Source organism: Dipteris shenzhenensis, chromosome 3 (assembly GCF_047967505.1).
Source record: "Dipteris shenzhenensis isolate YYH24624 ecotype China chromosome 3, Dip_SZ_1.0, whole genome shotgun sequence".
NCBI lineage: Eukaryota > Viridiplantae > Streptophyta > Polypodiopsida > Gleicheniales > Dipteridaceae > Dipteris > Dipteris shenzhenensis.
This window is the reverse complement of record NC_141598.1, coordinates 24,666,182-24,801,044: the sequence shown is the minus strand read 5'-3', so window position 1 is coordinate 24,801,044 and position 134,863 is coordinate 24,666,182. Positions and strand designations below refer to the sequence as shown.

Below are 134,863 nucleotides of genomic sequence, written 5' to 3'. Positions count from 1 at the left end.
CTCCCAATGCCTCTTTCCTGGATTAGCCATATACCGGCTAACAACTCCCACTGCAAATGCAATGTCTGGTCTAGTAGCTATCATAGCATACATAAGACTCCCAACTGCTGATGCATAAGGAACCTTGGCCATCATGGCCCTCTCCTCATCTGATTTGGGACTATCTGTATGACTCAGTTTCACATATGGAGGCAATGGAGTACTCACTGCCTTCCCCCCCTCCATATTGAAACGTTGTAATACTTTTGTAACATACTCTTTTTGTGAAAGCCAAAGGAGTTTCCTACTCCGATCACGCGTGATGCGCATACCAAGAATATGACCTGCAAATCCCAAATCCTTCATATCAAAGGCCTCATGCAACTTGGCCTTTAATGCATCTAGCTCATAAGTATTCTTGCTAGCCAATAGCATATCATCCACATATAGTGCCAAGATTATCAGGCTATTATCCTTAGCCCTTTTAGTGTAGAGGCAGTGATCAATTTCACTCCTTCTAAAACCCTGGGACCGAATGAAAGCATCAAACTTCTGATACCATTCTCTAGGTGCTTGCTTAAGACCATAGAGACTCTTTTTCAGCTTGCAAACTAAATGCTCTTTGCCCTTTTCTTCAAAGCCTTCCGGCTGCACCATGTAAATGTCCTCATGCAAATCCCCATGCAAGAAAGCTGTCTTGACATCCATTTGCATAAGCTCCATATCCTCTACTACCACTAGTCCAAGCATGCATCTAAGTGTGGTCATCTTCACAACCGGAGAGAATATCTCATCAAAGTCCACACCCTTCTCTTGCTTGAACCCTTTAGCAACCAAACGGGCCTTGTACCTAGGCACATCATTACCTGTGACCTTCATTTTGTAGACCCATTTACATGGCAATGCTTTCTTTCCATGTGGCAAAGAAACCAAGTCCCAAGTCTTATTCTTCATAAGTGAACTCATCTCTGATTGCATAGCATACTCCCACTTGCGTTGATCCTCACGCATCATAGCCTCTCTATAGCAAGAAGGCTCCCCGCAATCAGTAAGCATCACATAGTCTACCCCTGGAACAAACCTATCAGGTGGTCTAGACACTCTAGATGATCTTCTCAAGGGCATTTCAGCTTGCTGTCCCACCTGCATATCAGTCACATTTGGCTCATCATTTCCACCAATAGATGATCCATCATCTACCCTTGATTGTATACCTGTGGGAGTACTTGGTGGCACCATTTCTTGCACATTTGGTGCATGGACAGTTTGCTGTCTATCAACATATGCAGGTGGATTCACATCCTGGAAAGTGATTCTCCTCATTTCCACATCCCTCATGGGTGCCTTATGCATCTTCTTCTCATTGAAGACCACATCATGGCTGCATATGACCTTCTTTGCTTCTGGATCCCAGAGACGATAGCCCATCTCTCCACTTTCACCATAACCTAGAAAGATGCATTTCCTAGACTTAGGATCTAGCTTCTTTCGAAGCTCTTTTGGCACATGTGCATATGCCTCACACCCAAATATACGCAAATGAGAGTAAGAGGGCTTCTTTCCACTCCATGCCTCTTCAGGAATACCACCATCCAAACTCTTACTAGGTGATCTATTGATCACATGCACTGCAATCTTCATTGCCTCAGCCCAAAAACCACCAGAAAGACTTGCATTGGAAAGCATGCATTGCAACCTTTCTTGAATGGTACGATTCATCTTTTCTGCAACTGGATTTTGCTCTGGAGTACGAGGGGATGTGAGCTCCCTCTTAATCCCACGTGTATCACAGAAATGCTGAAAGTCATGAGAGAGATACTCTCCACCATTGTCAGTGCGTAGGCATTTAAGCGTTCTACCTGACTGATTCTCAACCAAGGCCAGCCATTTCTGAAATACTTGGAACACATCACTCTTCCGAGCTATAGCATAAGCCCACACTTTCCTAGTTGCATCATCAATGAATGTCACATAGTATTCAGCCCCGCCTAATGACCGTGTAGGCATGGGACCACATACATCTGAATGCACCAAATCAAGCATTTCAAACTCTTTCTTTCCCCTTCTTTTATGGGCTGATTTAGTCTGCTTCCCATAGAGACAATGCTCACAAAATTCAAAATCAGAGAAACTCAAATGCGGTACATAACCCAAACGGCATAAGAGTTTCATTCCATTCTAGCTCATGTGCCCCAACCTGCAATGCCACAAAGAAGTGCTTGGCTGCTCGGTTATTGCAACAACATGATCAAATACCCCTGATACATGTCAGGGATACAAAGTCCCACACTTGGCACCCCTAGCCAAAAGCATAGAGCCCTTTTGAATTTTCCAACTTTGAAAGCCAAAAGTGGTGTGAAAACCAGCATCATCTAGCTGACCCACTGAAAGAAGACTCTTGGTCAGCTTAGGCACATGTCTCACATGTTTCAAAACAAATGCAGACCCATTTGCAAAAGAAAACTTTATGTCACCTGCTCCCACTATGTCACATGCATAGTCATTTCCAAGATGCACACAACTTGTCTTTCCACTGTCATAAGTGGAGAACCATTCCCTATGGGGAGTAACATGGAATGAAGCACCAGAATCCAAAATCCAATCCTGGGAATATGCATCATCTGAAGTGGTAAGCAACTCTGCAAATAAACTAGACATGAAGAGAACATCATTGTCACTATCACGTGTGACTGCATTGATCTCCTCGATCTTCACTTTTCCTTTGTCCTCCCTTGGACTCTCTTCCTTTTGATTTGCACCCCAATTTGCATTCTTTTTCTTATCCTTTTGCTCTCTTTTCAGCTTGTAGCAATCCTTTTTCATATGGCCCTTCTTGCCACAATGGTAACACTCAATGTTCCGTGCCCTGGATTTGCTACGAGACTTCCCTCTTTCTTGGGACTTCCCCCTGAACTGTGATCTGCCCCTTTGCACATTTAAGGCTGCATCCTGCTTGTTGCCATCCATAGACTTCCGTCTAATCTCCTCGGCCAACAAGCTACCCACAACATCATCAAATTTCAGTACTCCACCAGGTGCAGAGTTACTGACAGCTGTACGGAAGGTATCCCATGAGGATGGCAATGAACATAAGAGAAATATTGCCTTAGTCTCCGCATCAAAATTCATTTTCTGAGCCTGAAGCTGGCTGAAAATAATATTGAATTCATTCAAGTGAGAAGCAATGGAGACCCCTTCCTTCATTTGCAGCTCAAACAACCTCTTCATGAGGTAAACTTTATTAGAGGCAGTTTCCTTTTCATAAGTGGCACACAATTTCTTCCACAAATCTTCCGTAGTCTTCTCATTTACTACTGTGAAATAAACTGACTCTGCAAGATGAAGTCTAATAGTAGACTTTGCTAATGCATCCAACTCATTCCAATCATCCTCAGACATATCCGCAGGCTTAGCTTCAATACCTGCCAAGGGTTTAATCTGCTTCTTTTGAATAAGCACATCCCTTATTTGTTCTTTCCACAAAGAAAAGTTTGTCCCATCAAACTTTTTAATGCTGAAAAACTCCTTTTCAGGCATGGAAGAGGATGCCATGATGCAAATAAAGCAAAATCCCAAATGCTAGTGCCTGCAAGAGAGAATCACACCAAATACCAGGTGCACCCAAATGTGTATGCCACAATAGAGTGAAATATCACCAAAATTCAAAACTCAAAGCATCAAAAGATGCATCTGACTCATGTGCATATACTATGCATCCATATGAGCAAATCTGGCCCAAAAGAAAATGCCAATAAGTGCCAAATGACTCAAGCATAAACACCGTCCACTGGCATATGCATCAATAATATCTCATCCAAGAGAGCAGAGCACTATCAGTGCATCACCTGCAATGTGTCAAAGCTGTCCCTCAGCTTAAAATAGCATCCATGTGCAAAGCGTCCATAAAAAATAGCATCCCACAAGGCAATTTGGGCCTATCAGTGCATCCAACAAGGACCGCAATGCATCCAAATGGCCTATAAATCATCCATTGCAACCCAATGCATACCACGAATGAGCGCACACTGCTCAAACTGCAACCAGAGTGATCTGCATAAGGTATGCTCAAGAAATCATAGTCCCACGGTAATGAGCGCTACTGAAAATAGAACCTGAGATGCTTCAAAACATGGGCGCCATTGCATAATCGGACTCAGCAAGAAAATCTGCAAATATCTCTCTTCTGCCAGAACTCCAAAATCCCAACCGATGAGTGAGAAATGGGAGTCAACACTTATCCACTGCCATGTGGCATAAATCTAAGGTTTCAAAACCTTAGTATGAAAAATGCATAACAGAGAGACGAAATCGAATACACAGAGATTTATAACTCTGAAAATCCTCCACCGAATCACGCAAGAACTGATAGGTAGGGGTTTTTGGGCGTCCGGAACGCAATGGGACAGACGGTTTTGGAAACCGTGGTCTCAATCACTAGGTCCAACACACGGACTGAAAAACGTTTTTGGAAACAGAGCTATCTGTAAACTCCACCGGAGTGCGAATGATGATGAGCAACATAGAAGTTTTAGGACCTCCTGAGTCCACCGGAACTGACAGATCTGCAAATGGTTGCTCCAAACTTGAGTTCCAACACCCGGGCAAAAAACGCAGGAACTGACACAATGAGTCAGAAATCCACTGAAATGATCCCAGATTCAAGAATGAAGGTGTTTCCAAGCTCCTGAAGTAATGTGGACACCAAAAGAAAGCAATAGTTGCCTCTACAAGTCAATATGGAGTCTCTGTCATCGAACGGAACAGGGAAAAGCTCAAAAAACGACTTTTTCTTTCAAACCACTTAACAGGCTCTCAAAACCACTTCGTAAAGCCAAAGTGACTTTTCCAAAGGTTCCTCCAAGGTCTCTGCACACTCGGATGCAAGTAAAGTCGCTCACAAAGCTTCCCACAGAGCTTCTCCTTCCTCCCACAGAGCTGCTGAGCTTCAAGCATTCACGCACGCTCAGCTAGATCACCCGGGCTCTGATACCAGTTGAGAGTGCTCTCAACGGAAGCAAGAACGGAAGAGGGAGAGAGAGCGAGAGAGAGAGACAGAGAGCCACACAAGTTTTGGTGGGTGCAGAACCACCCTAATCTTCTTTTTCATTCATTTATATATGTGTTTGAGTATTGTACATAACTGGGGTTAAGGCACAGTGAACTTTAACCCCACAGCATCCTCCTCCAATTGATGCGATTGTTCTGAGAAGACCACATCACAACTTACTATTGCCATCTTGGTAACAAGGTTATAGAGACAGTAACCCTTCGCCTCTTCACTGTAGCCCAAGAAAATACACTTCCGGATCTTTGGTTCCCATTTGGTCCTGTTAGCATCAAGGACATGCACAAAACAGTCACATCCAAAAACTCTAAAATGTTCAGATGAAGGTTTCTTACCAGAAAAGGCCTGTAGTGGTGTCATCCCGTTCACATCCTTCGTGTAGGTATGATTCAAAATGTAAATTGTCGTGTTGCATGCTTCAGCCTAGAAAGTCTTTGCCAAATCTTTCCCTTTCATCATACTCCTACCCATTTCATAGATGATGTGCATCTTGCACTCCACTACTCCATTTTGCTATGATGTGTGTGGTGGGGGTTTCTACCTCTTGATCCCATGACTTTTGTAGTAACTTTTGGATTCACTTGATGTGAACTCTCCACCTCTGCCTGATCTCAACTTTTTCACCTTCCTCCCCGTTTCTTTCTCGACCATTACATGCCATTCTTTGAACTTACTAAAAGCCTCGTCTTTAGTCTTCAGGAAGTATATCCATATCCTTCTACTGTAGTCATCGATCAGTGTCATGAAGTAGTAGGAACCACCCAAAGCTTCCATCTCCATCTTTCCACAGAGGTCCATGTGAACGAGCTCTAGAGGAACCTTTGCCCTACTAGCCTCTTTAGAAAAGGGCTACCGATGCTGCTTGCCCATCATGCAAGCTTCACATACATCAGGCAGATCTGTAATTTCTGGTAGGTCTACAATCATTCCACTTTTATGCATCTCCTTTAAAGAACTAAGGTTTAGATGACCAAACCTCTCATGCCACAGCTTAGTGTTCTTCAGATTGGCTCGAGCACTGAAAGCTGAGAGTTCGTAGATGTTGTTGCATCATGTACCTTTACCAACGACCTTCCCTTAAAGATCCAAAATCTGTGCACCATTCTTATCGAATTGAACTTTGAGGTCCCGCGATCCGTGATCGCAGAAACGGACAACAAGTTCCTCTTGATATCTGGCACATAAAGAACATTGGACAACTGTTTTACAACTACATCTGACTTGAGAGCAATCGTACCTTTTCCTTTTGTTGGACATTTTGCATCATTGCTAACTGCTACTAGGATGTCATTCCCTACCAGATGTAGAGAGGTATACCATCCTTCTGATTGGTCATGTGGCACGATGCACCACTATCAGTAATCCAAGGTTCATCCACAGGTACATGAACTGCTTCCATGCAAATCTCCTCAATTGCTACAAGCAGCTCTACTGGTACTACCTGCGCACTGTTGCTAGACTCTTTCTTTACTCCATTCTTCTCATCTGCAATCTTCTTTCGACACTCATTTGGCTTGTGCCTTGCCTTGTTGCAATAGAAGCACTTGATCTTCTTCTTTCTCTTTTTATCATGAGAAGAAGATGGGTTACTAGAGTCCTTACCCTTACCTTTCTTTGATCTAGCATAGAAAGCTGAATCTTCTCCAGTCTTCATCTTTTGATGCATCTCCTCCTCCAAAAAGGATTGCACTGAAATCCTCAAAGTTGAGGGGTAGATTTTTGTTCTATGTATTTAGCACTGTAACAAGACCGGCATACTTTGGTGGGAGAATCCGTATGCACCTTCGTGCTAGATTCTCACTGGTGATGGTGATGCCAATCGCAGTCATCTGATTGCACAGATTCTTTACCCTGGTGATGAGCTTCTCTACCATTTCATACTCAAGAAGTTTCTCATTCGTGAGTTGAGTCTCCAGTCCGCTGTGGTGACATGTTGAATTAATGCCATGGTAGAATCACTTACACTACAGACAATAGAACACAACGCATCTGCATTTCTTCTTATCCATGTGAGAATCTCATCCGTAGTTGGTACTATCTATTGTGTTGCATTGGCTAGATTCGGTCTCAGAACCGGCTTCAAGTCCACACCAGTAGCAGTATCCCAAAGCTCGTATGTGCTTAGGATGGTCTTCATTTAGAACTTCCAGAGTGGATAGCTAGTACCGTCCAACTTTCCGCTTTCACCGAATGGTGGGATTCGCAGTCTTGCGGGCTGGGCCATCTCTCACAATTTGCTCGCAAACAGAAACACACTAACAAATCTTCTTGCTAGAGCCCAAGCTCTGATACCATGTAAGAAAACAATACAACGTCTGTGCTCAACAGATAACAGGATCTTGTATGCAAGAGAGAAAAGCAGATTGTGGGGGTTAAAGGTCACTGTGCCTTAACCCCAGTTATGTACAATACTCAAACACATATATAAATGAATGAAAAAGAAGATTAGGTGGTTCTGCACCCACCAAACTTGTCTCTCTCTCTCCTTCTTCCGTTCTTGCTTCCGTTGAGAGCACTCTCAACTGGTATCAAAGCCCAGATGATCTAGCTGAGCGTGCGTGAATGCTTAGAAGCTCAACAACTCTGTGGGAGGAAGGAGAAGCTCTGTGGGAAGCTTTGTGGGCGACTTTACTTGCATCCGAGTGTGTAGAGACCTTGGAGGAGCCTTTGGAAAAGTCACTTTGGCTTTGCGAAGTGGTTTTGAGAGCCTGTTAAGAGTTTTCAAAGAAAAAGTCGTTTTTTGAGCTTTTTCCTGTTCCGTTCGATGACAGAGACTCTGTATTGACTTGTAGAGGCAACTATTGCTTGCTTTTGGTGTCCACATTACTTCAAGAGCTTGGAAACACCTTCATTCTTGAATCTGGGATCATTTCAGTGGATTTCTGACTCACTGTGTCAGTTCCTGCGTCTTTTGCCCGGGTGTTGGAACTCAAGTTTGGAGCAACCATTTGTAGATCTATCAGTTCTGGTGGACTCAAGAGGTCCTAAAACTTCAATGTTGCTCATCATTTGCACTCCGGTGGAGTTTACAGATAGCTCTGTTTCAAAAAACGTTTTTCAGTCCGTGTGTTGGACCCAGTGATTGAGACCACGGTTTCCAAAACCGTCTGTCCCATTGCGTTCCGGACGCCCAAAAACCCCTACCTATCAGTTCTTGCACGATTCGGTGAAGGATTTTCAGAGTTATAAATCTCTGTGTATTCGATTTCATCTCTCTGTTATGCATTTTTCATACTAAGGTTTTGAAACCTTAGATTTATGCCACATGGCAGTGGATAAGTGTTGACTCCCATTTCTCATTCATCGGTTGGGATTTTGGAGTTCTGGCAGAAGAGAGATATTTGTAGATTTTCTTGCTGAGTCCGATTATGCAATGGCACCCATGTTTTGAAGCATCTCAGTTTCTATTTTCAGTAGCGCTCATTACCGTGGGACTATGATTTCTTGAGCATACCTTATGCAGATCACTCTGGTTGCAGTGCGCTCATTCGTGGTATGCATTGGGTTGCAATGGATGATTTATAGGCCATTTGGATGCATTGCGGTCCTTATTGGATGTGCTGATAGGCCCAAATTGCCTTGTGGGATGCTATTTTTTATGGACGCTTTGCACATGGATGCTATTTTATGCTGAGGGACAGCTTTGAAACATTGCAGGTGATGCACTGATAGTGCTATGCTCTCTTGGATGAGACATTATTGATGCATATACCAGTGGATAGTGTTTATGCTTGAGTCATTTGGCACTTATTGGCATTTTCTTTTGGGCCAGATTTGCTCATATGGATGCATAGTATATGCACATGAGTCAGATGCATCTTTTGATGCTTTGAGCTTTGAGTTTTTTGTGATATTTCAGTCTATTGTGGCATACACATTTGGGTGCACCTAGTATTTGGTGTGATTCTCTCTTGCAGGCACTAGCATTTGCGATTTTGTTTCATTTGCATCATGGCATCCTCTTCCATGCCTGAAAAGGAGTTTTTCAGCATTAAAAAGTTTGATGGGACAAACTTTTCTTTGTGGAAAGAACAAATAAGGGATGTGCTTATTCAAAAGAAGCAGATTAAACCCTTGGCAAGGATTGAAGCTAAGCCTGCAAATATGTTTGAGGATGATTGGAATGAGTTGGATGCATAAGCAAAGTCTACTATTAGACTTCATCTTGCAGAGTCAGTTTATTTCACAGTAGTAAATGAGCAAACTATGGAAGATTTGTGGAAGAAACTGTGTGCCACTTATGAGAAGGAAACTGCCTCTAATAAAGTTTACCTCATGAAGAGGTTGTTTGAGCTACAGATGAAGGAAGGGGTCTCCATTGCTTCTCACTTGAATGAATTGAATATTATTTTCAGCCAGCTTCAGGCTCAAAAAATGAATTTTGATGCGGAGACTAAGGCAATATTTCTCTTATGTTCATTGCCATCCTCATGGGATACCTTCCGTACAGCTGTCAGTAACTCTGCACCTGGTGGAGTACTGAAATTTGATGGTGTTGTGGGTAGCTTGTTGGCCGAGGAGATTAGACGGAAGTCTATGGATGGCAACAAGCAGGATGCAGCCTTAAATGTGCAAAGGGGTAGATCACAGTTCAGGGGGAAGTCCCAAGAAAGAGGGAAGTCTCGTAGCAAATCCAGGGCACGAAACATTGAGTGTTACCATTGTGGCAAGAAGGGCCATATGAAAAAGGATTGCTACAAGCTGAAAAGAGAGCAAAAGGATAAGAAAAAGAATGCAAATTGGGGTGCAAATCAAAAGGAAGAGAGTCCAAGGGAGGACAAAGGAAAAGTGAAGATCGAGGAGATCAATGCAGTCACACATGATAGTGACAATGATGTTCTCTTCATGTCTAGTTTGTCTGCAGAGTTGCTTACCACTTCAGATGATGCATATTCCCAGGATTGGATTTTGGATTCTAGTGCTTCATTCCATGTTACTCCCCATAGGGAATGGTTCTCCACTTATGATAGTGGAAAGACAGGTTGTGTGCATCTTGGAAATGACTATGCATGTGACATAGTGGGAGCAGGTGACATAAAGTTTTCTTTTGCAAATGGGTCTGCATTTGTTTTGAAACATGTGAGACATGTGCCTAAGCTGACCAAGAGTCTTCTTTCAGTGGGTCAGCTAGATGATGCTGGTTTTCACACCACTTTTGGCTTTCAAAGTTGGAAAATTCAGAAGGGCTCTATGCTTTTGGCCAGGGGTGCCAAGTGTGGGACTTTGTATCCCTTACATGTATCAGGGGTATTTGATCATGTTGTTGCAATAACCGAGCAGCCAAGCCCTTCTTTGTGGCATTGCAGGTTGGGGCACATGAGCCAGAATGGAATGAAACTCTTATGCCGTTTGGGTTATGTACCGCATTTGAGTTTCTCTGATTTTGAATTTTGTGAGCATTGTCTCTATGGGAAGCAGACTAAATCAGCCCATAAAAGAAGGGGAAAGAAAGAGTTTGAAATGCTTGATTTGGTGCATTCAGACGTATGTGGTCCCATGCCTACACAGTCATTAGGCGGGGCTGAATACTATGTGACATTCATTGATGATGCAACTAGGAAAGTGTGGGCTTATGCTATAGCTTGGAAGAGTGATGTGTTCCAGGTATTTCAAAAATGGCTGGCCTTGGTTGAGAATCAGTCAGGTAGAACGCTTAAATGCCTACGGACTGACAATGGTGGAGAGTATCTCTCTCATGACTTTCAGCATTTCTGTGATACTCGTGGGATTAAGAGGGAGCTTACATCCCCTCATACTCTAGAGCAAAATCCAGTTGCAGAAAAGATGAACCGTACCATTCAAGAAAGGTTGCAATGCATGCTTTCCAATGCAAGTCTTTCTTGTGGTTTTTGGGCTGAGGCAATGAAGACTACAGCGCATGTGATCAATAGATCACCTAGTAAGAGTTTGGATGGTGGTATTCCTGAAGAGGCATGGAGTGGCAAGAAGCCCTCTTACTCTCATTTGCATATATTTGGGTGTGAGGCATATGCACATGTGCCAAAAGAGCTTCGAAAGAAGCTAGATCCTAAGTCTAGAAAATGCATCTTTCTGGGTTATGGTGAAAGTGGAGAGATGGGCTATCGTCTCTAGGATCCAAAAGCAAAGAAGATCATACGCAGCCATGATGTGGTCTTCAATGAGAAGAAGATGCATAAGGCACCCATGAGGGATGTGGAAATGAGGAGAATCACTTTCCGGGATGTGAATCCACCTACCTATGTTGATAGACAGCAAGCTGTCCATGCACCAAATGTGCAAGAAATGGTACCACCAAGTACTCCCACAGGTATACAATCAAGGGTAGATGATGGATCATCTATTGGTGGAAATGATGAGCCAAATGTGGCTGATATGCAAGTGGGACAGCAAGCTGAAATGCCCTTGAGAAGATCATCTAGAGTGTCTAGACCGCCTGATAGGTTTGTTCCAGGGGTAGACTATGTGATGCTTACTGATTGCGGGGAGCCTTCTTGCTACAGAGAGGCTATGATGCGTGAGGATCAATGCAAGTGGGAGTATGCTATGCAATCACAGATGAGTTCACTTATGAAGAATAAGACTTGGGACTTGGTTTCTTTGCCACATGGAAAGAAAGCATTGCCATGTAAATGGGTCTACAAAATGAAGGTCACAGGTGATGATGTGCATAGGTACAAGGCCCGTTTGGTTGCTAAAGGGTTCAAGCAAGAGGGGGACGAGCATTTTCTGAGCGAAATCTTCCGAGCGTCCGAGCGAAGGAAAAAAATAGCTTCCAACTATGCATAAATATGGCAAAAATCGATCAGAAGAAAACATAGTTTCACTTAGAAATATAGCTATGCCTATTTTATACAAAAATCTTTAGGTGAATCTGTAGGAATGGTAAGAGCATAATGGGATGGCTTTTGAAGAAACCCACATGTAGAAAACTCATGAAAGAGTTTCTTCAAAGAAAACTCATTGAAGCAAGCCATCCAGGTAGTTTCGCCAGCGAAACCCCTTTGAAGCAAGTCTCCCAAGGTAGTTTCGCTGGCGAAACTACCTTGGACAGCACTTTTAAAAGTGACATAACTTTCATATCCAATGTCCAAATATAGTCATTCAACCACTCAAATTGATCGGAACACCCAATTTGAGCACATCTATGGAGTTATATTTTGGAAAATCTTTCATATATAGTGTTAAATATTACATGTATTTTATGAGAGTGATATATAAGCCCAAGTTAATACTTATTTATAGTAATTTAAACTTCTTTAGAAACATGTCCATAAATATGCTATAAAAACACTAAAAAGATATTGCCATATGATATAAATGTGTTAATAAGTAATTATATATGCATAGTATTATTACATTGAGAGTGATTATGAGGAATGTTTCTTAAAGGAATCAACACTTTTTTAAGGTAATAACAGGGGTACAAAGGGATGTCTCTAAATAAGAAAATTATGTTGTGTAAAAATGAATGAGTGACTAGTCTGTATATTTTTATGATAAAGGGATCTAGTTCTAGTGAAGATAAAAGTGTAAAAACCATGTTTCCTAAAGAAAAACATTTTTAAAAATCTCTTGAAAAACACGCTCGGATAAACCTGCTCATAGGTTTTTGCTCGTAAAATTGACGCATCCAAGCAAGAGAAGGGTGTGGACTTTGATGAGATATTCTCTCCGGTTGTGAAGATGACCACACTTAGATGCATGCTTGGACTAGTGGCATTAGAGGATATGGAGCTTATGCAGATGGATGTCAAGACAGCTTTCTTGCATGGGGATTTGCATGAGGAAATTTACATGGTGCAGCCGGAAGGCTTTGAAGAAAAGGGCAAAGAGCATTTAGTTTGCAAGCTAAAGAAGAGTCTCTATGGTCTTAAGCAAGCACCTAGAGAATGGTATCAGAAGTTTGATGCTTTCATTCGGTCCCAAGGTTTTAGAAGGAGTGAAATTGATCACTACCTCTACACTAAAAGGGCTAAGGATAATAGCCTGATAATCTTGGCACTATATGTGGATGATATGCTATTGGCTAGCAAGAATACTTATGAGCTAGATGCATTAAAGGCCAAGTTGCATGAGGCCTTTGATATGAAGGATTTGGGACTTGCAGGTCATATTCTTGGTATGCGCATCACGCGTGATCGGAGTAGGAAACTCCTTTGGCTTTCACAAAAAGAGTATGTTACAAAAGTATTGCAGCATTTCAATATGGAGGGTGGGGAAGGCAGTGAGTACTCCATTGCCTCCATATGTGAAACTGAGTCATACAGATAGTCCCAAATCAGAAGAGGAGAGGGCCATGATGGCTAAGGTTCTTATGCATCAGCAGTTGGGAGTCTTATGTATGCTATGATAGCTACTAGACCAGACATTGCATTTGCAGTGGGAGTTGTTAGCAGGTATATGGCTAATCCAGGAAAGAGGCATTGGGAGGCAATTAAGTGCATCATGAGGTACATGAAGGGTACCAAGGAGATGTGCATTTGCTTTGGTAAAGGAGACATGCGTGTACTTGGGTACACAGATTCAGACTATGCAGGGCATGTGGATAGTAGGAGATCCACTTCTGGTTATGTGTTCACCTTTGCAGGTGGTGCAATGTCGTGGATGTCTCGTGCACAGAAGTGCATTGCTTTGTCTACCACAAAGGCTGAGTATGTTGCAGCCACAAAGGGTTGCAAGGAGGCTATATGGCTTGATCGGCTAGTGGGAGATTTGGGGATTCATACAGGTGTACCGACATTACATAGTGATTCCATGAGTGCTATTCAGCTAGCACGGAATCCGGTCTTTCATGCAAAGACCAAACACATTGAGGTCAGGTACCATTTCATCAGGGAGGTACTTGAGGACAAGCGCATATAGCTTATTAAGGTTCATACAGATGATAACCCTGCAGATATGCTGATGAAGAGTCTACCTAGTCAGCGGTTTGAGTATTGTCGTGTATTGATGGGCATTGGATAGTATGCTCACTAGTTGTTCTCTCTTAAAGGCACATTGTCCTTTAAGTGGGAGGTTGTGGGGGTTAAAGGTCACTGTGCCTTAACCCCGGTTATGTACAATACTCAAACACATATATAAATGAATGAAAAAGAAGATTAGGGCGGTTCTGCACCCACCAAACTTGTCTGGCTCTCTGTCTCTCTCTCTCCTTCTTCCGTTCTTGCTTCCGTTGAGAGCACTCTCACAGATAGTATGGAGAATCGAAAATTTGATTACTGTAAGACTGATACAATAGAGTGCTACCTCCTAGCCGTGCACTCCTATGTGAGGAGCTTCGATGGCATGCTAGAAACAGTAGAGGACGGAGGCTGGATGCAAGGAATCAGGGTTGCTGTAGCCAGTGAGATGAAGTGGGCTTCACAACTTTGCTCTTATATAGCCACCAGTCGTAGTCGATTAGACTCAATTGCATGATCGACCCAGTCTCCCCAAAATGGTCAACTGGGGTCAGTAGGCCACCGACCACACGATAGAACCGTGGCCTAGAGCCATTTGAGATCATCTGGGGCTCCAAACGGGCCCGCAACTCGAGAGTGGGCTGCCCTAAGAAATGCTCCGTCTACCCTCAGTGCGGTCAGTCATGGAATGCCTTTTCGCACTTGCATGTAGCCTAGTTGGCGGTGTGCCAACTCTATCTAAAGCTGTCCAGCCATCGGGCCACACATGGCCCCCATCTAGTGTCCAAACCAGGACCTACCGGATAACTGAGCTACTCAAATGCCTTCTCCTCATATGGGGGGCTTACAAGTAGAGTTAGCTGGTTCCCACCTAGTTACACAAGAGTGGAGCATTGATATCTAACATAGAGTACATAAAGATAGCTATCATCCAGCTATTATTCATGGGCGATGTACCAACCGCATCTGCAGCTAACAAGTCAGTGACATAAATACACAACGGTCACCCTGGCATATCACAAGTGGAGCTCGATATCTCAACACTCCCCCTCGAGCTCAATCCCAATACCTGCACACCAAGCAGGTCTATGAACTTGTGCAGCTTCTCTGTGCCCAATGCCTTCGTGAATATGTCACCTACCTGATCCTCTATGCTGACATAAACTAGATCAATAAAACCTACTAGAACCTTCTCCCACACATGGTGGTAATGCACCTCAATGTGCTTTGTTCTAGCATGATAGATTGGGTTATTTGCCAAGTGTATATTGCTCATGTTGTCATAATAAATGACAACTGGCCCATCTAAAGACTGATGTATATCATAAAGCAACTTATGTAACCAAGCTGCCTCAAATGTAGCCATTGCTGCACCCCTGTATTCATCCTCTGTGCTCAACAAGGCAATTGTAGGCTATTTCTTGCTGCTTCAAGTAAATGCAGCACTTCTAAAAGAAAACACATATCCACTAGTAGATCGTCTATCAAAAATACTACCAACCCAATCAGCATCCATGCAACTATCTCTGAACCCCAATCTCATAATATAGTCCATACTACACCTCAGTATGCGTCTAGTCACATCCCAATGCGATTTCCTTGGAGCCTGCATAAACTGACTTACCAACCCAATAGCATAGCTCAAATGGTAATAGTCATATAAATCAAACTTTCTACTATGCGTCTATACATAGTAGGGTCTTCCAAAAGCTCACCTGCATCTGAACTCAGCTTCACATTTTGCTCTAAAGAAATTGTTACACTGGCATCCTGCCTAGTCAATTGCTCTGCCTCGATTTCTCTTGACTCTAGGATCCTTAGGTTCTGTGGCATATCTTCTTGGCATGTTGCATTTATTTGCTCATCATAAGTACCACAGTCCAGAACCACTAGCTATGGTCGTTTTGGTGCTGACCTCTAGGTTGGTGATTCTGGATCGTGTTCTTCTTCAGGTTGTTGATTTGAGGAGGGCTGTTGAGGTTGAGGCTTGGGCTATTTGGCATGGTGTCACTTTGTCAATGGTGTTGTAGGACTTTTTCCCATCTTATTGGACTGTCTTCACCCTAGCATTTCACACATGAATCAGGTCCCAATTTGACAGTGCCAATATAGTGCCATGTGCTAAGAGTGCCTATTTCTTTTGTGAGTGGCTAATGAATTTTACTCTTTTTGTGATGAGGGTGCCGTATGTATGGATTAAAACAAGTATCTCTTGGTCTTTTTATTTGTGCAATTTATTCATGGTTCTCAAAATGTGTGTGTGTGCTATGCATGACTAGTGAGGTAGGCATTCCTCCTATATCCTTAATTTGATTATGGAATCATAGGGCAGCTAGGACTCAGTCATCACCTCTGAGCCCTAGGTTGAAATCGATTGAAACTACCTATATGTGGTGCAAAGTCATACATATGCTAGTGAGTGCTTGTGATACAATCTAGTCCTAACTATTGAAGACTTGGGACACCTAAATCTTCATTATTGTCGAGTTTGGCATGCATGTTGATGTAGTAGCACTTCAACCAAATCCTGTTTATTGTTGTTGTGAATTGGATGCCATCCAATGTTTCTAGCAGCATAGCTTTGATGGGGTTCATTTTTTTAACTCTATAAGGTCCTTGACCTAGAAATTTGAGCTTGGCCTTATGGACTTTGGTATTGTACAGCAAAACCAGGTCACCCTCATTGATGTCTTTGTCTTTGAGGTTTTTGTCAAGCCATGCCTTCCTTCTTCATTTTTCTATTGTCATGGCATGGTATAGGCAATTAATCTAGTCTCTGTATGCTTCTCTACTTGGTAGAGTCTTTCTTTTAGCGATGCATGATCTCCCATACATTCTTGTACTGCTATGCGTAGACTGGGTATTACAAATTCTAGTGGAACCACAACTTCAAGGCCATACACCAATTGAAAAGGTGTATTTCTTGTACTAATCTTGAGTGTGGTTCGGTATGCCCATAAGGCTACATATAGTTTCTATGCCCAATCAAAATGCTTTGGTTCTACTACCTTGGTGAGGACAATGCATAATATTTTGCTGGTGGATTTGGCTTATCCATTCCCTTGGGGGTAGCAAGGTGTGGTCTTTATATGGATCACCATAAAGCCAGACAAGAGTTCTTGGATGAGCTCATTGACAAAATGTGTGCCTCTATCTGACACAATTTCAATAGGACATCCAAATTGAGTGCTCACATTCTTGCACAAGGACCTTGCTATGATTTTGGCATCTGCCTTTTTGATTGCTTTAGCTTCAGCCCATTTGGTAAAGTAATTAGTGGCCACAATGATGTAGCGTGCCTATGTTCCCTTTGCTACTAAATGGATGGGATCCACAAAATCAATCCCCCATTTTTCAAAGGGTTTTTGTGCAATGACTGTTGTTACAAGATTGAAGTCTTTGTGTTGTGGTTCAATAGTTCGTTTTGGCATACATCACATCTTTTGACATATTCATAGGCATCTAACCAAAGTGTTGGCCACCAATATCCTACGAGAAAGACTTTTTTTGTTGTTCCTTCCCCTTGGAAATGTCCACTTGCACTGCCTTCATGGGCTTCATTGAGGATTGGCATGATCTCATGTGGCATCACACATCTCTTTAAAACTTGGTCCTTGCCCATCTTGTATAGTCACCTTGCAAAGAGTTGATAGGGTGGAACTTTTGGAATTAGTTTCCTAGCATCCACTTCTTTCATTTCAGGAGGTGGTCTTCCTACCATCAAGTACCCAATGATGTATGCACACCAATCAAGCACAGTGTCTATTTCAAATAATGTGGCATCTGGTATGTTATCTTCTATTCCTTCTGGCTCTTTTCTTGTCCTCAATAGTGACATGTGATCGGCAATGAAATGTTGAGCTCCTTTTCTCACCATGATTATGAAATTGAATTCTTGAAGCAGTAGAAGCCATCCAGCGATCTGGCCTATGGTACATGGCCGATTCACAAGATATAATAAGGCTTGATGATCTGTGTAGAAGATAAATTTAGTAGCCAATAGATAGTGTCAAAATTTCTTCATGCTATAGATCATTGCCAAGGCTTCTCTTTCTGTTGTAGTGTAATTCCCCTCTACATCATTTAGATGTTTGCTTGTTGCAAAGTATACTAGGTAGTCTTTGTTGCATTCACCAAGATGACATAACACACTCCCTACTACATAATTGGAACCGTCAGTATGTACGTGAAATTCTATGTCCCAATTTGGTGCCATTAGAATAGGGGCTGTGAGATCAATCTCCACTTGAGGGTTTGAATGTTTATTCGCATTTATCTATCCAAATGAAGTTGACTAGGAGCTTATATAGGGGTCTTGCAATCATGGCATACCTCAACATGAACCTTCTATAGTATCCTGCATGGCCCATTAAGACTTGTAATCCCTTGGCATTTAGTGAGGGGGGAGAAGCTCCGTGATAATCTTTATTTTGTCCATCTCAATTGCAATCCCATGTCAGGAGACAATGTGTCCCAAGACTACTCTGTGTGTGACCAAGAATTGGCATTTTAGAGGATTCAAAGAGATTCCATACTCCCTAAATTTTTTTATCACTTCTTCAAGGCATTTCAAGTGATCCTTTTTTCCTAAGTGCACACACGTCATCGAGGAAGAGTTGTAGGAACTTGTTGAGAAATTCCTTGAAGGCGGTGTACATGAACCTTTGAAAAGTATATGGGGCACTGCATAAGCCAAATGGCATGACTCTATATGCAAAAATGCCCCATTCTGTGGAAAACACTATCTTTGCCTAATCTTGAGGTGCAATTTGTACTTGGTTGTACTCGTTGAACTTATCTAAGAAGCTATTCACTTCAGATCCCACTACCTTTCTAAAACTATTTCAGTGAATGGTAGGGGACAATGATATCTAATTGTTGCTGCATTGACATTCTTGAGATTCACACATATTCTGAGCTTCTTGTCTTTCTTATCACAATTGGTGACACCCAATCGGTATTCTCGATCTCATAAATGAAAGCAGCATCCAATAATTTTTATAGTTCTTCATAGACATGGGTGCCATACTTGGGATTTTTCCTATAAGGTCTGCATACCTTTGGTTTGGATCCTTCCCTTATTGGTATGGTATGTACTGCAACTTCAGGGGAAATCCCTTTCAATTCTTTGTAAGACCAAGCCATGCAATCTCTATATTCCATCAGCAATGCTTTTAATTCTTTTTCTTCTTCTAGAGTGAGTTGTTCACCAATGTATACAAGCTTTTCTTCTTCTCCATCCAAGCCAAGATTCGATTTCCTTGTCTTAGCTGGTCCTTCATAAACTGGGGTATCCTCAATATTCTCTATTTCTGTGAGGTCTAATTCCCTGACTAGTCTAGGAATTGCTATTCTTGCTTCTCCCCTAGTGTAGCTTTTGAAGTAATCGGGAACTTCCCTTAGGCCTTCATGGCACATTGATGTCCTTGCTTGGTTGCTAGCTCCACTGGAAGACATTTGGTCCAATTCACCTATGTTCCCTTGTTCTTATTTTTTGTTACTATTCATCATTTCACTTTTCATTCTCACATTGGGTTTGAACTTTCTAATCTTTTTGCTTTGTGAGACTAGTGATGGATTTTCAATGGGAGTCACACTCCGAAGGGGTGGTTCTTCAGCCATACAAGCATCTTCAAGACCTTTAGGATCCCATTCAAAATTTGGGGACTCGTGTCCTTTTGCAGGCTTAGTTAAGTACAATTCCACCACTCTGGTCTGCATTCTTTCAAATTGGTTGAAGTTCTCTATCTTGGCCTTTTGGCATTGTACACTCTCCTTTTTCCTAGACCAATTACTATTGGCTCATGCTAGAGGGTCGATCTTGGGGTATTCTATGGCCATGAGTGCCTATATGATTGCCAAGTCATTGTCAAATACTTCGCCTTCCAAGGTTGCATTATCAGCTTCTGCTTCTATATCCCAATCAATGTTTGCACCGTAGCCTTCTATTATGGCCTCTTCAGGGTCATTGTCCCACTCGACGCTTGCCATGAAGACTAGCATTTCCACTACTTCTAATTCATCATCCCAGATTGGTGCTTCTAGTTGTATCATTTGGGCATCCACATCTGGCAACATTGGATGTGTTGTTTTACAGTTATCTATTATAGCCAATGCCTATATCCAATGATTGATGTCACTTTCCCTTCTATGGGTTTTTGCACTGCAGCATCTTTCTGCTGTCTTGTTATGATCAAGACTAGATGTGATGTCACACTGTGATTTTCCACACTTATCAGCCCCAAGGGTACATCAAGTTTTACTTCTGTGGTTGGTTGAGGCTTTGTTCTTAGTGGGAAGTCCATGTAGGCATGCCCAACTCCGCATTCCCTGCACACAGGGGGTTGGAATGTAATGGCCTTGTGTGGGTATTCTATTATGCGGTGGTTTTCTCCACAACCAAAACACTTGATGGGTATTCGATATGTGGTGGGCCTTACTGATTAGCATACACCGAGATGAGTCCTTCGGCACCATCCATGTAGTACATAGGGTATTCTATGTCATACTCATAGTGAGTTTCTAGCTCTTTAGGTTGGAGTTGTTGCACCGGAATTACTAGAGCAAGATTGGGAGCCCGAGGATATTACAGAGGATTGGGATTCCTCATTAGTTGAGCTACTTGTGTTCTCATCTATTGTGGGTTGGGACATGTCACTTGTGCATTAGGTGCTAGTTCCGGTTGTTTGTACACTGGGATTGGCGGCTATTGGTATTGTTGGGGCTGGGGTTGTGCTACCCTCATATTATAGAAACAAGTATTTACATCATGCCCTGCAACATTGCAAATGGGACGCCATAACCATGGGGGATGGGTTTAGTCTATTTCTTAGGATTGGGCATCCATTGGCTATATGGTTGGCCATACAGTGTGGGCACCAAACATTTTCTCTCCGTGGGTATTGTGGTGGCTGAGAGACACACATCTTTTGCTTGATGGCCTGCATTATTTCAAATTTTACGCTTAGGGCCATGGCTTCCACTCTGTCCTCAGTGGTGCAATTTTTGTTGGAAGTGCTTCCCTTCTTCGAAGATTTCTTGATATGACTTGATTTATAGCCATCACTATCGTTGTTAGAATTGGTCATGCCATCCTCAATGTCAATTGCAGCTTCATGAGAAATGTGCATGGCTATTGACTTTTTTCATATCCTTGTGAATGGATTTTTTAAGGCCAAAGATAAACCGTGCTATGAGGTACTTGTCGTCCGGACGTGGATCACACTTTGCTATTAATCTTTTCATTCTTCCTAAGTATGTTCTAAGATTTTCTTTCTTGTGCATTGCTATATTGCCTAGTCATAATGCGGGGTCATCTTGCAGTCTTTTTGTTTGGAATCTTCTTCTGAATTGCTCAGATAGCAGTGCCCATGTGGCTCTTTCCTCTGCAAGAAGGTTGAGGTACCATTCTGAAGCCTCATCGGTTAGGGCCATCGAGAACCAAGTGGCTTTGGTTTCATTTTGACTAATTGCCTCTAGCACAACATGCTGTGTTGAAGAGTTGAAGAAACCTGGTGGGATCCCCTCGTCCATTGTACTTTGGCATTTCCAATTTGCCAAAGTGTCTTCTGCCATTGTTATTGTTGTTTTTCGGTTGCATTGTTGACCAAAGTAATCTACATGCTGCAGATCATCGTTATCTATTTTTTCTTCAACCCTTAGGTCAGCCATGCTGCTTGTTGATGGTGAGAGATTGAATTCTTGGAGAGCGTCAAGGGCTGAAGAAAGCTCACAAAAGTATGTAGGTGCTAGTCTTCATCCAGATCTGAGGTGCGTACACAATGCTTAACTATATCTTTCAAGTGAGTGCTTTTGACTTTGAAATCCGCAATTGATTTCATAGCTCGATAATGGCAAAAAATATGCAATCAATGAGTCAAAATTAGTGCCTACGTAATGGCTACTACCAAGACTAAAAACAATGGTAAAAAGACTTGAAAATTATCGTTTGAGATTGGACTTTGTGTGTGTGAATCTTGGCATCATACTGGGTGCGATTTGGTCTTCCAACAACCAAGATACAAGCCCCTAAAGAAGAAGTAAAAATGTTAGGGGGGTTAGAGATGCGTTAGTGTAGTAGGGACTATCGTGTTAAACATGTGCCTAGGATTGTCACACGTCAGTGGGAAAATGTGCCAATGTAGATGCATTGTCAATCGGAGGTCACGATGGAATCTTATGAGCAAAATTGTGCAAAAAAGGGCCCACATGGGGGCACAAATTGATGAGTGTTATGGATGCCTAAATGGTGTGGAATGGTCTGAAAAATTTCCCTATAACATGGTGTTTTTGTATGTGAAACCGTGGCTTAATCTAGGTCCGATTTGGATTAGTAATAAGCAAGTTATGAACCTTTAAATTTGAGTCAATTTTAGGCCTTTTTTTTTTGGGGGGGGGGGGTTTCTTGAGTCCTAATTGCGTGTGAATGGAATTACAGTCTAACTAAGGGAGACTAACTAACCAACCCAGTTGATTTGACTAAACTAGTCCAATTAGTGTAATTGTTACCTAGATATGAACCTAACTAGTTAGTTTAGTCAACTGAATTGAAATTTGGATCCTCTAACCTAACCATGGGTCTAACTGGATGTAGTTAGTTAAACTAACTATAATAGCCTACCCTAAAAGTAACCTAACTTATCTAACTAGGTTTAGTGGGAAATAAAGCTAGGGGAAGAGTTAGGTTAGTGATTTTTTTAATTTTCATTTTTTGGGAGCTGGGTGGCGTTGGTTGTGGCAGTGGTGAGACGCCCAAGGCCTGCCGACGTGGCACCCGACCCATATGTGCAGTGCATTAGCTAGTGACAGTCACACACATGGCGAGGCGCCTAGTGTGGCATAGCACCCAAGCGCACTGTGCCTGAGGCGCACCCGACGGAGGTGCGCGATGCCCAAAGGGCACCCAATGCCCGAGGCACATGACACCCTAAGGCCGACGCCCGAGTGGCTCATCGAGGGTGTTGGTCACCTACAATCGTGTCATTACTCATTGTAGCATAGGTTTTCACAATTGTAGCATAGGTCCTCGGATCGTGTTTCGGTGAGAGGTGTAGGCTAAAGCGTGGAAAGCACATCTCATGTGCACGTGGATGAGAAAGAGAGCTTGATCATAACATTTTATGGAGGCTCTCACGTCCATAGGAGTTTAAGGTTTTAGAAGGGGATTTCAGGGTTCGAAAGGGGGACATGGTTGAGAGAGCTAACTAGGAGTTCCAAGGTTCAGAGGGGGTTGCAAGGTTTAGGAGGAGTCCAAGGTTGAGAAGTGGAGAGCTAGTCTCCTTCACTGATTCGAGGGTTCAGGGTTAAGGAGGAGGGACAAGGAAGGAGGAGGAAGAGGGAGGAGAGTGGAGGAGGAGGGAGGGAGGAGGAGGAGGAGGGAGGAGGAAGAGGAGGAGGAGGAGGGAGGAAGGAGGAGGAAGGAGGAAGGAGGAAGGAGGAGGGAGTACAAGGGTAGAGAGTGTAAGGGTAAGGGGATGCTAGAACATGGCAGTGTAAGAGAGCATGGACACAATGGAGATCAATCACATGAACAAAATAGTGAGCTTGAACACTAAATTGAACCCCAAAGAGTGGGAGCTTCATTCCATTGAGAGATATTTATACATGTTGCTCTCTACACAATCCATAGGTACCTCCGTGGTGGGACCTCTTTTGTAGGAGACCTTTTGGACAGAAGTCCCTCCACTTTTGGGGGGGACCTTTTAGGTCTCTACACAAAGTGGGGGGACCTTTGAGTCTCTACAAAAAGTGGGGGGACCTTTGGGTCTCTACACAAAGTGGAGGGACCTTTTGGGTCTCTGCACAAAGTGGAGGGACCTCAGAAAGTGTAGGCTTTTAGTCTTTCTCTCATTTAGTATTTCTCTCTCTAGATCTTGATTTTGCAAGTATGATTGGATCTTTTCTAGAGAGGAGTTTGGCTATCCTCATCCTTCACAATTCATCATACCATCTTTCATGCTCAAGATATCACAAGCAGAGCTTTGCTACTACTCAACACACAAAATGCTCTTATAGTTGTTGTCCTAGATTGCACTTATGGCCCTTGTTGCCATAGGGTTAACATTTAGGACAACCACATAACTAGTGATTGAGCTAAACTAGCCTATAGTTAGATGATGTTCCAATCGAGTTGGTTTAAGACAATCATATTTAGTCCAAGCCTGGTTTAAGAAATAAAACAAGTAAACTATCCCAAAGCTCAATCATAAACAACCACCTCTAGTTGCATGATGTTTCAACCACCGGGCTGCTTTAAGACAATTACATTTACTCTAAGCCTGCTTTAAGAAATGAAACAAGTAAACTATCCCAAAGCTTAGTCACAAACAACCACCGGCCTGGTTTAGGCACCACTGACCTATGTTGTATCTAGCATGTATATGATGTGCTCCTCAAACACCTTGCGTCCCATCCACTTTTTATAGATGTCCTTTCTATTTGGAGAAACTCTCATATTTTCATGATATTTGATCTAAGTTGTGCACCCTTTTCACTTTATGTAGGCCATTTCTTAGGTTAAAGAGGATTGCCTCTTGGGTGTGCATCTCCCAAGGTGTTGGTAGGGTTGTTACTCTACGAACTTTAGGGTGCAGGCTAAAGCTTGTGAAGACTCAAGACTGCTGGCAATCACCCGAATGGCCTGATGTTGTTGCCTCGAATGCTCCCACCAATCGTGACACAATAGCTCGTGTTCTTTACTCCGATGGCAATGATCAATTGTGTGCATCTACAAAACTGCTTCCCGATGCTGTTGCTCTGCAAGGATTCTTCTTTCTTCTCATTGTTTCTTCCTTTGGAGATGTTACAAAAGTGTCTTTTGTTGCCGTTTTGATATCGTGCCAGCTCTTTCCTCGACCTACAATCTGTTCCTTGTGCCTTGACCAAGCTTTTCAGCTTCATGTCTCACAGCCTCTATCTACTTCTCTTGCAAGCCATGGCAAGTTGCATGTTGCCATTTATGCCATGGCCACGATCAGAATAGACCCAAAGAAGCTAGTTGGTGAGGCAAGCAAAGAATAGAAGACAACTTACCCGAAAGAAGACAATGCCAAACCAAAGTCTGTGCAAGGTCACGTCGAGTGTGTGCGGGGTTGCAGGGCATTTGTAGGACAGGGGTAGGTTGTAGGTACTTAATCTTCCAAGATTTGATGGGCGGGAGGTGTGAAAATTTGAAATTTGTGGGAGTAGCAAAATTTTCAACCGTCGATTTTTCCCCCTTTGGTATTGCACGTTAGCTGAATTGGATATCAATTCATACCATGCCCTACAACATGTTTTGCCTCCCATGAAAGCTTAACTTGTGGACACAACACCCTTTGAATCAATCCATATAACATTAATGAAGTTATTGAAGATATAGGTCATTTGATTCTCTAAAGTTCATGTTCCACAACTCCAATCTCATTTGCAAAACCAAACTACGATTTGCAATTTGGCAACACTTCAATTTGCATCAATATATAATACTTAGGGCCTTATGTCATGGAAGGGAAATACGTGAGACATAGCTATTTCTATTATGCTATGCAAATACACCGTGGGAAATAGAGGGGAAATAGGGTGGGACCATGGGAAATATCACTCCATGCTCTAGACCTCAAGGTGCTATTTTCCATACTCTTGAAAACCATTGATGTGACATTTCCTTTATAGCTTGTCTCATTTTCCCATGGATCCTTATGTCATGTACCAAGGGAAAAACATCCAAAATTTCCTTTTCCATGTGAAAAACATCCAAAATAGCCATTCTGATTTCCCCCCTTCTTCCCCTCAATGACATAAGCCCCTTATTGAACATATTTGTACGTGCACTTCTTCTTTCAGGTGCATTCAATGTCATCCCACTGACCATATGATATTTTTTTAAATGCGAAGTGATTCAACATTCAACCAAGTACTAGTTCTCTCATCTTGTGCTTTGGGATTTCCTAACAATTTCTCCATGCATGCTTCATAGAACAAGGTTTTTGGCACTGATCCATCCTCAAATATGATATGATCAATAGGCTATGTCTCTAGAGTTTGAATAGAAATTTTAACCATGTTATTGATCGAGTTCTCTGAGTGAGGTATAAGATCTCTGACTATCACTCCAATATCATTTTCGCCCAACTCTTTGAAGCTTACAACCTCATAAGATTATACTACAAACACCACCTCTAGTTTAAGTGCTTGTGTCTTATCCCTTGCTTATAGCAGAACTCTCATCTCTCCCATACATCATCTCCATTTGATCTACTTAGTTATATACTTATATTTTATATATCCACTTTGTCCTCCTCTATAGTGCTACCTATATCATAAACCTTCAAGTCTTCTATTTACCACTTGACAATGCTTCCCACCACATCGCCAACTTTGAATGTTCCAACTATCAGAAACAAAATCTCAATGTTAGCATTAGAACAAACGTCAATTAACATGAGTACACATAAATACCCAATTTACATACTTCAAATAAAGAGAAAATAAAATGCCTGCACATTGTTGAATATTGGACCACCCGCAACAACAACACCACTAATACTTCCACCATATTGCCAACAAAATGTTCATGTTTCTAAAATCATTCTCTTACATAATTCAACAAAGTATCACTCTCTCTCTCTCTCTCTCTATATATATATATATATATCAACCATGATAGGCTAAGATTTTTTAAAAAACCGATCTGAGCCTATCATGCTTGTGCCTTGTGGAGAATAAGAGACTATGATCATGATAGGCTTGTGGAGAATAAGAGACTGATTAATTTTAAGACTGATCTGAGCCTCTTAACCTTTCATGCTCTATGCAGGATGAAAAATTTTAAAACCGATATTAACCTTTCATCCTCCACTGAGGATGATAGGCTAAGATTCAATTAGTGTGAAATTTCATTTCTTAAGAATCTAAGCTAAATCTCTATTTCTCTATTTTATAACCTTGATTCTTTTTCTCTCATGAGATGCTTAAGCCAATCTGGAGAGTGGATAAAGTTAGCGCACTAACAATACCTATGGTGATAAAATTCAAAACTACAGAGTGAACAAATCCACCTTCATAGGAATTAGGATAACACTGAAAGGGACTAAGACATGCCTACATGATGACCTCATACTCTGAAGCAAGTGCACACAAGGGAAGGAATGGCTCGAGTTATGTGGTAGCGGGACAGAAAGGAGAATGGGTTGCATGCCGAGATAGTAAGATGATCATCTGAGAAAAATGACAAAGAGGAGAAAATAACACATGACGTGTCCTTGCATGCAACTTACCAATAATGTATCAAAACCATGAGGTGCTAACCATGACATTTCTTTTTTACTTTAGCTATCCTTTGTATAATGATTTAGGCCTCAAATGCCCAACTCCATGGGGAGAGATAAACAAGGTGGTTAACATCACCATGATTAATAGATTGCTTGATCAAAAAATCATGAGTATGTCAAAAATAACAAGGTGGTGTACGTCACCATGATTGTTGGGGTGCATGAAACTTTATCAAAAGATTGTATGTCATAATAACAATCACTAAGTGCGCATAAGGAGCGTGCATAAGTGTGCTCGCCATCGCCTCCTAGTATAGTGGTAAAGCAAGGGATTTTCAATGCAAAAGAGAAACCAAACCTATTAAAAGATAATTTTTGTATGATGATGTCTTTAAATGCGATTTGAAACACACAACTTATGTTTAGCACTGGCAGGAGCGCTTTACCAACACTTTTGAAAAAAAGTATCCTGCTAATATATTTTGGACACTCTTCCCATGCCCATGCCTCCATTCTCTCCTTTCTATTCTCATTTTGCTGGTGCGTGAGTGCGCTCTCTCTCTCTCTCTCTCTCTCTCTCTCTCTCTCTCTCGTGCTTGCTCTCCCTTTCCCCCACATCAACTATGAAGTACTCCACAAAAGTTAGAAAATTCAAAATAATGAAGGGGGCGTTGTGGATCATGTGCGTTCTTGTTTATATAACATGTGGAAATTCAAAAGAGCTAATAAAATTGAGTGACCCCTTATTAAACAATAAACCTCATTAAAAGATGCTAATCCAATTTGACGTTTGAGGGACGCATGCAAAAGGGACAGTTTGCCAAGCAACACCGGATGGCATGATGGCGACGACGACCCACAATGGCACAGACCAAACGTTGGAGGTTGATCTTGGAGAACACGGCGTGTTGCACGCGTTTCAAACACCACGTGGGATTGTGAGCGCCGGCAATCACCGCCCTGCACATGTTGATTGGACTGACATAGAAGCCGCTCATAATTAACAATTGGGCCTGCTTTTTGCTTAAGTAATTGCTCATTGGTAAGCTCATTTATGATAAGATGCTTTTGGACCGGCTGTTGATGAACTTGTCACATAGGTTGGCTTTTCAAGCCAGTAGTCATTTTAAATCCGCAGTTCCAAACCCATATAAATACATCATGTGCAAGGTGATTACAGGGGATGACGCGTGATACTCCACTTGTCACTCCGGCAACCATACTTTTTAGCATAATTTTTTAGTTTTACTCAAAGGAGGTGATACACCTACGCTACCCTTAGTTTCTCTAGAATCTCAAGCTTTGGCAACCTCAAAATAGTTCCTGCCAAAAATACTCACAAAAAATTGATAAGAACTTGGACTATATTTATAACATCCTTCATATATTTAAAAACTTTAAAACCATGCTTATTTGCAAACCCGCAAGTTTCTTTTATTGTTGGGCAACCCACAAGTCGTCTGGACATAGTGCCATATGCATTGAGATGCACCTTATTTATCCACGCATGAGCATGGATCCTATTGTATCCTGGTTTATACATAAAATACTCTTCTGTTTTTCAAGCTTCACTACGGAGTGGTGCAGATTGAGGTGAGGCAACGTAGAGAAAAGGAAGAGATGGAGGAGGAGAATCTGCAGGAGCAAGTAGAAAGAGACTCATTGTCATGTTGCATTTCATCTCACAGAGAAATACATCACTAGCATTCAACTGAGCGTCAACGCTCTGACAAATTCACCATGGATACATGCATACACAAAAAGGAATCAAGGATTCACAAGACACATGCATTTACTAGAAGTGTAACAAAAAATGGCCCTAGACTTGATGAGGAAGAAAATAATATCTCTTCCAATATCAAGATGTCACCCTGAAACAGACTGAAGTAGCACTGTATGGCTGTATAACTAGTCATGTGGCATTGAAGAGTTTGGACCATGACCAAGGAGGTAGCATCAAGATTCAAGATGCAATTTCAGCCCTGGCTGCTCCACCAATTGCTAGCCTGAGGTCGGATATGCTTGATCCCCAAAGGGGGGACCAAGCTGACATTGTGCCAGTGGTGCCCCATCACCCTTTTGGACACATGCTACAAGATCTTAGCCAAGGCCCTAAGACAATAGCTTCACTTTTTGGGAGGTGTGGGGCTTGGGTCGAGAAAAGACCTAGTCTCTTTCTAGCTAGGTTCTCATAGGGCACACAAGGGAGGATTTCTCTTTCTCCCACTTAGTGTGACAAGGTTGTGTCCTTGTTTCTTTTTGTGGCAAAGGTGCTAGGATACTTCTTCTACTCTTAGGTGGTTGGGCTGGTTGGTATGCGCCTCTCGATCTAGTAGGAGGAGGAGCTATTGGACTTAACGAGTTTGTAGATGATACAACATTGTTTGTAGAGGGCTCACTTGAGAGCCTAGAGAGGGTTTGGCTCTCTTTGGAGCTGTATTGTTTGGCTTCAAGAACCAAAATCAATTAGAATAAGTCGATTTGTAGTTGTGAGGCACTGACCTTAGCTTCTATTGGATTCCCTAGGAGTAGACGGTGAGATACATTGGCTGCTAGGTGGGATTGGATATTTCAAAGCAGCAGAGGCTAGAAGAGTGCTTGGTGCAAGCTCCTCTATTGGCAATTGGTCAGGCTCACTTTGGCGAGGAGAGCTCTGGTGGCGAACGACCTCGAGGATTCAACCCTCGTGCCTCCGCGTTTGAGCAACAGTTGAAGGAATCCAAGGGAAATGTTGGCCTTTGGGTTAAGGCAAACAAGGAACTTACCAACACAGGAGCAAGCACGGTACCGATGGGTGGTGACGATGAAGCATCTCATTGGTTAACTCTCATGGTGAGTGGTCTCAACCGATGATAAATTTTGGCAACGGCTTGGTTCATTGCCTCGTGCTAGTTCTTTCAAAGGAGGTACATGGGGTAGCTGGGACGCTTGGTGCATAACTTCTTTGGGTAGGCTCGGACGGCTCACGAAAATCTTGGGTCAAGGTCACCTAGAAGCTCCCCTAGGCAGAGGGAGACTGGGTATCATTGACATAGAGATGCAAAATAGAGCCATGTTGGGGAAGCTTATTGTCAGGGGTTTGGCTCCCTTGGAAGCTCCCACTCTAGCAGGGGCTTGTAAAGAAAACGTGCATTAAAGGTCTCACCGATGGATCTTCAAGGGGCCCCTATCACAAGGAAGGAGCCACCGACTGATGTGGAGCTTGATGAGATTGTGCCAGCGTCTCTCAAGTAGCCTCATTTCAGCCACCACCAAAGTAGAGATGAGTTTGTGTAGTAGTTCCTGATGAGATTACACCACCACAAAAATGTCTTCCCTTAGAGATACATCTCCACAAGGTTAATTGGTGATGCAAAAAGTGCCTCACACCTATTCAATAGGAGCACACATGGGCCTCAATTTTTCTGCTGTCCCTCTTTTCCCTCCTTTGCTAGTCGGAGAAGCCTTCTATTTCAACATTGGGGTGCATGATCTTATTGGTGACTCTTTGGTTTGGCTAGAGGGAATCTCATGGCAGCTCCCTAGACCCCGCCCAACCATTCGGAGCAGTTTTTTTTGGGACATTGGTGATTCTTTGATCCAGCCAGAGGGGCTCACATGGCATCTCCTTTAACCCCTTTCCTTGCTTTACTAATAGAAGCAGCTTTTTGTTTCGAAATTGGGAAGCATGATCTTGTTGGTGACTCTTTTGTTTAGCCACTAGCTCCCTCGACCCCCCAGCCATTCGGATCTCCCTGCCCTTGGAGGACAAGTAGCAGGTGCAAATAGTCATGTAACCCCTTCAGGGCAAAGCAATGGTGGGACGCATTGTGGCACGCCCACTTGGAGTCAGATTTGAGACTAGATTCACGCGAGCTTGGCACTAGAGAGTGACCACATGTCTGTTGGAACTTGGGGAGAGAGGAGAGCTTCATCATGGAGGTGAGTGAGAACACATGAGATATAGCAATGGGTGTTCTATTCATTGTGAGAGGGAAGCCCCTCTTATATAGAAATGGAGAGAGGATGGCCTAAATCAATGGCACCTCTCCTACATCAAAGGAGGTAGCTCCTAAATCATAGGAACTCCACAATCATAGGCACCACCCCATGTGGGGGCCTTTGCATTACATCATTACCTGTGTCATGGTCTATGGCACTAAGCATGCCTCTTCTACACACACACACAACCATATGACTGCTAGTGGATGCACACATGCTCCTAGCAAGCCCTTGATCACACATATTCCAACATACCCTCAAGGGTTTGCCTCTTGCAATGTCAAGGATACATCTAGTCTCATAGTTTCTCATAACATCTCATGGTGGTCACACATGGCCATCTCATGGTGGTCAAGAATAAATCTATGTCTAGGATCTCATGCTAGCAAAGGTGCCCAAGGGTCAAGATTTACAAAAATGGGATAGACCCCTTCAAATGGTTCTCTCTCTTGCATGTACAAGGATTAATCATAAGCCTTTGTGTGGACCTAGTTTCTCATGTCTGCAAGAGGTACCATGGGAGCAAACACACATCACATGGCCTACATCATATGGTGACCAGAGGTGATTTACAAAGACTATATGGACTAAAGCAAAACCATAACATTCTTTTTGGAGTACTAATCCAGGCAGAGAACCTCAAAATTGTTGCGCGTTGTGTTACCGTGCAAAGATGCGTCTATTCCGACTGGTTTTTTGTTTGTTTCTCCTTATTTCAGCAAGCATTTGAGGTCAAATTTCATGAGCAGCAAGGTCATAGTGTCACCCACCCGTGGCTAAGAGGAATTGGCAAAATATTGCGTCAGTAGGCATAATTGCTTGAAAGTTCGTCGAGTAGAGATCGTGTCGGCACGGGCTGTAGAGGGCATCTGTCCCTGATTGCTTGGTGTCAAAGGTGCACCCTAAGTAGAGGAAACCTCAGCTCAGAGGGCTCTGGGAATGGTTGCTTAGTGGAGGAGAACGGAGCTAAGCAAAATCTGGAGAGAAATAGGATAGAAATGAAGAAGAAGATGGAGGATGGAGAAGAAGATGATGAGGTGGCATATTGAAGCTACAATGGGCTAGGGACTCAAGGAGGCTCTGATACCAAATGTTGGAACTTGGGGAGAGAGGAGAGCTTCATCATGGAGGTGAGTGAGAACACATGAGATATAGCAATGGGTGTTCTATTCATTGTGAGAGGGAAGTCCCTCTTTTATAGAAATGGAGAGAGGGTGGCCTAAATCAATGGCACCTCTCTTACATCAAAGGAGGTAGCTCCTAAATCATAGGAACTCCACAATCATAGGCACCACCCCATGTGGGGGCCTTTGCATTACATCATCACCTGTGTCATGGTCTATGGCACAAGTGTGCCTCTTCTACACACACACACACAACCATATGACTAGTGGATGCACACCTGCTCCTAGCAAGTCCTTGATCACACATATCCCAACAATGTTGGAGGTTACCATCTATGGGAGAGAAGTCTTCGTCCTCTAGTTAAGTTTCCTCATCACTACCCTAGGCCATTGTGGAGTAGAGCCCCATCTTCCTTGGCGTGCATTTGGTCTTCCTCGTATCTTGGTACCATTGTTGTATGGTTGATGACACTTCATGTGTCCAGGTTTCTAGCGACATTACGCTTCTTGGGGCTTCCTAAGGAATGGGCTTGCTTCAAAACCGTGCTAGAGTCCCCACCCGTGGCAGCCTTGGTCCCTTTGGATGATGGTGTTTTGTTGGCTCAAGAAGATTGTGGAGTTCCTAGAGTCCTTGTCCAAGGAGGTTCTTCTAGTGACTCTAGACAATGATGAGTTAGAGTGGAGTCTAGGCCTCCCAAGGCAATGTCTTAGGTGTAGATAGATGAGGCTCTTGGTGAGAGCCTGCCCTTGTAATGCAAGTCGTGCCTCCTACTACCTCCAACCTCGTCCAAGACAACATCAGGAGAGGAAAGAGGATAGACCTCCTTGCACAGATGGACAGCAGCAAGAGTCTGAGCCCCCTGCATTGTATCAGAAGATACATCAAATTCTGTTCTTTAAAGGGTCTGACAATGCTCACCTAAGCCAAATCTTGATGATATCAGACTTACTAGGGATGATCAGAAGTGAAAGGCATGCTGTCCACCACATTTGTATGACATTTGCGCCTTCTGCAGTATTGTTTGGGTATGCGGTTTTGGCAGAATATCTGTCTCCCAAACAAAAGTTCCTAGGAGTATTTTGCACAATTTAAAGATGAAGAAGCGCAAGCCAGTAGCTAAACCTTTTGGAGAAGGTACTCAAAAATTTTGTAAACATGAACAGGCTGAAAAGTTTGATGGTGCATTGTATAGGCAATTGTTCGGAACTCTTATTTATTTGTGGAGCACAAGACCGGACATTGGCTATGCTATTGGATACTTTCACAGTTTCCAACACCTTATGCTCTCCCCTTAATTCAGCTCCATAAACAGTTAACAACACAATATAACATACTAATAAAAAGGCCATGCAAGATCCATTCATGCCATTTTGTCCTAACAAAACCTTGCATCAATTTCTAGACTGCAACTTGAAGCACAATATCGAATCAAACAACTCACAACCAAAAGCAAGAAGACAGTAGGATCTAATACCAAATGAAACACATGTCATATCCTAATTGCCCCAAAGTTAGGTTACATGACCCTAGGTTAACTTGACTCCATAACACTAGCCATTTTATGCCAAATGTGGACATAACCCTGTTAACCTCATTTCCTCTATAGAATTACTATGCTCCTTCAACGAATGTCCCATATGCACTCATGTTCCTCCTTGCCATATTTCCCTACACGTAGCTCCATGGTCCTTCGGGTTATTTTATGCAAGTGGCTTTAGGTTGACAATATACATTGCAAGATGGATTTCGATCGTGCCAGATTTGAAAGATGATGCTTAAGATGTCCATGTGAGGACTAAGAGAGGGACTAGATACATGTGAGAATGGTTTATCATTGACCTCAAGGAGGAATATGGATCACAGCTCTTAAACATCCTGAGTTGTGAGGATCCCCCCGCCCCCCCCCCTCCCTCTAAGCAATGTTGCTATCAAAAAGTGCAGTCTAATAGTAAACCACAAGTGTAATCTTCTTTGAATTCTCAACGTTATTTGATAAGACTAAAGGCGAAATTGGTAGAGCAACAAGTGAACATTGTCTAGTTCTAGTGGCTTTAAGCCTTATTCTTACTGGTTGTCTGCTTTAATTGTGTTTGATATTCTAAATAAAAGTTTTCATTGTATGAAGGGGCACATCAATGTTATCCACAAATTGTTTGATCATTTCCATAGTTGGGATCTGCTATGACAATGGGCACAACATCTCTTATAACTAGAACCTCTTGATGCATAGCTTCTCAATTCAAAAACTTGTGTTGATTGGGTGCTAATTTGCAATGTTGAGAAGAAAATTAACTGCATCTGTAAGGGTACAATTCGAAACCACTCGATGTAGGAGTGCCACCCTTGCAAGTGGGTCGTTGCGCTTACGGGTTGGGTGCGGAATGTGGGAATCTATCTTCCACGGATGGAGATATCGAATAGACGGATCGGGATAGATTTACAAGGCCTGAAGCGGATACCCCTATGGATGCCTTTTTCTTTTCCCGTACATAAAAAATATTTCTATTAAGTATGAAAAAATGCCCAAGAGCAAAATGCTCAAGGCAAGAGTACACCATGCGTAGCATGGGAAAACACAAGAGGGCCAAAGCTCTACTCATTTAAAAAACCTAGTAAAGATTCAGGGCTGAGGCTGGAAGTGCCACCTAAACCTATAGTGACCCCAAGGAGAAGGGACAGCTTCTCCACTCCTTGAAGAAGAAAGTGCTCCTAGGAAAAGCAGCCTTGGAAGTAGCTAAGTGGTAAACCTGACATTTATGATTGCTACTTCCTCATGAGTTTTGCATTCTAAAAATAGGTAGTAAACCAGGTGATGGAATTGGGAGAGACGGCAGACCATTGCACAATTCTAATTTGGGTTAAGTTACAATTTTTTTAAATTAACAAGCACACATAATTGCTTATATTTGCATATTCTTTTAGTATACTGTAAAAAGTTGTTAAATTGTTAAAGGAAAAGGCGAAGTTATAAGTCTTTGATACTGAAAAGGACACATCACAATCTTTGCTATTGTAGCTTGTCCTTGATATTCATAGTTCTGGTATGGTATTTTTATGGCCAGATTTTGATTTTTTGTATGTAGAGTTGATTCATGTTATCATTACGAAATTAGGATGGTTTCTTACAACAGAGTGGATTGTCATGTATCAGATGTTTTCAGTGAGTGAGATAGCCTCAACAATTTTTCACGAGAATCCTACCTTGTTTGGAAAGGTATGATGCAGATTTTAAGCTTCTTTCTATAATGTGATGGGAGATATCCTCAAGATGCAAGGCAAAAAAATAAGTTTAATAATCAAAATCTAAACATGATTCCTTGTCCTCTGATCATTTTACCATCAATGACCGCACTACATTGAGCACATCAGATCCTAAAGCTTGTTACTCAAGAAAATTTGACACAGGAGTCTTTTGATGAAGAGACAATAGTGGTTGTTCCCATTTTTGGAGTGATGTCAACTCAGGCAAGGTGATCAAGGAATCTGTGGTGATCCCTGTGACATGAGGCCTGGGTCAGAGACAGGTAGACTATGTGAGCATAGGGTTTCAGGATGATCCATCCAAGGCACCAATGAAATGATTTGGGTCAATCAAAAGGCCCAAGAAGATGGCCCAAAGAGTAACGAGCTTCTGCCTTCTAGCTCTGGCATGAAGAAGGTCAACCATAGACTAATGTGCACTAGCAAATCCCTCGTAAAAGGCTGATGAAGGATCCCTCAGTCTGTGCCTTTGTTTTCAGCTGAAACATGAAACAAACTCCATCTAAAACTCTGAAAGACCTGCATTGCTTAGGTCACGGTAGCATGAAGGTGTACCAAACAAGACAAGAGAACAACCCTAATTCCAAGCTTATCGAGCAGAAAATCTGCATGGGATGATGAATTTGGGGAGGTACTAGAAAGGAAGAGCCAGGGAGGACCATGATCGATTGTGGATGGAGTGGAGGAAGATGCTAGGTAGACAATGATGATGGTGTTGAAGAAGATTACCATAAGAGGCAGGAAAGAATGTGGATGTTGATGGAGTGAATGATGAGGCATTAACGTGGATGAAATGGAGAGACAGGCTATGTATATTAGATGGTGATGATAGGTTGACGATGATTGGCATAGAATGACCATCTTCTGCCATTGAGTGACTGATCATTTGATCCTTTTATATGATTGTTTCCTTTCCCCACCAAGAGTGACTGATTCATGGGCATCCCCTCTCTTAGTTTCATATATACACAAAAGAGGGGTCCAACTTTGGTTGAGAAGGCACCAATGGATACGAGGTCAAAGAAGGGGACAGATGTGAGCGAGGGTGAGCCCGAAACAACAAACCAGAAGTGATCTAAACAAATCTATGAACAGGCACACAAGCCGGTTGTGTTTCTTCTTAATATGATGAGAGTGTTTGCAAGGAGAAGAAGGAAATGGTAAAGTGAGCAGCAGAGGTAAAGGGCAGATCAAGAATGAAGGTAAGATGTTGTGTCCTCTAGCATCTAGAGTTTAGAAGGAACATGGTGGAGAGAGGGAGAGAGAGAGGATAGGCTAGGGAGAGAGAAAGTGATACTCAAAAGGAGACATACTGAAATGGAAATGAAATGACTAGAGCAATGAACAAAAATGAAAGTACTCACATGTAGACCAAAGAACTTGTAGCTTGATACTTGATTTTTTTGACACTAGACAAGTACAGCTATTATATAAGAGCACACACACACACATATGAACACCTATGCATATGGGATAGCTCCCAATATGACACGTGGCATCCATAGGACACACTAGACTAGAACTTACACTAAAACACACTAGAACACACATTTTTGACTCACTTTGGCTTCATATTCCAACACCCCCCCATGAAGGCAAGGTGAGAGACTACTGGAATGGAACCGAGAATAGAACATGACAATGACGGTCATCAAAACTGTGCATGCCGGTCTAGAACTAGACATGGCTCCCACACAATCTCAGAGGCAAGTGAGCATGGCTCAGAGGCTAGTGAGCATAACATAGAAAGCTCATTTAGCATGGCTCAGAGGCTCATCATGCATGGATGCATGATCAACTTAGAGGTCCAGGAGACCAATGCACCAACATCCTGTAACTCATATGCCAGGCCTAATAACTACATGGCTCCCACAGTACATCCCCCTCTTGCCTCTAGGGACTAACTAGAAACATGGAGTCACACACCATAAAGGAAATACATCATTTTAGGAGGACAAATCCCAGACAGAGGACCTTTATTGACTCTTCAAACATATAAAAAATATAAAAGATTTCATTCATTTTATGCATAGCAAGGGCAGAGAATCCATGAGCCCAAAGTAGCTACCGCACAAGAGTGTGCACATCCTGATGCAAAGAGGTATGTCAGTCAAGAACCAGGCAAGAATGCCCTCGAATGATGTGTCGATGAAGGCCATAGGAGCAGCTACCACGGGAGATCACGTCATGACTCTCAATGTGCCGATCGGAGAGTCAGCGAATGCACAGAAGAGGCTCAAAAAAATGAGCGAAAGTGCTCAAGCGGGCTGTCGAGGTATGAAAAGAGTATTCCCCGCTGTCGGAAGCCTCAAGTCAATGTACCAGAGTGTCGGTAAAGTCAAAATGACTTGTGGGTAAGCTCAGGAAGCTCAAATCACCGGTGGATGTCACGGGAGTCCAAATCTGAGCAAAAAATGCCAAAAAGTAGCCTAAAACTGCTCGGAATCGCCTTTTGACAAGTTGTACGGACTCCTGGCACTGTCGTGCATCCGCCTACAGAGGTCCGTACAGACATCCGTACAGCTGTACGGTATCTTGATGTTGAGAGACTTAAATTTTTCAGTGCCTCTCTATACTCATACGTTTTGCCACAAGCATCCATTGACAGCTCACTCTAGAGAGTATGCTTCTTTAGCAGGGGACCTTTGTACTGTAGTCAAAGAGTTTAGTGTCATATGTTTTTGGAAGAATATCTTCCCAGAGCTCTATATTTCTTAGTCACTTCTTGTCACTCGGGGTTTCCTCCAATGTTTCACCATCAAACTTGGACCTACTGAAAGAAGTCTATAAAATACTTTGGAAGACTTCTTGCCCTCCATCCACCTCTTGCCCAATGAGGATCCCCACATATATCCTGGTTCAGGATATTTTTTTTTTGCCGAAAAAACAGTGCTAATTATATTACTTCGAGAACAAGATACAAGAGGTCAGCTTATAGCTGACGGCTGCGTTCACAAATCGAACGCAGCCCTAAAAGGTAGCAAAATAAACCATCCTCTCACGGAGGGATAAGACGAGTATGAATGAACAGCCATCGGGGTGGTGAGTAATGCCACCGAAGGCCCTGCGTAGTCTGCGCGAAGAAGAGGCCCTGTGTGTCCCAAGCCCGGAGGAAGCGTCTCCGCTTCTCCTGACCGGCCCGGGAGTCTCCCTGAATCTGGTCCCACTGGCCTCTGAGAGTATGAATAATCTCACTCCAAATCTCCGCCATGATCTGGGCAGTAGATAAGGAGGTGCCACCTAGGATCTGCGCGCAGCGCGAGGTCCAGATGTGCCACCCTGTGATGCTGCTAATAATCTCCCAGACTGGCTGCCTCTCCCGGACTCCTGTATCAGCCTCTGCTAGGTGCTGTGGGATGCCCTCGAGCGGTCCCCACGTCCCCTGTGTAATAAGGAAAGTGGGGTCCCGCTGGCATGCCTCGAATAGGTGATGAAGACCAGGTGCGGTGCTGCACCAACAGAACGCGCCCCAAGTGATCAATCCTAGCTCTGGTGCTGCGCGAGTAAGAATCCCAAAAGTCCACCTCCACACTTCCTGGGCGCGCGTGCAGCTCCACAGGCAGTGTTTTGGTGTCTCCTCATCCGCATGGCAAATCTGGCAGCAACCGTCCTGGCCTATCTGCCTCAACCAGCTCCCCACTAGAAGACCTTTGTGGGCAAGAAGCCACAGGAAGTATGAGATCTTCCGCGGCCGCCAGCTCTCCCACAAGGCCTTCCAGAATGCCTGCAAAAAGAACCTGGAAATACCCTGTGCGTACCAGCTGGGTCGCTGGGTGGGGGGGCGGCACTGCATCCTCCCGAGAACTCGCCTGCCCAGAGTCGTACTGTAGGCGAAGAAGGAGGTCGGCCCCTGTCCTGTCACAATCTCTGGCCACCACCACTCTCCTGGGTCCCACTCAAGCTCTGACAAGGCCCGCCCCTCCCAGAGCCAAAGGCACCAAAGCTGCACCTGGTCCTGCTCGATGCTAGGGTCGGTACGCCAGACCTTCCTAAAGAGGCCTACGACCCGAACCCTCTGCCACGGGAGTAGGGGGTCGATGAGCGCACCCTCTCTCCTGAGTCGGCCATCCCCAGAGACCGCGAAGAAGGAGATAGAAGAGTCATCCAAGCGTCCTGCGATCACCAGTGGAATGCCGCGGGGGGTGAACTGTCCCAGCCAACGGGTGTCACCAGGCATGAGAATCTGATGCTCAGGTGGAACCAACCAAGCAGCTGGGATCGCACCGTCAATCTCCGTACGTCTCGCGTGGGCTCCACGTGCACCTCCAGCTGCGTCTGCAAGATCAGTCATCTCCAGATGTCTGTACGTATCCCTCCAAACACGAAGGGATCGGGCTGGCCCCCTCATCCAGCCGTCCCACCTGATATGTGATCTCTCCCCCAACTGAAGACCCTCGGCATCTCTGACCTGACCGTTCCAGATAAGCGGCTGTCGATCGATCTCCTCCTGACAGCTGGGATGGGACTGAATGAGACTGAGACGGAGCCGCCTCCAAACCATGAGGAGGCTACGAACGAGTGGGGAGCGGGGCGGAAGTGAAGATCCACCTGAGGGACGGTAGCCACTCTCCACCTCGGCGCGGGACACAAGAGCCGACTCCCTGCTGAAGTAACATCTTCCACGTCTGTCCCCCTGGGGTCAAACCGCGAATGATAAGCTTGCCTAACAAGGCCTGACTCTGAAGCTCTGGATCAATGACCCCCAGACCACCCTCAGCCTGCGGAAGAATGACTGTCTGCCAAGCAACCCTGGCTCTGGTATCTCTATGCCCATCCTCCCCAGACCAAAGGAAGTTCCGAACCAACCTCCTGAGCTGTGCCACGCTGGATCTCGAGAAGCACCAGCAGGAAGCCACATACCAAGCCGTGGCTAGAAGGACCTGGTTAACTACCAAGGCACGACCTGCAAGGGAAAGCTTAGCAGTGCTCCAGAAAGCCAGCTTCCGTCGGATGGAATCTAGCACTGGGAGAAACTGCTGAGCTGGCGTGATGTCTAGGCCAACCTGGAAGCCAAGGTATCTAGCTGTCTGTCCACGTGGAATCCATCTGAAGCCCAGAAATCGCCCCCACTGAGAACGCGCCCCCGAGTCTGTGAGAAAACCAACTGATTTGTTCCAGTTGATTTTCGCACCAGCGGCCGAGCAGAAAACCTCCAGGGCCATCCGCACCCTCTCTAGCATCCTCTCATCGTCCTGGACATAAAGGGCTGTATCATCTGCGTACTCCGAGTCCAGAAGCTCCGTGTCCTCCCGGAGTGGAAGGCGAACACCCCTGAGCCCTGTGGACCTCGCCCGAAGGTAGTAAGTCATGGCCTCGGCGAAGAAGAGAAACAGGTAAGGAGCCAGGGGACAGCCCTGACGTACTGATCTCTCCAAGCTAAAGCGCTCACCCATCCTGCCTCCAATGATGACTCTGCTAGACGCTGTCCTGTACAAAGCTGAGATACCCTGAATCCAACCTGCCGGGAAACCTAGCCGCTCCAGAGTCCCCTCCAAAAAGGACCAGTCCACGCGATCGTAGGCCTTCTCGAAGTCGAGAAGTAAAATGGCAAGGTGTGATCTGCTGTACTGAGCCCACTCCGCCGCCTCTGAAAAGGTGAAGACATTATCCAGGATACTGCGATCCTGGACAAAGCCTATCTGAGTGTCATGGACGAGGTCTGGAAGTAGAGGCCGAACTCTGGCACTGATCATCTTGGCGAGGATTTTGTAGGCAGTGGTAAGGAGAGTGATCGGACGCCACTGGCGGATCTCCTGTCTATCTCCTCCCTTCGGGATGAGGCAAATCAGTCCTGAGGAAAGGCTCTCTGGCATCTGACCGCTGCTGAAAATCCCCTGCAGAGCTGCAAGGAGGGGCTGATGGATCTGGTCCCAGAAGGAGGTGAAAAATGCTCGGGATAGCCCATCCTCACCTGGGCATTTCTGTCCGTCGATAGCCATCAAGGCCTCCAACATCTCATCCGAGGTGAACGGCGCCAACAACGTCGCCTGCATGCTAGGCTGGAATGTGCCTCCACACCTCCTCACGGGCACGACTAGCACGAGGGGCAAGCGGCTCCTGCTGGAAGAGGGTCCTGTAGAAGTCAGTGGCCAACCCCAGGACCTCCCCCGGATCCGTAACGATGTGACCATCCGCTGTCCTGAGACTCCGAAGCTGATCACCTGCAGCTCTCTGGCCGTGCGTCCTGAAGAACTCCCTGCACATCCGGTCACCCTTCCGGGCCCAAAAGGAGAGAGAGGCGTGATAGGAGAACTCGGAGCGACGCTGGAGGGTCTCCTCCAAGAGGGCTCTGGCTCGAAGGGCGTGGATCCGAAGCTCCTCCGAGCCCGGGGAAGCCTGCTGAAGTCGCTGAATGGAGGCGAGGTCCCTCCGAAGAGCTCTCTCTCTGCCCCACCAATCCTGTCGAACCTGTAGGGCTGCGAGCTGGCAGATCTGGCTGGACTCCTGCAGAGCCTGCGCGACCGAGTCTACCAGATCCACGCCCTCCCCCCAGTCTCTGTCCCAAAGAATGCAAATGCTGCTGCGCACGTCCACCCTCGAGAAGATGGAGTCGGGAATCCTGCATGATCGGGGGGGGAGAGTCTGGGCTGCCGAATCTAATGATAGGAGCACAGGTGCATGGTCGGAGAGTGTCGTCCTTGGAACTATACCCGCCTGGCCGCCTCTGCTGATGGCCCAATCACTGACATAAAATCTATCAAGCCTCTCCAGGAGTCTGCCTCCTTCCCTGCAGAAGCCCTAAGAGAAGTCCAGGCTCCCGTGCCAACGCCGGAAGGACGGGTCTCTCCAACTGTCCCTCCCTCCTGTCGCGAAGATGAAAGAGTCCCAAGCTGACTGCTCTGCCTGAGCCATACCTGTGAACTCCGGATCTCTACCCTGCTGGTCCTCCAAGGTCTCCAGGTTGCTGCGCTGAAACCGCGGTACCACGGGACTATCATGATGATCTTCCCATCCACCGATGTGGGGGAACTGGCAATCAGATTGCTCGCAGCTTTCTCACTGGAGAGTTTGAGCCAGAAGATGCCCCTTCCCATAAGGGCCACCTCCTCAATATGGCCATCCTCTAGCAGGAGAGTGGACTGGAGCCAGTCCCTGATGGTAGACCTGGAGGGGGAGTGTCCAATGACTCTACCGTAAACAGAGGTACGAGCAAAGTCAATGGCTACCTCCTGAACACGGGATGATTGTTGCTCTGTCAGGATAACGCGGTAGGCATCTGGAGAGGGAGGGTCCGACTGGGCCTCCGGATCCGGGCAGGGGGCCGCCATACCGCCAAGACTAACTGCAAGCTTCCGATGAGGAAAAAACAGGCTGCCACCCAAGAAGGGGATGAAGCGGGAGGTGGAGCCTGGGGGTGAAGCGGGCGAGGCGAAGTGAGGGGACGGGGGGGTCGAAGCGGAGGGCGGGGTGAAGGCTGCGGGGTGCGGGGAGTACGGCAGGGCGCGGGAGGACGGGGGGGGGCGGGGTTGGAATGGCGGGGGTGGAGGGGTGAAGCGGGGGGTGGGGAGAGCGGAATGAGGCGGGGGCGGGTGAAGCGAGGCGGTGAAAGAGCAGCGAGGGGGCGGGTTGGAGCGGGGTGGATGGCGAGGGAGCAGCGAGGGGCGGGTTGGAGCGGAGGCGAGGCGAGGGCGAGGCGGGTTGGAGCGAAGGGGGCGGGTTGGAGCGGAGGCGAGGGGGTGGGTTGGAGCGGAGGCGAGGCGAGGGCGAGGCGGGTTGGAGCGGAGGGGGCGGGTTGGAGCGACGGCGAGGGGCGGGTTGGAGCGGGGGCGAGGGGCGGGTTGGAGTGGCGGCGAGGGGGCGGGTTGGAGCGAGGGGGCGGGATGGAGCGGAGGCAAGGGGACGGGTTGGAGCGAGGGGGCGGGTTGGAGCGGAGGTGAGGCGAGGGGCAGCGAGGTGGCCGGCGGGGGGGGGGGAGGGGGGACGGGGGTCGAGGGCGGAGGGGAGGGGTGGAGGTGGTCGCGGCGAGGGGGAAGCTAGGGGGAGGTAGGGGCTAACGGCGAGGGGGGGGAGGGGAAGCTCGCAGGAGCTTAAGCTGCAGCATCCTGGTTCAGGATATGATTGTCTACTAAGGGAATTCTGCATTTGTGCAACTTTTTCCTCTGCCTCTGTAGAAAGTCCTTTTTTTTAACCTGTAGTTTTGTTTTATTCAAGGGTGAGTCGGATAGAGTTCCAAAAGATATTTATGAGGTTTGGGCCCACCATTCGTGAGATCATACCATCACTTCGGCACACGTGTAATTGTCTATATCTGTGGGCCTCGTGACTCTTTGTCCTACCAAAATAGGAGGTTAGTTACAATCTTGGAATCTTCTATTTAGTGTAATGGCAAGAGAGTTTTATGATCACTCAATATCTTGGAACATGAATGGATTAAATCAACAAGACACAAACTTAGTCCAATATCAAACCAAAGGCTCCTCCGAAGGTCAAGATTCCAACATCACTGCCTCTCAGCCCTCACTCTAGCCTATCCTCTCAACCTACCCCAGCCCTCTTCTCTCACAGCTCATGATTTGATGACATGTCATATGAGGTGGTGTTCCTATTCCCCCTTCCACAATTCCCCATCCCGAAAACGTTCCTGTTCCAGCATTGGGCATTTCAGGAATGTTCGTGTTCCCTTGTAACTATGGTTTGCAGGCACACTTCCAGCAGGTAAACATGCCTCTTTGACTCTTTGGTTCGACCAGCGGCCTTTTATGTCAGTGCTTTCTAGGCGGTAGATCTTTGAGAGGATAATTAGACTGGATTTGAGAGGCTATAGGCCATGATGCTATCACACGACTTGAAGGAAGCCATATACCCCTCATGAAATTGTTCTTGTAGAGCTTGCGGTGGCGATACCTCTCCACAGAGATGCCTCATTTCAGATCATCATTTACTTGGGTCAAGTCAGATTGTTTGGGTGGATGGATATAGGTCAGCAGAGACTACCATGTATAACCCTCGAATCATCTGTGCAGGTTGCAACTGAGGGAGATGAGCAGTGCTGGTATGCACGAGTATCCAAAAGGTTTCGTTCGCAAGGTATGTCTATTGATCACTTGCCGTCAGACCAGCGTTCACCAGATACCCCTTTTCTATGTTTGATTCAACAAGAGATCTATCAAATCCCACATGATGATTTAGGGCAAGAATGCATCCAAGGACATGGATATCCCTCTCATAGCCACATGCAACTGAGATGGCCTTCTCAGAGAGCACGTCCTCCCCTACAGATCCATCTCTCACATGCAGTACAAATCACCATGGAACAGCTCAGGGCCTCATCGAGAAATCAAGATCGAGGTAGGACGAGAGATTCTACGACTTTGCACTCTTTGTGACACATATTAGTTAGAGACGGAGGAGCATGTATTGATGCGGTGTCCTGGATACCATGAGATCCATGGGTGGTATCATTGCCTTTTCACCCGTGAATACACAAATGGAGTAGACTCATTGATTACCGAGATCAGAGATGCGCGGTACTCTTTGTACAAGAGGTCATCCAATTTAGGTCTAGACTCCTGAGACATACCATGGATGACAAGCCTCGTCAACAGGATATTATAAACTTCTTCTTTATAGGAGATGATGTGCCACAGAAAGGTTGAGATGGGGACCTGGAATTTCACATATCCCAAGTCAGCAAGCCACTGGACATAGGCCCTGGGAGCACCACCCCCATCTGAGGTACTATCATTGCAGCATCTTGATGCGAGGCTACCTCACATGCCCACAAGTATATCCCACGAAGTGCGGGATGAGGACATCAGCAATAGATCTCTGATATGTTTAAGAGACACGGGGCTCCTGATGGACTGCTAGTCTGGCCCATGTGGACTCATGGTTGTTGCCACAGGATAAAATGGGGCATGATTGGAGACTTAGAGGTCCCTCCAGCTCTTGCCCATTTTTTTTCATTTTCATTCTCAGCATCAGCACCCTCAGCTTATGATTGGACTCAGTTTGCTCTTTCCTTCTTCTCTCCTTGTCCCCTCTGTACAAATGATGTTCCTTTCCTTTCCTCATCTTTATCTTCATCCATTTATAGCCGCTCCCACTTGTGGATCTTTCACGTCTTCTATGGGCTGTTGGAATTCCGCCCCATCAGAAAATAGAGAGCCACTTGCTCTGGCGACTCCTTGTACAGCAAAACTTGACGTAGGGTTCACACAATGCCAACTAATCACACTACATATCTTTTTCCACAATTGAATGAGAGAATAAACATACATGGAGTAGAACAGCCAGAATACGCATTATAGAAAGCTCTAAAAATAGGCAACCCTGGTACATAATAGTGTGCTCAATCTACTACCGGTGTGCTGCCTAGATCTGGGATGTACACACTATTGGATTTCTTTCTTCTACCTCAATAGAGAACACCTCCAACGTATGTCAGCCTGCTTGCTCCAATGGAGATTTAGTGGGCTGGCAAAGTGCTGCTGCTCTTTTTCTAGATGAAGATTTGCAGCCAAAGTGAGAGGCACTTGCTGAACCCCCAATTGGCCACCTCTATATAGGGATGGAATCTGGATAGCCCCAATGACTGGAAGACCAGTCTGTAAAATGACCCAACTAGAACACGCCTACTGCTGCTATGTGGCATTTTATAACTGGCCGACCTCTATGGCCAACTGTATAGGTCAGGTACATCCGACCCCTACTTTTGTTTGTCCACTGTCCTGACTGGCCCAACTGCTATCTACAGCCTACCGACCTACTCCAAGGACTATACAGAGTCCTGAGCAGGTTCCAATTGCGGCCCTACCGTGGGCCATTGAGCCTGGCAGCCCTTCATAGGCCTAAGTGCTGCCCCATGTCAGGGCTATGATGGGCTGCCCTACATGTTGCCCACATGGCAGCCACAACAGTAGCCCATCCTTCCTTCCTTCTCTTCTCTCTCAGTCCAGCCCATGTGGCCTCTCTCTAAGTCCCTTTTCTGCTGCAGGTCTCCTGTCCCATGTCCTCATATGGGGATTCATAGGGTGGTAACATATAATACCCCCGCCCCCCCCCCCCCCCCCCCCCCCCCCGGGAACTGACCACCATGGAGCCTATACCCACTCATCGATGTAGATGCTCCATCAGCTCAATCACAATAATTCTCTACAATATTCAAAGGCATTCTTGATCTTTCATCCTTGAACACGCTGCTCTTGTTTCTGTAGGTCTAGCTCCCCCACATGTCATGCTCTTGGTTCTCTCACGTTTGCTGTGTATGCTCATGCTGCTATCCAGTTCTCTCCCTCACTTCGTGTTCCTACATATGGTATCAGAGCAAGGTTGCTGAGGGTCGCATGCTTGGACTTGCTGAGATTATGAGTGTGGAGAAGCTCAGCATGCATTCTTGTTTTGGTGCGAGGCTCAGCCTTTGTAGCACTTGCTAAGCTTGGAGGAAGGAAGTTCCAGGAACAAGCAAGGGTAGCAATGCCCGAGTGTGCCACCTAGCTCTACTGATCACGTGACGATGCACCTGCCCTGAATCAAAGATTCATTGTGGTTCATGTCGAAGCAAGAAACGCACAAAGCGTAAGACGAAGGAAGTTTTCTAGCTCACATGGGAGTGTGGGAGCTTGGTTACAGTCTGTCAACAGGCAGCAGCATAGGGCATTTCGCTAAGTTGAATTGAGGGAAAACTTTGCGATGTGGTGTATGGCGAGCTTTACCATCTCTGTGAAGTGAGGATTCATCTACGTGAGTTATTCATGCACAGCGCCGCCTTTGCTGTAACGAGCGGGATAGTGAGATTCAATCTTTGGGCGTAAATGAGATTGGGATTTCCAAGGTGGCCTTCAGCAAAGGTTTGAGACCATTCTTTGCCAAAAGCTCAGAGGTGACCGTAACCCAGGGTTCCCAACAAAGGATTCGCTCCTCGGCTTGTTGCAGTTGTGGAACAATGAGGAGAAATCAACGTCAATTCCAAAGATGCCTTTCACAAATAGATTGTGGGGCTTCTTTCCAACGTCCAAAGATCGAACAAACCTGTGAAGCTTTGGAGGTTCACTTCCTGACTTCGAAAATCCTTAGAGAAGCTCTCTTGCACAAAGAATATGTCAAAGAAAATTGCTCATCAATAGCACAAAAAACGGTTGTTTAGCTTTCCAACTATTCTGCAAGCTTAATTTCTCTATGGCCTTCCTAGTAGTTGGGTGTAGGATTGTTTGTAGGTCTTTCCCGCCCTCTCCACCTACCATGATATACGCTTTGATCGCGATCACTCACCTACATGCTCTAGCCATCTGTATATACTTCTTGCCTACATTGACTTCATACCCCTATTAGAGGATTGTGCTGCCCTAGTCACCCGCTCACTACACGAGGCTGCTCTTCACGCTTTCCCCCACACCACCCACTCCATCCGCCCACCACCCCCTGGGACCGTACCCTGTAATAGCTGGTACGATGCGGCTATAGGTTCTCATGTTATCACGGATGATGCGTGGTAAGCCATACGTTCCTCACCAGATCATTCGGATGGAGTTTGGGTCACCCCCATTACAGCTAGATGCTGCATTTCAGGTCATCACATATATGTACCGAATCAGGGAGTATGAGGATTACAGCTCTAGGTGTAGTAGGCTACCTTGGCTAGCACTGCCCTCTTCTCTAGCACTTGCAGCAGGAGGAGACCAGAGGTGCTAGTATGCATGCACAGAGAGATGGTTCGAGGGACTGGGGTTCCACATGGACAGACTACCCCCATTCAAGTACAGCATGGATGCTCCGTTTTCTCCCCTCCTATCACACGAGGTCGACTAAGTTATCCTTGAGGATCTATTATAACTACACACATTCCGGACTTGGCTGGGCCCGTGATCTTCCAGTGAAGCTAGGCTTATAACCCGCTGACAACTCAGACAGAGGGTTGACACACATATCAGACTTGGGGACATCCCCTCCATGTTTAGAGTCGAGTCTCGTCACCCGACGGGGGTCACAGTAGCCCTGGTTAGACGCAGGGCTATGACCAGGAGACATGCCAGGGCTGCACCTTTGAGTGGCCGATAGAACTCTATCGCCGATTTCATGCCCCCATTGCCACATCCACCCTGATGTCTTGATGGTGATGATGATGATGATGATGATGATGAGATAGTCGAGTACCGACATGACATGACTATGTTATATTTAGGATTTAGTATTGTTGCATTTGCATTGGTGTGGATGCTCGTTTAGTAGCTCCACCACCACAACTCATTTGTACCAGGTTTTTCACTGTCTCATAGACCCATCAGTCTTCCAAAGACTTTAATAAACTTACTTTCTTTCTTTCTTTCTCCCCCCGTCTCTTCGCCTCCTCTTCCCTTCCATCCCCCACCACCCCTCTTCCCCTTTCCCCCTCTTCCCCTTTCCCACCTCCTTCCGTGTCTTCTTTCTCCTTCCCTCAGCGTGCCCTCGTCCGCTCCCTGCCTCGCCTTGTCTCTACCTCCTCCTCTAACATCTCTCCACCTCACCCCGCCTTTTTTATCTTCTTCCTCCCTATAGTGGGAGCGTTTGTGCTTGTTTGGCGAAAGAAAATCTTGGTGGTGACCCCTGGTCTAGCCATTGGGCAGCACCCTCGAATCCCATATCCGTTAAGGTTCTTCTTTCTCGAGCCGACAAGCAGCAGGTACATCAAGCATTCAGTCCCTCCAGGACAAGGTGATCGTGTGCAGAATTATGGGTCTCACTCCCACAAGGAGATAGGTGCAAGAGTCGATCGTGGCGAGCTTGGCACTAGAGGGTGACCACATTCAAGAGGTCACTATCTATGGAAGATTCATATTCCTCATCCAACTGAGCTCCCCGGATACTGCCTCGACACTCGTGGAGCAGAGCCCCATCCTCCTTGGCCCGCATGTGGTGTACCTCCTCCCTTGGTACCATGGCTTTACAGTGGAGGACATGGACACGACACACCATGTTCCTCGTTTTCCGATTACGCTCCGCTTCCTAGGGCTCCCAAAGGAATATCGAGCTATCCTCCCTTCCATTGGTTAAGCATTTGAGACTGTGTTGGAGTCTCCACTAGATTCAGCCGCATCAGTGGTAGTAGCAGATGACGGGGTCCTTAGGATCAGAATGGTGGTTGAGAGCCCAGAGTCCCTTCTAGAGATGATCCTCCTAGAGACCCTCGAAGGGGGTACACTTCGAGGGAATATGTGCATGGTAGGCTACGTGATGGCGGGATGGATCTTCTCGAGCATGGAGGTGGCAAAGACACGTGAACATGGCGGCTACTGGGGAATTCCAGTTACAAGGAGAGAGAAGAGTATGGAGGGCGACGGGGGGAGGAGAAAAAGGGTGTCACAGATACGAGGATAGGGATTTTCAGAAGAGTGGGATGGGAGCTTGGTTGGAGAGGCGCAACCGTGAACTGCCTGGAAGGGGACACGAGCTGATAGAGGGAGAGATTCTTGAATGAAAATGCTGAGCTTGGTTACAAGAGGCGCATGAACATGTAGAAGGTGGTCGTGAGTTTTGGCCGTGGCTCTCTACTGTGAGCTTCTTGATCGGGGGTCGGCTGTTGCTCTGGTGGAGAGTTTCTTGATTTGGTGCGGCATTTCTACTATGCGGGCCTGGACTACCTTGAACGACAGAGGGCGTGTGCTCCGTGAGCAGGAGAGATGCTGCGAGGCAGTCTTCATCAAGAGAAGAGAGACAGAGCTCTTGGAGAGATTGAGAAAGCAAAGGGAGAACCACGAAGGAATAAAGCATGCCATAACACTGCTGGAGAGTGGGGAAAAGGATGCTAGGTATCATCACGTGAAGGCATAGCCGGGCGACAGGGGTGGTGTAGCAAGAGCACGGGCTGGCTAGACGTGAAATGGGTGCGCAATTGTTTCGAGGCTGAGGGCAGAGAGGCCTTTCGCTGGGTGGGTGCTTGGTACTAGCTGAAGAAATCTTGGTACGATAGGAGTACTCTATCTCGCTTTGGTTTTTCAGATGCATGGATTAGAGGAGTATCCTCTCTATACAGATCAGCCCATCGCCAGATGCTCATTGGGGAGGTAAGAGCGGACAGGTTTCGGATTTCCAGATCCGTCCGCCAGGGATGTCCTCTTGCCCCGTTTCTTTTTCAGTTTGTGGCGGAAGCTATGAGTATCTACATTAGATCTCAAGCTGATAGTTATGGGCTGAAGCTTCCTATCTGCCGGGAAGATGAGCTCCTGGATAGTGAGTTGGCAGATGACACGGCTGTTTTTTCGGATGCCTCCCCCAAGACACTCACTTCCTTCCGGACAGCCTTGGATTTGTTTTGCACGGCTGCAGGTGCACACATCAATTGGCATAAATCCAGTGGTTTTTGGATTTGCGAGGATGACACCCCAGATTGGGGTAATGATATTGGCTTCACTTGGGTACAGAGGGGCATCTCCGTCAGATATTTGGGCTGCCAGGTTGGGGTGGGCATCTCTCCTTCACAACAGTTTGCTCCGGTGTTGGAAAGCATCAGAAGAAAGCTCCTTTTCTAGAGCTCAGCCAAACTTGACTTGGCCTCCAGGGTGGTGGTGGTTAGCCAGGTTCTTCTAGCCACAGCATGGTTTGTATGCTCTTGTTGGTGCCACTCTAGGGATTGTATCACTCAGCTTAAGAGGCCTGCACGAAACTTTTTATGGAGTGGTCTAGATGGCACAAGTGATGTTACAGCCAGGTTGGCTTGGGAGACCTTGATTCTTCCTACAAGAGAAGGGGGTTTGAATATCATCGACCCAGATCTACAGTGCAGAGCTTCACTCTGCAAGTTCGTTGTGAGAGGGCTTATGCCAAGGCAAGAGCCTTGGAAGGATTTTCTTATCAGATGTATACAGTCTCGCACGCCCACTTCAGGAGAGGATTGGACACACAGTACTAGATGGGTTTTCACCACAGCCCACCTCAGGTCTCCCTCTTCCCCTCTTATGGTTGCTATCCTGAAAGCATGGGCCAGCTTCAGGAGTACTCTTCGTAGGATTCCCCCATCCACCCGTGAAGAGATTGAAAGGCAGCCTATCATGTGGAATGACAGGATTTTGGATGAGCTTGGCAGACCACTTGGAGCTTCTCCTTACATGCAGTGGCCAAGATGAGAGAGGGGCCCTGCATCTACAGTGGGAGGATGGAAAGCCTTTAGGAAGCTTCCTGCACACCAACAGGCCCAGATGGTTCTTAATCTCAGAGGGAGTGCAGGGAGAGTCCAACAGATTGATGCAGCCTTGCCCTTGGATTGGGTGGACACAGATGACATGCCTATTACTTGCTCCACCTGGATGGGGGCATTTTCCAGATTGGGAGTTCCTTTACAGGTGATTGCTTTCCTTGACCCACATGAGGATGCCTTAGTATTTGATGTTTCTTTGGGGGGCAGGCTGTCTAGATCCACAGACGATATCTTGTTGGAGGTACCGTTTCAGCCAGTCAGGATAGTGGGCTTCATGGAGCATGGCTCTCTTTCACAGTGGTACTTGGATCCTGACCCGCTTCTCGTCGCCCTTGGCTCATGGAGGCTGTGGCTCTATGGAGGTGTCCCAATGAAGTTTTTGCAGTGGGACCCTGGGGAATGGGAATGGTGTTAGAAAACAGAAGGAAAGAATCACTCTAACCTTCAGCCAAGACCTCTCCCACTCTAGCAACACTCAACTCAGATAACTGATCACAGATACAATACTCACTCAGAGAAAACTTAGGTAGAGAGAGAATATATTCATCCACCGGATGGTGGGCAGAAAACTGGCTCCAGGAGAGCAATACAAAACTCAGCCAAGTGCTGAGACAAACTGCAGAAATTCTCTCTGTCAGAAAATGCCAAGTCTGAGTGCACAGCACAGCCCAAATCAGAGGCTTTCTGTCCTGCACTGGATGGCTGAAATGAAGGTAAGTGAGGGCCTTTTATAGGCACTGCCCAGGCCTGTTGGTCTGACCGACCAGCAGGGTCGGTTCCCTGACTGGGGACCGACCAGGTCAGTCAGTAAAACCGACCAGGGTCGGCCCTGGTCGGTGGCCCTGGTTGGACCGACTGGTCCTGCAACAGGGCCCTATAAAAGGGCGCCCTGTGCAGCCAGTCCTTTGCCTCTAGGTAGGCATGGAGCCCCCCCAGAATGCTGCTGTTTTGCTGAGTCTCTCTTTTCCCATCCCATCTTACCCTCACTGCCCCTTGTCCCCACAAAACGGGGGCTCACAGGTGGGAACAGTGAGTCTCTAACACCCCCCCTCAATGTCACAACTGTGGGCCAATCCCCATGCGTTTGATGAGGTGCTCCATCTGTTCTCGAGGGAGTGCCTTTGTGAAAAGGTCGGACAAATTGTCGGCGGTCGGGCAGTAGATAAGCTCGATCACGTCGTCGATGATGAGCTCTCGAACAAAATGATAATGAACTTCGATGTATTTGGTCCGCGCGTGGTACACTGGATTCTTTGCAATAGCTATGCAACTCTGATTGTCGCACATCAGCACTGTCGCATCCTCGTGACACACATCCATGTCCTCCAGAATCCACCGCAACCACAATGTCTCACAAGCGGCTGTACACGCGGCTTTGTACTCTGCCTTTGTAGATGAAAGAGAAACTGTGGGTTGTTTCTTACTTAGCCAAGAGATGGCTTCAGATGCAAGTAAGAAACAATATCCTGTTGTCGACCTTCTGGTGTCCACATCACCTGCCCAATCACTATCATAGAACCCGCCTAGTTCAATGCCTTTGGTGTAGCTGATCCCAAAGGTGCAAGTACCCTTCAGATACCTCAGCACACGTAAACCTGCATTCCAATGATTCTTCCTGGGAGAAGCAGAGAACTGACATAATAATCCAACTGCATAGCAAATATCCGGGCGCGTATTGGTAAGGTAAAGCAAACTTCCTACCAATCGTCGATACAAAAGAGTATCAACCAGCTGAGATGTGTCGTGAACACTTAGCTTTAGCCCGACCTCCATGGGAGTTAAAGCTGTTTTGCAATCCTCCATCTGAAATCTCTTCAGAATCTCTCTGCAGTATTTCTCCTGGGAAATGAAAATCCTGTCTTTAGCCTGCTTTACTTCAATCCCAAGGAAGTAATGTAATAATCCAAGGTCAGTCATCTCAAACTCAGACATGAGTAGCTCCTTGACCTGTGAAATCTTCTTGACATGATCACTTGTCAAGATAAGATCATCAACATAGAGGATGAGTACCAATCGCAATCCCTTCTCAATGAACAAGTAAAGGTTTGCCTCAGAAGGACTCCGACTGAGCCCAATCTTCTGAAAGAATATATCAATCCTTTGGTACCAAGCTCTGGGGGCCTGTTTCAGCCCGTATAACGCTTTCTTCAACCTGCAGACCTTTAATGGGGACACTGGATCCTGAAATCCCGGTGGCTGCTCTACATATACCTCCTCCTCCATGGTTCCATTAAGGAATGCGGACTTCACATCCATTTGAAAAATAGGCCACTAGAAATGGGCAGCAAGGGCAATCACTGTCCGGATAGTAACCATGCGGGCTGTGGGAGCAAAAGTTTCATCAAAATCCATGCCTTCAGTCTGAGCAAAACCTTTCACAACCAACCTGGCTTTATACTTATCCAAGCTGCCGTCAGATTTGTATTTGAGTTTGTATACCCACTTAGTGCCGATGACTTTCCGTCGAAGGGGCCTGGCCACTAAGTCCCATGTATGGTTCTTCAGAATAGCATCCATCTCTGCCTGCATGGCAGCCTGCCATTCGGGATTGTCTTTTGCCTCCGCGAAGGTTCTTGGCTCAACAATCTGAGCCACCAAAGCAACATTCACAGATGGGGTCTTTTGAAGACGTTGAGACCGACGCAATCCGGAACTGCTACTCTCAGGTAAAGAGGTGACACGAGACTCTTCCAATGTCCGGAGGTACCATTGGGGCAACTTTTTCTGCTTCTCTGTGGGAGGAGGAACGGGAACCTCTGCGGGAACATCCTGCTCTTCCTGTGTATCGGGTGGAATATCAGCTTTTGATTGGGTAACCTCTTGAATGGTCAATCTGGGACGGGGTGGGATCGGGGGTTGAACAATATCCTCCTCCTCAATCTGAGGCTCCTCCTGGGGTTCAGGTTCTTTTTTCGCGAAGACAACATCACGACTAATGAGTATTTGCTTCTTTACTGGATCGAAGAGGCGGTAGGCCTTGGATTCTTCACTATACCCAACAAAGATACATGGTCTGCTTCGGGAATCAAATCTTCCTTGGGCACATGCACCCACGCGTTAGAACCAAAAATGCGGAGATGAGAAATAGAGGGCTTCTTACCATAAAATGCCTCATATGGAGTCTTGTCCTTGACGGCCTTCGTCTTGGTACGGTTGAGAATGTGTACCGCTGTATTGATAGCTTCACTCCAATAGGCTTTAGAAAGATTTCTCCCTCGGAGCATAGCAACCCCTGTCTGTGCGAAATGTCTTGACATCTTCCCCTGTCTCCTTTTCAACTCTAGCCTTCCAGTCTTTGAATTTCTCAAAAGCCTGAGACTTTTTAGCCAAACAATATACCCAAGTCATTCTACTGAAATCATCCACAAAGAGAAGTGAATACCTGGATCCTGCCCATGATGCAGTAGACATTGGACCACAAATGTCGGCGTGAACCAACTCAAGTGGTTTGCTGGCCCGAAACGAAGCTTCTTGTGGGAACTTATCCCTGTGCTGCTTGCCTTCAAGACAAGCCCTACAGACATCATCCTTGCCTGTAATTGGTGGAAGTCCATCCACCATCTTTGACTTTGACATTTCAGCCAAGATTCCATAGCTGACGTGACCGAAACGCTCATGCCAAAGTTTGGACTTTCCGTGAACATCATGAACCAACATTGCACTGAGACGGTACAGTCCATTCTCTTCAACACCCTGTGCTACCACTTGCCCACTCCCTTTGGATGTCACGGTGACCTTGCCATCTTGGAAAAGAACTGCCATGTTATTTTTGTCCATCTGACTTACAGATAGTAAATTCTTGCAAAGGTCGGGTACATAAAGTACTCCAGAGATATCCTTCTCCTCACCCGCCGTGGTAATGAAAGGAATGCTACCTATGCCCTTCACAGGACATGTCCGGCTATCCCCAACAGAAACTTTGGAATCCGGGTGTGTACTGTCCATGGTTTTGAACCATGTCCTTCTGTTGGACATGTGCTTAGAAGCACCACTGTCAACATACCAACCTTCTTTTCCTTCACTAACTGCATAAGCTGAACAATGTTCACTGAGTAAGAATAACTGACCAGTTGTCACATTGGCAGAATCACTCTTAGGCTCTTCTTTGTTTTTGGCTTCTCTTTTCCGCTTTTGATCCGCCTTCTTCTTCCGGCATTCTTTGGCAGAGTGGCCAAGCTTTTCACAGTAAAAGCACTTCATTTTCTTCTTACGTTCAGCGTCCTCTGATTTCTTGGAATCCTTTGACTTGCCTTTGCCAGGCTTGTCTTTGGCAACCAATGCCTTTTCGTCATTTTGCGTAAAGAGTTTCTCTCGGGCCTCCTCCTGAAATAGGAGTGGACAAAGCTCCTCAAAGTTGATTGGCTTTGTTCGTTGACCCGCAGTGACCGTAGTCACAAAACTTTTGAAACTCCGTGGCAACTTGTGGAGTGTGAGTAATGCTAATTGAATCGAGTCCACCTTCTGACCAACCGCTGCGAGCTGGTCCCGCACAACTTTCACCTTTGTCAGGTGATCATGAACACTGTCACCCTCATTCATATCAAGGTTATAAAGCTGATGCTGCAATGTGATGATACGAGCTGTATTATCGGTTTCATACAACTCCTTCAGTATGGTCCACGCCTCTGAAGACGTTTCTGCCAACTGGATATGAGGAATAACAGAATCTGCTATCGTGCCTATAAGCATTGCTAAGGCCTGAGCATCCCTCTCCTCCCATGCACAGAGTTCATCTGCATCTGCTTCAGCTAGAACTTCACCTCTCTTGTCCACAATATCCTCCGGCTTTTCTTCAGTACCATTGACAATCTTCCACAACTTCCGTGCCAACAGATGGCTTCGGATCTTGACTTTCCAGATTGGAAAGTTCGTACCATCAAGCTTTCCAGCTTCACCGAAATTAGGGATAAATGAAGAAGGAAGATGACTGGAGAAGGAGGAAGGACGAGCAATGGATGTAGAGGCTTCTGATCGCTGATCCATCTCGGTGAATAGCTACAGAACTTGAAAAACTGAAACAGAAATAAATGAACTGACCTTCTGTACTGAACTGAGCTGAGACTTCTATAGGGTTGAGATGGCATTTTCAGCCTCAGACTTGGTTTCTTTCTATCTCATTCCTCTGAGGTGTTTTTTATTACATGCTTAGCATGGTGTATTTCCGCACAGAGCTTGCTCTAGCGGGTTTCTTTCTTACTTAATAGAAGTCTCTTTTTTGAAAAAAAAAAAAAGGTTCGGTGAATGTAGTTGCAAGGACCACCATGTGACGGATAGATAGGTGCCATCAATCCAAATGAGTCATGAAATCTGATGCGCTTGAGAAGCCATGCACTACTACAAGGAGTACCTTTTGTAGAAGATCTCCAAGGGTCGAGATTATCAAAGGGCCAAAGCATTCTTAAAAGGCTACGAAATGCACGTAGGAGAAGAATATTACTTATTGGCATGCTGATGAATGTGGCTAGCAAATCAGAGGTGATCGTGATGTTGGTTTTCTTGGCCTGACACCAAGGGAGATTGAGGTCGCTTGTTTGCTGAGCTGCAATGAGAATTGCATGGAGTTAACGGGGCTCTCTCTTTGTGAAGATGCAATTATCAAGATGATGTTTTGTTGCTGATTTAGTGCTAGAACTGATTTGTTGATTTCAATTCTATATGGATGGAGATGTCTTGTCTTGAGCAGCATGTTTCCTGATGAGAAGACAGTTCTCAAGCTGCTGTGACTGACTGTTCTAAGTAGGCACAATATGAAGCTATCACTATGGGTTGTATGTTTTGCGACCATACATGGTTGTTTGGATGATTGCTGGTCAATGAAGAGTGGACTTCAAATGACAATTGAACAGATCTGAAAATCATCAATCTTCTGTGCATCCTAAATTGTGGTTCTTTTGTATGTTCCTGAGCTTGAGCTAAGTCAATAGGAGTTTGTGCTGAGTTGTGTAATCCACTGGGTTGTTTAGGTTGTTTAACTATCAGTAGAAATGTGGCCAGAGTATGAGTTGTACTCGGAGGTGTGTAGGGACAAGGAGTTTCAATGAAAGCTTTTTACTTTGTGATTGTGTTGTTCACTTGCTTTAAATGTGGATGAGGGTGGCTGTGAAGGTGGTTTAGGCTCTATTGCTTTTGTCCCATCCAATGCGTTCCAGATCAATGAGATCTCACTAGCTCACCGGATATAGGGTCAGAGCATTCAGAGGATAGAGCTCCATGAGGCGGTCCCTCCTGATAGCCTTGCTCCTCCTCCTCTGGAGGACATCGTGTGGGAGGTAGTAGCCAGTACTACTGCATGGAACATTTGGGTTGCTCGCTGCAGTCTGGTGATGGGTGAGCATCCGGTTCCACCCTCGGCTACCTTGGTCGCCATCTGGCAAGATATCATCTACACCCTCCGCTCCTCCTGGGAGCGTGGGACCCTAGGCTCTAGTGCACGACTGTCGCGAGGCGCACTTGATTCTGCAAGGCTTTGCCTGCAGAAGTTTTATACTTATTCACTCTGCAAGGGATTCGTTGGTTGTATAGTCCCCCCACCTAGCTGGTAGCCCCAACACCAAAGATCCCCTAGGCAGTGCGATGGGTTTCTCTGAAATAGGTCGGTTTTTCTTTCAGCCTTTTCCCGGTTCTTTTCCATACTCAACACCTTCGGGGCTGCTATCTTGTATGAATTCTTTCAAGCATTAATAGAAGGTTCCTTTCTTGGAAAAAATAAAAAAACAAGAGTGGAATGATGGAGAGGTCCCTTGGAGGTGGCGAAACCATTAATAGAGACGGCAAGTTGTGTATGGCATGGTGGAGGTGAAGAGAGAATGTCTGATGTGTTTTGTAAAGCAACACAATTTTGACCAAGAGAGAATGCCTACATAGTGGATTTTAAAAAAAAAGAAAAGAACTTATGTTAAGTATGAACGAAACCCGCATTAGTAAGCTCAATGCGCAAATACATCATGCAAGTATGAAAAAGAACGCCCTAGAAGAGGTCAATAAGAAGATCCTCAAAGTGAACAAGAAGTAAACCAAGAATGTGGCTAAAAGCGCCATCTCAAACCTACAGTGGACTACGAGAAGGAATGTAGCCCTCCTGGTAAAAGTTGCTCTTGAGATCCCTTGTGCGCTCATCCAAATGGCCATCAAGGTATGAATACTGTCCAGGTTTGAGGTAGACTCTAATTGTCCTGTGTTGTGGAGTATATTCAGCATTGTCTATGGGATTGCAGACAAGCAAGGATCATTTGGACGGGATTGCTGGGTTTTTCAATATGTTTGCTCCATTTCCTTTCTTTATGATATGGGGCTCAGTAGCCTAGCTCTCTCTTTTGGGGCTTCAGGTCTTTTATGAGAGGCATGACTCTCTCGATATGACGACATTTAGTTGACTCATGCTCCCTAGATGATGTTCCCTTCTCACACTTCAGGCCCGGGCATGCATTCATGGATTATGCTTGGGAGATATTGGTGAGTATTTCAGCATGGCATATCTAGAGAGCCAAATGCACAGAGGCCTTGGATGGATGCGAGGTCCATCCTTCTCACACTTTGGCCATTATTGACAAGTTCAATACAATTCCTCCCCCATGAATAGAAATTTAGAGTGATTTTTTAATTCTTGAGGGTCTCCTCCAAAGGACTTTTTGCATCTCTGCAAAAGCCTGAAAATTCTCCCAATAAGGAGTTGTGGGGGGACTCCAGACCCTACAACTGAGATGAAATCTCTTGGCATTACTGACTGTGTAACGAAAGAAAGGAATGCTCTTCTCTTGGTACCTTGCATCAATCCACTCCCACTCTCTGGGATCCCACTGTAAAATCTTTATGGGGGCTCCTCTATTTAGCCAAATCCTCTATGAGCTCAAAGAGAGACGAAGTGGGTCCGGGTCTAGGTACCATTGTGAATCCGAGCCATTCTCCATATAAACTAAGATCCTGATAGGTTGGAAAGAAACTCGCAAGAAACTGGCCTGTCATCTGTGTCAACCCAATGCATGAATTGTACTTTACAAACCTATCTCTCTCTTTCAGAAAGGACAGGGGGATTCTCTGAAATGTACTTCTGAAGTTGGCCCAAGTTTTTAGGATAGCAGTCATAAGATGTTAGAACATGAAGTCAAGTTGAGTGTGTTTTAGTGTGTTCTACTAGGAGTTCTAGTAGAGTCTTATGTGTGAGTGCCACATGTCATATTGGGAGCCATCCCAATGCCCATATACATTTGTGCACTCTAGTGTGTATGCCTATCCTATAAAGGCTTGTACTTGTCGCTGTTGTTGCATTTTGAGAAAGTTTGGAGGCACTTCATCACCGGAAATCAGCTTCAAGTAGCTCCTATAGGCTGGGCGACTATTGTAGAGCCACTTTCTAGCTATTCAACAGCTCGAATCTGCAGTTCGTAGCCTCTCTACCAGCCGCCACACTTTTTTTGTCGATTTAGGGTTTGGTCGAAGTCGTTTTTCAGTTACTAGCCTAGCTCTGATACCACATGAAGGAGCATAGTTAAGTAGGGAGAGGCATTTTTGTTGAATTTTGTGTTCAAACCTGTGCTTGTTTTTAGTGCAATTAAAATTTGGCATTGAAAGCATTTCCTAAAAAAGGAGTCTTCATGTTTCACATAAAGATTGGCCCTTTGAACAAGAAATAACATGATTGGTCTTGTGACCATTCAGATCTTTACGATTGTATGTACTTTAACATCCAAGCAGGAAATAAGACAAGGGAGATACCGCAAGCAACACATAGAGGATAAGAGTATACTAGGGAGGTTGGCACAATTGAATATTTTCCCAGAGTCTTCTATATCTGCTCGTGCCACAATGTTGTCTCCTCGAACTTTAGAAGAGCTACTAAAAGACAAGCATAAGGTACTTGATGGCAGCATGTGGATGCTTTCTTGCAGACATTCTCATACAAATATGAACTTTTACAGAAGATTATGACGAGTGCATGTGCGAACTTCATGACAAAGGAATATCTGACAGTTAAGACAGTAGACAACACTGCATGTATGTAGATGCAAATTATGGATTACTTTTCTTGTAGTGTAATACACTCAAATTGTGGATGTAGAATGAACTTTGTTCTAGATTGAATTTAGAGGATGCTATGAGTTTGCACTGGTATTTCTTAAGAAGATAATCCCTCATGTTTAGATGTATATTTCATCAAGAAGATAATTCCACATGTTTGATACCACACATGAAAGGTCTGGGGTCTGTTGACATTTTGCAGTTCAATATGGTACCTGTTTTAAAAATTGCTTTGATGAGGATGGTGACACAAGAAGCTGCAATGTTGATGGGACAAGGAAAGCATGAGGATGCATTGATACTTGCTCTTGATGCCATAAAGCAGGGGCAGAGAATTTTTTATCCAAAAGCTCCTCATCAGCTGGTTCCTTTGTATCTGCTTGCAGTCCAGGTGAATTCGTTTGTTTTCAGGATGAAACTGTTCCTTGCTTTTTTACTGAGATAGCAGGAAGCTGATACAGAAGGTCTGTTCAGAAAATCCCCTATTTTATTGGCACCCGTATTTATTTTTTGTAATAGGCCAATTTGTTGTCTGCTTGCAGCTACGTCCTTCTAGATATGCTTTCTCTTGAGTCCTTGATTGCTAGTGTGACAAAAGGCACCTTGCACTGAGACCATCCTTCCTCCCAGTCAAGCTGCTGTCTATAACCAAGCGCGTGCGCACACACACACACACACTCTCTCAGGATCTCACACGGCTTTAATACAATCATATCATATCATATCGTATCGTATCATCTCTCTCTCTCTCTCTCTCTCTCTCTCTCTCTCTCTCTTTGAGAACCATAATATTTTTTTCTATCAATCTTCCAGAAATCCTTCTAATTATTTCTATAAAGACTGGTTGGAGGTTTGTGTATCATGACACACAAAAGATTACCGTTTCTTGTGTTGCACTAAGTATCGGTACTCTTGCACTGTGTTCCTTTGGGGTGCCCTAATCACTATACACTCATCATCACACCAACTACTTTGAGTAACCTTGGATTTGATGATGTAAGAGAATGACGGTTGGGAAGCTAGAGGAGCTTGGATTTAGCAACATGAGGGGCAGTGATCATGCAGTATGACAGTTTGTTGGATACGTGCGACACTCATTAGCTAATCATATACGATGGCTTGCAAAGATAGATCGAATCTAGTGATAAATATGCATCCCCTCCTCATGGCTGGAGGGATAGTATGGTTGAGTAAATCCTTGCTCTACCACAACTAATGCAGGCTAGTCATACCATTATTACCACTATCTGTTTGACCACATGCTGGACACCATTATCGATAGTTATCTTTCTTCCCTTCTTTGAGTATGTAAGCTGATGTGTGATTGAACCTGCCTTCCTAGGGTCTACAGGTAGCAGAATATTAGCATCAATCTGAAAATCAAATATCTCTTTGGTGGTGCCACATGGATTTAGACCACTCCCCCTCTAAGCCGCCAGCAAAGTCCACTTGCTCAGAAGTGACCTCACAGGCTTTGAGTCCTCAAATGGCCTTGTTCGCTGCAACCCCCTCCCCCCCCCCCCCCCCCCCCCCCCCCCAAAAAAAAAAAAAAGGGAAAGAAATCCCATGATTTTGGACACTAGGGAATTGGAACATGCACTGTTTCAAGGATCAGGCACGCTAGCAGCCATGACACCTGGTTTTATGGAAGGAGCTACAGAGAGCCCTTGTTTGGTGGTTAGTTGATATCCTCATGCTTTAGGAGCACATGTTTTCAACCGCGGATATTGGCAGATGGAGATGCCTTCTTCTAGGATGGGGCCTGGATATTGGTCCTTGGCAGTGGGATGGAGCAGGGGTATTTGGCATTTGTATGTCAGTGGGGTCATCGTCAATATACAACAAACCTAACATCATCAAAAGAAAAATCTCCAACAGACCGCTCCGTGCTGCGAGTATACAAATGATCATGAGCTCCATGCATGATCCACTAGCCATGAACAAAACAATAGTATCTCATGCTGCTGCACACATAACTAGGCTTCTTCAAAGGATCTAGGTCTCTTTTGGGTCATCAATCCCTCCAAAGCATACATGCACATAGCAATCACCCCACACAATTGATTCCCTTAATCTATATCTAATAGTCACCATTACTATGTGGTAACATGATACAACTCACGAGTCCTTTCATTATTCTGACAAACCCCTCATGATCAATTGCCTTACTCAAGTACATGGAGATGCATTCAGTTATATGCTAGACACTAGCTAAGGGCACCCTTGTTTGCAATGTTGCAACATTATCCCTTGAATTCCAAGGTGACTGTTTTGTGAAACCTGCATGACATACCCACAACATGTGGAGCCTTTAGAGGTTGCAGTTGCCAGTGCTTTTTTTTTTCCCCCCAAGAAAAGTACTTCATTAAGTATGAATAAAAACCGCAGAGCAAGCTCAAGTGCGGGAGTACATCATGTCAAGCATGAGAAAAAACATCTCAGATTGAGCAAACAAAAATCCCAGGTGGCGGCTGAAAATGCCACCTCATCCCTGAAGGAGAGTCAGAGAAGAAAGGAGAACCCCTCCAGACTCTGAGAAAAGCAACCCTCCTAGGAGTAGTAATCCTGGAGGTTCCCTGTATGTTCGCCCAAATGGCCATCAAAGTGTGTATAGTATCTGCGCAGATACTGGCCACAGTCTGAGAAGGGTGAACCTGGGAGTCCTCCAAAGCCTCTGTACATCTCCAAATATGCCATGCTGTAATACTAGCTAGAATCTCCCAAGATGTGTCTACAAAAACGTGGGGAGCTCTAAATGGAGTAAACGGAACATCCCAGAGGGAGCATGACTCTACAAGGTGTCGTCGAACAAAGAAAGCTGTGTCCGTGTCATGTCCCTCGAAGAAAGTCTGTGGACCAGTGAGTGACAACCAAGCAACTGATCCCTAGGTCAAGAAGAAGGGTGCTCTATGAAAAATGCAAAGTATCCTAGCAACACCCTTCCAAATCGTCCTCGCGTGTGTGCACTCCCAAAGGCAGTGTTGCACTGACTCAACCGCTGAGTGGCATCGAGGACATGTAGGGTCAGCCCCGAACCTAGATCTCCACAGGTTCACTGCAATCCCTCCGTGAATAGAAAGCCAAATGAATAACGTGATTTTCCTATTTCTGAGGGATTTCCAAAGTCTCCTCCAAAAGTTTTTCTGCATCTCTGCAGAAATCTGAAAAGTATCCCAATGAGGAGCTCTAGAGGGCCTCCAACCTCTACAACTGAGCTGCCAGTGCTTTAGTCTTAACATTTCAGGACTTCCATCCATTAAGCTTGTGCATAGGTGTTTCTCCGTTTCACAATTAGCAGCGAATCCTTCTGTTTGCCTCCATGGAGAACACATCCACATGCTTGCAAGAATGAAAATCATCTCCTTTGTACTGAAGGAAATCAATCTATTTGAGCTACTATGGATAGAGACAAAGATGCCCTCATAACACACTTCCATTATCAACCAATGAAACTGATGCTCCAATTATTAACAAATAAAACCGATGCTGCATGGAAGTTGCAGAGCAAGACTAACACCTAGTTGCTGAGGTCTTGATTCTAGCCAGGGCGTGGAGCCACAACAGAGATGGGGACACGATTGAATGCCCCTTTTACCATGGAGAAGCTTCAGACTGCACTTCACCCTTGCCTTCAAGACGTGTCTATGCAATGATGGCATCATGCCTTCCTGCTTTCTCACACTTTGGCACACTTTAGGGGATTTAATTACTTTAGCCTTCTAGGAGATTCAAGACAGCGGCGTCTGCTGCCCTCTTTTTTAGAGGGTAGGACCCGCATCTCAGTAGTGGAGGCCCATCACCCTCCTTGGCACTACCTACAGAATTCTGGCCAAGGCAGTAAGCCTTAGGTTCCAGCCACTCCTACCCGACCTCATACATGACACTCAAGATGAGTTTTGTATAGGTGCGTCGCTGATAACATTTTCTCATTCTTGCAGGCAATTGAATGGGCGAAGGAAATCCATCAGCCCTAGGCCATTCTTTGGCTCGATGACATGGTGGACTAGAGTTTCTTAGAGGGAACCCATAACCGCATGGGCTTGTATCAAAGAACAGTCCCTAGCAGAATTAATTAGGAGTGAATAAGCAATGGATATGAGACTTACGATAAGAAAGGCAAAAAATTCATATGTATTATTATGTTTTCTTTTGACCAGCTTCTCATTTTGATTGCAGGTTTGCTTGTCTCTAGGTCGAACTACTCAATGTCAAGAATTGCTTGGAATTGCATCTTGGCTATTTATTCAAGGTGAACATAAGCGAGACAATTTTGAGACACAAGCAGAGATTGCCCGCCTTTTTGGCCAGCTGTATGTGCTTCAGGTAATATATATATATATATATTAAGATAGTCAAAAACTAGGTGTTTGTTTATATGAATAGTAGAAAGGGAGGAAGTAAATCTATATGATACTCCTAAAAAGAAGATGTATATAACAATAAGTTCTCCTAACACAATTTTGGTGGTTAACTTTGCAATCTTATCAAATAATTTGCCTCAGAATGCTATGGATAATGCTCTGCAAGCATTTGCAGAAGAGATATACTACATATCGTTAGAACATGGTGTTCTGGATGTCCGTACAAGCATTGGGTTCCACAATATCTTTAAGGTCCTCAAATCTTTGGTAAGTTTCTCTCCGAGGATGTCCATAAATTTTATTTTATTTGGCAAAAAAGAGACTTCTATTAAGTAAGAAAGAAATTTGCTAGAGCAAGCTCTATGCGGAAATGGAACATGCTAAGCATGTAATAAAAAACACCTCAAAAGAATGAGGTAGAAAGAAACCAAGGTTGAGGCTGAAAATGCCAACTCGACCCTGTAAAAGTCTCAGCAAGGAAGGGAGAGTCTCTCCAATCCCTGAGAAAAGTAACTCTCCTGGAGGAGGCTGCTCGAGAGGATACCTGCATGGTGGCCCATATGGCCATCAAAGTGTGTACCGTATCTGTCCAAGTACTGGCCAAGGTCTGAGAAGGGTGAACCTGAGAACCCTCCATAGCTTCAGTGCAGACTTCAGTGCAGACCAACGGGCCCAGGTGGTTCATAATCTCAAAGGGAGTGCAAGGAGAGTTCAATAGATTGATGCAGCCTTGCCCTTGGATTGGGTCGACACAGATGAGATGCCTATTACTTGTTCCACCTGGATGCGGGCATTTTCCAGATTGGGCATTCCTTTGCAGGTGATTGCTTTACGTAACACACATGAGGATGCCCTAGTCTTTGATGTTTCTTCGGGGGGCAGGCTGTCCAGGTCCACAGACGATATATTGTTGGAGGTACCATTTCAGCCAGTCAGGATAATGGGCTTCATGGAGCATGGCTCTCTTTCACAATGGTACTTGGATCCTGACCCGCTACTCATTGCCCTGGGCTCATGGAGGCTGTGGCTCTATGGAGGTGTCCCAATTAAGTTTTTGCAGTGGGACCCTGGGGAATGGGAGTGGATAGATGAAGGGCACCGAGAGAAGGGCATCCCCTTCTTTCGTTACACGGTCAGTAATGCCAGGAAATTCCAGCTCAGCTGTAGGGGTTGGAGGCCCACCAGAGCTCCTCATTGGGAGAAATGAATTTTCAGATTTCTGCAGACTTGCAGAGACTTGCAGAAATTTTTTTGGCAAAGGCTCTAGAAATCCCACCGGAATAGAAAAATCACTCTCTTCTTTTGGCTTTGTATTCATGGTGGGATAGCAGTGAACCATTGGAGATCCAGGTTTGGGGCTGACCCTACTTGCCCTTGTTGCCTTTCTGCTTCAGAGACAGTCTAGCACTGCCTTTGGGACTGCAGACAGGCGAGAATCATTTGGAAGGGGATTGCAAGACTTTTCAGCACTTTTGTTCGCCTCCTCTTCTATATGACCTGGGGATCAGTGGCTTGGCTCACTCTTTCAGGGCTCGAGGTTTTCTTTGAGAGACATGACTCGTCTTGGGCTCTTCACATCCGATGACACCTTGTGGAGTCGTGCTCTTTAGAGGATGTTCTGGCCACTCTTTTCAGGGCTGCTCATTCCTTGGTTGACTCTCCATGGGAGGTTTTAGCTAGCATTGCAGCATGGCACATTTGGAGAGCCGGATGTCCATATTTTTGTATTAGTATTTTAAACTAAGCTTCTTCCTATCCTATTTTGTACAAGATAAAGTACGTGACCAGACACATATCATATGGAGACCTAGGATTGAGAAGAAGCAATGCAATAGACTAAAATAGACCTTTTGTGAAGTTCTCCTTACCATAAATTCCTAATAGGGTGCACAACATGCTTACATCAACACGAAGAAGGCAGGTGCAGACAGAGCAAGATAAATTGGCATAAATCCAATGTCTTTTAAATCAGTGATGAGGACACTCCAATTTGGGGGCTTGACATAGGATTCACTTGGGTTCAGAGGGATGTGCCAATCAGGTATTTCGGCTGCTAGGTCGGCTTGGATATTTCTTCCGCGTAGCAGTTTGTTCCTGTGTTGGAGAGTCTCAAAAGGAAGCTCCTTTTTTGGAGCTCAGCCAAGCTGGATCTTGCCTCTAGAGTTGTGGTGGTCAACTAGGTTCTCTTGGCCACGGCCTGGTTTGTTTGTTTATGCTAGTGCCGTTCTAGGGACTGCATCACTCAGTTCTCCTTTGGAGTGGGCTTGATGGCACAGCAAATGCGTTAGCCAGGGTGGCTTGGGAGACCCTCATCCTCCCTACACAGGAAGGGGGTCTCAATATTATTGATCCATATTTATAGTGTAGAGCTTTACTCTGCAAGATGGTGGTGCGGGGACTTATGCCAAGGCAGGAGCCATGGAAGGCCTTTTTTATTAATAGCATACAGACGTGCACACCTTCTTCAGGAGGAGACTGGATGAGCAGTGTTAGGTGGATTTTCACCACAGTACACCTCAGATCACCTTCGTCCCCTCTCATGGTTGCCATATTGAAAGCATGGGCCAGTTTTAGGAGCACTCTTTAGAGGATTCCTCCTTCCTCTCGTGAAGAGATTGATAGACAACCGATCATGTGAAATGACAGTATATTGGATGATCATGGCAGACCACTTGGTGCCTCACTCTACATGCAGTGGTCCAGGTGGGAGAGGGGACCCGCCTCATCATTGGGGTCATGGAAAGCTTTTTGCAAGCTCCCAGGAGACCAAATCTCAGTTGACAGGACATCTGAGAGGGAGTGCGGGGAGGATCTTGCAGATTCAGGCAGCCCTTGCTGCGGATTGGGTAGACACAAAGGATATGCCACTCACTTGCTCCACTTGGGCAGGTACTTTTACGAGAGGCGGCGTTCCTCTTCAGGTTTTGGCCTTTCGAGATGCACATGAGGATGCTTTGGTTTATAGTGTGAATGATGGTGGCAGATTGCTCAGGTCCACAGAGGACATCTTGCTTGAGTCTGCTTTTCAACCTATCTCAGGGTTGTAGGTTTTTTGGTGCAGGCATCAGATTTAGACTGGTTCCTCAACCCAGACCCCCGGCTTCTCTCCATCGGATCTTGGAGGCTTTGGCTCTACGGGGGAGTTCCCATTAGGTATTTGCAGTGGGACCCTAGAGAGTGGGAGTGGATTGACGCAGGGCATTGAGAGAAGAGCATCCCCTTATTTCGTTACACGGTTAGTAATGCTAGGAGATTCCAGCTCAGTAGTAGAGGTTGGAGACCTTCCAGAGCTCCTCATTGGGAGACATTTGATATCACTGCGGATTTGCAGACGTGCTTCTGGAAGAGACTCCGGAAATCCCAGGGGAATAGAAAGATCACTCTTTTCTTTTGGCTTTCTATCCATGATGGGATTGCAGTGAACCTTTGGAGACCCAACCCTACTTGCCCTCATTGCCTCTTTGCTTTGGAGACTATTCAACATTGCTTATGGGACTGTAGACAGGCGAGGATGATTTGGATGGGGGTAGCCAGGATTTTCAGTCACTTTGCCCACTCCCCTTTCTTTATGACATGGGGCTCAGTGGCTTGGCTTTCTCTTATAGGGCCTCAGGTATTCTATGAGAGACTTGACTCCTCTCGGGCCATTTCGATTCGACATCATCAGGTTGAGTCCTGTTCTTTGGATGTAATACCACACCTTCCTTTTGCTGCTGCTGTACATGCCTCTGTGGATACCTCTTGGGAGATTCTAGCAAGCATATCAGCCTGGCATATCTAGAGAGCCAGATGCATAGAGGCATTGGAGGGAACTCAGGTTAATCCCTCGCACACATTTGCTAGTATCTAGACAGACACCATACATACCTTGATGGCCGTATGGATGAGTATGCAGGGAGACTCCCGTGCAGCCTCAGCTAGGAGGGCTTCTTTCTTCAGGGAATGGAAGGATTGTCCTTTCTTCTCTGAGACTCCTACAGGGTTGAGGTGGCACTTCTAGCCTCGGCCTTGGTTGTTTTCCACCTCACTTTGAGGGGGTTTATTTAACCTCATGATTTCATGATGTATTTTGCTTTGAGCTTTCTCTCGCGAGTTTTTTCTCTTACTTAATAGAAGTCTCTTTCTTGAAAAAAAAAAAAAGGGTCGAATTTTGCTTTTGGGCATCTTTCAAAAGGGAGGAGAGGCAAGGAGAAGCTGGTTGCAATTTGGGAAGGTGTCCTAGGACTATTCTATCACATCACCTTGCTGTTTTTCACCCGCCAGAATTGTTGTTCGTTGTTTTGGGGACTGCCAGGTGCTACAAGAAGAAATCGCATTTGTCAAGCGCTGCGAGAGCTATAAAAACTCAGAACGCAATTGCTTGTGGAGGCTGCAGGACAGCAATAGCAATTTCGTTTTTGATTGTGGAGATTGCAACACAACAATAGCAATTTTGTTTTTGCTTGTGGAGGCTGTAGGACAACAATAGCAATTTCGTTTTTTAATTGTGGAGGTTGCAGGACAGCAATAGCAATTTCGTTTTTGCTTATGGATGCTGTAGGACAGCAGTAGCAATCTCATTTTTGCTCTTGGAGGCTGTAGGAAAGCAAAGCGTTCCTATTTTGGTTGATTTCTGTTGTTACCGAGCCTCTACAAGCCGGTCGACTTGTTTCTGAGGGGCTCTAGGCGGTGGTGTACTATCTGTTTTTGTTGTCTTCTGTTGATTCCCAGCAGAGTCCAAGCTATGGAAGCTGTGACAAAATATGAAGAGGGGAGAGGAGAAGAGTGGAGATGAGGGGAGAGGGCACAGCTTCAGAGCACGCCACAAATGACTAACTGTACACTAGATTTAGTTTAAAAAATAGAATATATACAAACCCTTTTAGGGTTAGGGTTAAAGGATCTAACCCTTTCCTTTATAGCACTCTATAAGGTTAGTGCTATGCACATATGATCACGTGATGGTGCTATGCACACATGATCACATGATGTTGAGCGTGAACTCTCAACACCTTCCCTCAAGATCAACATCATGAAGTAGGCCTTCCCTCAAGATGATGATTCTGGGGAATCGAAGAAGGATTGAGCATTACATTCCATCACACCCCTTTAATGGAAATGTCCTTCCTCTGCGTCAAACCAAGAGCTAGTCGGTGTTTCTCGAATAGCTCTTTACCGAGTGGTTTGGCAAAGATGTCTGTAACATTTTCTTTGCTATCACAATGCTGCAGTGTGATGTCACCAAGTAACACTCTTTCTTTGATGAAGTGCTCTCTGACATCAATGTGCTTTGTCCTGAAGTGATATACTGGATTTTTTGCCAATGCTTGAGCCGATTGATTATCACAGTATATTGTTGTTGGCTTTGACTCATCAAAGTAATCTGTTTCTGACAATAGTCTTCTGAGCCATATAGCCTCACATGCACCTGTACTGAGTGCTCTATATTCTGCTTCAGTCGAAGACAAAGAAACAGTTGGCTGTTTGTTTGACAACCATGATATAGCACCTTGACCAAGGAAAAATGCATATCCCTGTGTCGATCTCCTGGTCTCATGATCTCCGGCATAGTCACTGTTACAGTATCCATGCAACCGTGGATGACTTCCTCTGTATTCTATCCCCGACTGTCTTGTACCTCTGATGTATCGCAAGACTCTTTTGGCTGCATTTCAGTGAGATTGTTTTGTATTTGCCATAAATTGTGCTAGTGAGCTTACTGCATAACAAATATCTGGCTGTGTGATTGTCAGATATAGAACAGCTGTCACAGTATCCATGCAACCGTGGATGACTTCCTCTGTATTCTATCCCCGACTGACCTCTGATGTATCGCAAGACTCTTTTGGCTGCATTTCAGTGAGATTGTTTTGTATTTGCCATAAACTGTGCTAGTGAGCTTACTGCATAACAAATATCTGGCTGTGTGATTGTCAGATATAGAAGAGATCTGATGAGCTGCCTGTAGTATTTGTCATTGATTGTAGGCTTTTCTGAATCTTTAGTAAGTTTCAAACTCTGTTCCATGGGAGTGGCTACAATCTTGCAATCTGCCATATGAAACTTCTTTAGGAGACTGTCAACATACTTGAGCTGACTCATGAATGTGCTATCTGAATCTCTCCAAAACTCAATTCCAAGACAATAGTGCATAAGTCCAAGATCATTCATGTCAAACTGCAGATAAGTCTTGTTTCAATTTTCTGATGAAGCTATCCTTGTTTCCTGTCACAATCAGATCATCTACGTACAAAAGTGCAATAGTAATGTCTTCCCCTTGAACTTTGTAGTAGAGAGTATGATCTGCACTGGATTTCATGTATCCCAGATCAGCAAAATACTTGTCAATTCTGCTGTACCAACTTCTGGGTGCTTGTTTTAAGCCGTAGAGACTTTTCTTGAGATGGCAAACCTTATTCTCCTTTCCTGGTTCAACATAACGTGCTGGTTGTTGCATGTAGACTTCCTCGTCTAGATAACCATTGAGAAATGCATTCTTGACATCGAGCTGATACACATTCCATTTGCTGACTGTCGCTAGTGATATCAAGAACCGTATGGAATCCATCTTTGCTACTGGAGCATAAGTCTTGACCATATTGTTGTGCGAATCCTTTTGCAACTAATCTGGCTTTATGTCTTTGAATACTGCCATCTGGATTGTACTTCACTTTGTATACCCATTTGTTGGCTATGGCTTTCTTTCCTGGTGGAAGGTCACATAATTCCCAAGTATTATTCTTATACAAAGCATCCATTTCTTCATTCATAGCAGTTTGCCATTCTGGCTTGTCTACTGTGTCTTCGAAGTACACTGGTTCTTCTGTAGCCATGATGGTAGTCATAAGAGCATAGTTGGTGGTTTCCACCTGAATTGCTTTGCCTTTTTGAGCATATGTCAATCTGGTTGGAGGTATGCTTTCCCTAGTAGACCGTCTGAGCTGTTGTGGCTCTGCTTGGGGTGTTGCTGGCAATTCTTGCTCTTCTTCATCAACCTATTCTGTAGATGACTGTGAAGTCAATGCTTCTATCTCCTGTGTAGGTGAGGTTTTCCATTCTGATTCCTCATCAAAGATTACATCTCTGGAGATAATGACTTTGCGGTTGATGGGATCATACAATTTATATGCTTTGCTTTCTTCACTGTAACCAACCATGATGCATTTGCGTGACTTTGCATCCAATTTTCTGCGATGATCATCATGTATGTGAGCATATGCTATGCAACCAAATATGCAGAGATGCCCAATGTCTAGCTTGTGTCTAGTGAATGCTTCATAAGGAGTCATACCTTGTATCGGTTTGGTAGGAAGCTGATTAAGCAAGTAGTTTGCTGTAGCTATTGCTTCTGCCCAATACTGATTTGGAAGATGCTTTTCACTAAGCATTGCTCTAGCACTGTCTGCTAAAGTCTCATTCTTCCTTTCAGCTATTGCATTCTGCTGAGGAGTATATGCACATGTGAATTGTCTTCGTATGCCGTGATTTCTGCAAAAGTTGATGAATGCCGAAGACATGTATTCACCTCCTCTGTCTGATCTCATGACCTTGATCTTTTTGCCTGTCTGGTTTTCTACCAGGGCTTTGAATTCTTGAAATCTGGAAAACACTTCAGATTTCTCTTTCAGAAAGTAGACCCAACAATATCTGCTGTAGTCGTTGATGAAGGTCAAGTAGTAAATTGAACCATTGATGCTGCGGGTCTGGGCATAACCCCATACATCTCAATGTATCAAATCAAGAATACCTCGTGCACGAGAGGTACTTCTGACAAAGTTGGTTCGCTTTTGTTTGCCGAATCAGTATGCTTCACAAACCTTTCCAAGAAACTGTAGCTTCGGAATCCCAATTGCCATATTCTGATTCCTGAGATCTAACAAGTACTTGAAGTTGACATGACCATATCTCTTGTGCCATTTTGCAGATAGTGGCATCTGTTGCGGTTGAGCTGACATGGCATGCTTATCTGGTACTGTAGCTAGCATTTTGTATAAGCGTCCTTCCTTGACACCTTTTGCTACTAGCCGACATCTTTTGGATTTGTCTCTGATAGTGCATTCATCACCGCTGAAGATGACTTTGTAATTGTATTTCGTCATTTGACCTACTGACAAAAGGTTCTTGCTGAGCTTCGGAACATAGAGCACATCTTTGACTAATCCTTTTGTACCAGTGAAATTGTTCATAGGGATAACACCTGTCCCTTGAACTGGATTCGGTGTATTATCTGCTATGTAGATGACATTTTTATGTCCTTCTAATGGCTTCATTTCTGTGAACCATTCCTGATGATTTGTCATATGAGATGATGCACCGCTGTCGATGTACCAAGAATCCTGTTCCACTTGGTCAACTTGATAGCTGTAATCCTCTTTGGGATTGAAATCAGTGTCTGAGTACACTGTGTTAGTCTGATGCAATTCCTCGCTTGCAAGAAACATATTTCCATGTTCATTTGCAAAATGACTGTGACTACAATGTCCACCACGATGATTTTCTCTACCTCGGAAATTCCCTCGATTACTGCTGGATTGACCGCCTTGGTCGTACTGCTTCTTGCGGCAATCTCTTTCATAGTGTCCAAACTTGTGACAGTAGTTGCACTGAATGTTTGACACATTGGTAGATGCATTCCCTCGTCCTTGGAATCTTCCTCGATTGGAATGATTTTCTCTTTGCTGATTTTGATATTGTTGATGCTGATGCTGATTCTGACTTTGATTTTGTTGCTGATGATGATGACCACTTTTCTGATATGATCTATCTTTGCTTCTACCTTTGCCTCTGCTTCTATCTGAAGCTGTGAATGCCTGATCATTAGAATGACCTTTACGTGCTTGAATGGCCTGAGTCCTGAGTTCTTCACCAAGTAGGACTGACTGAAGTTCTTCCAGTGTCGGAATTTGCCGTTGGATGGCAATACTATGGACTAGATTCTCGTATCCCTCTCCTAGCCCGTTCAGAATGACTTGAACCATTTCTGCGGGGTTCATAGTCTCTCCTGCTGCTAAGTTGATTGTTGTAGTCTTTAATGCGGAGTACATAAGCATGACCGGTGGATGGACAAAAGTAGTAGAGCCTAACCCGCCTTCAGAGCCACCCTCATCCACGTTTAAAACACCCGAACAACACAATCACAGGGCAAAAGGCATCCATTCAACATCCTTCTCTCTACAGACCTTCTGTGACAACTCACACTTGGATACATTTTCCCCAAAGATGAGACAACCTCAGAAAGAAGCCCACTGGACTACACAGCCCAAACACAACTCCTACTGATTGAGCTCAAGCTCACAAAGCATACGAAGACATAATGCATCCAATCCCACAACTCATCAGACAATCACCCACAAAGTGGCCACAGTCATAAAACTTTTATATTTCCTCAAAGATCATCAACAAGCACTAATAATGATGCAGCCCGCCATTCCTTGCTCATCTCTACCTTTAGGCTATAATAGCTTCCTCATAGCTATTCTCCTACTCTCTAAAGAAGAGACCCCCTCTTCACATGAAGCTCCCCTAGCATGCTAAACTCACTGATCTCTTCCATGGCTCTTCTAACCCATGCACTAGCAATGCTTCACTTCCTCCCAGCAAACCCCAGCCTGAGTGTCCTTCACGATATCCACGTCGCCATATACCTCCAACCGCAACCAAGTACTAGAACCTCCTCTCCTGTACTCACATAGCATCTGCGATGCCTTTCTCCTTCACGTGATCATAACTGGCAACTATTTTTTTCTCTCAAAGCATCCGAGCTCCCGTCACCTTCAATGGTAGCTGCCTTTGCATAGGTTCTCTCCTACAACTCCTGCACACACACTCGTAGCCAAGGTCTTCCTATTCCTTGGCCTGCATAGTAAGATGCTCCCTCCCAATTGAGAAGCTCTTGGCTTCCATCACCCCCCGTATCTGCAACGCCCTCCTCCTCTGTACTCACATAACTTCTGCCTCTGTTGTCCACGAACTCCAGCCTTCATTTATCCAAGGGATTCCTCCTGTGTAGTAGCGACGCCTAGCCAAATCGAGAAGCTCCCTCCTCCTTTTTGCGCTGTCATGTTTCTAGCCAAGTCCCGAAGCTTCCCGCCACCATCAAATCCCCAGCTCGCAGAACAAAACGACCCCCACTGCCTCTCCGAGCTCGCATTATCGCGACCACAGTCAGGACTTTACAGGACTTCAATAAGTGCCACTTCGTCACACACAACGAACCCACACCAAAACTCTGCTCTTTGTTGCACACGAGCCTCACTACGCCTTCCGCTCTCCAGCTCCTTGAAGCTCTCCACACACACGTCATTAAGCAACCTCTCTCACCAGATCATAGCTCCCTGAGCTCCCCCAGCCGTCGCCCTCATCGAGAAGAGCCTCTTCTACTCCACCCAGCACCCTCTGTCGTCCACGAACTCCTTCTAAAGTAGTCCTTCACGTAGCATGCCAGCATCGTCGTCGAAAAGCTTCCTCTTCCTCCTCACGTAGCCACCTGCATGCATGCTTTTTTTATTATGGCCACGTCACCTTTTGCTTTTTCACCACTCTCCCCCTTCCCTTCAAACTTTACACCAAGGTGCTCCTTCACTGCACTTCATTATCTCCCAGAGTCCCTGTAGAAGCGTCTTCCATCTCAAGACAATATATCATCAGTGTGGAGTCCTTCATGAAAGTATCCATAGCTCATTTCCACAACCAACTAGCTATGTACTCACCCAGCAACATGCAACAAGTGAAAAATATTTTTCCTTTTTTATCCACACACCGGTTTCACTGTTGTTGCGGAAACTCTGGTTGATCTGGTTTCTCAAGGTGAGAATCTTGGATGTACTTTTGATGTCTGGATTGTGTTGAGCCGTCCTAGCATGACATCTTGCACATTCTGCTTGATCAGGTGATAGTGCCTCCAGATTGAGGTTGCTAGTCGACATGGTGCAAGAAATGCACTCAAAAGTGTCGTGAAGATCTCTGTATGAATCAACTGCAAATACACTGAATATGCCAAGTGAAATCTCTGAACCGTCGGTGAAGATAGAACTGCAGTATATAAAATCTGATATATATTACAAGGCTTGTGGCAATGATGCCGGGAATAGCTAAGAGGCTTTACAAGGCTGAAATGATGTGCACGATGCCGTGAGATAGCCGAATAGGCTTTACAATGGTGGCATGTGTGTGTGAAATCAAATGCTATCTGCCCATTGAATCAATCTGCAATGCCTCTGAACTCTGAAGTCTGCTCACTGAACTGATGAACGTAGGGTTTCAGGTAATGTAATGATGTGAAACCGTATGTGAGCGTATGGACTGACTCCGAGTAGGTACTAGTCGGGAATTTCGGGCATGGCTTAGATTGGTAACTTGGGGAAATTCAAAGCGTCCCCCTCTATGGCGATCTAGTCTACTCTGATCTAGATCTAAACCAACCGTCGATCGATGAAAGACCAGCAAATAATTCATTTTCTTTTGTTCCTTTTAAGTGTTGGGGTCAGATGCGTTGATGTAGAGGCAAATGTGCGTGAAGGAAGTGGTTTTGTCGGCGAGGCTCAAATGTGAGTGTAACTTGCACTGAAATGTGCACGTGATGTGATGAGCACGTAGAGCACGAAAAAACGAGCGACTTTCCTTTTTGGAGCGCCCTCAAATTCTTCCTGGATCAAGAGATACGACTTGATCTAGGTGGAGGGGAAAAAGGAGTGCAAAGGGTGCTCAATGATGATGTGTCAGGGACAAAACCTGTCTGCGTGTCATGGATGATGTCCACTAGGTTAGGGCGAAGCCGCAAGCTCAAGCCCCTGGCCAAGATCTTGTACGCAGTGTCCAAGAGAGTGATCGGTCTCCACTGTCTCAAGTCCGAGCGATCCCCCCCCTTTCCAGCCACCACTCAAGGTCGAAGGGAGAGAGCCTGAGTCGAATATCTGCTAAAAAGCCAAGCGGAGGTATGAATGCACTCCCAAAAGCACCTAAAGAAAGCCGCGGACAGCTCGTCCTCCTCGGGGCACTTCTGGGATGGAAGAGCCCGAAGGATTTTCCAGAGCTTCGCACCCGAAAAAGGTGCATCTAATTGGCTGGGAGACCACCTCCGGAATGTGCGCCCAAATTGAATCTCGGGTTGCCAAAACCTACGGGGACCCCTCCTCGGCTTGGAACAAGCGCCGATAGAAAACCGAGGTCAACTCCAAGATCTCCTGCGGATCCAAGTGCATCTGCCCACTAGAGTCTCTCAATCTCTAGTCAACTCCAAGATCTCCTGCGGATCCAAGTGCATCTGCCCACTAGAGTCTCTCCAACGATGAGGCCACCTAGTTGGCGCATCGTTGATGATGTATTTTCCTTTCGGATGATTTTGTGTCCCATAGGCCATGTATGGCCTTCCGTGGACCTTTAATAAAATTTCTTTCTTTCTTTCTTTCTTTCTTTCTGCAACTGTGCGCCAGATGATCTACAGCCAATGGCCTGAAAGAATTGCCTGGTCATCTTGTCACCCTGCTGTACCCATTGAGATCTAGAGGAATGGTAGGAGTACTCAGCCCGTCTCACCTTAGTATCCTGAAAATCCAAGCGAGCGCACTCATACCGGTCTGCTAACCACTGCGACTCTGAATCTTGCTCCCGAAGACATTCAATGGAGGCCAAGTCCTGCCGCAACGCTCTCTCTCTCTCCTGAAGAGTATGATGGCGGTGCATAGCATATGTGCGAAGCTCCTTACTGCTCCGCCGAATTGCCTCGGCTGCCCACACGGCCCACCCTCCCTTTGGGGGGGACTCAGGCTGCTATGCCAAATAGCTGTAATACTTTGCTGTACCTCCTCCTCCAGGAGCAAAGCATATGGAATGCGGACCCCTCTCTGCGGTAGGCCATGACAGGGCTGCTTAAGGTGAAGAATGATACGGGAGTGGTCCGAAAGGGTAGTGCCTACTAGAATACCGGTGGCTCCACCCCTATTCATGGTCCAATCTCTGACATAGAATCTGTCTGTGTCTCAAGTAGACCATCGTGCCGCCACTGCCCAAAGGAGAAACTTAGACTGCCAGGAGACCTAGAGAATTCCGGTTCCCTCCAGGGGTCCTAACCGCAGATCGAGAAAATGAACTGCTCCCAAGTGCTTCTTTCCAAAGCCGGCATCCTGGAATAAGAAGCACCCCTTGGCTTGTCCTCCCCAAACTTGAGATTGTTGAAGTCACCTCCAACAATCCACGAGTTCACATCCAAGAGAGACTCCGTCAACCGCCTCCAGAAGGCGGGTCGCTGTTGTCTACAAGATGGGGCATACACATTGAGAACCCCAATCTTGGAGTCACCAACCCTCAAACCCATCCATACTGCTCTGGCTAGGATGAGCTTGCCCTGATCGTACACATCCATTCCAACGGACTGGGACTTTGAAATGCAGACCCCCCCACTCCTGCCAACTGGGGGGACCATACCTCAGGGCCTCTCCCTGGAAGGAGGTGCCATCTACGTCGAACATCTACGGCTGAAAACATATGCTCATGGATCAAGAGGAAGTCCATTGTCCACCCAACCACTACCCTCTACAACTCCTGTCAAGGTAACAGATGTTGCGGCTGCTGACTCCCATGCACGATCCAACTCACCATGGTTCAACTCATGGGGAGGTGGGGGGAGTGGAGAGCAGAGCTTGGCTACTGGCTCGATGCCTACCTTGGTGGCCCACTGCCTCAGAAATGGGGAGAGGACTCTGGCACCCGCTTGCCTAAAGGGGTCTGCAGAGAAAAGAGGGACGGGTAACGGAGAGGGCGGAGGGGGCTGTAGTCCTGAAGGCAGGGAGGGGAGGCGGGCAAGAAGATGGAGGGTCCACCGAGACTTGCTCAACAGTGGCTCGAGGCTGCTGCTGCAAAGGAACCTGGGTGCTCTACTCTGCTGGCGCCTGCGGCTCAATCGGGAGATCGAAGAAGGTCTCCTCCTCTAGCTCCGTAGGGGCAACCTCTGCTAGCTTCTCTTGAGGATGGGGGATTGCCGATTGGGCTCTTTCGCGCTCTCTGCTGACTCTAGCTCGACCCTAGCCTGCTACCTGCTGCGACGCTTGAGGGCTGCCTTGCTGGGCTTCTTGTGTTCAACCTTGGTCCAAGTCCCCTAAGAGGGCTCGACCCAAGGTGTTTCCGAGTGCAGCTGACCAGCTCCTTTGACGTTGATCGTTCAAATTACCTCAATGAGACCTTCATGATCGTGGTCTCTTGGAGAAGAAACTCGTCCTGAGCCTTGATACCTGCCCTCTGCGTATCTTGTTCCAACACGACGAGCAGCCGTCCTCACCTAGCAGCTCTCCTCGCCTAGCTCCCAGCCCACTCACTCGAGCCTTCACCTAAGCTGGAGGCGACACCACAGTAAGGTGAAAGCACCAATGCGGCAGCTGAGGGCAGAACAGACTGCGAGCCAAGGGGCGGACGAGCAGAAAACTAAGATGTTGAGTTCTCTACTTCCAAATGTAGAAACTGATGTGTATCAACACAACTGCCATTCCTTTTGGGCATCTTTTAGAAGGGAGGAAAGGTAAGGAGAAGCTGGTTGCAGGCTGGGAAGGTGTCCCAAGACTTATCTATCACATCACCTTGCAATTTCTCACCTGCCAGAGTTGTTGTTCGCTGTTCTGAGGGCTACCAAGTGCTGCAAGAAGAAATCGCATTTTCCAGATGCTACCAGAGCCACCAGAACGCAGAGCGCAATTGCTTGTGGAGGCTGCAGGACAGCAATAGCAGTTTTGTTATTTGCTTGTGGAGGTTGCAAGACAGCAATAGCAATTTTGTTTTTGCTTATGGACGCTGTTGGACAACAATATCAATTTCGTTTTTTTTTTGAGGCTACAGGAAAGCAAGTCATTTTTATTCTGGTTGTTATAGGCTGGTCGACCTATTTCTGAGGTGCTCCAGGTGGTGGTGTACTATCTATTTTTGCTGTCTTTTGCTGATTCTGGGCAGAGTCCAAGCTGTGGAAGCTGTTGATAGTCTGTGGCTGAGTAGAAGAAGGCTGGGTGATTTGTTTTGAGGCTGATTCCAAGTAGTTTGTTGCTAGTGTGCCTTGTGTTTGGGGTATTCCGGGCTGAGATTGATTGCCAGGTGGATATCCCGTGGTTCTATGCAGGTGGTCAGCGTAAGTGTTCAGCTGTATGCTCTTTTCTGCTGGCTGGGTGCTAGTAATGGTCAAGGGATTTTGTGCTGGCCTTGTCAATCGAGGGGCACCAGTAAGGGGCAAGGGCTTGCTTGTTGTAGAATTGAGGTGGATGTAGGCTGATTTGGCTGAGACTGTAAAGGAATTGCGACTGCTGGTTGAGCTGGGTCAATCAGTCAGCTAGTGATACTACGGAATTGGATGCCTTGAAGCCAGGGCTGGCTTAGTTTGCTGAGAGCAGAGGTTATGCTATGCACGGGATGCCTTGTGACGGATCTGATGGTGTATTGTAATCTGATCAGATTTATAAAAGAAATAAAGAAATACCGCAAGGTGCGTCAATGGATTTGGGGCCAATTGGTGTCTTGTGCATTGAGCAGGAGCATTCGTGCTTCACTTGTGTTTTGCCTGTGTTAAATACTTGCTTAATTGGATATTTTACCGCCCTTTTATTATTTGAGGCTGGTTACACTTATGGCATTTCCCATGTTCTGTAAATGGGCGTATTTTGGCATTAAACGGCCACAAAATGCTTTCCAAACTTTCTCTTGCAATGATTTTCCAAACTAAATCTTATCCCACTCTTTTGGGCATCAAACACATCCAATGTCAGGCATACACACCCTCATATGCATCCTACAATTTGAATTGACCGGTGAAACTTGTGTCAAATGCTCTTATTCATCTCACTGGTCACCAATCGGACATATGACCTCCAGTATCAACACTTTTCTGCCCCAAATGCGTAATTTTATGATTTTGGCATGCAATTCTTGCAACAAATGCTACTCCAAATGGAAATTCCTTCCACTGTGCTACCCACGGGTACTATGCCAATCCTTTGGACAATGGAAATGAAGTTAAATGCAAGAGAGTGCGCGATGAACGCTTACTTGACCTGCAATGAAATGGGCATCAACCTTATAAAATGATCTCAAATTCACTTGCAAGCATCAATCGTCCTTCCTTGCCCTCTATTGAAAAACGTAGTAACCCTCTTTCTCTTATCAACCTATTGTCTTTGATGCACCTCGAGACAAAATAGCAAGAAACATTTATATTTGGTCTCAACTCATGAACTTTTTAAAGTAATACTTTATATACTATGAGGGCTATTACACCAAGAATTCTACAAAGACTCTCACAATTTTTAAGGAGTCTTCTTCTGGAAATTGACTTCACATGGATTTATCAAAGCGACTCCATTGCAAATTGTAAAGCTATGCTCATTGGACTCAGACCCAATCTCATGCTCATGCTCTGAGACACTTCGTTGAATGCTATGGCTCTCTAAATGTTCAGCCTCCTGTCTTCTAATGTGTTTCCTGAAGGAACATGGTGGAAAGAGGGAGAGAGAGAGGGTAGGCTAGGGAGAAAGGAAGTGATACTCATAAGGAGACATGGAAATGAAATGACTAGAGTAATGACAAAAAATGAGAGTACTCACATGTAGACCAAGAGCTTGTAGCTTGATGCTTGATTGATTTGACACTAGACAAGTACAACTCTTATATAAGAGCACGCACATATATATGAACCCCTATGCATATGGGATAACTCCCAATATGACACCCCCCCATGAAGGCAAGGTGAGACTACTAGAATGGAACCAAGGATAGAACATGACAGTGACAATCTAAGGTGAGGGACTATTGGAATGGAACCAAGATCAAAACATGACAATGACGGTCATCAAATTGTGCACCCTCTGTAACTTAGTGGCTAAAGTCTGAGCGTGTTCAGAGGTTGATCCAAGCAATCTCATGGCTTGAGACTCAACATGCTCAGAAGCTCACGTTATAGCATGGCTACATGACCAGCTCATAGGTCTAGGAATACACCACCATCCTGGAACTCGGCCAGGCCTGATAACAAGACCTATCAAAGCCAATACATGGCTCCACAATACATCCCCCTCTAAACCTATCAAAGCCAATACAGGGATCCCACAGTACATCCCCTTCTGGGTCCAGGGACTAATGAGAGACATGGAGCCACACACCAAAACAAAATAGGAAAATACATCTTTTTAGGAGGACTATCCAAGGCAGAGAACCTTTGACTCAACACACATGATTTATTTGCATTCATTTTGGGGGACAACCTAGGACAAAGTACCTTTTGACTCAATGAAGAAAGTAGTAAAGATATATTTCATTTATGCATAGCAAGGGCAAAGAACCCATGTGCCTAAAGTAGCTGCCGCACAAAAGTGTGCACATCCTGATGCAAAGAGGTATGTTGGTGAAGAACCTGGCGAGAATGCCCTTGAATGATGTGTGGATGAAGGCCATAGGAGCAGCTATCAAGGGAGTTCACGTCATGACTCTCAATGTGCTGATCGGAGAGTCACCGAATGCATAGAAGAGGCTCAAAAAAATGAGTGAAAGTGCTCAAGGGAGCTCAAATCACTGCTAGAGGTCACGGGAGTCCAAATCTAAGAAAAAAATGCTAAAAAATAGCCTAAAACTGCTCGGAATCGCCTTCTGGCAAGTTGTATGGACTCTTGGCACCGTTGTACGAGCAGCAAGATGAAGGACAAATTGATGTATGGGTGTGTGCCTAAGGGCTAGGAGTCCTATGCTAGGAGTGTGTGAGAGTAGGTGTGCTAGAGTGGGTGTGATTAAGAGAATCATGGACCTGATTGAGAGATACTGGGAGAAATTTGTGGATCTAGATGCTCTACTGAGCTCACATATGATGTCACTCTTGGGTGTAACTTGTGCCTATATATTGGGCATATCTCTCATGAATAAACTCTCTTTTCATTATCTTGGTATCTCCATCTTGTCTCCATGCTACTCCAACATGTGGTATCAGAGCCATGTTCACCCTCCTTGAGCCCTCTTTGAGTGCCATGTCATCATCTTCTTCCAAAATGAAGGATTTCTTCCCTCTCTTCCCACGTTTTTTCCTTAGGCTTGTTCTCCTCATTCTCTGAGCCATTGTCAACGCCCTTTGAGGTCAAGCATCTCTATGATGGGCGGAACCCCTGGCTAGGAGGAATTAGAGAATAGTCGCTTCCTCTGCCCGTGCCGACACATCCACAGTCTGCGCCATTTCGTGCAATGCGACCTGCTGGAGCCAAATTTCATCAATTCCTCTTAGGGGAGGCTGGGAGACCTTATGAGCTAGCTGTTGTTCAAGTTTGAGCACATTTGGTCCACAGAAGAAGGAGAAAACAAGGAAAAACCAGTTGGAAAAGGCGCATCTCTCTCCGACATTCTGACGCGGAATTGCACAGACCCTCTATTGTGTGAGTAGTAATATATATTCAATTTGGTTCAGAAAGCCCCTTATTTGGATCTATGGTTGGGGAGATATGAGTGCTCCAAGTTTGGAACTTTTCTACAATAGATTTTGAGAGATTTTGGAGTTTATGCTATTAGAGTTGTAGCATTTGATGCTTATGACAGTTTGGCATTTTGAAAAACTTTAGTATGGAACTCTTTTCACTCTTTCTTTGAGTTTCATATGTCATTTTGAAGTGGTATATGCTCTTTGCATATGAGCATTGTCTTCTAATATCCTTTATCATTGTACAAGAGTAGACACTGCCCTTGCAATGACAAGTGGTAAGACCCTCTTCTCCATGAATATTTTCCTTGAGTTACAACATGAACAAATGTACAAGAAGATTGGACATTCCAAGGAAATTATGAAGAATCACAAGAAGAAAGATTCCTTGATGATCTACATTGATGAAATTCAAGAAGGAAAAGTGAAGAAGAGCTACACCAAGAACCTCTCCAATGACAATGTATCTCACACTATGGTAGCTTGGAAGAGGAGGAAAAGGACAAGATATTTCATCAAGGGGGGATTGTTCCTCATATCAAAAATTTAGGTTCAACATACTAGGGTACTCTGCTCTTGCTGTATGCATAAAATGAATGAAATAAAGTATTTTGTGTGTGTGGTCAATAATGGTTCTCTGCCATGGATAGTCCATCCTTAAATGATTGTTAGACCTTTGTTTGAGTTTTTTAACCTTGTTGGATCCATGGCTATTTCCATACATAGTCATTATCCAATCCTCCAGTTGTAAACCAAGAGTTCTAGAAGTGAGTCACAGGTTGGGGCCATGTGTGTTGCCACATGATGGTGGGCAAGCCATGGAGCATCCAATGTACTACTGCTGAGGGATGAGGTCATCAATTTGTGGGGGGGAATGAAGGAAAAATTGATGTATGGGTGTGTGCCTAAGGGCTAGGATTCCTATGCTAGGAGTGTGTGAGAGTAGGTGTGCTAGAGTGGGTGTGATTGAGAGAATCATGGACCTAATTGAGAGATATTGGAGAAATTTGTGGATCTAGATGCTCTACTGAGCTCACATATGATGTCACTCTTGGATGTAACTTGTGCCTATATATTGGGCATATCTCTCATGAATAAACTCTCTCTTTTCATCATCTTGGTATCTCCGTCTTGTCTCCATGCTACTCCAACACAAGAGAGCCTTTAGGTGCTACAACACTCTTGAAAGGCGAGACATAAAAATATGTGATTGTTCAATTTCTTCAACCCCTCTAGTTTTGAATGGTGTATACGAGCACAAACAGTGGTCTTCTCTAGAGCCAGCTCACTATTTAGCTTCCTGATTTTCTCATATTGCTTATAATATATCAAGAGCTGCGACACAACTTTCACAATGAAGGTCAAATTGACTAGTAAAAGTTATCTGTAGGAGTTCGCGAAAGGAAGGGGATTAGTCTTGCGAAATAAAGCTCCTTTAAATGCTCTGCTCATCTTCACTTTACTATTGGTTCTCTGTCACATTAGTATTGGAATGCCTCTCTCGGAGCTAGAATGCATTGGATCTGGACTAGCTATATATGAGCGACAACATGGCTTAGAGAATCTGCTATCCTCTCAAAATTTGTTCCTCTGTGTGTCAGGTTGCCGTTGGCTAGGGATCAAAATAAATAAAAACCGAGAAGGGAAAGATATCTATAGAGCAAGAAAGGTATCTTCAGGCACATTCCATCGTTATTCATTTAAGTTATGACTTACAGGCAGCAGACCTGGCTGATGCTTTGGCATGGATGCTTGGTGGAGGTGACATGAATGATGGGGTTTGACAACTTTGAGGAGGAAAAAACCGAGTGGATGATGGAAAACTAAGAAACCGGTGGATGATTTGAAATGAAAGGAAGATGATGAAGGGAAAGAGCATGCACAGGTGGTGTGCATAAATGTAAATGTTCATCATGGAGTTATAACAAGGATTCCAGCAGCCATAAGGAGTTTGGTGGTTTCCGTGAACCTAGTAGAGGAATGATTTGTGTGGATGCTGATGGAAAACCTTGTAGTAGAGCCATTGAGAAGTCGAAGTCTCTTGAGAAGTCGAACTCTATTGGTCCAACAAGTAGTCATTTGACCAAGGATGTATCACTAATAGCTAACCATCACAACTGGAATCTCCCATGGTGGGTGGAGGAGGCAAGAAGAGCAAATTTGTTGACACTATTACCAATCATATGGCAATCCTACTGTCCTCCAACCAGCTGCTACATGGCCAGAGGCATGGAGAGAGAGAGAGAGAGAGAGAGAGAGAGAGAGAGAGAGAGAGACTTAAGCCACGAGTTTTCATATGCATTGTCATATAATGGAGGGGGGAGTTTGCATATGCATTGGCATATATCGGATGAGACTATGTAGTGCACTGTCCTTACATCTTCCTGTGTTTTATCTGTTGGCTGGTAATTGTTAGTATTTCTTGTCTTCGTTTTGTTTTCTCCTCTCTGAGTACATAAGTAGTATTTGTCTTTTCAAGTTCTTACTTTCTTTATTTTCTTCGTGACTTGATGTGAGTGACAAGGTGAAATGAACATTGCATTTGAGTGGCTCTTGGTACAAGTAGCTGCAGGTCACTAGTAGTAAGTACTTCAAAGCAACCCACCCTCTTCAGATGGGTAGAAGTCAGTAAGGAAGAAAGGATATGCAAGCTATAGGAAGAGCCTATAGCTGCTCCTTTTCTAGTCCAATGCAGCCGATATGAGCATACTAGGAACATATTCAACCTCAATCACCCACATCCCTCCACAATACTTTTAAAAGCACCTGAAAATGATTGTAGGTTCTTGGGAGAAACTTGGGAAGTAAACAAGGGAACTTCTGGTAGTGAACTTGAAGCTGAGTTATATATATATATATATATATATATATATATATATGGGTATCTGTCAATTGATACCATGGCCAATGCAGGTAAATGATGTGGCTATCTAGAAATTCAGGCAGTGATTGCATGTATATTTCTGGATCTTGGTGTCATACAGATCTAGTTGGGTCATCCAGGACAGTCATAGAGCTATCATTATCATCTCCAAAATTCTCATTCTAGCAGGGCATTAACCAATAAAAAATCGTGTTAACCAGTGGCAACAAAAACTATCATTCTAGCACTACATTAACAAATGCAAACAAAATCATATTATGACTTATGTGGAATGGAACGGTCCTCTTCGTGATAGTGAAAGAAGCAGCCTCCTAGTGCCCTTAAAGATGAGACACTGTAGAATGAACTCATTTTAGAGGAATGCATGCGATACCTTCTAGTCTCAAGCCTCCATTAAGAAATCACTACATCCAAAATCAACAGGGTTCAAAATTTAGGTGTAGCATATTGGAATGGGTGAATGAAGAAAATGCAAAAAATGTGGAAGCTAAACTGGGTGTTTTCATGTATATGTGGTTTTGATGAGGAAAATTTTGCACTTGAGAGAGAATGATCTGAAATTGCAACATCGTATTTGTATCTTCTCCTTGCTAGCAACATTCACTTTCTATAACTTAAAGACTCAGATAAGAATCTTCTTATCTCTTATGCTAATAAAAAGTAGAAGAATGATTGAAATATTTACAAAAGTGCATTTTCCTCTAATGCACATGCCCTTCTCTGAAATTCACTATAACGAAAAGACTGTGGTCCACCCATAAGTTTTAACTAGTTAAAAGATGTCACAGGAGGAAGCATGTGTGCATACAAGCTAAATATCCTATATAAAGAGCAACAACTACAAGAACAATAATAATACAGTTGAGCTGCAAGAACTGTAACCCCTCGTGTTGAGCTGAGTTCAAAGCACGGGCTGTCATATTCATCCATGCAAGTATTATTTAATTGACATTTCCAAACCATCTTATGCTTCAGGGTAGAGTGGAAGATTGCATGCAATTTGGAGATGTGGTCGTTGATATTTGGTTGTTGACCTTGGAAGCAATTGTGTTGGAAACCCACCAAATACCATCAAGAGTTTTTGGAAATTTAGATGCCAGATTGATTCAAGGTTTGAAGAATAGTCATGATAACATCCAATGGATCTATCTTCATGATGTTGTTGACATGTTGATGGTAAGAAGCTTAGTCCTTGACGTTTATTTCATGATGTTGTTGACATGTTGATGGTAAGAAGCTTAGTCATCGATGCTTATTTCATTTAAACATAGGGAAGAGGTATGGCAATCAATTGGTTTTGCCTTTTATATTTGCAGGATATCCAACAAGTACGAGAGCAAGTACTTGGAAGTCTTCATGTGCGAATTGGTGATGTTTGGTTTACTATTGGTCTAATATATCTTTATAAGAAGGACTATGATCTGTCTTTAGCCAACTTGAATAAAGCTAGTGCTACCTATGGGGAGATGGAGACTTGTTTAACAAGTGTAGTTAGTAGTGCCTCGTCTTTAATTGAAGAGAGACGCAAATGTGAAGAATTGGGAAATTCTTTGCGTGAACTTTAACCTTGTGGTTGAAACTTGATGTGTTCATGAAATTCTTCCATGCTATTTTCTATTTCTTATGAGTACGATTTCTTGTTATTTAAACGACGATTATTTAAGAAGGCAATTGATGCAAAATTTATTAGATCGAGAGAGATGCATTTTCATGAAAGTTAAGAAGGCAAAGAAAAAGGAGATGCTTTGAGATTCAATGGAAAAAATCACACAAATTGAAAATGCGTATGGTATATAGGGAGGAGAGCAAATCCCATATACTCAACAATGAGTCATACAAGTTAACCCTTGAAAATCCTATTGTAGTGGTAAAATTGTAATGAGAGGAGCAAAGGCTCATCCTCTTTTCCAAACAATGTGGTGTGCGTGCGTGCCTCTGTGTGTGTGTGTGGTTATGATATCTTCATTGTTGAAGAGCAGTCCTTTTCTGGTGTGGCTTTTTTGGTAAAGCACGACCTTTAACCTGTTGTGGCTCTCAATGATCGCCATGGTAGATGGATTATTGTTTAATGCCTTGTTCAAGGGAAAATTTTTGAATTTGCATCGGTTTATGCCCCCCAATCTTCTTGTGATAGAGCTTTGATCTGGGCTGCCATGCATACTTATCCATGGCGACAACATGCCTTCATTTGTGGTGACTTTAATAATGCCCCTCAATCGGGTGACAACACCTTAGGCCACACTCATATGTTGGCTTCTGAAACACAGGCATGGTCTAATTTTTTGCTTCAGTTGCGCCTGGTTGATCTCTGAAAGGAATTACAGCCCATGCTTTTGGGCTATATCTTTTAGCATAATGCTCAATCTTCTTATCGGCCACGCTTGGACAGATGGCATTAGATTGATCTACAGCATTGTGATGCTTTTACTTGTCAAATTTGGGTTGATCATGCTTTCACACATTCGGATCATGCTCCTCTTTGGTTGAGGCTTTCCTTACATGAATTTTCCACTGATAGATTGCCTTGCCGAAGGCTTTTGCTGATTAATAATAGTTATCTGGAGCATGTTGACTTTAAAGCCTTGGTCTCTGATGCTATTCAGCCTCTCTCTCATTAGATATGCATTGGTTTGAATTATGCTTGGTAGGCTTTTGTTGCTCGGATGCAAGCAGTTATTCGAGATTAGGGCAAATCCTATATGCAAGCCACAAGGGAGACTGTAGCACATGCCAAATTTACTTGTCAGAGTTTGACTGAGCTTGCTTATCTTCGCCCTTTGTCTTCAAAGGAAAGCATGCTCTTATGTCAGGCTCAATCCTCTCTTCAATCCAATGATTACAAAAAGCTTGCTAAATGGGAAACTTGATCCAGACAATGGGCATTTTTGGATAAAGGCTGCTCTTCCAAGCAATTTTTTAAGAGTTTACACTACAAAAGACAGGCTGCTAATATCTGTTGGAACCGGATGCCTGATGGTTCTTGGTCAACATATCGTTCAGAGCTTGCTGATTTATGTGTGTAGCACTTCTCCACTCATTTTGGATATCTGGATACTCTTTCTCCTCGGGTCGTGTCTGCACGTCAGCTTCTTTTGCATCATATTCATCCGATTCTATCAGATGCTTAGGCTTTGGAACTTGAACATTCTTTCACTGAAACGGGATTGTCTGATGCACTGAGATCCTGTGGCAGATGGAAATCTCCAGGATAGTCTCACTGTTGAATTTTTTCTTGCATTCAAGGATCTTCTTAAATTCACCTTGTTGTAAATGGTAAATACAGCATGGCAAAATCAGCAGATGCCTATGTCATGGAAAAAGGGTTTTCTCAAGTTGATTTCAAAAAAGCATCTATGTGATTTACTTAGCGATTGGAGGCCAATCACACTCATGCCAGTCATTTACAAGATCATTGCCAAAATGGTGGTTGATTAGATTAAAGGTTATTTACATGATGGGTTGCATCCCTCCCAATATGGCTTTGTTCCACGTCACCATATGACAAATAACATTTCCAATGCTTATATTGGGATTGAATATGCTAAATACATGCAGTAGGATGTTCTACTCTTGCAGGTAGATATTGCAAAATCCTTTGATACAGTTCAATGGAATTTCATCTCGCAAACGATGTGAGCTTTGGGGTTTGGACCAAAAATGCAGCAGGTTATTTATTGGCAGAGATAGCAATGCGGCTTGCATTCTTTCTTGGGATATCTCTGATGAGTGGACTCTTCATCGTTCGGTCCTCCAGGGATGCCTTATAAGTGCTTTACTATATGCCATTGCTACTATTAGCCGGAAAAGAAATCAAGACCAGAGGCTAGAGACTAAGCATGGCGACGCTCAAGGGCCATAGAGGAAAGGAGAACGTGAGGGCGAAACGTTATCATGGGAGGGGAAAAGGAATTAGAAGGGGAGGGAATAAAGAGGGAGACTATGACACAAGGGGAAAGGGAGAGGGGAAAGAGAAGCATGTATATGATGGGAGGAGGAATGTAAAGATGGAGACATCAAGGGAAGAGGAGCATGCTTTATTTTGAAAGGAAGAGAAGGGAGAAATCAAAGTACTAGCTAGGTGGCTTTACAGGAATGAGTGTGTCTCATCAAGGAATAGCCCCCTCCTTTTATAGCCAAGAGAGGGGCTCTCTCCCAATAAATGCATCCTCCCACATGTATGGTGTGTGTGGAAAAGTCTCCCATGTGGGCAGGCGGTAACGCACTCTCAATTGTGTGCGACAACACTTTGCCTCATTTTTTCACATAAATCAAGCCCCATATCTCAAGTCTATGATACTCCCTTGGTCTCTCCCCAATTTTATAATATGTTCAAAACTCTAGGAGGATAAGTGGAGGGTTGGCATAAGGAATCTTGCCACCTCATCCTATTTTTCCCATTATTTAACTTGCTCTCTTAGACCTTCTATACCTCCCCCACATGAGCCTATCCTATATGGAGGGAATAACCCAATATTATATCCATCTCCACCTATTTTATATTATTTCTCCCATGGACTTTGAGCCATATCTCACTAAATGCAGCCTAGGTGGAGGGTGGCACATGGAGGAGCCATGCCACCTTACATTTTATAATATTACTACCATGGATTATGTACATCACACCTTATGGGTCCTCTTACATGGAAGGGTGGCACATGGTCATGTCTTGCCACCTCAACCCTGGGCCCTATGCACACCATATTTTATTATACTATTGCCACACATACAAACACACACACATATCAATGCCTTTTTCCTTAGACAAATTTATCCATAACAGTTCTCCCCTCAGGCAGGGAATGCACAGCATTTCCATGCCTGAGTCCATCACGCACAAAGAAGGGCTTGAGATAACGCTTGTTGATCACCTTCTTGCCATATGGCTCATGTAGTTCCTAAACTTGTACAGACCCATTGCTACATTCCTTGATGACTTTGTATGGACGGGTCCACAGTGGCAGAAACTTCTTATCCATTTGGTGGTCCAATCTGTTATCAAAGCATAGCACAACATCCCCCTCAACAAAGCGTCTTTCCCATTCCTTGCGAATCTTAGCATCCAAGCGGGCCTTTTGTTGATTCTTTTAGATCTCTGTTTGATGTAGGGCAAGGCATCGGGTTTCATCTAGCTTCTCAAGTTGCACCAATCGGGCCTCTACATATTCATCTTCTATCATCCTCTATTCTTGTGCCAATCTCAAAGCTGGAATCTCTATCTCTAGTGGTAAAACGGCATCAGTACTATATACCAACTCAAAAGAAGTGTGACCTGTAAATGTTTTATGAGTGATGTTGTAAGCCCATACAGCTTCTGTGACCTTCTGATCCCACTGGCTCCTGTTCCCTGTGGCCATTTTTCCCATGGTTTTATAAAGGAGACCATTGGTCCGCTTCGTTTGACCCATGGATGTTGGATAATAGATGCTAGAAGTGCGATGATCAATACCCATGCGATCCATGAGTAACTCCACTGCTTCATTTAAGAATGGACTCCCATGGTCAGAGACTATTTCCATGGGTGTCCCGAACCTTGTGCAGATATGTTCAAATATGAAATTTGAAACTGCCTTACCATTTGCAGCGGGGAGGGCGATAGCTTCAGCCCACTTAGTGACATACTAAGTGGCTACTAAAAGATACTTCTTTTTGCGGGCAGTCATGGGCAAGGGCCCGACAAAATCTATTCCCTACTTCTAAAACGAATGGATGGACATCAGTGGGTGATGTTGTCCAGGACGCAAATCCTTCCTACCAAAGAATTGACATGGTTCACAGGTTTTGCAATACAAAGTGACATCCTTGAACAAGGTCGGCCAATAGTATCCAGCATGTAAAATCTTCTTAGCTGTATAGTCACTGGCATAGTGGCCTCCACAAAATCCATCATGATAATGCTTCAATACCTTAGGTACTTCATTTGCATCAATGGCCCGTCTCAATACCCCATCCATGCCTTGATGGTACAACACCCCATCAAAGAGGGTGTAGCATCTACTATCTCTGCGGATCTTCTTTCTCTCATAGCTAGTACTTTCTGGAGGAAAGGAGAAAGCAGTTAGAGACCTGAAGATCCACCATACCAGGGATCCCCAACTTCTATGGCTACTACAAGGGTTACATCAAGGCACTCCTCTAAATCAACCAAAGCATTCTTCAAGTTGGAACAACCCCCTTTTACAATTTTGAAAGAAAAATCATATTCTTATAGAACTGCCAACTATTTGGCCAACTGGCCCATGGGATTTAGTGATTGAAGAACCTGCTTTGCAAGACCAGTGCTAGTGAGTATAATGAAGGACTTTCCAACCACATAATGCTTAAATTTCTGAATGCAGAACACCAAAGACAAGGCACGCTTATCAGCCTCTGCATAGCGTCACTTAGTGTTGAGCAATTGTCGAGAAGCAAATCGAACGGGATACATGAACCGATCCTCCCCTTGCTGGAGAAGAATACCTGCCAGAGTGTGCTCACCAATTGATATAGAAAGTCTTTGACCAATCTGGATTTCATAGAATGGGCTCTAAAGGGAGAGCATTCTTGATTTGTGCAAATGCACGATCACAATCCTCATCCCAAGAGAAATCAACCCCATCTTTTAATAGCATAGTCATGGGTCGTGTCAAAGCATCATATTGATCAATGAAGCCGCGATAGTATCCTGCTAGATTGACAAATGAGCGTACCTGACATTTGGCTGTTGGTGGGGAGAGCTTGAGGATGGCTTCTACCTTCTCAGGGTCAGAGGCTTGATATCCTCGGATGAGACAATATGTCCCAGTAACATCCCTTGAGTGGCTTCAATGGTGCATTTCTCTGGGTTGAGACTGCCATTCGCATCATTGACCCTTTGGAAGGCCAACCTAACCTTCATGATGCGCTCCTTACGTGACAAGAATATACAAAAATCATCTAAAAACACCTCCAAGAAATCCCCCAAATAAGAAGCAAACACCATCTGCATAAATCTTTGAAAGGTAGCAAAAGCATTGGTGAGGCCAAATGGCATTACTTTGAATGCAAATGTGCCCCAGGGTGTGGCAAATGTGGTTTCAAGCACATCTTCTTCGGTAATTCTGATTTGATAAAAACCAGAGTAACCATCACAGAAAGTATACATCTCATGACCACTTACCTTCTCAAGAATGAGGTCTTGAAAGGGAAGAGGATGATGGTCCCTCTTGGTGGCTGCATTGAGTTTCTTATAGTCGATGCAGACCCGCTACTTGTGGTTTTTCTTTGGGGTGACTACCACTAGTGAAACCCATTCAATATTGTGAATCGGAACAATAAACCTAGCTTCTACAAGCTTCTGCAACTCCGAGCGCAAAGCATCGCTCTGTAGGGGCCCTAATCTCTGATACTTCTGAGCCACAGGCTTCGCATCAGCAGGCTTCAGCTCTATCATGTGCTCTATGGCAGTCACATGGCAAATGTGGTGGTAGCTAGTTGCAAAGAGGTCAGGGAAATCTTTGAACATTTCTAGGAACTCGTCTTTCTCACTTGGAGTGAGGTTTGGGGAAGCATAGATTCAAGCTGTTGAGGACTAGCTGTTACCTTTTTTGCAGGTGGCGGGGTCGGAGACACCCCCATCATGTAAACTTCCTCCTCTGAGAATTCCTCCCCCCCGTCTGATTCTTCCATTGATTCAAACACCGAGGATGAGAGAGTATCACTGTCTTGCTCCTCTTCTTCTTCCGGTTCCGTGGCACCGGGTTGCATCGGGATTGTCTCCTTAGAAGCACCAAAAGACATGTGTCATGTCTTCCAATAGCTAACTGCATCACTCTTTCTCAACCATGGTCTCCCGAGTATGGCTGGGTAACTCCTGCCTGTATCTTTAATGTCCACTACATAGAAATTGACGGTGGTCATCAACCCATTGACAGTGATGGGCAAATCCTCAATGACTCCCAAGGTGGCGAGTTGTTGACCATTTGCTACCTTGATTCGAGTGGAGAAACGCCTTGTACATTTCAAATTCAATTTCTTCATGATTCGGGGCACCATGATATTACATGCAGCTCCCCCATCAACACACATATTTTTGACACGGCAATTATCTATGATGACATTGACTGTATGTGGGTGCCGATCAATTTCTTTAGAGATAGAAGATACCTCTCTTACCTTTCCCTTTTTCTTGTACCTCCTTGTTAAGAGCCCTTGCTGTAGCTCACGTCTCACCTTAGGGCTTAATGCTATTAGTTGAGGGAACGTGATGCTCAAAGAACGATGAGCAAGGTCCTGAATGACCAAACAGTCTTCTTGCCCTGAGTCGATGGGAAAATCCGAGGGTGACCACTTACTCCTGCGGGACCTTTTAGTCTTCTCGGTTGGTGGGTCTGCCATCTCAGCATCTGAGGGCTCTGAGAAGGACACCTTCTTCCTGGGGCGGCCCGGTCCATGGTTTAGAGAGGGGTCCGAGGTAGTCTCCGAAGGTCAAGGATCTCAACGTCAGAATCCTCAGTGCTTGGTTCACTTAGAAGATTCACCCTTGGAATATTGGGACATTCTGTGCGATAATGACCTTTTTAGTGGCACTCGTAGCATACAACATTAGCACGGTCTCTTGGAGGGCGGTTGGCTTGATTTTTGATGCCCACCATCTCAAGCCGAAGATCATTTAACAACTTGGCTAGGTCATTGACTCCAGGTTCTGTTGCAGGGGGGACCTCTTTAGCTGGAGGGGCCGAGGGAGTAGAAAGGAGGGGGGCTCGTGGGCAAGGTTGGGAAAATCTTCGAGGCGGAGGGTGAGAATATACACCTTGTTGAGGGTAAGCATCTAAGGGAGGACCATACGTTTGAGGTGGAGGTGGTGGATACATCCCTGATGAGGGGTGGGGGTATGCCCCTGAGTTAGATCCCCCGAGGTTGTTGTTGCAGGAATTAAGGGGGTTGCGGAGGGATAATCGTCTTCTTTGAAGCAGGGTCAGACTGAACTTTATCAAACTTTTGAGCAATCTCATGTGCTAGCACCATAGTTTCTGGATTCTCCCATTTAAGCTTGAGGCAGAATTCGTCACTTGCTCCTGCTACAAGGTAGCCCAACACACGCTGAGTCATTCCAGCTTGAAATCCGGCATTTTCCTCCTACGTGGCAATTAAACAGTCCAGGAGCACGGCCGCTTGATCCACATATTGACGCGTCATCTCACCTTCTGACTGCTTCAAGTTTGCCATCTGCAAGTACACATTCTTCGGCTCCTCTTCTTTGCTGAAATACTCAATTATCACTACTGTCAACCTTGGCCAGCTTTGGCGAACGTCTTCGGCCTACTTCTCATACCACACTTGAGACAAACCCTCTAGAAATGTGGGAAGAACCAACAGCCATCTATCTTCAGTAAGAAAGTTGAGAGAAACACAATGGCGCTTGAAGGCCACAAGATACTCATTTGGATTTTCTTCCACCCGTCCACAAAACACGAGAATGTCAGCCATGCTTAGAAGATGTAAAAGAGAGAGGCAAGACAAGGCTTATCTATGGACAAACAATAGAAAGAGGAAGCTTGAATTGAAAATCGGGTGAAGATACATCCATAAAGCATACATAGGCAGGGTAGGGTGTGACTAGTGTATTGTGAAATACTACATGGGAAAAATCTTCAGCATAGAATAGCACATAGACAATCTTAAAAGGACCAACCCTCATGATATCACATCCATCTTTACAAGCGAGGGTTAGAGACACGGTGCTGCATGAGGTTGTTCATCAAGGCAAACAAGAATGCCATGACAAATGTCAACAGTTGGAGAGCTTGCACATCACCTTCAGCTTCTTCTAGTTCTTGTAGTCGCCATCCTATTTCTTCAAGGGGTGCACGGTCTGGCATCCTTCTTTTGAGCAATGTCCTTTAGGACCTTTTTGATGATCTTCCGAAGTCGGTGAACTCGTATCAAGTATGCCCAACACTTAGTCTCATGATGACCATAACTTTTGCATTCCTTACAAATGATCACCCTCCTTCATGGCTTGCAGCTTTGTTGGGGTGGTGCTTCCACTCGCGTCATGCATGATTGAAGTACAAGCTTCACGTGCCAAGAAATCAGCAACTAGATTTTGAGCTCGAGGGATATGTTGAATTTTTACCTCTTCAAATTGGTTGCAAAGTTCCAATGCTTGTTGATGTCATGGAACCAAGCCTTTGCTCTGCACCTTCCACCTTCCACTAACTTATTCACACACTAGTTGAGAATCTCCTTGCACTTCAAGTTGCTTGACGTGATGCTCTTGTGCTTTTTGTAGCCCAAAAATGAGTGCCGAGTACTCAGCTTGGTTGCATGTACTTGCAGGTGTAGACTTGCTATAACAATACTTCTCACTACTCGGTGAAATGAGCTTCACACCCACGCTAGCAGCCTTAGTAGAAGGTTTGTAAGCTCCATCAAATTGAAGGATCCAAGATGTCATCACACCAAGACTAAAATTCAGACATCCCAAGTTTCTCGGTAGTCCAAGATAGGTAGAAGGAGAGGGTGGGGAGAATTCAACACTTGAGCCAAATGTTCAGCACTAAATAAACTTGCAATCCTTTGTTGATAGTTTATCTTTAGACAAAAAAGAATTACAACTTGAAGCTCGAAATGAGGCACAAAAGGTTGATTATGTACAAATGGATTCCTTGGTCGAAACATTACCAACCATATCCGAGGCCTAGAAACCTTTGTAGTGAGATTGAGAATAAACCATTCAAGACGAGCTTATCCACAGGAATTAACAAGCAGATGCATCAAATATCCCCCCAAGCTTGGGGAGCATCCCACCCTTCGATGAAGGACACCCTTTTAATTACCTCCGAAGTAGCAAGTAGCTTGATCACTGCACAATGAGTAGAATTAAAATCAAAGTTCTCCCAGCGTATCAATAGATCTTCACCTTGAACTATCTACATTGTATCATCCCACCCATCGTCTCCTTGAACAATGCACTAGACAATCAGCCGTTGAAGGTTAATATGAAGATTAAGAAAGAGATCTCGCCAATTGGTAGCCGTAATGAGCGAAGGACCAGGCACCAAATCCTTAAACTCGTCGAGAAGTGACATAAATATCCACCCTCCTCATGTGGCGTGTGTCCGTGAAGTGGACTTGGAAAAGTTCCAAATCAGCGATCTAGCAAGAGATGTGAATAGAGCACATGAAATGAAGTACTTTTGCTTTTTACAACAAGAGTAAACTCCCCACAGTTAGAGAGTTATAGTTCCCGAGATTTCAATATATAAACAAAAATCATTACATTTTCATCACTTCCAACTTGTTGGCCCAATGATAAGTCTCCCTTTGGTGAAGGGGGAGGTCTTGGGTTCAAATCCTACTCTTCAATAAAAAGAGAGGAGAGGAGAGGAGAAGAGAAAGAGGAGGAGAAGAAGAAGAGAAGAGAGAGCGGGGACGCGGGATCTGCTGTTACAGTTTTGTAGAAACTCAGAAAAACTGTCCACGACCAGAAGACGTAGCAGCCCAGAAAAGTGTTGTGTAGGTGAACACAGTACACGTACAAATCGAATTCGCATGCAGGAACTCAGAAGGAGCACAGATGGTACAGCTCTGCAGATGCGACCGGTACGAGCAGAAGATTGGCCGGCCAGAATACACGTAGGAACCATGAGTAGAAAGCAGGCAGACTGAGAAAGTACAGAAGCAGGGAGGTTTTGCAGCTGTAGAGATAGGGAAGGCACACAGTTTAGAGGTGCAAAAGAAGAGAACTACGCACAAAAGAGGCCGCAGTGCTGCATCCAGTCGTAGGAGTAACAGATTTTATACCACTAGCCGTGGAGATTTTGATCCCAACAGCCACACCACTTCTATTAGCCGGAAAAGAAATCAGGACCAGAGGCTAGAGGCTAAGCATAGTGATGCTCAAGGGCCATAGAGGGAAGGAGAACGTGAGGGCGAAACGTTATCATGGGTAGGAAAAAGGAATTAGAAGGGGAGGGAATGAAGAGGGAGACTATGACACAAGGGGAAAGGGAGAGGGGGAAGAGAAGCATGTACATGATGGAAGGAGGAATGTAAAGATGGAGACATCAAGGGAAGAGGACCATGCTTTATTTTGAAAGAAAGAGAAGGGAGAAATCAAAGTACTAGCTAAGTGGCTTTACAAGAATGAGCGTGTCTCATCAAGGAATAGCCCCCTCCTTTTATAGCCAAGAGAGGGGCTCTCTCCCAATAAATGTATTCTCCCACATGTATGGTGTGTGTGGAAAAGTCTCCCATGTAGGCTAGGTGGTTACGCACTTTCAATTGTGTGTGACGACTCTTTGCCTCATTTTTCCACATAAATCAAGCCCCATATCTCAAGTCTATGATACTCCCTTGGTCGCTCCCCAATTTTACAATATGTTCAAACCTCTAGGAGGACAAGTGGAGGGTTGACACAAGGAATCTTGCCACCTCATCCTACTTTCCCCATTATTTAACTTGCTCTCTTAGACCTTTTATACCTCCCCCACATGAGCCTATCCTATATGGAGGGAATGACCCAATATAATATCCATCTCCACTTATTTTATATTATTTCTCCCATGGACTTTGAGCCATATCTCACTAATGAAGCCTATGTGGAGGGGTGGAACATGGAGGAGCCATGCCACCTTACATTTTATAATATTACTACCATGGATTATGTACATTACACCTTATGGGTCCTCTTATATGGAAGGGTGGCACATGGTCATGCCCTGCCACCTCAACCCTGGGCCCTATGCACACCATATTTTATTATACTATTGCCACACATATTAATGTCTTTTTCCTTAGATAAATTTATCCATAACACTACTCATCCTATGCTATAATAAATTAATTATCTTGTGGCTACAGTTTCACTTTATGGCTTGGAATTGGATGCTAATTGCCGCATGGTTGCTCAAGCTTATGCTGATGATTCTTTCTTTACCTTGAAGAATACGCCCCATGATCTTGGTACCTTGATGCAGGCCCTCTTTTTTTATGGTTTGGCAGCTGGCCTTCATGTTAATTTTCAGAAGTCTAAGCTGCTCCCTTTGCATTCCAAAGACTGGCATAGTCTATTATGGCCTGGGGATGTCATTTCACCCACTCACTTTGTTCATTATCTTGGTTACCCTTTGGGGTGGGAACTCACTCGCCGACAATAAATTGATTAGGTTTTGACTAAGCTTTGAAAAAAGCTTGAGTATTGGAAACTAGCAACCTGGCCTTTGCACATTCATCTTCAAATAGTGTAGTCCATTCTTGTGGCATATATTCAATTTTACTTGCCATTGATTATGTTCACTAAGGCAGATCTTACATCGTTCATGTTTGTCTTTATGGAAATCTTATGGCAATCCAAACATGGTAAAAAAAGTCTCAGGTTGCTTTCGATGCATCACATTGGTTTGGCAGCTAGTCTTCATGTTAATTTTCAAAAGGCTACTGCTCCCTTTGCATTCCAAAGACTGGCATAGTCTATTATGGCTCGGGGATATCATTCCACCCACTCAGCTTGTTCATCATCTTGGTTACCCTTTGGGGTGGAAACTCACTCGTCGACAACAAACTGATTGGGTTTTGGTTAAGCTTCGAAAAAAGCTTGAGTATTGGAAACTGGCAACCTGGCCTTTGCACATTCATCTTTGAATAGTGCAGTCCATTCTTGTGGCATATATTCAATTTTACTTGCCATTGATCATGTTCACTAAGGCAGATCTTACATATTTCTTGTTTGTCTTTATGGAAATCTTATGGCGATCCAAACATGGCAGAAAAAGTCTCACGCTGCTTTTGATGCATTAGATTGGTTCTCCCAAGATGCATGGTGGATTGAACATCACGAATATTCATGTTCATATTCTTGCCCATAAGGGAAAAATATTGCTGCAATTTCTGCAAGGTGATCAACCTTGGGCTCTTATGATTAGGACTCTAGTCACTCATATAAGTATTTCTGCATTTGGTCATTGGCAACTCGATCACTGGGATTTCTTTTTTGGCTACACTAATGGCACTTTACCTAGTTGCCCTTTGTCTCTTGCTTGCTTCTTGACTGAAAGCATGTTCTTTCTCATCTGGAATGGAATGGATAGCAATCTTTGCTTGGAAATTCTTTGAGAGCTGAAAGCATTTATTGGTCAAAAGTCTTTCAGCCTCCCTTGGCTTTATAGGAACCTCGATGTTCCTACTTTGTCTTGTTTAAAGGCATCACCTCGGTTGCTAATTTATAGATGATGCTGGTACTATCTCCCCTTTTCTCTAGCAGCCACTACATATGGATTGGGCTCTCATTATTGTCCTTTGTGGCGACAACTTCTATGCTTTCGCCTTTTGTTCCGATTCCTCCTTTGAAACTCTAGGACTGGCTGGAAGATTGGACTTTGACTTCTCTAGGGTCATCTTCTCGTGCTTTGAGGCTATCTCAGATTACTGTACCTGCATTGTATAAAATCCTTTTGCCTCAACCTTGGGTTTCAGAAAGATGTGATTCTGTTTGGCGAATGCATCGCCCAGCCAAGTGGTGGAGGAAAATATTACAGCAACTTTGGTTCTATAAAGTACCGTTTCAATAACAAGTTTTCCTTTGGCGAGTTCTTTTGGAAGTGTTTCCATCTGGACAACTATTAGCTCATTGACACATTGCTCCTACACTTTGCCACAGATGTTCTGCTTCTTCGGAGACTGTGCCTCACTTGTTTTGGCATTGTCTGTGCTCTCGTGAGTTTTTTGATTTACTTCGATCGTGCTTGCGAGTGAGATTCCCATCTGTTTCATTTGGGAAGTTCTTCTAGCTATTTGGGTTTCATCCATCCAGACTAGAGTTTCATCTTTTCTTCATTTGGGTTTGCTACTGGGCACTATGGACTTTATGGACATATAGGAATTGTAAAGTCTTTGGTGATCCTACTTTCTCTTTGTTTGGCTTTTTTAGGCGTTCTCTGTAGCAATCTTTCTTTGATTACTTGCAGACCCGTTGCATAGATCATGAGGTCTTTTTGGCATATACTAAAATTTTCAGTTGATGTAATTGTAGCACCTTATTTTGAGGTTGCTACTCATATAATATAATCAATCAAAGATTTCATTAAAAAAAAAAGTGTGTGTGTGTAGGCAAAGGGCTTTTTTGGATAAAGGTTGCTCTTCCAAGCAATTTTTTAAAAGTTTACATTACAAAAGACAAGCTGTCAATATTTGTCGGATCCGGATGACTCATAGTTCTTGGTCCTCATATCACTCAGAGCTTGCTGCTTTTTGTGTGTAGCACTTTTCATCTCATTTTGGGCATGTGGACATTCTTTCTCCTCAGGTTGTGTCTGCTCGCCAACTTCTTTTGCAGCATGTCCATCCCATCCTCTCTGATGCTCAAGCTTTGGAATTGGAAATTCCTTTCACTGAAAGAGAATTGTTAGATGTTGTTAAATCCTGTGGTAGATGGAAATCTCCCGGATGGATGGTCTCACTGTGGAATTTTTTCTTGCTTTCTGGGATATCCTCAAGCACACTTTGCTGCAAATGGTTAATTTAGCCTGGGAAAATCAGCAAATGCCTAACCTGGTCTTTGCATGTTTGGCTTCGGATAGTACAGTCCATCCTTGTGGCATATATTCAATTTTACTTGCCTTTGATAATGTTTATCAAGGCAGATCTTTCTTCTTTCATGTCCGCCATTAAGGAAATCTTTTGGCATTCTAAACATGGCAGAAAAATTATCAGGCTGCTTTCAGTGCATTAACTTTATTCTCCTAAGATGCATGGTGGTTTGAACATCATGAATATCTAGATGCACATCCTTGCTCACAGGGACAAAATGTTGCTACAATTTTTGCAAGGTGATTAGCCTTGGGCCCTTATGATTAGATCTCTAGCTACACATATCAGTATTGTTGCCTTTGGTCACTGGCAAATCAATTATTGGGATTTCTTATTTGGTCACATCGATGGCACTTTGCCTGGCTGCCCTTTGGTCTCTAGTTTGATTCTTGATTGGAAGCACGTCCTCTCTCATCTAAGATGAAATGGTCTCCTCAACAATCTTTGCTGGGGAATTCTTGCGAGTTGAAAGCATTCACTGGTTAATAGTTTTTTTGGTCTCCACTGGCTTTACAAGAACCTCGTCATTCCTATTTTGTTTCTTTTAAGGGCATCACTTCTATTGCTGATGTTATTCAGGATGATGGCTCTAAGCTACCTTTTTCTTTGGCAGCTACACGGTATGGCTTGGGCTCTCATTATCGTGCTTTATGGGCAATAAATTGCTTATATACTTTTGCCTTTTGTTCCGATTCTGCCTTTGGAACTTCAAGACAAGTTCAAGGATTGGACTTTGACTTCACCAGGGTCCTCTTCTCACCCTTTGAGGGTATCTCAAATTACGGTGCCTGAATTGTATAAAATCCTTTTGCCTCAACCTTGGGTTTCAAAGAAAGGTAATTCTATTTGGCGAATGCATCGCACAATCAAGTGGTGGAGAAAGAGACTAAAGCAACTTTGGGCTTACAAAACTCTTCTTCGATAATAGGTTTCCTTTTGGCGAGTGCTTCTGGGCATTTTTCCATCTGGACAGATGTTGGCTCGTAGATACATTGCTCCTACTCGTTGCCACAGATGCTTGAGTCCTCAGGAGACTGTGCCTCATTTATTCTAGTTTTGTTCATGTTCTCATGAGTTCATTGATACTCTTTTCCAGCACCTGCGAGCCAGATTCTTGACTAATCTTTTTGGGAAGTTTTTCTGGCTTTTTGGTTTTTATCCACCTAGACCAAAGTTTCATCTTTTCTTTATTTGGGTTCACTATTGGGCACTTTGGATTTTATGGATAGACGGGAACTGTAAAGTCTTTGGTGATCCCATATTTTCTTCGTTTGGTTTTTTAAAGCATTCTCTGCAGCAATCCTTCTTTGATTGCTTGTAGACGCACTACATACATCATGATGTATATTTAGCATACACTGAGATTTTCAGCTGATGTACTTTTGGTTGCCTCATTTTGAGGTTGCTACTCTTGTAATATAATCATTCAAAAGTTTTCACTAAAAAAAAGTGTGTGTGTGTGTGTGTATGTGTGTATGTGTGTGTGTGTGTGTGTGTGTGTGTGTGTGTGTGTGTGTGTGTGTGTGTGTGTGTGTGTGTGTGTGTGTGTGTGTGTGTGTGTGTGAGAGAGAGAGAGAGAGAGAGAGAGAGAGAGAGAGAGAGAGATCACACTAATTCTTGGCCTTGGATAATAATATATGAAATTATGAATGTTTATAATTGAGGAAAACTCCAGATAAAGAGCTAGCATGATTTAGACCTCTCCTTAAAAGGATAGCATGGTAGTAATTATGAGGTTTTACAAAAGCTATTTCTGATAACTTATAGTCCATGTTCAATACAACTATGTAAAATTTGTGGTTTCCTCTTAAGCAAATCTATTCTCTAGGACATCAACATTCTAGTGTTGACACACCAAAGGTGCCTTCTTTTCTACTTGCACAAATTCTCTTTGGGTATAAGCACGTTAACATAATAGAATTTTCCTAGACATTAGCATATATGAGTCCTATACATCATAATGCACATATATATTCTTTACTTTGATATTACAAATGCTAATCGTCAAACTACTCATGAAAAGGTGTGCTTGCCTTCTTGTACTCTATATGTGCATTCATATCAGAATTTTAGATTAGTCCAATGCACCCTTTTGGTGAGCATTTTAGAATATTTGAGAATTCTATTTCAAAATAGTTGTGGAGCCGCACACAAGAAGAGCAAAACATGGAAGACAATGTTGTGGTCCAAGTCCAAGTAGTATCATAGCATCAAACGTGCATTAGAGGAAAGAAGGAAGATGATACTACCTCCCTACCTCATAGTACCAAAGAGAGAAACAAGTGCAGTGATCGGGAAAATAAGGTCCCACCACTCAAAGCCTAAAAAGATGACTCGTACTCTCCACCATGATGAAAAAGGGAGAAGATTATCTTCATCGAAGTAGGGCCAATAATTCATTTAGGTGTCCTTCAAGGAGGGGGAGGAGTATTTAAGAGTCTTTGGTAGGATCTCTCTCTCTCTCTCTCTCTCTCTCTCTCTCTCAAATATAGTCATCAATGTTTATCTTTTTCTAATTTCTTCCATTGCATCTATGGGGTCTGGTGGAAATCTCCCAAGCTAGTTTACAAGGAAGATAAATTTTTATCATACAATGGCATAATTGAATAGAGAATATGGCCTTGCCATGGAAGGCTCCAATCTTAAGATGTTGAGGCTAGAAAGCTGACTGAATTCGATTGGCAAACAACCAATGGTGGTTTGGGTGACAAAATCTCTATAAAAGGAGCCCTCCTCTCCCTTGTTCATCATCTTTCCACCATTAGGCCTCATGTTGCTGTAGCTCTAGTCTCCTCAATCCTCTTCTATGAGCCTTATCTCCCTCTTGTAGATATTCTCTTATGTAGACTCTTGAGTCCATCTGTCTCTAGTTCATTCTCTCTCTATGAGTAGCCTGAGAGATTCCACTCCCTCTTGTACGTATGAAAACTCTTTTTCTCCCTTGTTTTTGTAGTATTTTGAGTTGCGTTGGAGTGGAATCTCACTCTATTGACAATGAATATCACTTTGTATTCCCTCTCTTGAGTCTCTCTTCCCTTTTCTTTCTTTCAAAGCCTTGAAAGTTCTTTCTATTCGGTTGCTCATTGCACACACATGGTCTATCCATTTCCCGAGCCACTAAGGGGGTTACTTACCCTATTATAGGCAAAATTTATGAGTAGTGGATCGTTGATAAAGGTGGAGTCTTGAGGGAGCATCCTGCTCAAGCAAAATTAGCATGGGTAGAGGGCAATTTTCATGACAGTTTGACCCCCTGTTAGTGTTTTGCTCATTACTTTCCGCTCATTAGTCTGATTTTGATAAAAGTTATATTAGCATGAAGCTCTCTTTAAGGCGCATGTCTTTATGTTATTAGATCTTGAATCAGATATTACAATAAAAAGTTATGAGTCACTGTGTTTGATAGTCTATTTTCATGATAGTTTTTACCTCCGTCTAGTAAACCATCCATAACTTTCTAGCCCCTTCTTTGTTTCTTACGAAATGTATATCAGCATGAAGCCCATCTCAAGTGCATCTCTATGTATCATGTACACTAAAAGTTATAGGCCTCTGTGTCTAATGACGATTTGCAGAGTGTTTTGAGCTGTGTAAAGGTATCTATGAAGGAGGTGCAATATTTCCTTGGAACCTACCCATCCGACCCAATCAGCCCCTTCAAACTCCTCGATATATATCAATTCATGTCATGTTGAGCCGCAAGATCTTCTTTCAACAACGTATCGCTCTTTTCTTTGGCACAGATCGGCTTGCTAAGATTATGGCCTCTACTGATCCTTTCCTTCTCCCTATGCTTGAGTACAACATTACTTAGGGATGTTACCATCTTCATTCTCATCTAAGGGAGGAAATTATGGTGTGGTATCTTGGCATAAAACCTTCTTTTTAATGTCCTTTTCTTAATGATGAATATCTTTGTCACTTAGTTCAAAAGCAGTAGGAAGTGAAGAGGTGTGTGAAGTTTATTACCCCTAAATTCATGTCACATCTTTTCATGGAGACACTGGGTATGTTTGGTATTGGATTCATCCCACCTTACTAAATGGTCTCTGGTGTACTTGATTGCATGTTATGCCTAGTATTCTGATGTGATAAAGAAGATGCCTAGAAGAACTCCGCTAGAACCATTTAAGAAAACTAGAAGGTTGTGAAGGTGATGCTCAAGATATTCGTAGGGTCATTATGATCATATCCTTTATGTTTGCACTCTTGAATATGTTGGTGAATCAACAACACCAATAGCATACACAATGATAGATTGGGATTATTTCATGTACTAGTAGCTGAGTTGAGTCTTTGGGTAGTTTTTGACTATAATAGTGGAGTGGTGATTCTCAATGCTTTCAACTTATTTTGCTATGCAAATGATGAAGAGTACAATATCTTGAAGATGTTATGTGCACTTCCAATTGTGAGAAGGGTGATTCTTGAATGCATGTATACACAATGTTTTCATGGTGTTGGTTTGTCACTTATTTTTGAAGATTTTGTTGGGGATCACATTATGGAGGGTTTTCAACAAATGGTTATGCATAATAAGTTGGTTTAGTATACTAAGGCTCTGTGGGATCTTGTTTGGATCTTGTTTGGGATATTATTTGGATCTTGGTGTTTCCTTTTTGTGTTTCATCATGGTGAAGATTATAGTGTTTCGAGGGACCCAAGGGGAAGACTTGGAGTCTTATCTTTGGGATTTTGTTCGAGGATGTTGGCATCCTGGATGGTCCATGAAGGATCGGGTGGAGATTTTGCTTGATTTTCTTGAAGGTGTGAGTTGGCATGAGGCCTTGTCGGACTCTACCAAGGAGGACTGGGACCAAGTGCTGGCCACAATGAAGTAGAGATTTGGGGTAGTAGAGTCGCCAAATGCTTTGATGTTGTAGTTGGACCGGTTCTATCTCTGCATTGGCAATCTGATATGAAACTTTATGGACAAAGTATGAAAGGGCAACTTTGCGAGTTATGGCATCTGCATCATTGGCCCCTCAAAGTCTTGTAGGGATGGAGCACTTAAAGATGAGCAACTTTGTTATAGCTTTGGAGCCTTGTCTTCGCTCAAAAGTAATGAGTAAAGATCCAACAACATACATGGAGGCACTTCGCATTGTGACCAAGAAAGAAGCTTCTCTAAAGATCAAATCTTCTTTTGTGTCTTCAATACCTCCAACTTCTAAGGTGGAGGTGATGGGCACTCCTTAGGTACCAAAGCCCTTTGAGTTAGATCATAATATGTCCCAATTGATGGCACAGTTTGTCGATTTGAAATTGCATTTGCTTTAAGGCATGAAAACCTAGAGCACCAAAGAGTGAAGATAGGCTTGGAGATAAAAGTGGGGTCACTTGCTATGAATGTAATAAAAAAGGTCACTATCACCCAGAGTGTCCTAGATTGAGAAAGAAAGAAGAAAAACAAGTATCCTTCTTAGAAACTTCTTCAAGGGATGAGGAAAGAGAGGTAATGATGGCTAAATGGGGGCATGGTAAAGCAAAAGAAGAAGAAGAAAGCAAGGAAGAAGTAGATGTAGAACATCAGGAAGAGAAACACCATAGTAAGAAAAAGAAGGCATCTAGAAGGAGAATTAGCTAGTCAGGCTTTCCTTTAGGACAAGGCATTGGAAGCTATGACTTATTGTCCGACCTTAAAGAAAAGGAATCTCATATCACCTTTGGTCAATTACTTGCTTTGTCTCCAAAACTACAGAAGGAATGGGGAAAGCTAGCAAGCACAAGAGTGTCAAAGAAGAAAAAGAAGAAAAGTGCCATTCCTATTGTTCAAAAGGTAGATATAGATATTAGTGATGATGTACCTGTGGTTGATGTGATCATTAATGGTCATGTGATTTCTAATGTGTACATTGATGGAGGTGCATCGATTAATGTCATGAGTGAGAAGACCATAATAGATGCTAATTTAAAATACTCTAATACTACCTCTCCTTATCACATCAAATTGGCTGACAACACTGGGGTTAAGACCTTGGGAGTTGTGAAGGGTCTAGAAGTGGATGTTTGTGGAATTCTATGTCGACTACTTTTCAAGTGATCCCTACCAAGCTAGATGCATGTGCCTATCCATTGATTTTGGAAAGGCCTTGGCTACGCAAGGTGAAGGCTGTTCAAACGTGGGATACTAGAAAATTGATTTTGTAGGGAAATGATAAGAAGGTGCACTACAACATTAGAAGCCATAAAAAGGAAGTTGTCAAGGAGGAGTCTTCAACATCAGAGAGTTCGAGCTCTGACTTAATCGATGAAGAAGAAGATATGATATATCGTTCCATCTCGCAACATTCCGTGTAGTGCGGGATTTGAACCCCTACTAGTTTGATTCAGAGTCGATAGCCAATTATGCCTCATATATTGACCTATAATCGATTTGAAACAATAAGACTACTAAAAAACCATATCTGGGCACGGTAGCTATCAGTGCACTTTGTAACCCCTAACGGTTAGGTAGCTCCAATAACGCTATCAGTGCGCCCTTGCTTTCGCTTGCTTGCCGGTTCTTGCAATTCCGAGAAGGGAAAAGCTCTAGGTTTTGGGAAAAGTAGAAGCTTTTTAATATGGATCAGAGTGTAACCCGCCCCATAGATTGTTTTTCCCTACATTGCGAGTGCCATAAATTTCGTATATAGATGAGGCTTGAAAAGAAAATAGGAGGTTAGGATGGGGCGATCACTTAAAGTGAAAGGATTCCCCAAAGCCTTTTCTTTTAGGAGCGATCACCTTGAACCGGCAACAAAGGGGATGGAGTCAGTGGCCAATTATGCCTTCTACACTCTTTGACCTAGAATTGATTATTAGCCATAATATGCGGTTCCAATCGTTGATTTATTTTGAGTAAGTAAAATGATTACGCACTGAAGAGGACTCGAACCTCTGCTTTCTTTGCTGGTAGCTCCAATAACGCTATTACTGCTTCCGAGGGGAAAAACCACATATTGGCAGAGCCCTTATCCATACTAGTAGAAAATTGAATCTATTCCTCATGGTTTCGCATCATCATCTATTTAAATACCAAGAGAAGTATGAAGCTAATTTTGCCCATAATTGCCATCTGTGAATTTGGTATGTATAGGGCTTTTAATTCCCAGCAGGGGCTACTGAATTTGAAGTAGAGGCAATTTGAGAGGTAGAGGCCTCATCACCTTCACTAGCCTTTATTTCAGGAAAAGATAGAGATAGAGAGAAAGATCCTTTCAAATAAAAGAAAAAGGTACGCGTGCCGCCTCTAGCAAAGCCTAGCTAATTCTTCTAATACTCAATTCTCGGAAAGATCCTAAGGCGAGTAGGCTATGCTAAGACTTCTATAATACCCAATTCTTGAAAAGAAAATAAAGGTAATCGAAGCGAAGCATAGCTAAGACTTCTATTATAACCAATTCTTTCTTTTCTTTGGGAATCGAAGCGAAGCATAGCTAAGACTTCTATTATAACCAATTCTTTCTTTTCTTTGGGAATCGACTAGCTAAGACTTATCTCTTCTATAATATGCAATTTGATGGAATCCAGAGTTATATCGTTCCATCTTGCCAAGGAAGGTTGGGTTCTTCAACAAGCAAATAGGTAAACAAGCGAATATATAAACACTAGAAATGGAGGAAACATGAATCCTTCATCTCCCAGGGGAACCTTTGTAGGCGGGCACACATGTAGGCTTCCTTCTGTAGGGAATGTAAGTGATTGAATGGGGGATTGTTGGTGGTTCGGGGACCGCCTGCCCAGGAACCACTTGCCCTTGCCTTTGTTCGGGGATCACCTTCCAAGGTTCTCGCTACACCGCATGGGGAGGACAGCTTTGAGGGGACTCGAGAGGCACTGACTTACCGCCTCCCCAGGCTCTCCCTCAGCTTGCCGAGGCTTGCCAAATTGTTGCGGTTCTTCCAAATCTGCAAAAGGAAATCTTTCTGAAATCTAGAAAAGCTATCGTATAATAATGATCGAAACGTAGGAATTGAAAGATTTTCTAGGCTACCATAAAAGAAAGTCCGGGCACTCTAGTAAGACGTGAAACACCCGATCCCATTCCAACCTCGATATGTGAAAAGTGTTTTCTACCATATGTACTGAGAATTTCTGGGAGACATGGTTCGACAGCCTGGACCCTTGTTGGAAATTTGATTATCATAGAATGATACAAAATTTCCGTTCATGTCAAAAAACAGGGTAATGGACAAATGGATATGACCATGAGCATGACCATGAATATGACCCCCACGGCTGACAACTTCAAAAAAAGGTGGGGGTTTTTAGTTAGTAGCAAAGCTAGAGTTCTAGTGGCGGATTGATGTGGTGGCAGTCATTTGACCTCCCCATGCTATCTGGGTGGAAGTACCTCACGCTTCCCCTTGGCCAACGGGGACCGGACCAATGTGATCTTGCCTTGATGTTGGTGGTCCGGCTTAAAGAGAAACCTGCTCAGACAACGGCCTTCTTGTTATTGCCAAGCTTGATGGGATACGGGACCGGGAGGGCTATTTCATGTTGCTTGCAGGAAGCAAGCAGAAGTGCTTTGTTACGTTAGTGAAAACTCAACGAGATAGAGGGTCTGCCATCAGTCGTCATGTGTATAGAAACATCGGATGAGAAAACAGTCTCACTTTCACTCGAGATCCGTTTATTCACGAGTAGGAGCTAATGAAATGAAAGCGACTGGGAATGCGAATGAATGATCACAGGAGCTAGAACAAATAAATGAGTAGATAGGAGCAGGGCCACAGAGCCATAGTACTAGGGCAAAAGATGCTTCTGCTTATTGATCCAATACAGAGATAAGCATATATGACAAGCGAAGTGACCGGTTATGAAAGGGCAAAACCTAGGCTAATCTCTAACGAGCTAAAGCAAAGAAATTACTTCCGTTATTTGGCTGGTTTGCATGCCTTTGATGGTTCACTCGTATTATAAGGATTCCCAGGTAAAGGCTACAGATCAGGGGGTTTGTTAGCAGACGTTGGCTAGGTAGAGTCTACATGTTAAGATGGTTTGGCTTACGATCAATAAATATGGGGGAGGCATCATGAATTTGAATTCCTAATATTTGATTTTCTTCGTTGCATAATCTAAAATATTTGTTGAATTATGATAGTGAAGCATGAAGCTCACCGAGGCCCTCTTCCTCAAGTCATTTAATGGCTACAAAATACCTTAATCGCTTTGCTCCCCCCTCATAGTTGTTGGCATTCCCCAGGCATTCTATTCACTGAAATTTCCAGCTTCCTTCATTGATTATTTAGCCCAGACGGGGAATCACTAACTGAATGGAATTCACAAATCAATCTTTTAAATAGTTGGACAGTTGATTCCATGATTGGACAACTATATGTACACAGGGAGGAACGGCTTTGGAAAGTGCTAAGGGCCTTCGAAAATCCCACTTCCCAGTAGCCAGTGTCAATCTATAGTAAGCAGCCGTCAATCAATAGCAAGTCCCAGTCGATAGCCAGCTGTCCGGTGTCTATCGATAGTAAGCAGTCCAATGAATAGCCAGTCTCTAGGGACAATCACCCTTAGCAAGCGAGCTTTGTGAGCAATCCTTGGTGATGTGGGAAATGGTGTAAAAGGTAAGCGAGGACGCCGAGCAATCGGCAAGCGAGGACGTCGAGCGATCATCAGGGCGAGAGTTTGGCAAGCCAAATAAAAGGTGAGTGTGCCTAAGCGAGAGCCTTAGGGCGGGAGCCTGTTCCGTCATGCAGCAATAGCCGCCTCGGTTGTTTAGCGGGAGCCTCTGTTTCTTGAAATTTGTGTCTTTGTAAGGCAGCTATAGCGATCAAGCATTCGTTAGTGGGCTTTGCCTCCATCCTTAGCTTGTGGTGAGCTATACCGATAAACGTTGCAGTCCAGCCAGTAGCAGGTAGTGAAGCGAGAGTAAACCTGTGAGCCAATGGAAGAAACTTCCCACACCAATTAGGAATCATAGGAACGAAGCTCGGAACTTTGTTAGAAAACACTTTATAAAGAGGAAATGATTGAGAAATAGAGATCAGTCTTCTAAAAATAGGATGGTAAAAGGTCTTCCTTCGGGTCAATTTCATTTGGGTTGGCTTATCGAAAGCAGCTTCCCAAGAACCCTTGGAATGGGTCATTTCATGACCCATAAATTGACTTAGTTTGACTTACGGATTTTCCAAACAAAAAGGATGGGTTGGTTGGGCCAGAGTACTTCAAACTTCAAGGAAGGTGGCAAAGCAAATCCATGAGGCTTTCGACGGCCTTTAGTTCACTCCGGCCAGCCAAGTCATAAACAATGGTGAATTATCGACTCACTAACCTTCGTAATAGTGTCACCAAGTTTCCTCCGAACTGTCACCAAGATTTGGATAAAGTGTCGCCAAGCCTCAGGTAGCTGTCACCGAGTCTTATACTAAATATTGAATCGTGTCACCAAGTCTCAAATAAGCTATCACCTTTGTTTGAAAGTCTTGGAAAAGTAATGAAATGCATCTCCCTTGATTGGCTCTATGGATTCGCTTTTACCTGTTGTGCTGAGATCGGCTTTGATTGCTTTGGAATCTTGGAGTAAAAGGATTAGAACCTTTGCATGTCGGTATCAAAAATCGATGCCTTACCACTTGGCTATACTCCATGCGGCAGTAACCGGGGAAAAAAAGCAAGGCTCGAAGAGCGAGCTGAAAGATTAAACCAAAGCTGAGCACAGCAAAGCAAAGGACTGGCTTGTTGGATATAGCAAGTAAATAGGCTTAGTAGGGCTCGAACCTATAATATTACCGTTATGAATGGTACATTTCAATTAATTACACTATAAGCCCATTGCCAGCTCTTTCAAGTAATAGAGCCAATAGATTTGTTGAAGGTGAAGCATCTCCTTTCTGAGTTCGGCCTTTCCAAAACCATGAAAAGTTGCTTCAATATTCATATACACAATTACATCTTTGCCACTCACTCACTGGTATTTATCCATATGTAATTAATTATATCTCTTATTCCTCCAGCGGTTGAGATTTGCCTACCATGCCGGGTGGATTCTCTCGTCCAAAATCATGCCTAGGTTTCTTTATCCCCAACCTCGAAGGTTTTGGCTAATGGACTGGTTTCCGTCTGGTATTTATAGAATCCATCATCCCGTGCGATGAACTTCTCTCTCACAATCCCATCTCGACCTTCAAATTTTATGAAGGTGTAATACGTGGGCTCATTTGCAGAAATATTGGGTTGCAATCGTGTAGGTGCCCGCCCAACACCTTCCAGTAGTAGCAAATGAAATGCCCTTCCTCTTGGCTCCAGCCATCATCCCTCAGTCAATCTTTTAAGTTTTAATTCAAATAAAAATTTGAGATTAAAATCAAGGTATAAAGACTTCAAATCATAGAAAATAAATTCTAAATATAAGAATACCTTACATCTCTTTCCTTGGGATTTATCACTTCTTTGCACGGTCTTCTGTTCTAAGTGATCTCTCATTTTTTCACTCACCTATGAATGATAAACAACAAGTAGTGTTAATGCCATTCGAAAGAATTATGTAAATAATACAAGCATACAATGTACTTGCTTTACTTTTAAAGAGTATTGCATAAACGAACACTTTTACCTTTCTCTTTCGTTCACTTTTTCTAGATATTTCATTCGTAGAATCAATCACATTCGATATTGGATCCTAAAAATATGACAAAATTAAATTAAAACTTGTCTAAAAGGAAGATGTTGATCACAATTGAATCAAAGAAAATAGCTTCAATCATACGCATATCTAAAAGATGAAGGCAATTCATACCTTATCTTCATTTGTAGTGATACCACCATGAAGCATCTTAGAAAATGTCATCTCATTCATATCAGCATTCACTTCACCATAAGAATCCTGATATAAAATATTTAAGATAGATGAATTGTGAATAACTGAATGGTTAATAATACTTCTTCATAATAGAAGAAAACTCATGATTGAAACTTACACACCTGATCAGAGTGATAATACTCAAACTCTTCAAATCTCTTCACCATGAACTTATCTATCTACACAAAAGAACATACGAGTTTATTAAAGAAAACATTTTATATTCTTTATAAAAGTAAAAACATATCTTTTATTGGAAATGCTTCAACAACCTCAGATGTTGGACATCCTTGTCCATAAAATTCTCCTCCAATAGAAACTGAATTTCCAATAGACTACCAATGAATTGAATAATCCAAGTAAGATGTCACATAAATTACACGAAAAAGTATAATTTTTTACTAAAAGTAGAGAACCATTCAAGGTATTAATATAAACATACCTTCTCTGAAATTGGATTACGTGGAGACTCGTCAATACAAGGAGTAGTTGCTTGAGGCTCCATATATCTCTAAAAAGTTTCAAATAGACATACAAAATTTTATTAAACTCTTATATATCACTTTAAAATCCAAAGGAATGAGAACTTAGTTCAATTGGTATACGATATTCTTATTTTTTCTTGGAAAAACATATCTTTCAAATGCATCAACAACCTGAGATATTGAATATCCTTGTTCATGAAATTTCCCTCTAATAGAAATAGAATCTCCAATAGACTGCTAAAGAGTTAAATAATCCAAGTAAGAAGTGGCACAAATTATGCAAATAAATACAAAATTTTTACTTCATGCTAGAGAACCATTAAATGTATTGAACATACCTTCTCTGAAATTGCATAGACTTGTCAATACAAGGAGTAGTTGCTTGAGGCTCCATATATCTCTAAAAAGTTTCAAATAGACATACAAAATTTTATTAAACTCTTATATATCACTTTAAAATCCAAAGGAATGAGAACTTAGTTCAATTGGTATACGATATTCTTATTATTTCTTGGAAAAACATATCTTTCAAATGCGTCAACAACCTGAGATGTTGAATATCTTTGTTCATGAAATTCCCCTCTAATGGAAATAGAATCTCCAATAGACTGCTAAAGAGTTAAATAATCCAAGTAAGAAGTGGCACAAATTATGCAAATAAATACAAAATTTTTACTTCATGCTAGAGAACCATTGAATGTATTGAACATACCTTCTTTGAAATTGAATTTTGCGGAGACTTGTCAATACAAGGACTAGTTGCGTCATGCTCCAGATTTCTCTGAACTTTGCTCATTTCGTCCTTTGAAACACAATAGAATACACTGACTAGATCATATCTATATTACAAATATATAGTTTTATAAAATATCACATAATTCAAAAGCCAACTCACATTATTTACAAGGGTCCTCTTCTTCGAGTATTTCCTGCTAGACTGCTTTGAGGAGATCCACCACCTGTATATATCTTCTCCTCTCCAGCTATATTCAACTCCACTAAACTTTAGAGGCACTATCTCATGATGACGCTCATGGATGATGCCTTTAATATGCTATTGTTCTTCCTTTTTATGCCGTAGATCTATAACAGCCTCTATTCCCTCGAACCACCTTTGTATACGATGGTAGTTTTCTAACAATAGAGAATGCTGGTCTCTGAAGCACTTTTCTAGGAGCTCTTTCCCATATAGCTTGTTCTTATCCCTACTATTCATTTTGGGTGGTTTAAACACCTCATCATATGTAGGTGTAAAACTTGCCCCTGAGATCGGAGGAATAGAAACTTGAGATTTATCTTGCAAAGAGAGACGCTCCTTGTTCTCTTTGAAGGACACATCCTTTGATGCATCTCCCATAGGCATTTTCCCTATATAAAAAACATACATGCCATATATTCAGCCACCTAGATTCTCCAAGTGCATAACATACATGCTTACAAATCAGCCCCTTCTTTCTCTAAATGCAATGAATATACCCATAAATTCATAAAACAGTTCTCTTCACCTAAAAATTCAGCCTTCTCCCTTAAATCCAAATGCATAAATTCAGCCTTCTCTCTTAAATCCAAGTGCATAAAGTCAGCCCCCTCCCTTACATCCAAAAGCATAACATACATGCTTACAAATGCATAACATACGTTCTTTCCAACCCTCCAAAAGTGCTTCCGATTTAAGTGAAGACGGCCATGCTGTATAAGCTTGTTTGCAATACCCCTTCTCACATACCAATGGCAACTCAAACTCCGATTCTGGATCCCAAAACTCTTTAACACTTTTACATTTACTGCCATCCCAAAACTCATCAATTCTAATATTTTCATTAGAATTGTTCGGATACTAGCCATTTGTCTTTATTTCGCCACATTTCCAATAATTCGTGGCATAAAGATCTACTTTTAGTAAGTAGTTTCAATTGTTCACTAATCGAAATGTAGTCAAAACATAACATTTCCTTTCTAGGCACTGCACATTTCTCACACTTCTCACAACATGCTAAACAATCATGCTTTAATTTTCTCTTTCCAGTGACATTTCTATTGCATTGGCATTCAACAGTGTTACCACTATAAGCGTCCTCTTTGCTTGGTAGATAGAGTATTGGAGCATGATTGGAATCCTCTTTCCCTTGACATATTCTATATCTCTTTGATTCAACCATTCCAAGCCTTGTCAACATAGTACTTAATTGCTCCCAACATGTGGGAACAGTTATTCCATTTAGACTTCCATCCCATGTTTCTGGAAGTTGGACCAATAGTTTACTCAGACTCGATCTTTTTGCGCCTTCATGTGTTGTAGACCTAGGACCACCCATATCTCCAAATAGAATTTTAGGCATACTATCTTGAAACTCCACTGAAGCTTGATGTCCATCCCAAAGAGCTTGCAACTCAATCAATCTTTGTATGATTTTATCAGCAAGAGATAAATGGCTATCCTCTCCTAAAGCATCCATGTTATCCTCATCATCATCCAACCTATCCTGTTCATGCATATCAGTAAATTCATCGTTCCCTTCTTCCATCTGATGCATAGGCTCATTGTTCTCCTCTTCTTCAGGTCCACAAGAGCTAAAGTGTGGAGCATGCAAACCAAGATTTTCTGCAATAGTTTCAAATTGCTCATCGACTTGCATATGCCTTGCATAAGTTGATGGAGCGACCAAGCGACCACCATGGCAATAAGTTTCACATCTACACCATACCTGCCTCCGTCGATTAGATGATTCAATGAGTTCTTCATTCACTGCAGTATCATTGTCATCAGAGTTCTCCTCATTCACATTCCTCAAAATTGATGCATGTAAGTTTCCAATGGAGTCTTGTTGCAAATGCACATAATATGTCCTCCGGCTCACATCTTGATAGCCAAGAGGCGAATGCCTACACCTATAATTGCATCTACATCTCCGTAGGCTATCATCTGTTGCCATCTGGAATAAGGCACATGAAATCATAAATAAAACACCCTAGAGAACAAACACTTACAAGAGCTCAACAAAGTCCATCACAAGCATAGAGACATAACATTTATAAACATGTATAAACACATTTAAAATAAAAACACATAGTAGGGTCCTAAGTATGTGCAACTAGTGCCAGTCGTATAGACGGCCTCCCAACAGATATCATCAAAGCAGCCTCACCCATGGTAAAACCATAGGTAAGCCGTTGTAGGCCATGCAAATGCACACCCTAGCAACGACTCCATGGATAAAGAAGGACTATACCCGTGAGATTTTGTCACTTCTGGTACTTAGCTCCCACACATAGGACCATAGATACGTGTCTAGCATAGCATAAGTGCATAGCATATCATAACATAAAAATGAAGCTACCATACCACAAGCTAATAAAAGAAATATTGCCATACCATGAGCTAATAAAAGAAACAATGGCATTCACATAGGCACAAACACCAATAGAAACATCCATAAAGCATAAAGCATAAAGCATAAAACATGCATAAAGAATTAGGCATATAGGCATTCACATAGGCATATAGACATATAGAAGCATAGAGACATAACATTTATAAACATGTATAAACACATTTAAAATAAAAACACATAGTAGGGTCCTAAGTATGGGCAACTAGTGCCAGTCGTATAGACGGCCTCCCAATAGATATCATCAAAGCAGCCTCACCCATGGTAAAACCGTGGGTAAGCCATTGTAGGCCATGCAAATGCACACCCTAGCAACGACTCCATGGATAAAGAAGGACTATACCCGTGAGATTTTGTCACTTCTGGCACTTAGCTCCCACACATAGGACCATAGATACGTGTCTAGCATAGCATAAGTGCATAGCATATCATAACATAAAAATGAAACTGCCGTACCATAAGCTAATAAAAGAAATATTGCCACACCATGAGCTAATAAAAGAAACAATGGCATTCACATAGGCACAAACACCAATAGAAACATCCATAAAGCATAAAGCATAATGAATTAGGCATATAGGCATTCACATAGGCATATAGACATATAGAAGCATAGAGACATAACATTTATAAACATGTATAAACACATTTAAAATAAAAACACATAGTAGGGTCCTAAGTATGGGCAACTAGTGCCAGTCGTATAGACGGCCTCCCAACAGATATCATCAAAGCAACCTCACCCATGGTAAATTAAGCCATTGTAGGCCATGCAAATGCACACCCTAGCAATGACTCCATGGATAAAGAAGGACTATACCCGTGAGATTTTGTCACTTCTGGTACTTAGCTCCCACACATAGGACCATAGATACATGTCTAGCATAGCATAGGTGCATAGCATATCATAACATAAAAATGAAACTGCCATACCATAAGCTAGTAAAAGAAATATTGCCATACCATGAGCTAATAAAAGAAACAATGGCATTCACATAGGCACAAACACCAATAGAAACATCCATAAAGCATAAAGCATAAAGAATTAGGCATATAGGCATTCACATAGGCAGCAGGTCCTTGTTCCTATGGCTTCTCCTCATCAGCACTAGATCCTTGTTCCTCTGGCACCACATCACATGGAAAATCATCTGCCATATCTAAGTACTAGAGCTTCTCACTACCTGATAGAGAATCACCAAGAAGGTCTTCATTGCATTGGCATCATTTAGTGTGCTCCACATCCTCCACATGAAGTGTCTCTATAGGATCTTCTTGCACCACCACCTTGTTCCTTCCTGACTCATCTCGATCAGCACCAAGACAAAGACAAAAGGCCACACCTCACCCTCTAAGCTAGACTGGTATGGCAGTTATATTTTTATGTTATGATATGCTATGCACTTATGCTATGCTAGACACGTATCTATGGTCCTATGTGTGGGAGCTAAGTACCAGAAGTGACAAAATCTCACGGGTATAGTCCTTCTTTATCCATGGAGTCGTGCTAGGGTGTGCATTTGCATGGCCTACAATGGCTTACCTACGGTTTTACCATGGGTGAGGCTGCTTTGATGATATCTGTTGGGAGGTCGTCTATACGACTGGCACTAGTTAGCATAGAGACATAACATTTATAAACATGTATAAACACATTTAAAATAAAAACACATAGTAGGGTCCTAAGTCTCCACAAATCCTGGTTTTTCCATTTTCCTTGCATCCTACATCCATTCTGCATGACCTGTCATGTGGTTTGACGCATCTAAGTCAACATACCACACATCATTTCGTTCTTCTGCACTTGTCACAGAATTTGTCATATGCTGCACCATAAATAGATGCTCATTTCTGCCATCACCCTGTCTACTAGAAGATGCATAATTGCCTTGCTGCAATTTTCCATTCATAATGTCATTCTGCTTTTTGTAGCAGTCCTTAGCCATATGACCCATTTTACCACAGTAATAGCATTCAACATTGTTGTTTGCATTTTGGCCTCGCTGCCATCCACCACGGCCTCTTCGGCTCCCCCTGCCTCTAGAGTTACCACGTCCTCCTCCATAGGACTAGTTTGCTTGAGTTTGCTACATATTCTGATTTCTACCATGGCCTACCGATCGGCCTCCTCTACCTCTGCCTCTACCTCTTCCAGCATTTAAGTAGAAGACATTTTCTTTTGAAGTTCCTCCTAAAGAAGATGCACACTCATTTCTCTGCACTTTAGAAAATAGAAGAGCGAACAACTCTTCAAAATCAGGAAATTTTTCACGGACGGCAATGGATGTCTGGAACTATGCATAATCCTTTCCTAGACCATTCAAGGTCACAGAAACTAGATCATCATCTTCCACTGGCGACCCAATGGAAGCAAGTGCATCTGCAATTTTCTTCACCTTCATGTGATAGTCATTTATGCTCAAATTTTCTCTCTGCACATTGTGCAACTCCTGTTTGAGCTGCATTTTCCTGGCTTACGTATTTGTGCTGTACATTTTTGCCAAAGTATCCCATGCCTCCTTTGGTGTACTTGCATCCTGAATATGCACAATCATAGAATCTGAAATACTGATACACAGCCAGTACATAACTCTTCTAGCTCTCTCATGCCATCCTTTAAATGCCTGCATTTCCTGTTGATTGGGAACATTAGGAAGAACTGGTTCTTCTTCATTTCTTGTAATGAACTCCCAATAGTCTTTTCCCATAAGGAAATTCGTCATTCTAAACTTCCATGCTTGGAAGTTGTTCTTGTCAAGCTTTTCTGTGACAATCTGTGAAAGAGAATCAGACGCCATTACAGAACACTGCAAAATATTCTATCACTGCAAAAAACACAGCTTTTGCCTCACACAGGCAGATCTACAAAACTGATGAAAGTGGTATTTGACCACACAGTCACTTCCTAGTGACAATTTTGCATCAACAGGCAACAAGCATGATTCTGCAACTCCCAATATCTCTGCACACAGGCATACAATGCAATTTCTACGGTAACTTTTCACCGACCATCCGAGCAATGGTCGCACAACAAAAACAAGGCCTTTTTCTGAGTGCCTGTGAAGAACTTCCACCTTTAAAACGGGCCCCGAAATGGCCTCGAATCTGAGGCACCGCAAAGGGCATCTCAATTCGAGATAGTGCACTCTTGCACTTCTGGCTGTGCTACTTGCAGAGATTTGCTCCCAAACTCGAAATAGGAAAGCAACACTAGTCCTCTTACCAGGACACCACAAACTTGGTTTGCTTTCTTGAGCTCCTTACCATGAACAAGGCTCTGATACCATGTGAAGATAGTGGGAGAGAGGGAAGGAGTCTCACTTGCGGCTTTCTCACATACACAATGGGGGAATACACACACAGGTGGAGGTTGAAAATAGTTTTCCTCTTCTTAGTTGTGAAAGCCAAAAAGAACTCTAGTACAAAGAAAATAGAAGAACCCTATATGTGGGTCTCAACCAAACTCAACTAACTAAGGTGGCATACTAAGTGAGCCACAAACTAGAGTAGATAAGGATAGCTATCATCTAGCTATTATTTGTGGGCGGTGTACCAACCGCATCTACAGCTAACAAGTCGGTGACAAAAATGCACAACGGTCACCCTGGCATATCGCGAGTGGAGCTCGATATCTCAACATGAGTCCCATCTGACACTGGATGTGGGCATGGCGAGGTCAGAGGGCCCATTTTCACCCTATGCAACTTAGTGCATATGTGAAGGAACAAAATACTGAATGGGTCATTAGGATTTCTATGTCCATGTGTCCGATCTAGGCTAAGAATTTGCACTAGTCCTAAACCCAATAGTTTCCATTTTGTTGCAAAGTTTGAGTCCCATCCAACACCGGATGTGGGCACGGTGAGGTCAGAGGGCCCATTTTCACCCTATGCACTTCGTTGCATCAGTGAAGGAGCAAAATAAGAAATGGGTCATTGGGATTTGCATGTCCCTGTGTCCGACGGGGCTCAAAATTTGCACAGGTCTTAACCTATGGTTTCCATGCTCTTGCAGAGTTTGAGTCCCATCTAACACCAGATGTGGGCACAGTGAGCTCATAGGGTCCATTTTCACTTTATGCACCTCGTTGCATCAGTGTAGTAAAATATGGAATGGGTCATCAGGATTTGCATGTCCATGTGTCTGATTGGGCTCAAAATTTGCACAAGTCCTAAACCCAATGGTTTCCATCCTCTTGGAAAGTTTGAGTCCCATCTGCAACGGCGATGTGGGCATGGCGATGTCATAGGGCCCATTTTCACCCTATGCACCTCGTTGCATTAGTGAAGGGGCAAAATAAGGAATGGGCCATTGGGATTTGCTTGTCCATGTGTCCAATATGGTTTCCATGTTCTTGTAAAGTTTGAGTCCCATTCGACACTAGATGTGGGCACGGTGAGGTCAGAGCTTGCATTTTCACCATATGCACCTCATTACATCAGTGAAGGAGCAAAGTAACGAATGTGTCATTGAGATTTGGAGGTCCATGTGACCGATCGCGCTGAAAATTTGCACAGGTGCTAAACCCAACTGTTTCCATGCTCTTGCAAGGTTTGAGTCCCATCTGACACCAAATGTGGGCACGGTGAGGTTAGCAGGCCCTCTTTCACCCTATGCACCTTGTTGCATCAGTGAAGGAGCAAAATAAGGAATGGGTCATTGGGATTTGCATGTCCATGTGTTTGATTCGGCTCAAAATTTGGACACATCCTAAACACTATGGTTTCCATGCTCTTGTGATGTTTGAGTCCAATCCGACACCAAATGTCGGTAGGACAAGGTCAGAGGCCTCATTTTCACACTATGGACCTTGTTGCATCTGTGAAGGAGCAAAATATGGAATGGGTCATTACGATTTTCATGTCCATGTGTCTGATCAAGATCAAAATTTGCATAGGTCGTAAACCCAATGGTTTCCATTCTCTTGCAAAGTTCGAGTCCATCTGACATTGGATGTGGGCACGGCGAGGTCAGAGGGCCCAATTTCACCCTATGCACCTTGTTGCATTAATGAAGGAGCAAAATAAGGTATGGGTCATTGGGATTTGCATGTCCATGTGTCCGATTGGGCTCGAAATGGTTTGAGTCCCATCCAATACCAGATGTAGGCACAAGGAGGTTAGGGGGCCCATTTTCACCCTATGCACCTCGTTGCATCAGTGAAGGAGCAAAATATGGAATGGGTAATTAGGATTTGCATGTCCATGTGTCCGATTGGGCTCAAATTTTGCATAGGATTTGCATGTCCATGTGTCCAATCGTGCTCAAAACTTGTAGAGGTCTTAATGCCTATGGTTTCCATGTTCTTGCAAAGTTTGAGTTCCATTTGACACCGGATGTAGGCACGGTGAGGTCAGAGTTCCCATTTTCACCCAGTGCACCTCATTGCATAAGTGAAGGAGCAAAATAATGAATTGGTCATTAGGATTTGTAGCTCTTGCAATATTTGAGTCCCATTGGAACCGGATGAATTGGTCATTAGGATTTGTAGCTCTTGCAATATTTGAGTCCCATTGGTAGGACGAGGTCAGAGGGCTCATTTGCATTGTATGCACCTGGTTGCATCTGTGAAGGAGCAAAATATGGAATGGGTCATTAGGCTTTGCATGTCTATGTGTTCGATTGCGCTCAAAATTTTCCCAGGTCCTAAACCCAATGGTTTCCAAGCTCTTGCAAAGTTTGAGTCCATTAGGAGTTTCATTAGGAGTTTCATGTCCATGTGTCCGACTAGGCTCAAAATTTGCATAGGTTGTAAATGCAATGGTTCCCATTCTCTTGTAGAGTTTGAGTCCCATTTGACATCAGATGTGGGCATGGTGGGGTTAGAGGGCCCATTTTCACCCTATGCACCTTGTTGCATCAGTGAAGGAGCAAAATAAGGAATGGCGCATTAGGATTTGCATGTCCATGTGTCTGATTGCGCTCAAAATTTGCACAAGCCCTAAACCCTATGTTTTCCATGCTCTTGTAGAGTTTGAGTCCCATCTGACACTAGATGTGGGCACGACGAGGTTAGAGGGTCCATTTTCACTCTATGCACCTCCTTGCATCTGTGAAGGAGCGAAATATGGCATGGGTCATTAGGATTTGCATGTCGATGTGTCTGATTGGGCTCAAAATTTACACAGGTCCTAAACCCAATGGTTTCCATCCTCTTGGAAAGTTCGAGTCTGATCCGACACCAAATGTAGGCATGGTGAGGTCAGAGGGACCATTTTCACCCTTGCACCTCATTGCATCACTGAGGAGCAAAATAAGAAATGGGCCATCGGGATTTGCTTGTCCATGTGTGCAATTGCGCTCAAAATTTGTGGAGGTCCTAAACCCTATGGTTTCCATGTCCTTGCAAAGTTTGAGTCCCATTCGACACCGGATGTGGACTCGGCTTTCCATCCTCTTGGAAAGTTTGAGTCCCATTCGACACCAGATGTAGGCACAACGAGGTCAGAGGGTCCATTTTCACCCTATGCACCTCACTGCATCAGTGAAGTAGCAAAATAAGGAATGTGCCATTGGGATTTGCTTGTCTATGTGTCCAATCATGCTCAAAATTTGCATAGATTCTAAACCCTACGGTTTCCATGTTCTTGCAAGGTTTGAGTCCCATTCCATGCCGGATGTAGGAATGATGAGGTCAGAGGGCCCATTTTCACTCTATGCACCTCGTTGGATCAGTGAAGGAGCAAAATAATGAATTGGTCATTAGGACTTGTAGGTCCATGTGTTCGATCCGGGCTCAAAATTTGCATGGGTCCTAAACCCAATGGTTTATATGCTCTTGCAATGTTTGAGTCCAATTTGACACCATATGTGGGAATGCCGAAGTCAAAGGGCCCATTTTCACCCTATGCACCTCATTGCATCACTGAAGGAGCAAAATAAGGAATGGGCCATCGGGATATGCTTGTCCATGTGTCCAATCATGCTAAAAATTTATAGAGGTCCCAAACCCTATGGTTTCCATGTTCTTGCAAACTTTGAGTCTCATTCGACACCGAATGTGGGCACGGTGAGGTCAGAGGGCCCATTTTCACCCTATGCACCTTGTTACATCAGTGAAGGAGCAAAATAAGGAATGGGTCATTGGGATTTGCACGTCCTTGTGTTCGATTGGGCTCAAAATTTTCACACATCCTAAACTCTATGGTTTCCATGCTCTTGCAATGTTTGAGTCCCATCTGACACTCGATGTGGGCAGGACACCTCGTTCCATGTGTGAAGGAGCAAAATATGGAATGGGTCACTAGGATTTTCATGTACATGTGTCCGATTGGGATCAAAACTTGCACAGGTCCTACATCTATTGTTTCCATTCTCTTGCAAAGTTTGACTTTTGCGAATGTGGGCATGGAGAGGTCAGACAGCCTATTTTCACCTTATGCACTACGTTGTGTCAGTGAAGGAGCAAAATAAGGAATGGGTCATTGGGACTTGCATGTCCATGTGTCCAAGTGAGCTCAAAAATTTCACAGGTCCTAAACCCTATAGTTTCCATGCTCTCACAAAGTTTGAGTCCCATCCGACACCAAATGTGGGCACGACAAGGTCAGAGGGCCCATTTTCTCTCTCTGCACCTCCTTGCATCAGTGAAGGAGCAAAATAAACAATGGCTAATTGGGATTTGCATGTCCATGTGTTCGATTGTGCTTAAAATTTTCACAGGTCCCAAACCCTATGGTCTCCATGCTCTTGCAAAGTTTGAGTCCCAAATGACAACAGATGGCACGGCAAGGTCAGAGGGCCCATTTTCACTCTATGCTCCTCATTGCATCAGTGAAGGAGCAAAATAAGGAATAGTTCATTAGGATTTGCAGATATCCATGTGTCCGATTGGGCTCAAAATTTGCACTGCTCCTAAACCCAATGGTTTACATGCTCTTGCAAAGTCTAAGTCCCATCCGACACTGGATGTGGGCACGGCAAGGTTAGAGGGCCCATTTTCACCCTATGCAACTCAGTGCATATGTGAGGGTCATTAGGATTTGCATGTCCATGTGTTCGATCAGGTTGAAAATTCACACAAGTCCTAAACCAAATAGTATCCATTTGATTGCAAAGTTTGAGTCCCATCCAACACCGGATGTGGGCACGGTGAGGTCAGAGGGCCATTCGCACCCTATGCACTTTGTTGCATCAGTGAAGGAGGAAAATAAGAAATGGGTCATTGGGATTTACATGTCCCTCTGTCCGATTGGTCTCAAAATTTGCACAGGTCCTAAACCACATGGTTTCCATGCTGTTGCAAAGTTTGAGTCTTATCTGACACTGGATGTGGGCATGGCAAGGTTAGAGGTCCCATTTTCTCTCTATGCACCTTGTTGCATTAGTGTAGCAAAATATGGAATGGGTCATTAGGATTTGCATGTCCATGTGTCCGATCAAGCTCAGAATTTGCACAGGTCCTAATCCCAATGGTTTCCATCCTCTTGAAAACTGTGAGTCCCATCCAACAATGGATGTGGGCACGACGAGGTCATAGGGCCCATTTTCACCGTATGCACCTTGTTGCATCAGTGAAGGAGCAAAATAAGGAATGGGCCATTGGGATTTGCTTGTCCATGTGTCCAATCATACTCAAAATTTGCAGAGGTCCAAAATCCTATGGTTTCCATTCTCTTGTAGAGTTTAAGTCCCATTTGACACCGGATGTGGGCATGGCAGGGTCAGAGGGCCCATTTTCACCCTATGCACCTTGTTGCATCAGTGAAGGAGAAAAAGAAGGTTCAATGGGTCATTGGGATTTGTATGTCCATGTATCTGATTGGGCTCAAAATTTGCACAGACCCTAAACCCTATGGTTTCAATGCTCTTGTAGAGTTTGAGTCCCATCTAACACCGGACGTGAGCACGATGAGTTTAGAGGTTCCATTCTCACTCTATGCACCTCGTTGCATCTGTGAAGGAGCAAAATATGGAATGGGTCATTAGGATTTGCATGTCCATGTGTTCGATCAGGCTGAAAATTTGCATAGGTCCTAAACCTAATGGTTTCCATCCTCTTGGAAGGTTTGAGTCCCATTCGACACTGGATGTAGGCACAGTGAGGTCAGAGGGCCCATTTTCAGCCTTACACCTTGTTGCATTAGTGAGGAGTAAAACATGGAATGGGTCATTGGGATTTCCATGTCCATGTGTCCGATCGGGATCAAAATTTGCATAGGTTGTAAACCTAATGGTTTCCATTCTCTCGCAAAGTTTGAGTCCCATCTGACATTGGATGTGGGCACGGCGAGGTTAGAGGGCCCATTTTCACCCTATGCACCTCGTTGCATCAGTGAAGGAGCAAAATAAGGAATGGTTCATTGGGATTTGCATGTCCATGTGTCTGATCGGGCTCATGGCATGGGTCCCAAACATAATGGTTTCCATCCTGTTGGAAAGTTTGAGTCCCATCTGATATCAGATGTAGGCACAGCGGGGTCAGGGTGCCCATTTTGACCCTATGCACCTCGTTGCATCAGTGAAGGAGTGAAATATGGAATGGGTAATTAGGATTTGCATGTCCATGTGTCCGATTGAGCTCAAAATTTGCATAGCATTTGCATGTCCATGTCCTAAACCCAATGGTTTCCATCCTCTTGGAAAGTTTGAGTCCTATCCGACATCGGATGTAGGCATAATGAGGTTAGATGGCCCATTTTCACAATGCACCTCGTTGCATGAGTGAACGAGAAAAATAAGAAATGGGCCATTGGGATTTGCTCGTCCATGTGTCCAATCACGCTCAAAATTTGTAGAGGTCCTAAACCCTATGGTTTCCATGTTCTTGTAAAGTTTGAGTCCCATTCGACACCACATGTGGGCATGGATTTCCATCCTCTTGGAAAGTTTAAGTGCCATCTGACACCGGATGTAGGGACAATGAGGTCAGAGGGCCCATTTTCACCCTATGTACCACGTTGCATCAGTGAAGAAGCAAAATAAGGAATGGGCCATTGGGATTTGCTTGTCCATGAGTCCAATTGTGCTTAAAATTTCCAGAGGTCCTAAACCCTATGGTTTCCATGTTCTTGCAAAGTTTGAGTCCCATTCGAAACCGGATGTGGGCACGGCAAGGTCAAAGGAGCTATTTTCACTCTATGCACCTCGTTGGATCACTAAAGGAGCAAAATAACAAATGGGTCATTAGGATTTGTAGGTCCATGTGTCCAATCGGGATCAAAATTTGCACAAGTCCTAATCCCCATGGTTTACATGCTCTTGCAAAGTTTGAGTCCCATCCGACACCGAATGTAGGCATGGCGAGGTCAGATGACCCATTTTCACCCTATGAACATTGTTGCATCACTAAAGGAGCAAAATAAGGAATGGGCCATTGGGATTTGTTTGTCCATGTATCCAATCATGATCAAAATTTAAAGAGGTCCTAAACTCTATGGTTTCCATGTTCTTCCAAGGTTTGAGTCCCATTTGACATCGGATGTGGGCACAGCGATGGAGAGGTCCCTCTTTCACTAAATGCACCTCGTTGCATTAGTGAAGGAGCAAAATAACGAATGGGTCATTAGGATTTGTAGGTGTCCGATCAAACTCAAAATGTGCACAGGTCCTAAACCCAATGGGTTTCATGCTCTTGCAAAGTCTGAGTCCCATGCGACACCGGATGTGGGCACGGCGAGGGCGAGGTCAGAGGACCCATTTTCATTTTATGCTCCTCGTTGCATTAGTGAAGGAGCAAAATAATACATCAACATGACCAATGCAATTATGCTAGATATCAATATCTGTAACTACACTGGTCCCATGTCCAAACATTGCTGCACTCAATTTAGGCATGTCCACATGCAACGTAAACATCCTGCCCTTCTTCTTTCCTTTTGCTATCAAGCGACCGTTATTTTTCATATCCTCAACAAAGCATCCATGAGGATTAAATCTAACCTGTAAGCCCTACTCAATCATTTGACCAATAGAAACCAGGTTCTTGGTGATATTCGGGACATGAAATACATCAGACATGTATTTCTTTTTCCCATCCTACATAGACAAAGGAATTTTCCCAATCTGCACAATAGGATGTGCAGTATCATCACGAGTCTCCACAAATCCTGGTCTTTCCATTTTCTTGCATCCTGCATCCATTCTGCATGACCTGTCATGTGGTTTGATGCACCTGAGTCAACATACCACACATCATTGCTTTCTTCTACACTTGTCACAGAATTGGTCATGTGCTACACAATAAACAGATGCTCATTTCTATCATCACCCTGTTTATTAGAAGATGCATTCCCTTGCTGCAATTTTCTATTCATGATGTCATTCTACTTTTTATAGCAGTCTTTAGCCATATGACCCATTTTACCATAGTATTAGCATTCAACATTGCTATTTGCATTTTGGCCTCTCTGCCATCCACCATGACCTCTTTGCCTCCCCTTGCCTCTAGGTATACCATGTCCTCCTCCAAAGGATTGGTTTTCTTGAGTTTGTTGCATATTCTGATTTCTACCATGGCCTCTAGATCGGCCTGCTCTACCTCTGCCTCTACCTCTTCTAGCATTTGAGTAGAAGACAATTTCTTTTGAAGTTCCTCCTAAAGATGCACCACCATTTCTCTGTTCTTCAGAAATTAGAAGAGCAAACAACTCCTCAAAATCACGAAATTTTTCACGGACGGCAATGGATGTCCGAAACTATGCATAATCTTTTCCTACACCATTCAAGGTCACAGAAACTAAATCATCATCTTCCACTGGTGACCCAATGAAAGCAAGTGCATCTACAATTTTCTTCATCTTCATGTGGTAGTCATTGATGCTCATATTTTCTCTCTGCAGATTGTGCAACTCCTGCTTGAGCAAACCCTAAAGTCCCATCCCGTATTTTAGTCCTTCACAGATGCAATGAGGTGCATAAGGTGAAAATGGCCCTCTGAGCTCACCATGCCAACATCCTTTGGTGAATCAAACTTTGCAAGAGCATGGAAACCATAGGCTTTAGGACTTGTGCAAATTTTGAGCCTGATCAAACACATGGACATGCAAATCCTTATGACCCATTCCATATTTTGCTCCTTCACATATGCAACAAGGTGCATAGGGTGAAAATGGGCACTTTGACCTCACTATGCCCACATCTAGCATCGACACCATAGGGTTTAGGACTTGTGCAAATTTTGAGCCCGATCGGACTCATGGACCTAAAAATCCTAATGACACATTTTCTTATTTTGCTCCCTCACTCATGCAACGATGTGCATAGAGTGAAAATGGGCCCTTTGACCTCACCATGCCCACATCCGATGTCGGATGGAACTCAAATCTTGCAAGCAACAACATGGGAACCACTGGTTTTAGGACCTGTGCAAATTCGGATCCTGATTGGACACATGGACGTGTAAATCCTAATGACCCACTCTAGTGTCAGGACTCAAACTTTGCAAGAACATGTAAACCATTGGGTTTAGGACCTATGTAAATTTTGAGCCCGACCGGACACATGGACATGCAAATCTTAACGACCCATTCCATATTTTGCTCCTTCACAGATGCAACGAGGTGTATTAGGTGAAACTGGGGCCTCTGACCTCATCGTACCCACATCCGATGTCGGATGAGACTCAAACTTTGCAGGAGCATGTAAACCATTGGGTTTAGGACTTGTCCGAATTTTGAGCCCGATCGGACACATGGACCTACAAATCCTGATGACCCATTCTTTATTTTGCTCCTTCATTCATGCAATGAGTTGCATAGAGTGAAAATGGCCCTCTGAACTCACCGTGCCCACATCCAGTGTTGTGGGACTCAAACTTTGCAAGAGCATGGAAATCATTGAGCATGCAAATTTTGAGCCTGATCGGACACATGGACATGTAAATCCCAATGACCCATTCCATATTTTGCTCCTTCATTGATGCAGCGTGGTGCATAAGGTGAAAATGGGCCCTCTAACATTGCCGTGTCCACATCCAGCATTGGAGGGGACTCAAACATTGCAAGAGAATGGAAACCATTGTTTTTTGGACCTGTGCAAATGTTGAGCCCCATCAAACACGTGGACATGCAAATCCTAATGACCCATTCCTTATTTTTCTCCTTCACTAATCCAACGAGGTGCATAGGGTGAAAATGGGGCCTCTAACCTTGTTGTACCCACATCTGGTGTTGGATGGGACTCAAACTTTGTAAGGACACATGGAGATGCAAATCCTAACAACCCATTCCATATTTTACTCCTTCATATATGCAATGAGGTGCATAGGGTGAAACTAGGTCCTCTGACCTCGTCGTGCCCACATCGGGTGTTGGTTGGGACTCAAACTTCTCAAGATCATGTACACCATTGGGTTTAGGACCTGTGTAAATTTTGAGCCCGTTCGGACACATGGAATTGAAAATCCTAATGACCCATTTCTTATTTTGCTCCTTCACTAATGCAACGAGGTGCATGGAGTGAAAATGGGCCCTTTACCTCGCTGTGTCCACATCCGATGTTGAATGGCCCTCAAACTCTGCAAGAGCATGGAAAACATAGCGCTTAGCGCCTGTGGAAATTTTGAGCCCAATTGGACACATGGACATGCAAATTCCAATGACCCATTCCTTATTTTGCTACTTCACCGATGCAATGAGGTGGATAGGGTGAAAATGGGCCCTTTGACCTCGTCGTGCCCACATCTAGTGTCGAATGGGAATCAAACTTTGCAAAGAATGGAAACCATTGGGTTTAGGACTTGTGCAAATTTTGAGCTTGATCGGACACATGGACAAGCAAATCCTAACAACCCATTCCATATTTTGCTCCTTCGTAGATGCAACGAGGTGTCTTGGGTGAAATTGGACACATGGACCTGCAATTCCTCATGACCCACTCCATATTTTTCTCCTTCACAGATGCAACAAATTGCATAGAGTGAAAATGGGCCCTCTAACCCTACCCTGCCCACATCTGGTGTGGGATAAGACCCGAACTTTGTAAGAGCATGGAAACCATAGGGTTTAAGACTTGTGCTAATTTTGATTCTGATCGAACACATGGACATGCAAACCCCAATGACCCATTCCATATTTTGTAACTTCACATAGGCAAGGAGGTGCATAGGGTGAAGATGGGCTCTCTAACCTCACCACGCCCACATACGGTGTCAGATGGGACTCACACTTTGCAACAGCATGGAAACCATTGGGTTTGGGACCTGTGGAAATTTTGAGCCCAATCGGACACATGGACATGGAAATCCTAACTACCTTCTCCATATTTTGCTCCTTCACAGATGCAACGAGTTGCATAGAGTAAAACTGGGCCCTCTGACCTCACCGTGCGCACATGTAGTGTCGGATGGGACTCTAACTTTGCAAGAGCATGAAAACCGTAGGGTTTATTACTTGTGTTAATTTTGATCCCGATCGGACACATGGACATGCAAATCCCAATGACCCATTCCATCTTTTGCTCCTTCACTGATGCAACGAGGTGCATAGGGTGAAAATAGGCCGTCTGACCTCGCCGTGCCCGCGCATCAATTGTTGGATGGGAATCAAACTCTGCAAGACCATGGAAACCATTGGGTTTAGGTCCTGTGCCAATTTTGAGCCCGATCAGACACATGGACATGCAAATCCTAAAGACCCATTCCATATTTTGCTCCTTCATAGATGTGAGAGGTGCATAGGGTGAAAATGGGCCCTCTGACCTTACCGTACCCACATTCGCTATCAGATGGGAATCAAACTTTGCAAGAGCATGGAAACCATCGCATTTAGGACCTATGTAAATTTTGAGCCCTATCGAAAAAATGGACATGCAAATCCTAATGACCCATTCCATATTTTGCTCCTTCACATATGCAAGGAGGTGTATAGGGTGAAAATGGGCCTTTTGACCTTGTGGTGCCCACATGCAGTGTCAGATGGGACTCAAGAGAATGGAAAGCATCGAGTTTAGGACCTATCCAAATTTTGAGCCCGATCGGACACAAGGACATGCATGTTGTAACGACCCATTCCATATTTTACTCCTTCACATATGCAACGAGGTTCTTAGGGTGAAAATGGGCCCTCAGACTTCACCGTGCCCACATCCATTGTTGGGTGGGAATGAAACTTTGCAAGAGGATGGAAACCATTTGGTTTAGGACATGTGCAAATTTTGAGCGTGATCGGACCGATGGACATGCAAATCCTAATGACCCATTCCATATTTGGCTCCTTCACATAGGCAACGAGGTGCATAGGGTGAAAATGGGCCCTCTGACCTCGTCGTGCCCACATCCAATGTCTAATGGGACTCAAACTTTGCAAGAGCGTGTAAAACATTGGGTTTAGGACCTACGCAAGTTTTGAGCCCGATCGGACACATGGACCTACAAAAACCTAATGATTCATTCCTTAGTTTGCTCCACTGATACAATGAGGTGCATAGAGTGAAAATGGGCTCTTTGACCTTGCTGTGACCACATCAAGTGTTAGATGGCACTCAGACATTGCAAGAGCATGGATACCATAGGGTTTAAGACTTGTGCAAATTTTGAGCCCAATCGGATACATGGACATGCAAATCCTAATGACCCACTTCACATTTTGCTCCTTCACAGATGCAATGACGTGCATAGGGTGAAACTAGGTCCTTTGACCTCGTTGTGCCCACATACGGTGTCAGATGGGACTCAAACTTTGCATTGGGTTTAGGACCTAAGCAAATTCTTAGCCCGTCGATCAGACACCATAGGGTTTAAGACTTGTGCAAACCTTTAGCCCGATCGGACATATGGACATGCAAGTCCTAATGACCCATTCCATAATTTGCTCCTTCACAAATGCAACAAGGTGCATAGGGTGAAAATGGGCCCTCTGACCTCACCGTTCTGACATCCTTTAGCGAATCAAACTTGGCAAGAGCATGGAAACCATAGGCTTTAGGACTTGTGCAAATTTTGAGCCCGATTAGACACATGGACATGCAAATCCTTATGACCCATTCCATATTTTGCTCCTTCACATATGCAACGAGGTGCATAGGGTGAAAATGGGCCCTTTGACCTCGTCGTGCCCACATCCAGTGTCGAATGGGACTCAAACCTTGCAAGAGCATTAAAACCATAGGGTTTAGGACCTTTGCAAATTTTGAGCCCAATTGGACACTTGGACATGCAAATCACACTGACCCATTCCTTATTTTGCTCCTTCACAAATACAACAAGGTGCAAAGGGTGAAAATGGGCCCTCTGAACTCGCCGTGCCCACATTTGGTGTCGGATGGGACTCAAACTTTGCAAGAGCATGGAAACCATAGGGTTTCAAACCTGTGCAATATTTGAACCTGATCGAACACATGGACATGAAAATCCTAAAGACTATCCCTTTGATGTAGCCATAGAAATGACTGCTCTTATGGTTACCATCCTTGCAACCGGACTAAATGTTTCTTTATAATCAATGCCATATGTCTGTGCATACCCCTTGACAACTAATCTTGTCTTGTATCTGTTCACACAACCATCTGCATTGTGCTTCACCTTATAAACCAACTTACAGCCAATTGCATTCTTGTCTTTAGGCAAAGGCACCAATTCCCATGTAGCATTTGCTTTCCAAGCATCCATTTCTTCATCCATGGCTTTCTCCCATTTTTCTTTTCCCATGGCTTGCTCAAAAGAAGTGGGTTCTGGTTCTTGTATCACTTTGACCATATAGGCATAGTGAATGGCTGTAAATCCATCATATTTTAGCCTAGCCATAGGATACCTAGCTCTGGTAGACCTGTGCAAAGTAGGCTCACTTCCAGGTGCTATCAAAACATCCCTGGTCTTCCTTACTCTGGGTGAAACAATAGAAAGAATACCCAACTCATCATCAGTGCTATGTTCTGAGCCATTGGATTCACCATCCACATAAGAGTGACCTGCATTCACATCAAACATGGGCTGATCTACCCTCTCTTTTTCTTTTCATGATACTTGCATACCACTATCTGGATTGCTTTGAGAAGATTCTCCTGATCTCAATCTACCTATCCATGGCAAAGTATGTGAACCATTGCTAGAGGACATTCCAAGTCCACTAATATTTTGCGATTGCTGTTGTGAATTCTATGCGGCATTACCATTTTGTGCATCTACATTATGAATCACATTTATTGGTTTATATTAGCTGCTCATCTCATAAAAAACAACATCTCTACTCACTGTAAACTTACGAGTAGAAGGATTATAGCATCTATACCCTTTCTGCTGTAGAGAATAATGAATAAAGATGCACTTCTCAGCTTTTGGATCCAACTTGGACCTCAACTCATCTGGCACATGAACATAGGCAATGCAACCAAAAATTTTCAAATGAGAAATATCTAGTTTCCTACTAGTATACCTCTCCTCTGGCGTCATGCCATGTAT

The 134,863-nt window shown here is 44.0% G+C and overlaps 1 protein-coding gene across 1 annotated transcript; it reads left to right on the top strand.

The window, feature by feature from the left end:
- The first annotated feature begins 27,970 nt into the window (after nucleotides 1-27,970).
- Nucleotides 27,971-87,876, top strand: LOC147903549 (uncharacterized). The gene is made up of 8 exons (XM_087372040.1): nucleotides 27,971-28,114; nucleotides 35,434-35,496; nucleotides 60,343-60,501; nucleotides 60,869-61,057; nucleotides 64,843-64,989; nucleotides 65,169-65,294; nucleotides 87,287-87,487; nucleotides 87,628-87,876. The coding sequence occupies exons 1-8, from the start codon at nucleotides 28,016-28,018 to the stop codon at nucleotides 87,874-87,876; spliced, it is 1,233 nt and encodes a 410-aa protein (XP_087228166.1). The 5' UTR covers nucleotides 27,971-28,015.
- The last annotated feature ends 46,987 nt before the right edge of the window (nucleotides 87,877-134,863 follow it).

Bases quoted from the DNA above. Each gene is read 5' to 3' on its own strand.
- LOC147903549 (XM_087372040.1), top strand. From the start codon at position 28,016: ATGATGGCGACGACGACCCACAATGGCACAGACCAAACGTTGGAGGTT. The intron at 60,502-60,868 runs GTACTTGATGGC...GACATTTTGCAG, and splicing joins TACTAAAAGACAAGCATAAG to TTCAATATGGTACCTGTTTT. The intron at 61,058-64,842 runs GTGAATTCGTTT...TTTTGATTGCAG, and splicing joins TGTATCTGCTTGCAGTCCAG to GTTTGCTTGTCTCTAGGTCG.